The sequence below is a fragment of the Aedes aegypti genome, chromosome 1 (assembly GCF_002204515.2).
Source record: "Aedes aegypti strain LVP_AGWG chromosome 1, AaegL5.0 Primary Assembly, whole genome shotgun sequence".
Classification (NCBI taxonomy): domain Eukaryota; kingdom Metazoa; phylum Arthropoda; class Insecta; order Diptera; family Culicidae; genus Aedes; species Aedes aegypti.
This window is the reverse complement of record NC_035107.1, coordinates 229,916,385-230,060,563: the sequence shown is the minus strand read 5'-3', so window position 1 is coordinate 230,060,563 and position 144,179 is coordinate 229,916,385. Positions and strand designations below refer to the sequence as shown.

Here is a 144,179-nt window from a genome sequence, read left to right as displayed (position 1 = left end):
CTTTGGCAAAAATGTGTATTTTTACAGTACCTTAAACATTGTAGAACATTGTAAAAATGTAGAAATTCAAATTTAGAAGTTATGAAGTAAATATGAGTTTTAAGGGGGTACCCATCATTTTTACCCCCTAACTTCGTCAGTGTAGGAGATAGAGCTTTTCCGTCTTCGACAAACTTTCATGAAATGATGTCGCCTACAATACTTCCTTAAACAGTTTTCAATTTTGACAATAAATAAAAAAGTTATTTTTTTTTCTCAGTGTATATCACTTTAAGTGAAATTTTTTTCAGTGTCTAAATTAAGTACTCAACAAATGATGAAACTTTGTAGAACATGTCGAAACGCTAACACCAATAGTTTCAGCACAAACACACATGCCCCACTTTTTTTGATTTCGTCCCACTGTGCGGTTGTAGATAAAAACTGAGGGTTAGGTAACGGAAGGATTAAACGACTATTATGCCAAACAACTATGAAAAAATGTCATTATACCAGATTGGACGTAGAGTCTTTCAATACAATCAAAACTTTTCACTGCAGAGCCTGCAGCAGTTTTTCCAACAAAATCTCATCAAACCATACTTTTGACGCAACTTCACGAATTACTCTATCATCAGTCCTCTACCCAGAAACCCTCATCATAGTCTCAATATCCGTTGTGAGCTTTGTAGCAAATATTTGTTTAAGACATCATTTCTCCCTCGTTCTCCTCCCTCATTCAGAGCCCCTTTCTCAAGCAATCACGGATCACCATTGCTGGACGCGGCCATAAGTTCATGTATCTCCTGTGAACGTGATATTTCAACCATCCACTTAAGCCCATACACATTGCCCCAATCCAATATGCTACGCGCCAGCACAACAAACATCCAGCCATCATCAGCAGCCTCCTCTTGCTTTGCGGATCGTTGGACCAATCGGCCATCAGGGTAAATTAACCCGTTAACGCCTGGTGATAGTTTTTGAGGGATAGATATACTAAACGCTTATCGCGTTTATAACACAAATAATATGAAAATAACACGATATATAATAATAATGCTTGAGCAACCTATTAATAAACCTTATATATTTTAATCAGTCTACATTATACTTAGGAGTTCACTCGCCAGGTTGCGCTGCAGCATACATTTTAACACCTGCTCATCCAGCCTTTAATAAATTACAGGAAGTTCAATTTTGACAATTCTCTGTTGTATTCGAAGCAACTCACGCGTAACTTTTCAAAAGCACTTATGCGATAATGAGAGATTCTCTCAGTTATACAATCGCATTGTATGTCATTTTCAATCATATGCACGTATGTCGCCTCCACTTTTGTACATATAAGACAGACGACATCTGTGATTCCGTTTTACGTACAGTCTGGTTGTTTGGGTAATTATTAATAACAGTTTTGGAACTTAAGTGCGATTCCCAGGGTATCTCTGGACGTTCATGGGTTAAATGCCTCCAATATAGCCATCCCGTGAGAAGCGAGAGCCGTGGTGGCGCACAGGAGTGGAATGGGCTTGCTCGCGTTGATGAGGCTTAATAAGTTTGAAATATTTGTATTCCAGCGAAAGCTGATGCCCACCGCTGGATGAGAGGACCGAGCTCGAACGAGGAAGGAGCCGTACGCTATTTACAGGTATGCGATCCCAAGCGACAACAACGACGGCGACGAATGGCCATAATTGAGATGTATTTTTAATTTTAGCTCGTTTTACACCGAATGACGCGTCCGATCCGAAATGCACTCGGGGTTGTGGGGTGGGGAGTGCCGAAGCAGAGGGGAAGGCGAAACAGCTGGATCTCGTTTATTTAAATTGTATTGTTAGTGCCTTTTATTATTCCAATTTCTTACGTGATCGGTCTTCCTTTTCTTCGGTTCCCCGCTGCTACTGGACTCTGCTCCGTCCCGACCTTTCGTTTGCCACATATGGGAATCGAATCAATAGGATACGTGTGAAGTTGGTAACTTCTTTTTTTCCGGTTCAGGAAAGTGTCATTTGTAGAGAGGAAATGTACATAATTAAATTTATTAACCGATCAGAGGACGAGATTCGGCTTTGTTAAGGTGAGGCAAGTCAATTTCGTTGGAATGTTTGTTTAGTGCGAGAAGCTTTTATATGTAGCATTTCTGTATCACTTGAGCTCCATGTTTCGCAATAATTGTAAAATAGCTTTATTAAATTAGTTTTGCACATGAAAAGTATCTCTTTTGCAGAATTACAACTTATAGTATTTAGTATTCGCTGTATTACTAATTTTATTACAGAATAGTGACCTGTGGGGAACATATCTTCAATCGTATTCATTAAACCTTCAGAGGACTATGAATTAATCCTTTGGAGACTATGATACCTATACGAATTCACTTAATCATATTTCATCGATCTGACACAATGCCCTGACGAGGGTAAAGTGTCGTTAATAAATAATAATAATAATATTTCATCAAAATTTGGATTGTTTAAGAGCATCCAAGAACTGGTTGGAATGTACGTCATCAGATCGCCCCCTTGATGCTACAACTAGATAACTCGAAAATTGAAATTTTTGACTTCAATATGCCAAAACATTATTCTTAATTGGACTGCAAAATATCCGCAGCTCATAAGCGTGTGATTCAAAATATACATGTTGAAGTTTAATTCTCAATCATTTTCTTTGCGATTAACCATCACCTTGTAAAACGGTAATATTTTTAAAGTTACACATCCCAAAATTTTGATTTTCGAGTTATCTAGTTGTAGCATTAAGGGGACGAGATGTACAATAGCCCTTTCGGGACGGACCATATTTGAGTGATTATTTCGAAATTTACCTTATAAACTCATCATCTCGTAGAACAAAACATTCTTTATTTTGGCTATTCTATCACTCCATGAACTTTTTAGGGTCAAATTCAGACCAGCACAATTGTGCTGGTCCGTCCCCAAGGCGGTCGATGTTCGAAAAAAAAAAATTTTTTTTTATTTTTTTAGAAAGTTGTTCAAGTCATGCCTTTTTAAAAAATTTTGGACCCGTATTTTTTTATTTCGTCATTAGGGTGCTCTTTCGTAAGATAGGGTGACCCAAAAATTCAGAAATAATTATGTTTTTTTTAATGCACATTGAAATTTTAAAAAAATAATGTACTCTAATTAACATGATTTTTTTATAAATGGAACGAGAACAATGTACGAGAGATAAAAATACTTCATATTCTCTCTAAGATTCAAAGCATCACGAGACGATGACGTTTATCGAGATTTTTCAAGAACTAGTCTACGTCATATAAGAATGGGTAAACATACATGTGTGAATAACTTGAAGATTAATTGGCCCAATCAAATCGTCTTTGTTTTGCTATGTTTGTTTATATCCTCCTAAATTATGTGGGATTTTTCCTCAAAAATAATTATGCAATAAAAATTAAAATTGAAAATAATAATAAACCTTCGAATTGTTTAGTGGAATACCTATAAATAAATGAAAACCGAATTGAGAACTATATCATTTTATTCCACTACAGTTTGTATCCTTTGACAGTTACGCATAATTCGACCTCCACTATAAGGCCGTTGTCAGAGTCGTGTACTAGACTCGAAAATTAAATTATTTTTAGAGACTTCCTCCAACCTCTTTCACTCACTTTACCTAACATATACACTATCACTTTTGAAATCACATAGCCCTCCTTCAAATGATGCTTGAACGATGTTTTTGTTAAGGTTGGTAACATGGAAATAATTTATTTTAAATAACTGGAATCATTCATTTTATTCCTAGAGCTAAAATGGAAACGTCAAAATATTCAGTCTGCGTAAGCAGCTTTCCTAAAAATTAATGTAAATTTACATCACATGTGCCCGACAGCTTGGACGTTTTTAAGTGCAAATAATTATCATAAAGTTTCTTCTTTTTCTTTCTGACGCTAAAGAAGCCTGCTTCTCAACTTCTCATGAGCACTTCCACAGATATTAACTAACAGCTCTCTTTGTCAATCGACCAATGTTGCATGTGTATATCGTGTGACAGGTACGATCATACTCTACGCTCAGGGAAGTCGAGAAAATTCCCTTTACGAAAAGATGCTCGACCGGCTGGACTCTAACCTACGACCCTCAGCATGATCTTGCTTAGTATCTGCGTGTATACCGTTATGGCTATCTGGCTCCCAATATCAAATTTACTTTATTTTATTTTTTACATCGAACTACGTTTACGACCTACATAGCTTTTAAAGGGAGGCGAGGAACATGGGCGTAGTCAGGTTTTTTTTTGTTTATCAGGGGGAGAAAAGCGGCCCTCACAATTTCATTCTCAAATTTCACGCCAAAGGATCCCTTTGATCGGCAATTTTGCTCTGGCCTGTAAGACAACCGGCATCAATCTGAATCTTAGTTCTACCTAACCGTTGAATTATCTAAGCATTTTTCTTAAGACACCGCTATTCCTAAGAAAAAATCAATCAAAAATTTCTTTAGGTTTTTTTTTCCAGAATTTCTTTTAAAATTAAATTTAAAAAAATTGTTTCCAGTATGAAAATTTAAAAATAATATTTAAAGAAACTTTCTTTAGTTTGCGATTTTTTTGTGTTCTTAGAGGTATTCATAAATGACATTCGATAACATCGTGAATAAATATCTGAAATTATTTCCATACCTATGGGATGATTAAATGCTTGAAAAAGATCTTCGTGAAATTCCTGGTCGAATTAATTAAAAATCGCGTGAGATGATTCCAGTAAGAATCCTTCATAATCTTAACAATTTTGCAAAAAAAATAGCAGTGAAATTAGAGGAATTTTTGAAGGAATCTCTAAGGCAGTTTTAAGAGGAGTTTTCGAAACTATTGATGAGTCCTTGGCCAAACTGCATTAAGAATACTGTGAGCAAATTTCATCAAAATGTAGTTTTGAAGGGATACTTTCAAGAGCTTATAGAGTTATTCAAGGCAGAAAACCAATAAAACATTAGGAGCAAATTTTAAAGGAAATCTTCGAGATATTACTTAAAAAAACCCTGAAAGAATGTAACAAAATGTGACCAATGAGTTAAATTTCCAGTACAAACGGTTACCTTGTTCTCTAGATATGTGCTCTTGAAAATTCGAGGTTTGGCTTCGATGCATCTTAACCTTTAGGGAAATTTTTAGAGGAATTCATGAATGAACCTACATACCAAATTTCTTTTTCGTGAACTCGGCTGTGTTTTTCGGTTTTTCATTTTTAACAAATAATTGCCAGGTTGCCAAGTAACGAAGCACGATTTACTGATACTCGAGAATGTATGTAATTCGTTTGTCGACTACTCAGCTGTTCATATCTCCATTGCGGACTGTTGATAAAACCTTCGAACAATGTCTGGCAAGATGTTTTCAAAAAGTCTGATGTTTGGTAGACTTTTTAAGTTTTATAATCTACCATGACGTAACTACTGCATAAATACGAGTGCTGAAGACAATCTTTGAAGAATTCAAACACAAGATTAATTCTCATAGTAAAATTGTTCTTTTGTACAGAGGGAAGGAGGATTGCCATTGCCCCCTCTGGCTACGCCCATGTGTGCATGACATCGAACATCGTCATCAGTATTAATGTAAACGGGTACTACATGACGAAGACAATTTTTGGATATATTCAAGATAGGCTGACAAAATCGGGTCAAAAAGCTGACAAAATCGGGGGCAGACAAAATCGGGTCAGTACTGTATTAGTTTTTAGTAGTGTGTAGGATTGAAAGAACTATGACGGATAACTTACATATAACAGGGAATTCAAAAAACCCTTTTGAAAAGGATTGACAAAATCAGGTCAATAATCATATTAAAGAATGAATTTGATTTTTGAAATTGTTCCATACATATATTCCAGCTTATTTAAAAATTACATAGAACAATCAATTTTTTTAATGTATTAAATATTTGGAAACTTCCAGATTTGAAAATAAAACCACTGACAATGATTCTAATAAGGCAATACAGAAGACAGCTGCAAACAGTAGACTTTTTGATTTTCCATGAGCTTTTAAAGTTTCGCAATCGGTGTGACCGTTAGATTACTAAGGAAAATGTAAAGCTCGACCATACTCGTAAGTTTCGTTTTCCCTTTCGTTTCGGTTGCATGTACATTTTTAGCTGTCAATCCTACCGTGGAAAGTTTCCTGGAATGCATTATGTACGATTATGGCCTTTAAAGGAAGCATCACACGAATCAACGGACTAGCATGCAACGCCAAATGGCACATTCGTAATACGTATCTGACGAAAAAAATACTGCAGCGAGAATTGAACCTAAACTTCTTTGATCGATACTGCTAGTTACTTTGCAACACTATACGCACGGCAATAAAGTACAGATTTTTATTTTTAATATATCAGCTTATCTAAGTCTCAAAATTCCAGATTTAGACAATATATTTTTAAACGTAAAAGGAATGAAACGATATTTTTTATATGAGCGGATAATCTAGACTCCATAACTTCACACATTGTTTAATAGTTAAGTACACTATTTCAAACGCATTTCATACACCATAAACAACATATTCGCGAGTAATACCAGCAGGGGCCTTCCTTAGCCGAGTGGTTAGAGTCTACGACTGAAAAGCAAAGCCATGCTGAAGGTGTCTGGGTTCGATTCCCGGTCAGTCCAGGATCTTTTCGTAAGGGAAATTTCTTTGACTTCCCTGGGCATAGAGTTTCATTGTACTTGCCAAATAATATACGAATGTGAAAATGGCAACTTTGGAAATGGAAGCTCTCAGGTAATAACTATGGAAGTGCTCATTGAACACTAAGCTGAGAAGCAGGCTCTGTCCCAGTGTGGATGTAATGCCAAGAAGAAGAAGAAGACTAGCATGGGCTGCATACATCAATGGTATGCCATTTAAAGGACTCTGTGGTTCGGAAGCAAATAGTAAGTAAAGGTTTTCAGCTTCAGTTGTCAAATTTCATAAATATTATGGCAGATATTGAACCGGCATACATTGTAGAACACCAAAATGGATTATCGCGTCAACATGGTATTGATCGATTATCAAAGCAAGAGGAAATTCAAAAATTACGTCCATTGTTTTTAAGTCAATCTAAATCCTCCCCATGTCCACTATCACGCTTTTGCCCACATGCGCTGTCGCACTTTCATACACCTCTACTCCTCTAAATGAATGACGTAATTTTTGAACGTTCCCCTAAACTTTTACTTTGTCTTAAACTTTGCTAAAGGAGATTTAAAACATTAAATGTGATTCCCAATCTATTTCAAATATGGACAATAAAAAATAAAAGTTTTTAAACCCAAGCTATGAGTTTCTGTTACATAGTTTTCGAACGGTACATCATCCTTATGATTCGTATGAAATCACTCATTCATGTTTTAATGCAATATTATGCACTATTGTGGACATTAGAACCAGATTCAGCCACTTAATTCGATCAAAATACAGAAAATGAAAATTGGTAGTCTACAACGAACATCGACCGGGTAAGTGCCGGCACCAGCACAATTGTGCTGGTCCCACTTTGTCCCTCCAGAAATATTTGCTGTGTGAATCGATTCTCATTTGGTCTTCACCATTTCAAAGAATGACTCTTTCACTCTCGATTCGTATCTGTGCATACCTAGAAATAACGAATAGTTGAAAAGTTGCGACAGATAAAACTTTTTCAATTCTTACGGTGTTTGTTTACTTTTTGTTTACCCTGAGCTGGTGTTTTCTAAACATGATGTAAACAAAAGCTATTGTGCTTGACTACAAGTATCAATGATAATTCAATAATCGAAATCGAAAAAGTTTAGTAAAACAATGATTTATTGGCTGAAATAGTCATTCGATGTCAAGGGTGCCGAACAGCACAATTGTGCTGGTTCGTCCCGAAAGGGATAGCCTGGGACACGGTTATATGGAAAATTTGGAATCTCGCTTCAGTCCACTTTTTGGATTGCATTTTGGTCCTATGACAACTGTGCAAAATTTCAGCTCGATCGGTGAAACTATATTTTAGCGCCAGCCGTTCAAAGTTTGTATGGGATTTACTATGGGAAAACTTACTTTTACAAATAAAAATCGCCAGAGGTCGCCCATTGACCTCTATAAAAATTCTGAAGTCAAATCACGATAGGTACTTTTACGATGAACAACATTGTCGAAGACCGCAAAGTAATCCGATGCTTGTGAAAAAAGTTATAAGGCATGAACTATTCTGAAATTTTGCCCGATTTTGTTATTATTGTTATTCCTTTACGTGCTAATCAACGTCGCCTTGCCAAAAGGTTTTCATTGAATAACTTTTTTCACAAGAGTCGGATTGTTTCGCAGTCTTCGGTAATATTCTTCATCGTAAAAATACCTAACAAGGTCTGTGTTCAGAATTTTTATAGTGGTCAATGGGCACCCTCTGGCGATTTTTGTTTTGCAAAAGTAAGTTTTCCCATAGTAAATCCCATACAAACTTTGAACGGCTGGCGCTAAAATATAGTTTCACCGATCGAGCTGCAATTTTGCACAGTTGTTGTGCGACCCAAATGCAATCCAAAAAGTGGACTGGAGCGAGAATCTAAATTTTGTCCCACACTAGTACAAGCGTTGACGAGCGGACAGAGCGAAACACACAGCGGATAACAGCGTTAGGGATTCGGTACAGAATGCATTTGCACACGTGAGAATACTTTAACAACTGTACTTTTATTGAACGAAAAGAAATACAACGCGAAATTGCTTCGTTGAAAGTTTGGTTTGGGAAGAACTTTTCTTTATTTTTTCCGCGTTCAATCAGAGGCGTTGTGCATGGTATGGCAACACCACGGGCGAACCAAGGTGTGTGAATAGTGGACAGGTTATCATCGAATAACGACACTCCACCTCGATGAGCAGCCTTTACACGTCTTCTTCCAGAACCCTAGCATGTTGCAGAACTTCTGGTGCATCAATGGTCCCAGAGGCTTTGTTAGAAGATCAGCCAGCATATTAAACGTAGAACAAGAAACCAGGACAATCTCCTTTTTATCGCACAGATAAATAATGAACCGCTCCTTGGTATATATGTGCTTAGAACAGCGGCTCGCTCTGCTTTCAAAAACGCCAAGCAGCCCCGGTTATTCTTTTCGATGACAGTAGGAGTATCCTGGGTTTCATCGAAGTCACTGAGTAGCTTTCTAATCTACAACGTCTCCAAGCATGTTTCACTCAAAGCGACATAGTCAGCTTCCATACTTCACAGCGTAACTGCGTTTTATCGGCGGCTTGCCCACGACACGACTCCTCCGCTGAACGATATGACATATCCGGCTGTCGAACATCTACTCCCCATGTCGCCAACCCAGTTGGCCTCCGAATCTCCTGTTCCAGCACCTTGCTGACTGGTGTAATCTATATATGCTTTGTTTGAGTCGACAGACCACCCAAGCAACACAGTTTGTCTAAACTGAAGAATAAAATCATCTCTTTCAACTAATCAGAGTTGTCAAATGTTGAAAATATGACTTACAAATTGCACTGAATAGCAACACAAAAAAGCGCAAGAGGCGTAGTCTGTTTGCAACATTTTTAAGTTATATCGATATTTGCTTATTTGTTGTAAAATACTCAAGGATGGAAAAAAATCGTCTCTAGCGACTAACAACACAGTATTGAATGGTCTAAGAGGGCCGTTGTTCTTGCAAAAACATGATTGCAACACCTCGTTACGCGCGCTTTGTTAAGATATATGGAACATCTGATGCACTGTTTGTCGCGGGACAAGCGTTTGTCGGATGTTGTAACATGTTGCGAATTAATGTTAATCGGAACACCTCCACGGCATTAATTTTCACCCAAACCATGCCAAATAAACCTTCCGGATCAAGAATTGCATACTAGGAGTTCAATCTCGGAATAAAAGCTTTAAATCTTCCAAAAATTACGACTTCGCTTTGCGAACATTTGATCGTTAGCACACATGCAGAATGATTGCATTATTCGGGGAGCGTAGTTTGTTATGATTACTTGACGACAAAGGTTAATCGTTGTTGCTATGATCGCAGGATAAAGAACAACCGTGATGCATCATTTATTTTGTCATGATCACTAGATTTCCATCCTTGAAAATACTTGATAAAAAAAAAAATATGAACGAGAATTGAACTTCCGACCTCAAGATCACAAATCTTCTCCTCTACTCACTACTCCACCAGCTTCGCCAATGCACTATAAAAGCGGCCACATGGCCCATTAATCAAAGCAACACATGAGAAACACCTTTTAACCCTCAGAGCCCCGAGACAACCCTTTTATTTTCAATCGACTGGTTCTCAGAAACAAATAAGTTTAACGAAATGTGGTTTTCACTATGATCGATAGGATGAGTTAGACTTCCTGCGAGGTGGGGTTTTCAAACCGCCCAGTTCAACATTTTGGTTGGTATAACTTTTGTTATACATCATTCCTATATGAATGAATTCAATCGTATAGAATGCACGAAAAGGCTATAAACCTACCAAAGTGGAGGCTATATGCGTACTTGGCACGACTTTTTCGGACTTTCTGCGATCAGATGTATGATGTCACAAAATTTGGATGAAAATAAAAAAAAAGTTTTCCAGCTAGTCTCAAAACACGGGACCTCTGCATCAGGAATCGGAGACCCTACCACTGTACCACCAATGGGTGATTATTTGATAATGTTAATACATGTTTCAAGTACAGCGACACATACTTTGTTGTTCTTTGAGGCCCATCGTCAGCAGACAGACAAAGTTTGAGTGGCAATTTTTGCTAAGTTATTGCGATTTCATACGATGCTTACTGGATTGATTTATGAACTGTCAAGTTTATATAACATAACGTGATTCTATGTTGCCCTATTTACGACATGTTTTGTTGTCAACACAGATTGTCGTTTATGAATTGTATGGGGGATTTATATACAACTTGTATTGACATTGATAACGCTTAGTATGGCATCTTGTGCAATTCTGATTTTGGACGCATGAATATGTGATTTTGGATGCACATTCTTATACGATACGTGGTTCACTGGGCGGAAGTACAGGTCTGGATATGTTTTTCAACCCGGAAATAAGTGTTCCCTAGTCACATATTTTACAACTTTAACAACGAAATTAATGTTTATCGATAAGTTTTAGTAATTTTTAGACATTGTGTAACGGACCAAGGCAAAATACACTATTTAGTTGACTTTCTTGCATGGGACGAAAGCCGGAACCTAGTTCCGGAAGTATTTTTCCGAGAGGAGCCGAGGCCAAGGAACACAGGGTAAATTTAACCCGAAGCAACATATACGGTTACTTAAACGTCATGAAATCATCTCAGAAAGCCAATGCAAGACATCAACTCTCAATATTGTCATTTTTTAACATATGGTCAAGCCTGGGTTGTAGGGTCACTTCCGGTGAACCAGGAGACAAATATGAATGAAGCTCAAAACTTAGGCATGCGACTGCCCAAACTTCAGGAGATAGCCTCAGTGTTACCCGTAAAAACATGTTTTTTTTTCCCATATAGACACTTCGACCAGATTGTCAAACGTTGTCCGGATTCTGAGTTTCACTTCGGTGAATCTGGGGACAAACATAAATAACAGGTAAAACTAGACATGCGACCGCTCTAACTTTATGAAATAACCCTTAGCGTAGCTTTAAGAACATGCTTCTTGCCTGTATGGGCACTTCGGCCAGATGATCAGACATTGACCGGATTTGAGGTCACTTCCGGTGAATCAGAAACCAAACATATACAATTGGAAAAAACTAGGCATGTGATCGCTCAAATTTTATGAAATAACCTCCACGTTGCTATAAGAACATACTTTTGTTTGTATTGTATACTTGTATACTTCGGCCTGATTTACAGACAATGGCCGGTTTCTGAGGTCACTTCCGGTTGATTCAGGGAACAAACATCAATAATAGGTAAAACTAGAAACTGTCATTAAATAACCTCAACGTAAGTGGTAAGAACATACTTCTTGCATCAATCGATACTTCAACCAGATAACTAGAATATGAGTGAATTTTGAGGTCATCTGCGGTGAACCAGGAGATAAACATATGGTCGGGGTTCTGCTAACCGCACCAAGTGCCATTTTTTCCCAAATTGAGTTTTTCACACCAAAGGACTTAAAATAACCATAACCTCTCTACCATAAAAATATCGAGTGATTTGAACAATCCCTTGCAATCTTAGATCATAAATTTTGTTTGGAAGGACACGTAAAACTGTAATTTTGTTCAGCCAGAGTGAACCATAAAACCAACGCACGGAATTCATTTTTCAGATATAAAGCTATATTTTTCCAATTTCTTCTTATATTCTTACAATTTATACATTCCAAGCAACTCATAGAAACAGAGGCCAGTGAAATTGGGCAGCAATTGATAAATTAAAATTAAATATTGTTTCTTTGGCGTTGATCTATTTTCTTTGAAATTTTATCCAGCCACACCGAACTAAGTACTGTTTATCTGAAATCACATTAAGACATGAATTAAAGGCATTTACATGCCATAAATACTTGCATTTGCTTGTTATATAACATGTTTATCAATCCACACAGAAGCCGTAATGAAAAAAACGAATTAATTTAATCTGTTACTGTGTTAACAACTCAGGTGGACTTGGTGCGCTTTAGTTGTTCAGAAAATGGCATTTTCTCCATCAAACCCCGTCAGACAAAGTGCATATTACATGATTCAAGTTTATCACCATTCCTTCAAGAAGTAAAGATGACCTAGTGGTAGCACACTAGATTACCACTCAGAAGGCACGCATTCGAATCCCGATGAAACTTTTTTTTCTGATGTTCTATCCGATGGTGATGGAAATCAAACAACTTTTAGATTCTGTGGTTATTTTTATATTGCAGTATAACATCAGCAGGTCAATGTTACATCTGAAATGATGGTCATTCCTGGTGAACACTACGCATTGAACTGTGAACTTGATCAGCAAAAGTGCACCAAATGGGAGCAACTTGGTGCGCTTTGGCAGAGCGAATTCATGGTTTTCTTCGATCTTTAGGATTTATGTATGAACACGTGAGAACCTTGATTTAGTACATACGAATCCTTACCATAAACACTTGTGACATGGATTCCAACATGCACGGTGATGATAAGCATCATTTGTCTCCAATTTTACTTGTGTTGTTGAAAACTGTGAAACACATCCAACCATACCGAACCAAGAACCATATTTTTTCAATTTTTGTTTAGCCAGAGTGAACTGAGTGCTTCATATTGTTTAATGAACCGCACCAAATGTACCATGTACAAAAACGCTCATGAGGCCGCTAAAGCCCTCTACTGGCATGAAACGTGGACGATACCCAAGGATGACCTGAAAGCACTTGGAATCTTCAAACGTCACGAAGGACGATCTTTGACGGTATGCAGGAAAACGGTGTGTGGCGACAAAGGATGAACCTCGAGCTCGCTCAATTCTACGGCGAACCCAGTATCCAGAAGGTGGCCAAAGCTGGAAGGATACGATGGGCAGGGCATGTTTCAAGAATGCCGAATAGCAACCCAGCAAAAATGGTGTTCGCGTCGGATCCGGTTGGTACAAGAATGCGTGGAGCGCAGTGAGCTAGGATCAAGTGCTCATCGATTTGGCGAGCGTGGGGAAGAACCGAGGATGGAGAGATGCGGCCACGAACCGAGTATTGCGGCGTGAAATAGTTGATCAGTGTTATCTGTTAAGAGTTACCTAAATAAATGCTTGAATCCACTTGCTCTTAAGCCCTTCAGAGAAAAGTAATAATACTTTGTTCTCACGATGGAAAACGAACACCATTCAAATTTAAACACTCTTAAATTCCTCAATAAAACTGTTACAATTGCTCAACTTGTGGAAACAGACCCCTCTCCTCTATCGTTTCTTCCGTCACACCTAATATCCGTCAAATGAGACTAATAATGCGCGCTAAGTGGAAAACAACGACCACTAGCTCTTTGCGCCAACTAGCGTTTGTACCCCTTGTCCACACCCTTTGTGAAAACCTCATCTAAAAATTAATGGCCCCCAATTCTTCTTCCGCTGCGACAGCGTTTCCAATTCTTTTACACAAACCCACCAGGACTCAGTGAAAAACGTTCATCTATTAATTTCGGTTCCCATACACTCTAGTTGTGGCTAGGAAGCTCGATAATAAGTGTCTCGATCCAACAGCAACAGCAGCAATTAAGGATTTCGCCTAGAAGCCAAAACCGGGCGACAACTTTAATAAAAACACACATTAATTCAAACAAAATAAACACAATTATCATCGAAATCAATCTTATTTCCATTTTCCGCTTTGCGTTTTGGCCGTCCTGTGTCGATTCTTGCGAGCGAGTCTCGCGCGGGCGCACAGTGGCCCCAATATTGGCTAATAGTTGAAATATTGCAGTTTGGATATTTATTTTTCCAGCTTTCTCTAGCAGTGAATGACAACTCTCCGATGTTTCTGAACGGTTGTATGTTTTCGATTTTTTGCATAACATGAATAGCTGTAGAATTGGTAACTGAAATAAACGCTTTTTAAATTATAAAAATTTCTTGTTTTTTTTTTTTATTCTAATGCAGAGTTTCGGTCCTAAGTCCCCCACTAAATCTAGCTTCATCAATTCCATCCAAAAATTGTTCACAGCTTTTCAAGATATTTAGGTTAAGCTCTTAAATGATTATTTACCCCTCAGTAGTATACTTCGAACCGTTTTGCCAAATGTACCTGAAATTATCATGATTTATCTATGAACTAGTATTTACCAACAAGGATTTAAATAGGATTTATACTTTTGTCCAAAATCTGTATGGAGTGCGGTCACTGTGGTACGGGGGGCAATTTGTGTGAACACTGTGACTAACGCGCGTTTGCGGTCGCGATGCCGTCGCAGAAGTTGTCGCCCTCCGTCACCATCGCCGCCGTAGTGGAGGAAGGTTTACCATGTTTTCCAGATTGTGATCGACAACGTGCGGGAATTGGAGACCAGAGAGGAACATTGTAGATAAGTGTGGAGTTATTTGATTTTCAGTCATCACAATTAGAGACATTTTTTCTGATTTAGTTTTGGTTCTCAAGGATGAATGTATGCACTGAACGAGGAATACGTTGAATCCATAAAAAGAGGGTTTATTTAATTAAGGACCAATCAGTGCGCATCTTACCCTCGTGCTGTGCGTACACAAATTCTCTCTGCTCTTGGAAGTTTGTAAAACTATCTAAAGGAATAAAACAGTACTTCTGACGGGCTACAAAAACGGTACTTTTTAGTACTATTTTTTCTACTATCGATCTTGGGTAATTCCTCCTTCTAGATCTTTGTTTGGACCCGTGCCTTCGATTTTTTCGTTGGACCCGTTAGCAAAAGCTAGCGGTGGTAATCCTTCTTGGACACCGTCTTGGGAAAAGACCTCCTACTTCTTACGTTCATTCACTGAACATGGTTGCAACCACAAACAAAAGGAAGTGTGAATCACTGAATCCACACTTTCGTTTGCTTTTGTCACACCAAACGTGGTAAAAATGGAAGAGAGGCAGAGGACGTTTCTTCGAAATGCGCCCTTTCTTCCAAGTGTGAAATTATTAATGTTGATAATTGCATCGAAATTAGCAATGCTTTCGACATCAAATCGAAGCAGCCTCTAGCTCAGGCCCTTTGGTTCATGTGAGGAAAAAAAAGAGTGCCGCTAATCGTAGTTGTTCCGAATTTGAGGGATTCAAGCAGGAGATCTTGAACTTCATAAGGGGAATCAAGGTTTCCTTCCAAATCGCAAAGCAAAAAAAGGAAACTGTCCGGTATTGCCGAGAACTCTTAAAGATCGCGAATTTCTTCTCAAACATCTTGATGAACCTTTAATAATCGCAAACTTCTTTTCAAACATCTGTTCAAGGTCATCTTGAAGGGTCTCTCAAGTGATTATAAGTCACCTGAAGAGATCAGAAATGGAATATATGATTTACTTGGATTTTCCCCAGTCCAAGTAGTCATTATAAAAAAGAACGCAATCTGGCATTTGTCAGAAAGGACTTTCTCAAGAATACTATTTAATTCACTTAAAACACAAGTGATCTACATTATTTTGAAGCTTTAGAAAAAAGCAAGAATTATGTTCAATGTCCGTGTGACATGAAAAAATTTCCAGAAATCTGGAGGAAATATCCAGAACCCCATTTAGTGCCGTCGGGGGCAAAAGTGGGTGATACCGTTTAAATGATAAGGAGCTTTCTGTCACGCTCAAGACGTCTGTTCTGTGAAGAAAGATGCCAAAAAGTAAAGCGCATATTGCGGAAGCAACGACAAAGTTTTTCGTAACCGGATTTTCCCAGGCAACGATTTCCATTTTTCAGTTAACGATCGTTTGCTTTATTATCATACCCAGCAGTCAATCATAATCATGTGCAGGTACACGCTAATTTTCTGCCATTCAGTCTTTTGAAATTGTTGCAGATAACTTCAGTTCCTTCATTAAAAAAAAAAGACAATTATCATTCATAGGCGTAAACATCAACTTTTTTCGTTATTTGAAACCGAAGTTTTTTTTTTAAATTTTAGGTAATTCTGCTGAAACACATTTTTGGTAAATATACTTCCATGGCTACTTATTTGCATTTTCAATGCACTGGGCAGCATGTTAGTTCGCTTCACACTGACTTGCGAAAATTGACTAGCAATAAGTCAAAAATTTATGTCATTGGTGACTTCAGTACAAAACATCGCTCATGAAATAATTTGCAAAGTACAGTTTTCTCTCCCTTACTCGATATTCCGTATCTCGATATCGAGTTAGAGAACCATAGCAAAAGTTGGTTTTCATGGCTAACTCGATGGTCCCTTGGAAACGCAGTTGCACTGCTTTTGTGTTCTGTAATTCGATGGTCCCTTCAATATCGAGTAAGGGAGAGATGGCTGTAATTCCAACGACAGATTTTTATTTGTTAGCCTGATACCCTGATACCCTTACTTGTTTACCTCTTATAGAACCTGTAGCCCACTGGTTACTCATGCTGATTTTGATTTTTTCACCGAATTTAACATTTTTTATAAGAATAATGTCATTTAATATTTTTTGCTGATAAATATATAACAAACCCAAGCTCTGGTGAAAAAATTTTAATAATACGACGCAGAAAAATTGAGAAATAATGAAAAAACTTGAAAAAAAGAGCAATTTGGAAAATTTTTAATAATACGGCGCATAAAAATTAGGAAATTATGAAAAAAACTTAAAAAATAGAGCAATTTTTGAACCCTAATATCTGCAAAAGCGCAAAAAATCGCAAGCTCAAATTTTGAGGCAACATTGAACAATACTTGATGAAACGAATTTCAAAATTTCAGAGAGATATATTTGGTGTTTTTGAGATTTTTTAATTTTTTTACGATTTTCTTTTCATTACGCGTTTAATATTTTCGTGGCAAATATGTAAGTGTATTTTAAAATAAACGGAAAAATATAGTTTATTATTGCATGAAATTATTATATTTGCCCACAGTACAAGCTGGCTTTGGATTTCATCTCGAATTCGTTGTTACCGTTTTCCGAAAGCTCAAAATTTAAGCAAATCCGGTGATTAAACACATACAGTTGTGTTCAGAATAATAGTAGTGAAAGCCGAATTTCATACAAAATGCTCAACTTTGACATGCTGTAACTTTGTTTCCTTATGAGCAATCGGCATGAAATTTTGGCAGTGAACTACAAATATACTCAATTTCATTATCAGTAACAATTTCATAAAAAATTGGCTTGTTTATACATTTTTAGCTTGGGTGAAAATGGTTGAAAAGATAAATAGAGAAAAATTCAAAAAGTCAAAATACAGCAGATATTTAAATTATTAAAACTACTATTATTTTGAGCGATTTCACCTGGTGCTTAACTTTTTAGCCGGTGTTGTGAATTTTTTTCCAATTTTGTGATAATTAAATTGAGTATATTTGTAGTTCACTGCCAAAATTTCATGCCGATTGCTCATAAGGAAACAAAGTTACAGTATGCCAAGGTTGAGCATTTTGTATGAAAATCGGCATTCATTACTATTATTCTGAACACAACTGTATTTAAGGTTAAACAACCTAACAGTTCTCAAAATCGAAGGAATCTCCAAATTGATACCTTTGATCTGTATCCTCTGTTTCGAAACATCCAAGGATCAACGCTTTCCCCGCTTTAAAACAAATCTACAAGAGATCGTGCGCTCTGAAATTTCAGCATTTAGAGATATCGACATGATTATGCTTTAAAATTCGATTTTCCGTATTAAAAGTAACACATTCACAAAATTAATTGCTCACATCGATCCATGATGACAACAATTGACTGACACATGATCAATTTTTTCATGGCATACTATATCATTTAAATTAATGAAGAAAAACAAATATGTAGCCAGTTTTTATCTACACTTTCATCTACATTACTCGATATCAACTCAAGGAACTGCTCTTAAACTGAATTTCGTGGCTACTATGATGGCTTTTTAAACAGTTTTCTGAAAGTTTTTGTTCCATGACTCGTTAATTCTAAAAGTCGATCGTCCCTTCAGATTGACTAATGGAAATTTAACCGTATTGGAGTAATATAATCATTGTAAAAAAAATGAAATATCTCAAAAGCACCAAAATATACCTCTCAGAAATTTTGACATCCGTTTGATCAAGTATTGTTCTATATTGCCTGAAAATTTTAGCTTGCGATTTTTTGCGCTTTTGGAGATATTAGGGTTCAAAAATTGCTCTATTTTTTAAGTTTTTTTTTTTCATAATTTCCTAATTTTTATGCGCCGTATTATTAAAAATTTTCCACCAGAGTTTGTGTTTGTTATATATTTATCAGTAAAAAATATTATATGACATGGTCCTTAAGAAAAATGTTAAATTCGGTGAAAAAAAAATGTTTTTTTCACTAATTTGGTCTAATTTTGCCAATAACTCGAAAACAGTAGGCTGTGGAATTTTGACATCTTCGAGAGAGTTGTTTGTTTTATCCAGTGCTGGGAATGGTAATAGTAGTAGGCTTGACTCTCCCAGTACAGTAGTTCAAAAACGTGAATCCCATGAAGCAGCCTATGTTGGGTGCACGAATTTTCTAAATCATGAGTGTCATTGAAGGCTCTAAATGCGGGAAATGCAGCGGGAAATAGAACATTTTTCTACAGTAATTCTGGGTTGCCCTTAGCAACGGATGTTTTGCTATTTTCAAGGCTTTTTGCCTACAGCAGCGATTGGCGTGAGTTTCACTGGCTTCGCTGACTGCGATTGGCTTTGCTTGGCTACTGTAGAGTGAATTCCAAGATTTTTACCAACCCTGGTTTTATCAAAATGATCAACTTTGCCGAACATGCCAAGTCTCTAGAACGTCACAATAAAAAGTTAGATTGTGGCGCCTCCTATGAAGACGATTAAGGAACTATCCGTTTATGTCAGTAGATGGACCTCTTTGTAACAAAAAGCTTTGCCGAAGACACCAACTACCGGAAACGCTTTGTTACCGAGTTATTATTTTTTCCCGCCAGATTGCGGCCCATAGTGCAATGGTCTCAAAACTTTAACTAATATCATTGTTGAAGAAAGGGGCATTGCTATACCAAAATGTGAAGTAATATCTTGAGCTCTTGATAATATTAAAAACGTGAGGAGAAGGTAATTTCTACGCATCCGCCATCCTACTTTAAAAATTTTATGGCAGGATCCGAAAAAAAAACTATAAAACGTTTTACTCAATTGGGTCCTAAAATGTTTTAATAATTCTAGTTTTATTGAATAATACAAAAGAGCATGTTCTTGCAACCACTTTAGCAGCTCAAATAATGGCTACAACATATTTTAACTTCAATTTTGAAAATAGTTCCAAATATGAAACTTGACACTTTTGATCATGTTTGACGTTCAATTTGTCGACAAAAATGCCACAGGGCTTATATTTTTAACACTGGGATTGTTCCTATCTGACATTTTGGAAGGGGCACGGAAAACAAAATATATCCATAATATGAGTTTAAACCAAGTGGTTGTAACAAAATCTCAAAAATCGTAAAAAAATGTTTTTTAAACTTGAACCAATGAAAATTATTTTAAAATTGAGTAAACATGTGTTTCTGGCTTGAACTAAAGCGTTTGGTACTAAAATTGGGACATGGCTTTAGGACCTTATTGAGAAACAAAAGTTTTTATAACAAAATTTCTCAATTGGACCCTGCCTCTGAGTCCTTTTGGAAATTATCTTAAATTTTGTATAAACCTCAGAAGCCAACTCCGGAATTTAAACAGATAACTTATGTTTTATTAATTACGGAAAAGCTCAAAAACTTGCTCTGCAGTTTGAAGGCACGCATAATTTCAATTTAGGACTGACAAGTCCAATTGAAAATCAAGTTACTCTGGAACTTGAAAGCATTCTCAATCAAGAGAACGATTTTGAAAATTCCTGGGAGACTGATTTGGAAGAAGTGAGAACAATTATTAAAAAAAATGAAAAATATGAAGGCCCTGGCAATGATGGAATTTTTTACATCCTTCTTTTGAAAATGTCATTTTGAACAGAATGATGGTCCGCATCAACGAAAATTGAATTTTTGACAATGAAGCGTTTGGATTCCGACATGTACATTCGACCACTCATAAACTTTCTCGTGTAACGAGTTTGATTCGTTCCAATAAATCTACAAATTATTCGATTGGGTTTGCCATAGCAAAAATATTCGACAGTGCTTGACATAAATTTTCGATTATTTCCAACATACATTGGTAAAATAATCCAAAGTTATCTGTTAAATCGTACACTTCGGGTTAATTATCAGAGCTCACAGTCTGAAAGACTTCCTGTAAGAGCTGGTGTTCCTCAAGGCAGCATTTTGAGACCAATATTTACACATCTGACTTCACACTCTATTCTCATCCACTTTATCGATGTAGGTACCCAATGTCAATCTTTTCAAGCGGCAAGATCCTCAAACATTACTAAATTCGCCTGGAAATAAAATCTCATTAAACTTGACGATAGATTTTTCACTTCCGAAACCAAAAAACTGCATCCACTTCAGAGTGCCATACGCTATCATCAATCGGGCCGCATCCCATTTCACTAAATTGGCAAACAACAAAATGGCACCATCTGACGACCACAGGCCAAACGGGAACTTGGAAAGTGGATCCAACTTTGGTGAGCATTGCGGAAAAAGTGGAGTTTTTCCCAGATTCACGCCACCTCGATTGGTGCTTGGGGTGGGGCGGAAAAAAAAGCGGTGGAAGAGGCGAGATAACTCGCCCCAATCCGATGGAGAGTACTCACAATTTAATTTTATGCCACTCACTCATCCCCATCGGCTGAGTCCTGCAGTAATTGGGGGTTCCCAAAGAGTTTTCACGGGCGGAGAAATTTCCATGTAACATCACAGTCACTTCATTCACAGTCTGGCGTCAAATATGTTACACATAAAAGTTGAAATCTTGAATGATGCGTAACAAAGATCTCTAGGACTTTTTTTTTATTTTCATACATCTATTTCAAATATTGCTCCCATCAGTTAATTCACTACCAACACTAGAACATCTTGTCGCAGTTACAAGATTTTTTGCGTATTAATTATTAGTTTGACTTTTTGGTTATTAAAGAAGAAACTATAAATCTCTCGTGTTAGAGGCCATTATCGCGTCAAAAATATAGCTTACGTTGTTCTTCTAAAAAATATACGTTTAATTTCACTGTGAAAACAACTGGTACGTAAGTGTGGAACAAAATTCAGATTCTCGTTCCAGCCCACTCTCTGGATTCCATTCGAGTTCCATAACAACTGTGAATAATTTCAGTAGAATAATCCATATTTTTTGAGAAACTATTACCATTGAAAAGAAATAAACACCACACAATGATCCTTAAATATATTGGCTTCAATTTCGCCTAACACACTTGTGTCAACATATATTTACCCCTATTTAGCTATAACAGTTTTAAAATTATTTTTGTTGAACGATCTTTTTTTCCATCGGTGGAGCAAGAGTTTGAATCTAGTGTAAGGCAAAAGTTCTTCAGCTGAAACACAAAGTATCGATATTTTTTATGACAGGCATACTTTAAACCAATCACAAAACTATGTTTACAGAAGAATACACATTAAATTTTCATCACATAACTGCCCAAAACTATGTTAATTGAAATACAGCCGATTCTCCGCATCTCGATATCTCTTCCTATGTCGATGATTGCTTCGGTCCCTTCATTCTGCATACGATTTTCCTCTTCATATCTCAATATTCTCCTTATCTCGACATCTCCATATCTCGATGTGTTTCTGTTGATTTTATGTTCCCAATTTTCTCTAAATTTGTCGATATGAACATTATCAGAGAACTATTTGAAAACTTGAAATTTAGTTTGTTTGTTTAATATTTTCTTAGTCAAAGAGTGATTTTCAATCTAGTGTTCATTGAATTAACGTTCTTTGTCTCGATCTCTCCCTATCTCGATGGTCCCTTCGATATCGAGATGTGGAGAGGTGACTGTATACATTTTTTTTTGCACGATCAGACATATTGCATTACAACTAGAGAAGGCGTGTTTAAGGCAATTTGCCAGTTTTAGATAATATTTGGCTCGAACTTTTGCCCAGCTGATTCGAACTTTTGTGCATTATAGGCAAAAATGGTTTCGAAGTATTTCTGCCAAAACAGATACACTACAAAGCATCCTTACGATTGGCTCAGTTACGGTCTTACATAGAAAATTAAATAAAACTTCATTTATGTTTTGTTCCATACAATGTAAGTTCGACCGATAATTACAATTTTAGCCAGAAATTCTAAAAAGAAACTCTTGCCTCATTCGAACTTTTGTTCTAATTTGCTATAAACCAGAGAAGACAAAATCTTCGTGTATCTTCCATTTCTTATAATATTTGTAAACAACGAGGCCAGTAAAAGTCAAAATTACATACAAAATTAAAACAGTGCAGTGCTTTATGATATTCTTATGGCTGTATGCAAGTGTATGTTTTCAAAATATCTCTACTACCTGGAGAAAACTTCACAATTTGTTGAATAACGAATCCCAGTGAATCCAATTATTAAGACGAATCGAAAACATTGATACTATTACTGTTTGAAAGCATGTTCACTGTCAATTTATATAATGATGAAAACGAATTATGTCAGTAAATGTGAAGTCGGTAAAATATGGCATACTTTCTTGGGCTGGTCATATTGTGTGGGTCTACGTAAAATTTATGCTCAATTTGGAACGTCTTATTATTAAGTCGGGTACATCATGTGTCAAATTGGTCTAAAGGTGGTTGACATTCATTAAAATTAGTGTAACTCTATTATTCTCCTATGAATCCAGGAACTCCTATGAACCTAGTTTTGGGAACTTGAAATCAGAAGACACAGTGTGTTTGTTTGACAAATTGAGACATGAATTTGCGAAAAAATACGCGTTTTAGTGAGACTCGAACACACGACCGCTTTAACCAACTAAGCTACAGAACACCTTATGATTCTGCGGAATAGAAAGCCAAACTGAATCCGAGTACTAACTATAAACACATCTTTTTTCGCAAATCCATGTCTCTTTCGGACTTAGATGCCAAACCCCCAACACGCTCACGTTTGTATCTCCCGATCGCAAGTGAGAGCGAATTGTTTATGGATACTGAGCTCTTACGCTCTACAGCCGCAATTCTAACTAACGAAATTAACTCAAAAGGGATTTGTTTCTCCAGCAATATCCTTCCTTTGACGAATGAGTTTTCAATATGGGATAACAAGTTTCTACTTACACAGGGTAGAAAATCGTCACCGTCAAATGAAAAAAAGTCGTCGACGAAACTAAAAAAAAATCGTCATCGTCACTCAACCACGACGATTTGCTGCAGTGGCCCGCCACAAAAGCTCGGCGTCATGAGGAACAAATAAGCCTCCTTCGTTATAGTCGAAACTTCGTTCGGGAGCTCTGAGTCGACTAAAAATATGAACCGTGGCGTCGATAGATTATGAACCTTTTTTGAAAAAAAAAAACAAAACTTGTCAAGAATTGAACAAACGATCTCTGATCCGTCAACGTCACGCGCTTACCAACAGAGCTATTGTTGAAGCTTGTGGAGTTCGGGTTAAATCGCCAATACAAGCAATTCTGGGATGGCATTCGCCGATAACCGATGACCAGACGACGCCCTGCCAGAGTTATTATACTGGATGACGATGTGTTTTTTTTATTTCATCATCGCACAGTGACAAAGCTGACGATTGCCTGCCCTTTACTTACATTATAGTACTAGCGTGTTTGGAACATTTCTTAAAATTTCTCCATAGTAATTTCCATATAAACCTACATTGTCTTTGGGCCATTTTTAAATCACCACATAGAAAGCTGTAAATTTTATAGAACACTATTGTTATAGGAGTATATGGGAGATTGGATTATCGAACATTTCAAAAATTTGAATCGCCCTAGTGTACACGTGGTGCATCTTTTAAATTTATCAATTAAACCACAATCAGTTTTCTGTTAATTTTTTGACTTATATTGTACGATGTTGGGATAATGAAAAAGCCATCAGAATAATTAATTTCACACGAATAAGGATTAGAACGGTCGGTTTTTGAAGGCTAACAAAATCAATTAGCATTTGGTTGAAAAATTCGACAATCTATATCTTCTATCTCCAAAAACGGCTTGTTCTCCAAAAGCACTATAAGTTAGTAGCCTCCCAAAAAAATTTATGTAATTTTTGTAGCAACAATTTTCTGCATATCATAGTGGAGAAAAATATATTAAACTAAAAGGAAACTTAAATGAACAGATTTTCAAGGTTTAAAGTACGTCATGACGGAAGTACTAATACATATAGCCCTTATATGGAAAATCACCTGGGCCTTCATAGTGTTACTTATTAGGTTTCCAAGTCATATTTAAAGCACAATAGGGAAAAAAGCTTTTTTTAGAAGGCCTTCCGATGCACAATGAAAAACATCGAAATTGTCTGCATGAAATTGATTTTTTTTTTCTACCAGTGGTCCCGGCAAACTTTGTCTTGCCATTAAGTAGGCTGTTGAAAAATTGCATGAAACGTCCCATACAAAATGAAAGTTATATTCACTCTCGTTTTACTGACTTTCTCGATGTATATTCTGAGTTTATTTTATTACGCAGTCACGTCGGAACACTTCAAGAATCTATAACTGTGAAAGAATTTGGTAAATTCGCTTGCTCAATTTCCATTTACATTCCAAAACCCAACAAATACATAGCTATAACTTTTTGAAATCTCAAATGATTTCTATATTGCGGGGAAATCTAAAAATTTGGATAGGCTCGCGGAAATAACGCGCGGTGAGCTATCTCCGCACAGAACAAAAATCACATAGTGTGCATTGAAGGCTGACTGAAAAAAACATAAATCAATCACTACTTTTCTCATCGTTGGTTCAACATGTCCTAGGAGAAGCCTTGGAAATTGAGCCTTCCATTTTATTTCAATGCTCTTAGACACCTATTCCTCCATGAGGGACACTAATTGGAATCGCGTAGAAGGAGACAGTTCATGAGATAAGGGATATTGATGTCATGAAGTCATCTAGCAAAACTGCACCCCACAGCAGAGCTCTCAGTACCTACGTAGATGTTTATGAAAAATATAATATTTCTGTTTAACTACTGGACGTGGACATTATTACAATTTTACATGTGTTCATAGTATACCAATCACTGTCGTAGAGAAGATTTTTAAATTTATTCCTGATTGTCACACCAATCAAAACAATCACACCTAACGACGAGCAAGGCTGACTTTGATGTTTAGCCTGGAAAATTTTGCAGCCTGAGTGTTTCAATTGGCTTGTTTAGGGGTATCCAGTTTCTTACATATTCTGAATCTACGTGAAAAAATGACTAGAATCCAAAATTTAACAATTTTCTCCGAGACCTGGAAGTATTTTTAAAACACGTTCGAAATTAGTATGGAAATCACTTTCGAGTCACCCCTCGGCAAATTTTACTTCAGGACGAGCTGTCATTATGTGAATTGAAACGTCATTGAGTCGACGGATCGAAATCTTTTTCAATCATTTATAATATCAAAATTAAGATATTGAAAAGCCATAAAATCGTGTTATACTTAGAAAAATGTGCTCTTTCGATCAAGCTACTCAGAACAGTGAATTTTTCAGCACTTAACAACCCAATTTTCCAGGAATCAATTTTTTTCTTGCAACGCGTAATATTATTTTGAGAGAATATCTCCTGTTAGAGTAATATTCGAACCACGATAACCAATCATAACATTTATATTGTATTTAAGGTAGGTGTACCAGTTATGGACATAATCGTTCCCTATTTCGCCATACGTGATAATTTGATTATTTTAAAAATTTTAATCATTCTGTGTGTTTTAGTAGTTTGATATCAAATGAATCTTTATGTTAAAACATTCAAAAATATTCAAAATGTGAAATTTTGATGGTAGTGTGCCATAAAATGCCCTCAATACAAAATATAATTCAGAATACTCATCTCTACTCACAAACGTTTTCCACTGTTTGAGAACCACCAATCTGATGAAGTAGCAACAACGGTCGCGATTCCACCAGCAGTGCAGTGGCGGAGGGTTCCGGTCCCGAGGAGAAACGTGCCCGGGCCCGACTTGGAAATGAGCAAAAGCAAATGGCGATAATAACGAAAATAAAACACCAAATAACATACCAGGCAATTATAGAATGAACTTTTAACAAGCATCTAATAATATATAATAAATAAAGTAAATATATGCCATTACTGGCCAGCGCCGAGCGAGAGGAGGAAAACCTGCCCATTTGGACGACGGTACGGAGCGTGTCACTAAAAGGATGGGGGTTTTGAATCTCGACGTGGGAGAACGATGGTAGAAAAACATGGCAAGCTGTGTGCTGTGATCGAGCGAAGAAAGGGTTGAAAGCATTATCCCGACCCGAAAGTGGAAAGCTCTGCGCTGCAAGCCGCTGACCAATCACAGACGAGTGCCAACTTGGATGAAATGATTGTAAATAAATTTGCGGGCTTGTGGCTCCGCCTCTTTCGAGATTTTCTTTTCGTTCTGCTTTCGGCTTACTTCGCAGAGCTTTGAGTTTGTCGGATCGTGTTCAATGTGTTGGTGGCGGCAGGGGCCGGTTGTTTGCGTGTGTTGGAGCACCCTGCGAGGCCCATGTAGTTGCTTTTTATTATGTGACCAGGCGTCGTTGAACGTGGAACGGCGTTTTCTACGTGCGTGTAATCTACGGGCCCCGTCTCCGTGTAAAGTGTTAAAAGCGTTGCTGGTTGTTGTTGTTTCGTTTTGTTTTTGCCGTTCCGGGCGGTCAGGGTGCTAAACGAGGCATGAACAAAAACACCCGACGTGAACAAATTAAGCTGTTTGCAGCGGCATGAAAGCGCCCCCTCGCGGTTTTCGACTAGCGCTTCAGGTGAATGTTTCGCGACCGGTGCAGAATAGCTGTCGTCATTAACGCAATGTGGCTTTCTAGGAAAATCTGGCCCCAAGTGATGATCGGTTCGAAGAAAATTCCTATCAGTGATTTACCGGAAACGATACAACAGCAGTGAAAAATCCTACGGTGTTCTGATTTAGAGTGTAAAATGATGCCACTGGCGCCTACTTCAGTTATGGCCATGCCTACGCAGAAACCCCGAATCGGGTTTAGTATCGAATCCATTGTGGGAGGAAATCGGATGAGCAAATCTCCTCCGCCGCCCCATTTCTCCCCAAACAGTGAAAGTTCCGAGCGACCTAGCAGTCCATTTAGTGATAACAGTTACCCTAGTGATTTCCCTCCGGGACATTTACGGTTCCCGCAAACCGCCGCGGATCTTCAACGTGCCCTCCGAATACCCAGGGAAAGTTGTTCTCCCAGTGAGTTCAGTCCGCGGATACAGCGGTTAAACCACAGTTCCTCGCCTCCGGTCGACCTAAACCGTAACAACCGACATCCGGATTCCCCCGCAGAATGTCAGGACCTGTCCCAGACAAGAAGTCCACCCCTTGCACAAACCCGGCTAACTCCCGAAGACCGCACATCCCCGTCCCCGTCACCACAACCACCAACTCAAGCCACCAAACCTATTGTAGTTCCTGGTATTCCCGCGGGATTGGTCCGTCCATTTCCGGTAGCGCCTCCTAACCACCTAAATGACCTCAAGCCCCCACTTCCGCATCCGCCGTTCCTCAATCCGCAAGAGATGGCCAACCTGCACAACCAGCACCTCTTAGCGGCTCAGTTCCAAGCGGCCGCAGCCCTGGCCCACGCTCAAGGATTCGCACCGGGGCATCCGCATCCGCATCATCCGATGCACCATCCCGGGGCGAATATTCCTCGCGACAGTTACCCGCTCTACCCGTGGCTGTTGAGTCGTCACGGCCGCAATGTGTTCCCGCCACGATTTCCTGGAAGTAAGTCTTGTTTTTTATTTGTTTTATTATGCCCTTGCATTTTACATTTCTTTATTGTTATGACTCGCACTCATCGCCCTGATGGCGATGATGATTGTGGACTGCTAAACGCAATGCTTGAAGAAGAAAAAACGCACAAACTCAAACACCAACGGAAATTATGCTAATGCGCTGAATGTGTGTGCAATCCGTATGAGGAATTGCGCACTTCTCGGGGCAATGAAAACGTTTGAGAGGTTTTTGGTAATTGAAGAACGGATTAGCATGTCACCTCTATTGAAAGTATCAGGCGATTTTTTCTGAGGTAAAATTCTAAGCAATTACATCTATAGCATTCTATCCCTCGAATAAGTTAATTAATCCACGAGCTGTTTAGTAAACAGATGAAAATCAAACGTAGTACTATACCATCTATTTCCGCTAGTGTTTGTATCCTTCGACTGATACACGTATTTCGACCTCAACTGTAAGGCCGTCTTCAGTGTCATGTTCTAGACTGGCCTTTTCCATTTAGTTGTTTTCTACAACTTATATACCGAGCAAGAAAAAAAATCATCACACCCTCAACAAGTTGATGATGGTCCCGCCATATACCCCTACAGAGATTTGAGCTAGACGATGTACATATCTGAGATTATTAATTATGATCAATTTTAAGCATCAAGATACCGCTATAAACTAAATTAGGGAAAGCTGAATCCATTGCCGTTTTCAAAATATAAAAGAACGTCTTGTTTTTGAGATATTGACTGTTGAAAATGCAGAATTTGGCTATTTCAGTCAATTTGAATACAAGCTTGCCAGCTTGTATGGCAATTTATGCGCTAAATTTGCCTCAGAATTCAAACATGTGTATAACAATACTTATCAACAAAGTTACCCTACCCTCAGGAACTACCCCAATGCTAGAACTTTTAAAAAAGTAAAACCCCAGTGAAAACTAGTCGGCGAAGTCAAACATGATCAAATGTTTCTAGGTTCAAATAGAAGTAACAAGAGCACGCCTAGTCGTGTTATTTAATGATTGACAACCTCGCATGCTGGTTTCAAAACTATCGGATTTCTCAAGAAATTTCCGACAATCAACCAGACAACTTACTAGTAATTCATGGAATTCTCCATATCTGAATTTTCAGTCCAAATTCGGTTGATGAATAGCCAAAAAGTCATTTAAACCTGTGTATGGCGTGTGGGACTTTTTTTAGATATAAGTTCGTGTTACATGTCTTATTAAAATACTAAGGACTGTTCATTTTATAAAGTGGACTTCTTGTACATGCAATATCTTCATAATTAGTCAATGAAATTGCAATCGGTTTTCTGTACATCGTTCGAGTAATTTTATACAATGCTGTGATAATAAAAAATCAATCAGAAGCCTGCTGAAAAATATCAACTTATTTTTGGAGCAAAAATTTTTCAGATATCATAACATTACACTGCGGAACATGTTTTTGTCTCAAGCACCAAAATACCACTATTACTCAATTAGGGGTTGCTGAATCCATTGCCGTTTTCAAAAATATCATAGCACGTCTAGTTTTTAAGATATTGACTGTTGAAAATGCTAAATTTGACGCTAAAAAACTTGCATACAAGTTTTCCAACTTGTATGTAAATTTATTTGCTTGATAATTGTCACAAAATTCAAACTTCATGTGCTAAACAATACTTTTTAACATAGTTCATAATTCTTCCGCTGGTAAAATGTTATTTTTTGGTGGTTCTGAAAAGTATTGTCTTATGCCATATAAGAGAAACGTAGAATTTTATATGGAGACTGCAAGCATGTTGAAAATATCGATTTAAACTGAATTTAATGGTAAAATTTACAACCAAATTATATCTAAATTGAAAGTTCAAGTCCTATTTTGTATGATTGGTGGATTGAATCACAAAAAAGTTTGATAAATTTTACATTGAATTTCATGTAAACATTAATAAAACCTGTGTTTTATACAACTTTGGAGACCTGTAGCTAAAAATTGGGACGTGCTGGAACATTTCTGAGAACGGCATCAAATTCAGCGACCCAAAATCTACTAGAGATACATAGTTTGCTCCTTGAGACAAGCAAAAATGTAATTTTTGTTACGCTGTGTTATTTTTCACCGATTTTTTTTAGAGAAAAATATTTTAAATTTAAATGGAACTGATACGATAAAAAAAATGAGTGTAAAGTACGTCCCGACGGAAGTACTAATATAGTATTATTATGAAAAATAACCTATGCCTTCTTAAAGTTGTTTATTAAATCCCTATGTCATATTTTAAACAGAAGACCTCTCAAAGCACAATAACAATCATCAAAATTGGATACACTGCTGTGGGATGGTACACAAATTATGTCACGCTAAATTTCAACTTTTTAGACCGCCTCCCCCCCCCTTCCCCCCTTATCACATTTTTTGTATGAGTCCTCCAAAAATTCTGTAAGGCTTGTCACGCTTGGCTCAACCCCCTCCCTCCCCCTTGGAGCGTGACGTAATTTGTGCATGACCCCTGTAATAAAATCGAATTCATGTTCCGTGCATTATTTTCATATTGTGTTATTCTGAGATTACCTATCAAAATATTTGGAGAAAAACGCTTGCCGTTTGCTGTAGATCGATAAATATGCGTACATGATTTCGAAAGTATGAGCTTTTTTCATAAAACGATTATAAAGAGTAAAATTTGTACCTTATTATCCGATCAAAACTCACGATTTAGGTATCTATTATAGAAATGTAGTTTATTTTGGTAATCTACACCAATTTTTACCACACTTTTTACTTTATTTTTTTGCTGAGAATATAAGGATGGTACATCAGCAAATTAGGCCATACAGGATCAATTACTAGAGTGACCTAGTATCAGTGAATGGTGGAATATTATTGATTTTTCTGAAGTTCTACCTTTAGTAGAATAGTAAATAATACCAACATACAATTTGTTCATAAAAATGAGGATTTTTGTAACGCGAAAAATAATGCTTATTTTTGACGAACAGTTTTTCTTAGGAGTTTTTGGAAAAACTTTTTATTTCTTCGACCAAAAGGATCTCGTAAGATTTTATATTTTCATAACATTGTTGAATAATAGTTGAACGATGCACAGAAAACAGATTACGATTTTAATAATAAATAAAAAAGATATAGCATGAACAAAGTGTCCCTCGTCACACATTGTCACAAATTGCTGAAGTCCTCCTCCAAACTAATTTAATCTTTTTATTCTATCCTTAAATATATATGTATCATCTATTTAGAACAATTGATATTTGCTTTTCTGAGATTCAGCAAAAATAAACCTGTAAAAACTTTGAAGTGGATAATTAAAAATTTCTCTGCTCTGTTTGACAAATTTAAGTGAAACATGATACCCAGTGAACCACGTATCGTATAAGAATGTGCATCCAAAATCACATATTCATGCGTCCAAAATCAGAATTGCACAAGATGCCATATTAAGCGTTATCAATGTCAATACAAGTTGTATATAAATCCCCAATACGATTCATAAACAACAATCTGTGTTGACAACAAAACATGTCGTAAATAGTGCAACATAGAATCACGTTATGTTATATAATTTGACAGATAATATATCAATCCAGTAAGCATCGTATGAAATCGCAATAACTTAGCAAAAATTGCCACCCAAACTTTGTCTATCTGCTGACGATGGGCCTCAAAGAACAACAAAGTATGTGTCGCTGTACATGAAACATGTATTAAAATTGGCAAATAATCGCTCTTCGGATAAGTAACCCTTGGTGGTACAGTGGTAAGGTGCACGATTCCGGATCCGCAGGTCCCGTGTTTTGAGACTCGCTGGAAACTTTTTTTTATTTTCTTCCAAATTTTGTGGCATCGTATATCTGATCGCAGAAAGTCCGAAAAAGTCGTGCCAAGTACGCATATAGCCTCCACTTTGGTAGGTATATAGCCTTTTCGTGCATTCTATACGATTGAATTGATTCGTATAGAATGATGTACAGCAAAAGTTATACCAACCAAAATGTTCACTGGGTATGCTACGTACAGTTGTGTTAGTAGTGAAAGCCGTTTTTCATACAAAATGATCAACTTTGGCATGCTGTAACTTTGTTTCCCTATGAGCAATCGGCATAAAATTTTGAAAGAGGTCTACAAATATCCTCAATTTATTTATCACAAAATTTCATTTTTTCACGGCTACAGCTAAAAAGTTTAGCACCAGGGGAAATCGCCCAGAATAATAGTAGTTTTAATAACTAAAATATTTGCTGTATTTTGAGTTTTTTTATATACTTATCATTTTTACAATTTTCACCAAAACTATAAATGTCAATTTTAATAAAATTGTTATTGAACAAAAAATTACAAAAGAAAAGCTATCAATATTTTACACGATTTAACCTGGTGCTTAACTTTATAACCGGTACTGGGAAAATTTTCAAATATTTATGATTATGAAATTGAGGATATTTGTACTTCTCTGTGATACACACCAAAAAAAAAATATTTCAAAATATAATTTTAATATTCACACAGACGAAATTACTTTGAATCAATAAGGTTTATTAAAATTAGGTACCATTAAACGGGGTAACTTTGATAGTTTTTTAGAAGAAAACTTGAATGTTTATGCATGCTGTCTCATAGAATTATAATTTATATTTTTAAAACAAGTACTGGTATCCTAGCTATCGATTTCAGTTGATAGATTGCCCAAAAAATTATTTTGAATAAATAAATAAAATAATTTTAAATAAAATAATTTTTCATATAATCGAAAGTCGGATTTCTGTTTTGGGGTAACTTTGATAGTATAAATATGGAGTATAAATCGAACAAAATTGAATGAATTACGAACATTTGTAGGGCATTGCATACCTCTAGGCGTTTAACGTTGTATGGAAATTTCTGACTTAGATTACAAAAGTTTGTGAAAATAATTTTTGATAAGAGATTTGAGACCATATTCAAGTTCTATGATAACTAGGCTGTCAAAGATAAATGACCAACTTTTCAAAACTACATCAAATAGTGATCGTAGAATAGATTGTTTATAAGCGTTTCGAAAATGCTAAAATCGAATCAATTTTTAGTATTCGTTTATAAACCCTCAAATGCTCTCGATTCAAACGAAAACAGCTCTTACATGAAGTTACATACTAATATTCTTTAGTTTTGCATTCGTTTTGCTTAACCGATTAACAGAAATATCGATATTTGGTGTAGTATGTGGTGGGTAACGCACTATCAAAGTTACCCGCATTTTCAAAGGGTCGTTTTACGGTACGTAACCAGATACATCTGGACTCATGTTTTTAATTTCATCGTCCTAAATAGTCGAAGATGCTCTAAATTCTGTGAGTCATAGAGATGCTTAATATTGCGAAACGTCTTGATATACATTATACAATGGAGCAGTTTTTCAGAATGTGCTCTAATTACATTCATGATGTGTTGGTCCAGAAGATTTCGATTTGTCTACACTTGACGTTTCCTTCGTTTAGTAATATTTTACTCTTATATGTCAAAGTTTATTCGTCGCAAATATCTCATTTTACATGTTTCAATAGTTCGAGTGATAGTTTGAGAATTATTGGTACAAAACCTGATCGGTAGGGTGCAGCTTAAATTTCATAAGTTTTCAAACTGTAATATTCAAATTGCCAAAAATATTGAGATTTAGAGGTTGCACAAATGATTTGAAAATTAATCTTTTATTATAGATCAACAAGATTTGTGAAATTTGCTTAACTTTTTGTTTTAAACCAATTTTGAACCTCTTAACTTCATTCTCTGAAAAACTGAAACTCTGAAATGTTTGGAAAATATTAAATTTCCTAAAAAAGTTACAGTTTTTGAAGTGAATAGTCAAAATTGAACGATATTTCCACCATATTTTCATATTACCAAACATAAATTTATCTTGTTTGACCATAACTTCTCATAGCTCGACCGATTCCAAATCGTTTCACGTAATTTTGATGATAATTCAATTGAGTTTGAACAATGTGAAATAGTCAATTCTTCATTACTCGATATTGGAAGGACTGTCGAGTTAGAGAGGTTTCGTGATTTAGAAATGTTTTGACATAGCTTTTTAATATGATCAGCTACAAATACACATTTTAACGAAAATAATATATATATTTTTTATTTTAAACAAGGTATACTGTTTTGCTCAAAAAAATAAAAAAAAAATCAACAAAAATTGTCAAGAAATTTTCTACAACGTGTTTCATTTGAAATAACGTTTCTTCTCAACTACGTATTGCGATAAAAAAAAAAAAAGATTTTCTTGACCATTTCTGACAAGAAATTTCCTAAGAATCGGGATAGTCGATTACTCTACTTTTCAAGTGTATGGTACCCATTATTAGATTGAAGTTCATATTTAAAAAAACTAGCAATTCTACTATGCTGCTCATAAATGCAGAAGTGAAACGTTTGCATTTGAGCTAATTTTACATTGACACACCACAAAATTATGTGTAAATTCAGTACGTGTAATGAACATCGCAAGTTTTTTTTTTCTTCTAAAAACACGTAAGAAATACCGAGTTTTTTCGTCTCATTCGGATTATAATACGAATGTACAGTCAGGCAAATAGACTATGGAAATATATAGAAACTGCTAATTAAAATTCGCCAGAACAAATCGGGTTGAAAATCATAAATTTGCCTTATGAAACCAAAATTTGAAAGCAAAATAAGTTGTCGCGGAATCGAACCAGGAACCTTGCGACCGATAGCCCCTTGCATACAGTACGTGCCAAATGCCGCATGTATGAATTTTGATAATTCAGCTCGCTGCGTGTAATTAATGTGCATCTTGTAATCTTGAAGAGTACGGTTCAACAAGTTCATTAAATATAATATTTAGCAAATTTTCTAGATATGATTTGAGTTAAATTTTACACATGTTCCAGCATTCCATGAAATGGCCTATGAGTGCTTGCATACAATTTGTTCGAAATATTCTAGTTCTGAAACTGTTGATTTTGAAGAAAAAATATCTCTGGAGAAATTGTAGTGAACCGTCTGGACTAAAAGAAAAAAAAATACACTAAAAAAAAGATTTTTGTTTTCATGAGAAAAATAAAACTTTAATTTTTAAATAAACAAGAGTTACATTTTTATTAGTTTTTAACCTTAGAATCTTGATAGAGAACAGATATCTAGGGCAAAATTTCATTAACGAAAAAAATTTCTAAAAAAAATTTAAGGACAATTTTTGGTAGATTTTCAAAATTTCGGTGTTTTGTCGAAATGATTGTGTTTATTATTTATTAAAACCATAATGATTATCATGATCACTTCTTTAGAAATAGCCACAGTGGAAATATATCAAGTTTAATGCAAAAACGTATTAATTAAATAACCAGATAAGTTTTCCATTGATTGTTCGCGATTCTTCATAAAAAAAATAAGTCAGTAGATTGAAATATGGCCCATACTCTAGCCTTTTTTATTATTTTATATTAGATTTGAGCATTAATTTGAAATAAATCGAAAATGGATACTTATAGAGAGGTGACCATAATAATCATTATGAGTTTAAATAATTTCAAAATTCTTATTTCATCATTGAAATGTATTTATATTACCAAAACACCATTTGACGTGGAATTCGTCAGAAATGAAATTGTTATATTAAGTGATCACATGATTGAGGTTGCCATCTGTAATCATGGGTCTTCTCGAGGCGTAGTGCTAACGCGCCCTGCCCACTTAAGCAAATTGTAAAATATGTGGAATGTCAAAATTCAATTCACGATAAACTGTGTTAGAAAACTAAATCAAAAAACTACAATTTTGGCACGGTTCGTGTATGGCGAAGGAAAACTGTATTTCAATTGACATTCACGGTAAAGAACAAGCACGATGATATCAATAGTTCTGCTATTGGATTAGTGCAAATGTCAAACCTTGACAATATCAAAGAAACTGCTCTTGTTGCACGTTTTGATTTGAAATTACATATAAAGTTAAAAAACTTCCACCAGACTTGGAATAGATTCGTCGAACTTCGTAGCGCAAGTTTTATATCTCACCTCATCAACTCGCATCTGTAAGAAGAATAAATAAATCTCAACGAGCTGTCGATTGCTTCAAAATCAACGATTTTTCACTACAGAGTTTAGTGTTAGAGATAGTAGAGCTGATCTAATGTGAAAACTCGACGATTGGTGTTTGAATTGAGTCAAGAGATCAATGCATTTAATCGAACTTGCTGATTTATTAAGTACTGTGTAAAATATACAAATATTTGTGTTCACATTAGCTTCTCCAATTTATCACGAATCATCGAATATGCCGTGATATAATGAAGAAGTATTTTCTCACTAAATGAATTTGATTAGAATCTCCCTAAAATTAAGTAACAATGGAGTGAATCAAATGTACAGTTTATAAGAAATTGATCAAATAGAAAGTTATTTATAATTTAAGAGTTATCATTCAATGTAAAATGTATGAAAAACATACAATTACCGTGGCATGATATAATCGAAATAGAGTCCGTGCCGAGATAAACATGAGCAGTGACGAAAACGAGAAATACTGTATTGTTTATTTCTATATGTATTGGTCAAATCAAACAAAAAGCAAAACAAAAGTAAAGTAAAAAATCTCAGTTTTCATTCAATTAAGTCAAATTTTAGGAATAACCTTCAAAATATAAAGGATGAGCGATTGGAAGCAAAAATGATATTTTGAACAAACACATTTCGAAGAAGCGTAAAACTTTCGTGATATGGGGTAAACGAAATCGTCCATCATCAGTTAATGTTAATGTCAACTTCCAATGGGCATTAAACTACTTGTCAACGTCAAATTGATTGAATAACTGGTAATTGATGTAATAAATGACTTTGTCAAAGATAGTAATGTTTTTTTTTATTAGGATTGCCTTCAATGTTATGTTTTCATGTAAATAAATGGAGTGCTCGAATCTCTCACAAAATGGGATGCTCTATAACCAATGAGCTTCGAAATAGCGTAATTGCAATATACGATACACGCATAACAACTTCCTCTGGTAACAATAGTCTCTATCAGTACTGCGTAAATTTTCGAAACTGTCATTTTTTACCAGCTACCCCTTCCCAACACGAATCACATCGTCACACCATTAAAAATCCTGATGCAAGTTCCATTAACTGCTAAACCTCCTCGCCGCCATACCGAAATGCATATGTCATACCCGTCGTCCGTCATTCGCTTCCATTATCCCTCTCCCTCCCCCCCCCCCAGAAGCTCTTTTTCCTGGAACGAAAATAATAAAACATCGTTGCTTCTATATTTATCAAAGGCATTAACACTCCATTCATGCATTATTACTTTTTTATTCAAACACGCTTTCGTCCGGTAACGACCTCATAAAAATTGAGTCAGCTGACAATAGCCTTACTACATACTGCTGATGCTAGAGCATAGACTTAAAAAAGCTAACGTCGTGTGCGCATTAGAAACGATCTGACACTTTCCCCGAGTTTTTCCGCCGCATATTCGCAGCGACTGTTTTGATTAACTCCGATGTGCAATCGCACAGCATGGAATAGGGTAAGTGTACCAATTGTGGATGCAATAAGTGATCAGTAAGATGGAGAACAGATTTTGGCTGAATTTCTAAAACATATGCATGATGTGAATTACTAGTTTAAAGCCTCGCGGAACAGTCGAAATCAACAGTTTAAGTATTAAATTGACTTAAGGCTTAAAAACATTTGTTTTCAAAATCTTTGTTTTTGTACCAATTAGGGTGCAGAACCACTTGGGCACTTCCATGATTCACTTTGGCATGGGGGGTTTTTCTCGGCCGAATTGTCTGAAACTTTGCAATAAGAAGCGCATCAGTACGACGCATATTGTGGCCAAATATGAGCGCTCTAGCATTCAAAAACTGCCGAAGTGAATCAAAAGTGCCAAGAATGGGGTCCGGCTCCCTATCGCCATCACCACAAAATATACCAAGGAAGTTATGAAACTATTGTGTATAACATTTTCCAGAAATGTGTTAAATTGATACTAAGATACTAAGAGATGACCAACATCGGGTCATGTGACCCAATAAAATAAATCTCTTCTTATTCCCACCATTGCCATAATTGGCACATCTACCTTACCTACTGTCTCACAGGACCGTATGAACAACATGACTTTGACGGGTGATGATCCTTACTTGCGTTGTCGTGTCGTGCTCGTTATTATTTCTCTGCAGAGCGCGGGGTTCGATCATCATCTTGCAGACTGCACCTGGGGTGCAAGTAACAATATTTATTTTTAATTTTCCGTATTTTGTTCCTCTTCAATGTCACTCAGATTGAGAGATGCGCGCCCATCGGGAGAATTAAAGGACCTTATAACGCACGTACGGTGTTGGGCTTCTTTTTTGCTTTTCCATACAAAACGGTTAGTTCTGGAGGCTTGAATCGGAATTATTTGTTGACAGATTTTAATATAACTTTTACTACACATTAGATATAACTTGAATTTTAACATATAGGTAGGGGTACCAGTTATGAACATAGTGGTTTCCTATTTCGCCATAAAACATTACTGTAATCTCTACAAATGTTGAAAAGTTTTGTGTGTTGTAGTAGTTAGATGTAAGATATATCTTGATGCTAAAACATTCAAAAGGATTTAAAATGTGAAAAAAAGAAGGTTTGTTAAAATTTTTACAAAAAAAATGTGATAATACAATGGGATTTCGTTTTGGCAACATAGTCGACATTTTTGAAATCATATGATATCGAGACTGCGGAATGGTGCACTTCGAAGCCTAGTTCCGTAGGGTTGGGCTATGCTATGAATCTATAGTCCCGTAATGTTAATTGTGAAATACGCTCTGAATGTTTTTTATCGCATAAATGTCCTCAATGATTTAATAATCTTTATGCACATTATTGGGTCATGTAAAATCTATAATTGCATAAGTGACTTTCATTTTAGAAATGTACATTTCTTTAAAACTGTGTAATAATACGAAGAAAAGCAATGAAATCAATTACTGTATTTTTTCAAAGATGTAAAAATTTTTGATATGAAGGATATCTGCCAAAAATATTTCACTGGAATTATTAACTGCTAGATTATAGAAGTACAAACTACAACTATGATATGCGTTTTAGATTTAGAAGTGTTTACAAAAATTTCATTACCTTATAACGGGATAACTATGATTGTTTTTGAAGAAAGTCTAATTATTTTTCCATTTCGTACAGTATATTAGTTATCGATTGCAGTTGAAAGATATTTTCTATAGAATTGAAAATCGGTTTCGATTCTAGGGAAACTTTGATTACAATGGATACACAGATAACCCTCTACCGATTTACTGTTAAGCATTATAATTGGATTTAAAAATAATAATCAAGAACTGAAATTCAAAATTTTTGGAAAGAAATCATTTTAAGTTGAAAAAAAACACCAAAAAATTTAATTTAATTATATTTCTGAAAATTAATTAAATTAAATTAAATTAATTTTAATAAAAACGGTTGAGCTCGCATTTTTTTTTTTTAGAAAATCTCTGAACGAACACCACGTTTGCTAAAAAAAAACAATTTTTTGCTATGCACTCGTTGATGCCTCTCGGTAAAAATCTGATACCAATATTAAATGAAAAGAGTTTGTATACTTCCAAAACTGCAAAAGAAACCGCTAATTATACATGTAATATGTTGTTTGAATCTACTCATTCTTAATCACTCTTTATGCCAAACGACTTTATGCCAAATGACCTTATGCCAAACAGCCTTATGCCAAACGACTTTGTGCCAAACGGGGTACAATCGTTAAGTAATCCTTGGTTTCAGTCTCCTTATGCCAAACGACCATTATGCCAAACGACCATTATGCCAAACGACCGTTATGACTTTATGCCAAATGACCATTATGCCAATCGACTATAAGTTAAAAGGCTTTATGCCAAATGACCTACCGCCGGCCGTAATGGCCCTGTATTGTGTTCGCTGCTCATGATAGTATCTTTATATCTAAGTGTTTATCTTATAATGATTTTATCGATGTTTTAGAGTGATTCAATGTATTTAATATTGAGTATTCTGTTTTGGCTACCTTAGGTACCTCACTGGACTTTGACCCTATTTCGAAACTACGCCAGTTTTTATTAATAATCAAATTAATAATAAAAAAATAATTGAACAAATTAATAACTTTTTAAAAACTATATTGAATTCCCGATCTAACCGTGGTAGAATCATCAAAAACCGGTTGGGATTCAACAAAATTATTGCAAGTTTAAATTTGAGCGCTTTTTCATGTAGGTACTTTGTAGGTTAAGAACAATTTTAAGCGTAATTAATAACTTAAATCGGTAGGTCTTCAAATCTGCTGCGAAATACACAGACAATTTTAAATAAATACATTGATTAATTCATAAAACCAAGTATTAAAAAAAATTCAAAAAAATGATTGGAACTATTACCGAGCTAGATATAGTATGAATTTAAATTGTTTGTAGAATAGTGAAAGGGCTATATCTGAGAAGAATCTTCAAACCCTACTAAGCAAAATCACTAAAATTTCATCTGTCCCTAAGATTTGTGTTGGTAGAGTTGATGCTCAAGGCTATCAAGTACAAAAAACTAAGGTAATTCCATGATGGTGCTACTGTTCCTCTTATATCGTTTCTCCGAACGCAATTTCTACTAACGCCAGTTCATCTTGGGTCCATTGCCATTCCCCAGAATGAACAGTTTTCTCGAAATAAGGTATGATAAGAATTAATAATATACTTCTGTTTTCCCATTGGGGCCCTTTATCTCAACTTCTGGAAGTCGGAATAAGCAGAAATGTTAATGATCTTTAAGTACCTCGAAATTTTGTCAGTTGTAAATTTCAAAGCGTTTCAGAAGGTCATTCAATGACAAAAGTAATTAATCGAAAGATTTTTGAAAAACACAAAAATGGTAAGTTTTTTAAGTGGTTGTTTTGATCTGCAAATTTGCTTAACTTTTTAAAACGCACCAACTACCCACAACCTACTGTTTTTTTTTTTAATTGAATCAAAATATATCTCGATTACTTATAGCTGTCATAAAATACCAAAAGAAGAGCTCATGGTACACAAAGCGATATTTGCTGACATTCCTCGACCTCTTGAGTCGAAATATGGTTTACATATTGATACCTCATGATAGTATCGCCTCATAACCGCCACTACAATTCATTTGTGTCGTAGTTTAAGCTCTAATTTATCAGGTCAAAACCAACATCGATTTTTTGCAAATAATGCTTGCATTTCCGCCATAAATGAATTGAAATCAGAACGATATCCCCTCACCCCTCTTATCTTCCCAGACGCGCATCCACTTTCAATTTCCTGTCATTTTGTAGGTGTGCAAATTATCGCAAAACCCAAATGCCTGCACATGGTATCGATAACCGTTCTCAGTCCGATTTTTTTACTATGGGTTCGCGAATCCTCACCCGAACAAACGTGCAACGACCAACCAACCGAGCAGAGTTGGTGTCCCGGCGTTGACAGTGAACGATAAATCAATAATATTTATAAACAAGCGGCCTAACAACAATTTATAAAATCACCTAGTTTTTATTTCCTTTCGCTGCGCTGCTCTTGTAAGGCGCACTATGACACAGAATACTACTGAGGTTGGCCAAAACATAGCCTTCCTTAGCCGAATGGTAAGAGTCCGCGGCTTCAAAGCAAAGTCGGTCCAGGATCTTTTCGTAATGGAAATTTCCTCAACTTCCCTGGGCATAGAGTATCATCGTACCTGCCACACGATATACGATTGCGAAAATGGCAATATTGGCAATGAAAGCTCTCAATTAATAACTGTGGTTGTGCTCATAAGAACACTAAGCTGAGAAGCAAAACTCTGTCACAGTGAGGACGTAATACCAAGAAAAAAAAAGAAGAGAAGTTGGCGAAAACTCGTAAGATGTTTTCGACAGTTTCCTAAATTCAAACATTTATAAACATCAAAATCTAGATTCTTTTGGCTGACAAGAATTTTGCACCAAATCGTCCCTGATTGTGGCCGAATTTTCCTGAGAATTTCAGATTTTTGGCCAATTCCATGAGATAGTGTTTTGGCCAATCAAAGCTGGTTTCTGTCCCATAGTGTGCCGCTTCGGTCCGGTTTGCTTTCAATGTCTGGCATAATAAATTTCAAAATCATCACTCCTGGCTTGGCGGCTGGAGCGTTTAAGGCTGTTAGTTGGATTTATATGTATATTTGCAAAACTAACAAAAAGTCGAAGGAAAAACTTCAGCAGCTCCAGCAGCAGGAAGCAGGGGTCGTGTGTGAACGACGGAATCGAGACCGTTCTGTTGCAAATCGATATTACCTGTTTCGGAGATAAGTTGGCAGCTACTGGTTTTCAGGATATATAACCTAATGGATTGAGAAAGACTGCGGAGCAGCTAGGGAAAGACTTCAAAGGTTCAAAACTATTTGTTTTTCCCGAAGAGTGATGATTATTTGCTCACTTGCGGGTTTGTTGAAGTTGGCTAAGTTGCTACTCAAGCCAGGTTTTGATCTATTTTACTGCTGTGGTAAACCGTTGGAACAACATTTTGGAAACATAACGAAGAACGGTTTTGTAGATTTGAGGCAAAGCATTAATGGATGCATATATTTTGCAGCGTGTGAACGTGCACTGTGTTAATGGCGACATGAGTAATGGGGGCATACTGATTGGCTATTTTTGCATAAACTTTGCCAACAAGACGTGTGGAGTGTGGAGCTACTTAATTAATCATTTCCAAATTTGTAATGGTTAAAGAAATTGGTTAGATCATTTAAGGCTTTATATTCAATTATTGAAAATTGATGAGATTTCAGCATAACAATCAGTTCTAAGATAACTATTTGATGAAGTTTCAGATCTCTTTAAATCACATATCCTCGACAGCCTTGTTAAATTAGAACTTGAATTCGATTTCAAATCTATGCATAGCATAGCATAGCATAGCATAGACTGACTGTACAGTGTACATGTGAGCATACCCCATTAGGCATAAAGACGTTAGGCATAAGGACGATAGGCATAATAATGTAAGGCATAATGGACGTTAGTCATAAAGACATTAGACATAATGGATGTTAGGCGTAAAATACGTTAGGCATAATGGTAGTTTGACATAAAATAACTTGCGTGTGTGCCGTTTGAAACTCGTCTTATATCAAATCGTTTTCATTTACAAATTCCATCACGCTGATGAGAGTGAGTGGGTATCCTCAAGATTAACCGGCTCATAAAAATAGTGCAAAATTCATACAAAAAACGTTACGAGGAGGTGGATTTATTGGTTGACCATAGACGGCTGTTTTGGTGTTATGAAATTTGACAATGGACTCATTATTGCAAGATATGGAAGAAGATTGTTGTCATGGAAAAAGTATTATTCTAAAATCCTGCTCAATGCATTCTAGGATTGTACCCCGTTTGGCATAAAGTCGTTTGACTTAAGGTCGTTTGGTATAAAGCCGTTTGGCATAATGATTGACTTAGAATAAATATCGGCATTTTTTAAGCTTTTCCTGAGATCAACACCACCGAGCTCATAGCAAAGATTTTTGGTAGGTTCTCAACAAGCGTGGTGTTCGTTCAGAGATTTTCCAACCTATGAATTTCAAAAATTTTTGTGACATTGGAGATCATTTCTAAATAAAACACGTGACGGGTCTGGTGGAAGATATTTTCGGAATAATAATTTTCTCTAGATCCCAGAACATAGAGTATCTTTGCGCTTGTTGTGATATACATCAAATATATTAAATACATTGAATATATTAAATTGGCAAAGAAAGTTCACAGTTATTAATAAAGAGTACGCTCATAGAATATTTCGCTGCAGATCAAGCTTTGTTTCAGTTTGGACGTAACACTTAATGAAAATTACTCGATAAAAGAAAAAAAAATATTAAAAGCTCTAATCCAAAGATCTATTTATGCAGCATAATGCAAATATTTATTTATTTATTTAATTATTCACCGTCTTCGGCCTTAGCCGTACAGACTGTATGCTATTCTAGACTATATTCTTTATATTCTTAATTCTACTAACAAATACATTTTTGCTTATATCAATGTCGAACAGATAAAATACAGTGTTGAAAGCACGAAATATATACAATAGCAGATTATTTTCCGTATAAAATGATTAAGGCTCTAGTGCATTAAAATCTTTTCACAGCATAGCTCCAATGAACAACACATTTGTAAAGAAAATATTTGTTTTAAAACTTTTCAATTATTCAATATAAATTTTTCAAATATTGAACATCAAAACGACCGTCTATTACCGAAAGAAGGGAAAATTTGTGATTGAAATAATGTTTTTTTTTCCAGACGGAGATCATGCGTCGGCAAAAAAAAACAATATATCTAATACTGGTAGGTTCTAAAGTAATTATCATTCTTACAGCACGTCTTACAAAAATATATGAAAATGGTAAGCTTTACTAAAGAATAAAATTTAAATCAGTGTTAATATAAAGAACAGCCTATTTTTAAAAGGAGGCAGAATTTATGATTGAACCAATAGAAGATTGGACGCCAACATTTATTGCGGCATAATATAATGAAAATACATCAAAAATTGCGTTCAGAATCATCGAAGTGATTGTGCTACTTTTCCTCGTTTGTCGGTTCCCCGAATGCAATTTCCTCGAATGACCGGTTTCCCCAAAAATTGTGCAGTTTAAATCGGTGCTATAATAGTCTTCAGTGGCTGGATAGTGAACGAGAAAGAACGATAAGCAATCAAAAGAAGGAAGTATTATGAGTGATAAAACATTTTCGGGGAAGTGGACTAATCGGGGAAATGGGATATACGGTGAACTGGCATTCGGGTAACTCTCGTTCGTGGAAAAATAGCACAGCCCATGGAAATAACTGCAGTAATCGATTTCTCTTTCGCTGATAACTTGAGCAGGTAACTGACAAAATAATATTTAAGAAGCATAACTCCAAAGAACAGCCGATGCATAAAAAAAGGTGAAATTCATTTAAATTTTAAGGTTACAGTTTTCATACCTATAAATATGGTTACATAATATTTAGAAAAAAAAACATAGATTGTTTGAAAGAAGGGTAAATTTGTGCTAAATATATAAAAATCCTCAGTGCAAAAAATTATTTCAATAGCGAAACTAAATATAAGAATCAATATTTTATAGAAAGGTAATTTTAGGATAAATAATAGACTTTATGCTAAATGACCATTATGCCAAACGACTTTATGCCAAACGGCTTTATGCCAAAGGACCTACCACAGGCCATTTGGCATAAAGTCGTTTGGTAAAAAGCCGTTTGGCATAAAGTTGTTTGGCATAATGGCCATTTGGCATAAAGTCGTTTGGCAAAATAAGTCTGAAACCAAGAATTTCATAAGATGACATTCGTTTTTACGTTTCTATTGGATCTTTCTGATGACATCAGGTTTGTTTTGGAGTCAATTGACACAAAATGATACTTTATTCAACAATCATATGCTCTATAATAAACTAAGCATATTATGAAAGCTTTTGTCAATAGTATTTTATTATTTATCCAGAACTCTTTCAAATATCCATTCTTCTTTTGAGTTTCGCTCTTCTACTTTCGAGTTTGCACTAAAGATTTTGATAAATTTAGCACAAATTAACCCTTCTTTCAAACGTTCTATTTTTAAATAACGTTTAAAAAACATAAAAACCTACTCCGGGTAATCGAGTAAAAAATTCTGGATAATCGAGTCTGCAGATAAGTGAGTCCGACCTGTATACAGCAAAAAGAAATATGGCGAAATATTGCACAATTTTTCATTAACTTTTCCAGTAATTTTACCAGTTGAACAAAATCAAAAACTTTGCCAGAATTAATAACCCTGAAGCTTATTTCAAATCTATCTGTAACATTCGCATTTTCTAGAAATTACTGACACATGTTTTAATGTGATGTAAACTGTTGATTGAAATTAAAATAGATTTCACCTTCTTTTATGCGTAGGCTGTTCTTTGGAGCTATATATTTTAAATATTTTATTGTTTCCAACTAACAAAAGGGCGGCATTTAATAACATTGATCTGCTCAAGTTAACACCGAAAAGAGACATCGATTACTGTAGTTACTTCGATGGGTTGTGCTACTTTTTCCCGAATGTCGGTTCCCCAAATGTCGTTTTCCCGAACGCCAAATCCCCTAATGCCAGTTCTCCGAATATCCAGTTTTTGCCAACATGTTTATAGCCGAGAATGATAGAATACCTCCTTCTTTTGATTGCTTATCGTTCTTTCTCGTTCACTGTACAGTCACTGAAGACTATTATAGCACCTATTCAAACTGCACCACTTTTCGGGGAAATCGGGTATTCAGGGAAAAGGGTCATTCGAGGAACTGGCATACGGGGAACCGACATTCGGGGAAAAGTAGCACAATCACTTCGATGATTCTGAACGCAATACTTGATGTATTTTCGTTTCATTATGCCGCAATCTTCTATTAGTACGATCATAAAATTTGCCTTCATTTAAAAATAGGGTGTTCTTTATATTTAAACTGTTTTAAATTTTATTATTTAGTTAAGCTTAGTTTAATTTTTTTCGTGTTTTATCATTTCTTGTAAGACGTGCTGTTATATTGATAATTACCTGCCGATATTCAACATTTCGTTTTGCAAACACAAGGAGATCAAGATGGAAAAAATATTATCTTAATCAAAAATTCTTCCTTTTTTCGATAATGGACGGTGTTTTCAATGTGCACTTAAAAAAATGAAATTGATATTGAATCGTTGAAAATTTTTGCCCAAAATATTTTCCTTCAGAAATGTGTTCATTTGAGTTATGATGTGAGAAGATTTTTTTGCGTTAGAGCCTTAAACATTTTAAACGAAAAATAATCTGCTCTCGTATAAAGTTTTTTTTTGTATCATGCTGCAGTAATAGATCATTGGATTAGAGCTTTTAATATTTTGCAAATAAATCTTCCCTCTTAACAAGTAGTTTTCATCAAGTGTTACGTCCAAACTGGGACAGAGCATGATCTGCAATGTAGAGAAAATTATTATTCCAAAAGGATCTTCCATCAGACCCGTCACGAGTTTTGATTTAGTAACTGATATTCTAAGCTCATTCTAAGTGAATCATTATGCCAAACGGCTATTATTCCAAAATGACCGTTATGCCAAACGACTTTATGTCAAACGGCTTTATGCCAAAGGACTTTATGCCAAAAGTGGTACAATCGTCGCAAGGTACTAATACAGCAGGTTCAAAAGTGTTTCATTTGAGGCCTACCCTAACCGATATCGGAACATCCGGATGGGACCATGTATCGTTATTGGTCTATAGCACCATGTCTATTTACTTATAGTTGAAAAATCATGAACTTTCAATCTTCTTGGGTTTCCTATCGGAACCTGTACCAGATAACTATGTGGCCACAATGGTCCTTTATGGTATTGAACTGCTCAGGATAGTATCTTTATGTTTAACTTTATATATAACTATCTTTATATTTAACTATATTTACTACTGAGTTTTTATTTTGGCCCTATTTCTAAACTACACCAGTTTTCGAAATTATTAACTTTCATTATATTATATTATAATTTTATTAGATTACCGATCTAACCGTGGAGGAATCATCAGAATAGGTTGAGATTTGAGAAGGTTATTGCAAGCTAAAGAAAAAAAAAGATCGATTTTTTATGTTGCTACATTAAAAGTTAATATAAATCTGACTTTATAAGGGCGATTTTGGGTTCATTATGAATAAAAATGAGATTAATCTTACATCAAAGTTTTTTTCTATCTTGAATAGATGACCAGATGACTAGATATTCGAAAAACGATCTCGTTACCAACAGACTAAAGGTTTAAACGTAATTTAATTGTACTATCGGCAAATACTCTCATAGAATTCTGGAAAAAGATTTTACCAAATCATGAGCGTGACTTATGCAGAACCCTTGGCAGGCTTGTAACTAATATACAGGTTTTCTACACAAGGAACTTGGAAAGGAAGCTGGACGAGAATACCCCATTAGGCAAAAAGACGTTAGGCATTAGGACGTTAGGCATAAAAAATATTTGTGCATATAATGCAAATGATTAACATTACAAAAAAATGAAGACAACAATCAAGAGTCATGTCAAGAATTTAAATTATGATAGGTGACATTATTTTCAACAACTTCTTGGCGAAACGGTTCTCCGACATTACCCGGAAAACAATCACCCGGAATGCAATTTACCGGAAGACCCATACCCGGAAAACCATTACCCGGAAGGACCATTTAGGGGTCATGCACAAATTACGTCACGCTCCAAGGGGGGGGGGTCGAGCCAAGCGTGACCAGCCTTACAAAATCTTCGGAGGACTCATACAAAAAGTGTGACAAAGGGGGGGAGGGGGTCGAAAAAGTTGAAATTTAGCGTGACATAATTTGTGTACCATCCCTTACCGGAAAACTATATCTCCATTTCTCGATTTTTTTCATTAACGTCCTTGTAACCGTTTTACGGTCATTCAGGTCAGTATTTTAACTAAAAATATTTAAAACGACCACCAACGATAAGGTTCTTATTTCAAAATACATAAGCACCAGAAAGAAGTCTAAGATATCTTTATACTTGATCATGTAAATATTCACCATCTTCATATATTTGCATTTCATAAATGATTCACCCTTTTCTTAAAAATAAGCTGTTCTTTCAACTTATCTTTTTAGCTTGCCTTGGCTGAACTTGCTAAATTTGGCTACAACTATGTAACTTAACGTTTAATATTCGACCGTTGATTCTCCAAGTGTCCAAACTTTAATACATAAATAAGCATTGATTAGAATGTTGTTTCCGAAAACTTCAATCAACCGATTGTAAATCCCCAGTATATCCCTTTTTCTAAAATGATCCATTTCAGGTCATCTGATATTCACCCTTCTTTATTTGGTTGGCGGTTCTTTTGAGTTCTAACGATCTCGGCATTTTTTTTGCAAAATGTGTTTGGTCGAAAATGATCAAATATCTTATTATTTTGATTGCTTATTGTTCTTTCTTGTTTATAACACTGGTATTGAATTCGGGGTACAGACATTCAGAGTTATGACATTCGGAGAAAAATAGCACAAACAATCAAATTCAAATGAAAAGTAGATCTATTGAGGTTCCAAAGATGGACGTTACAATGGCAAATAGTGTCTCTACTCTCAATCACCAAGGCACTCTTAGTTTTCGTCTTGATTTTTTAAGCTTTCCCCAAACCATAAAGCTGACATGAGAATTGAATTGTTGTATGTTGCTTCCCTCGCAAGATAGATGTTTTTTTATTTTATTTTGATACAATATTGAAATTGGATTCTGATCTGTTTAACGTAAGGGAATAAGAAAACCATCATAACTCCAAACATTTTTTAATGCTGAGATGTTTCATTTACTCAAATGCAACCTACCTTATTTGCTAGGCTTTTTTCGATTGCGATTAATAAAGGTGGTACCTTCCTGGTACGGTCTCGGACATAAAAGGAAATTATAAATTCTTTTCATTACTTCTATCCTTGTAATTTTTAGTTTTATAGCCTAAATTTGAAGACATAGTTTTCCAATCTATATCAGGCGATTCTTTTCTAATTAGGTCGCCAATAAAATTACATGTTCAATTAATTCTTGGTATCGTGAAATTTGTTCATAGTTTAAGGCTTACGTTGCGGCAAAGTGAAGTTATTCAGAAAGATCAAGCTGAGGTTAGTAGAATTGAATACCACCGGTTCAAAATTATTTCTGGTTGACAAATTTGATAACGTTCCAGAGCTAGAGTACTTACATACTTGTCAAACTATGAACAAATGCAAAAATGGTGCGTTGACATAGACACTCAGCTAATATTTGTAGAAATGCTCCAAGAACAGCTGAGAAGCAATTTTTGTCCCAGTTGAGTCGTAACGTCGGCAAGAAGAACAACATATAGAATGTCCATGGTTAGCGTGACATAATTTGTACTGCGCATCAATGAAGGTTGTCGAAAATGGAAGATTTGGCTTTCCGGGTAATGGTGCATTCCGGTAAATGGGTTTTGCGGGTAATGGTACATTCCGGTAAATGGTCTTCCGGGTAATGGTATTCCGGGTAATGGTATAGAATCGGCGAAACATTCCCATTCCGAGTCTGCTTTTCAATTTCCATGTAGTGAGAACAGTTCCTTCATCACTTTGGCAAACAAATTCTTGATGGTGTTCAATCGAATGATCAGCCGCATATGTAAGTTTTACCTTATGCCTAACGTCTTCATGATCATTCATTTTAGTGTTGTCCTAGAAATTGACCTTAAAAGATGCATAACTATGCTGCCGTGAATCGCAAGTCAGTCCCATCTTTAAAAAGTAGGCAATGAGAAAATGGGGTATGAAGTTTCCAAACACGTTTTACATTCGAATATTTAAAAAAATCCAGAGCATTGAAACATATTTAAATCTGAATGAAACTTTCACAATTTGCTTGTCACTACGATATCTTTCTGAGAAAAATATAAAAATGGTCAGAATACGGTTCATTTTTGTGTTACACGGTGCGGAAATCTGTAGTGGGACTGATATGCGGTTACTTTTCATTATGGGACAATTTGACTTGCTGTTTTTGCTACTTTTTCCGAACAAATCTTATTATCTCATTGGGGCAGCTGAAAGACCATTGAAAGATATGTTGAAAACTGAACTCAGCTCAATTTTGACGAAAATGCAGATGGGACTGACTTGCGATTCACGGCAGTATGGAAGACTGCAAAGCAGCTGCATTTCAACGTACACACTTTTGATCTATTAAGCTTTTTACGATTATCAACAAATCAGCTCATTTTTGACATCAACGATTTCAACTTTACTATTGTAAATTATGCCTACCGTCCATTATGCCTAACGTCCTTATGCCAAACGTATTAATGCCCAACGACGTGCACCCTTCTTCTTCTTTTTTCTGGCGTTACGTCCCAACTGGGACAAAGCCTGCTTCTCAGATTAGTGTTCTTATGAGCACTTCCACAGTTATTAACTGAGAGCTTTCTTTGCCGATTGACCATTTTTGCATGTGTATATCGTGTGGCAGGTACGAAGATACTCTATGCCCTGGGAATCGAGAAAATTTCCTTCACGAAAAGATCCTCGACCAGCGGGATTCGAACCCACGACCCTCAGCATGGTCATGCTGAATAGCTGCGCGTTTACCGCTACGGCTATCTGGGCCCCACACCCTGCACCCATCCTGGATAAAACTTTCGCGAATAACATAGGTAGGCCTCTCACAGAAACTGCAACAGAATTCTATAGATTCTATAGACTTCAAGCCCTCATTTATATAAAATTCAATGCAAAATATTTAAGCTTTGTTTATAATATAACTCCAAGGTTAGAGTTTCAAGAATTTTAAGCGAATTTATAATAGAACTATGAGCAGTATTCTTCTGGACATTCTCATATATTTCAAGGTAGGAATTTGAATTAAATATTGGGCCAGATTATGAAGGAATCCTTGGCACAATTCTTGTAAAATCATGGACAGGATTCTCACTTAATTCTGACGAAGAAGCCCTTAAAATTTGGATTTGAATTTTCACCCATTCCAGGTCATGGTTCTCAAAAAATCTAATGCTAAATTTCAAATAATACCGTTTTGTCTCAAATTCTGAACATGAATCGATTCATATTCCGAACAGTGGCGTCATTTCAAAGGTAAGAATTGATATTTTCACTACTTGTACTTGTCTTAAATAATAGATAGAATAGGGTATCGCCATCAAAACTCAAGTGTGAATATTTGTCTAATGGATCTTGCGATTTGACCCCGGTTAAAAAAGGTTGGACGTCCCTGGTCTACAAAAACGTTTTTCAAGAAAATTCTCTCAACTGGTCATCAACAGCATTTTCTTGAACTTTTGTTGAAGTGTTGTAAAATGTTCGACAATTGCGATACCTAATATTTTATCCCTAAGATTCGATTTTTTGCGTTAATTGTTTAAATAAAACTTACTGAACACTTCCTTTAACGAAACATCCATTTACACATCCGGCTACTTTCGACCACCGCCAGGGATTGAATCCTGAGAAAATTGAGAGAATCTCTCACGTATCGCTCTCTGTAACTATCATAACATGCTGCACATTATGAGAGACTGTTTATCGTATACTGCTACAAGTTTGATCAGATTGGGGGGATAGTAGTGCATGATAAAACCCCTCTAAACATGCTCCAAGCCTGGGGGACACTGTTGTTATTGGAAGTTCGTGGATTGTTTATCGTGCCAGTAAAGAAAAACACCTATCCCCAACGGTAAACAAGCGAGAAAAATGGATTTTATCATCGCTCTCTCGTTGGGGCTCTCGCTCGCTGCTTCCATTTATCAGACTTGTTACACCTTGCGATACAATGACGATCGTGGACCGCAACAGGTTGGATGTTTTTCTTTGCTTGCTTTGATCGTGCTTCATTCTCAAATGAGAGCGAATTCTGCAACGCCTGACCACCGCCAATCATTAAACCGCCAAAACCAACAATTACCATCCCATTGACCAGCATCCCACACTGTCTCGGTCGTGTCACGCTAGCCAGTCCTGTCCTGTCTCGGGCCCCATGAGTAAGTGACGGTGCTAGCACATTTTTGCGCGCAAACTCGCCAACTAATAACCGTTGATTAAAAGTGATTCCCGCACGTCACAGTCACACAAAAACACGCAGCACTCGAAACGACATATGTAAGTATGCCACGGTGTGTTTAAAATAAAAATTTAACTTTCAAAAATCATATTGACGGCATTCAAGCCAAATTTACCAAATATGTAAAATGTTTTTTTCCTCTTATTAACAGAAAAATTTTGTGTTAAGAGCAAACCATCATCGGACACATTTCCAAGTCAACCATTTTGTATGCTGTACCATTATGGACTAGCGGTTGTTATACCAGAAAAAAAGCTCTGCAGAGAATTCGAAATAAAATTAATGAAAAAAAAAAAAGATTCTGAAGCTTCCTCCCTGGCATAGTACTAATGGATTACAGAATATCCAATGTTGAAACATTGGAATAAATGTCTCAATTATTAGTAATAAGTAGTATCGGCAAACTTCCCCTTGCAAAAACTTCGCTGTTGAAAAATGTCATGATAATTTTCATACACATTCAATAAGTTTTTTCTTAAAAATTTTCCCCTCGCACAAAAACGTTGGATTTTTGGGTTAATGTAACATTGAAAGAATTATTTAAACCCTTCTTTTTCTGGCGTTACGTCCCAATTGGGACAATGCCTGCTTCTCAGCTTAATGTTCTTATGAGCACTTCCACAGTTATTAACTGAGAGCTTTCTTTGGCGCTTGACCATTTTTGCATGTGTATATCGTGTGGCAGGTACGAAGATACTCTATGCCCTGGGAATCGAGAAAATTTCCTTTACGAAAAGTCCCTCGACAAGCGGGATTAGAACCCACGACCCTCAGTATGGTCATGCTGAATAGCTGCGCGTTTACCGCTACGGCTATCTGGGCTCCTCTAGTAATTATTTAAACCCATTGACCCGTTATCGCCAACTCATGACATAAAAACACCATTTTCGTTTTTCTATACCGTAAAACGGGGTATCTTTGATAATGCGGGTAACTTTGATAGTGCGTAACCCACCACATACTAAACGAAATATCATAATTTCTGTTAATCAGTTAAGCAAAACGAATGTAAAACTAAAGAATATTAGTATGACACTTCATGTAAGAGCGGTTTTCACTTAAATCAAGAACATTTGAGGCTTTTTAAACAAATATCAAAAATTGACACAATTTTCGCATCTTCAAAACGCTTACAAACAATCTGTTCTACGATCACTATTTGATGTAGTTTTGAATAGTTGGCCACTTATCTTTGACAGCCTAGTTATCATAGAACATGAATACGGTATCGAATCTCTTAGCGAAAAGCATTTTCACAAACTGGAACCATTTTTGTAATCTAAGTCAGAAATTTCCATATAACGTTAAACGCCTAGAGGTATGCAATGCCCTACAAATGCACATTATTCATTCAATTTTGTTCGATTCATACTCCATTATCAAAGTTACCCCAAAACAGAAAACCAACTTTCGATTATATGAAGAATTATATATCCATTCAAAATAAATCTGTTGGCAATCTATCGACTGCAATCGATAGCTAGGATGCCAGTACTTGTTTTAAAAATATAAATTATAATTCTTTGAAACAGCATGCATAAATATTCAAGTTTTCTTCGAAAAAACTATCAAAGTTACCCCGTTTTACGGTACATAGATTTTAGACAAAAATCGTTGCACTCTTCTATTGCCACGATCAATGCTTTATATATTTAGTTTTTGAAAGACAATTGTTTTCTCATATAGGCAGGTGGGTTCGATTCAATTCACCAGTTGAAATTCTGAACTGCTGCGGCAAATGAAGTGTAATATGTTGTCATCAAATAACTTTCGTTTTTCTCCTTGAAATATTTTTGAATTTACGTAGAAGATGTTCGAATACTTTATCAATCGAATGGTGGAAGCCAAAACGGCATACATTTGTTTTCATTAAAATAACAGCTTCAGACACACCGTGCACGCCAGAATGGGGGGCTGAAATCGAAAAAATAAAAACTGGTTCTCCAAATGATAGTGTACGGCACGCTGTCAATCACGCTTGGCTCGCTTGCTGGTCCGGCGCGAGTGTTGGCGGAGGACACTGACCAATGCAATACTAGTAGTGTTAATGATTGGGCTGTTGTGCTGCATTGCAAATGACGACGACGGGACACTCTGTAATTGCCAATTGTCCTCAAGCTTTGATCACGCACAAAACCAGCCATTTACTTAAGCTTCATTGCTCTTAATTGTGCACAAATTAATGATAATTTCATGAATTATCCAACCGATGTGTCCTCCATCAATGCTCCGCGGAGCTACAATCGAATTCAGAGTGTCCCTCACAGAGCAAACGGTTGATAGCAGAGCAAAGTGGTTCAAAATGCGCTCTTTATTAGCTCCCTGGACACTTTTTTGTAGAAGTTGTAATTTTTCGATAACATTATTTTGTGAAAAAATCGGTTAAAAAGGTTTGGCACTTTTCAAATGAAAGTCCAAATAATATTTTAGAAAAACTTGGTTTATTTTGTTATTTGACATTCAGAAAATTTCATTAAAATCTGAGAGGGTGCTGCCAACATCTGTTCGAGTTGGCACAACATGCGTGATTAATCATCAGAGAATAAGTTATCGATATTTTTTCTACTGTTTTCAACAACATTTCAATGCGTAAAGGAGAGTCAGGTTACAATTCGCAATTGCATAACCGCAATTCAAGATAAGAGGTATTCTAGTCAACTTTGAATTTTCTCTGTAAATTGCAATTCAGCGTACATTTTGAGCCACCTTACCCTACAATAGCCATTCTTCGTTCCGGACAGTTCTGCCTATTTCGCAAAACAATCCCGGAACTGCAAGACCTCCCGTAGCACCGAAAGGGCAACCTAAATGGAGGCCATTTGCTACGCGCGATAAGCAATTAGCCACAAGGGCTTAATTATTTCCAACAGAAGCGTTTATAAGTCGCAACTAGCTAATGTGTTAACTCGACCTACGAATGTACCGCGGAAAAAAAAATCTAGACGGAATGGAAATATGTAGTCCACATTGGTCATGGCTGAGCGGTGCACTGATTCCGAAAACAGCGAATGGGAGAAACATTTTTTTTCGCAAGACTTTACTGAGTTGATTCGACTTACAGTTTGTGGCATAAAAACGGTGACATCTTTAAAAATTAAGCTTCAAGCATAACTGAATTATATGAAGAATTTATTAGTTGTGTTGATCAGTAATTCAGCACTAATCGAGCACAACTACTGCGTCTATTCAAATATAGGTACTGTCAACTCTCCCTAACTCGATATTGAAGGGACCATGGACTTAGAGAGGCATCGAGTTATAGAACACAAAACCAGTGCAACTGCGATCTAAGGGACCGTCGAGTTAGCCATGAAAACCAACTTTAAATATGGTTCTCTAACTCGATATCGAGATACGGAATATCGAGTAAGGGGGAGTTAACTGTTTTTGCCAACTATAAAACCTAGATGATTATGCAAAGATACATTAAAACTGTTATAAAACACAGTTAATTTACTTGTTCGACAGATGTTATCAAACGAGCACTATTTTGATCATTTTGAAAGAAAAAGTAAAAATAATGGGCCGGTCTCAGTTAGAATTGCTCATTACCAGGCATTGCACAACTCGTTCTCATTTGATTTCGAAGCACGATCAAAGCAAGCGAAGAAAAACATCGCATCTGTATCGGTCGGTGATAAATAACAGCAGCTAACGAGAGCCCCAAAAAGAGAGGGAAGATAAATCTCATTTCTCTCTCTTACCTACTATTGAGGGTAGGTGTATAAATTTTACTGGCGTGATAAACAATCCCGGAGCAAGTTTAGGTAGATTTGATTATGTACTGTAAATCTCCACAATCTAATCAAAGCTGTCGCAGTAGGCGATAAACAGACTCTCAGGATGTTCTGTGAATCATGTTGTTGCAGAGAGCGATAAGTTAGAAACACTTTCAATTTTTTTTCAAAATTCAATCGCTGTTCTGGTAAAATACTGATTTTCCTCATATTATATCAGAGCACCCTGTGCATTGTGTCAGAGTACCAAACAGTCAACATGCGCGCGGGACTTGTTGAGACCGTTTATTAATTAAGTGCAAAATATGACTGGGTTTACGACAGCACGAACTTGAGAAATACAGGTAGCAACTACACGCTTGGTTAAGCACATTTTGTGCGAAAGGGCACATTAGGTACGGATGGCCAGGGTTTGGTGTGATTTGTGCCATTTAGATACGCCACATGTTAAAGATGAAATGTAACTTTGATTGCAAAATTTGTGTGATTGCAGGCAAAATTGCCCTTCTTAGCAGGATTTACAGAAACTTCTGCAACAATGAGGTGATTTCAACGATGTTTTGTGAAATCAAAATCGAATTGGAATTGATAATATAAATCTCGGGTAACATTTCAAAAGGACTTATCCAACATTGAGAGGATCTCAAGGTAACTCTTGAAATTTGATTCATTGTGAAAGCCTTCATTAAAGCTTCCGTAATGCACTGTTATAAGCGAAAGAGAGCGAGAGAGCAGTGTTGATTGACTCATACTCAAATCTCAACCAATACGCTCTCCCGTGAGAGCAAACTCATTAGAGATCAGCTTCGCAGATCTCACGCTAAAGATTTTGACGCAAAATCACTGAATCAACTCAAACAGTAAAAAATGATTCAGTCGCAAAACCCGTCAAAAACTCGTGAAATACGAATGTCGGATTACTATAATTTTACCAGACTAACAAGAAATTATTGCCATGTGTAAGTAAACTGTGGAAATACGAGACAATGAGTCAAAACGGTGAGCCAACTTATGCATGATTTTTTGACTGCTGAGTTGCGTGATTGACAACTCACGCATGAAAAATCTCAAGCGTGAATTATGAGAAATTGAGTTTTTCACAACACTGCGAGAGAGGAGAGATTCTCTCATTGTTACAAAGGTTTTTAAGTAAAGTTGAGTAGGAAATACTTAAATGATTCGGTTGAGAGGGCATCAAAATGGGAAGATTTTTTTCTTATTCTCTGTCGCTTTCTGCTTCGCTCATCTCATCGAATGAACTTTTGTGTAATCCGCCCGAGCAAACCAAGTCAAACACTCTTTTTGCGAAATTATTTGCTCATGTGGTTTTCGTTGTCTTGCTCTCTCGCAATTTGTTTCCTCTCTGCTCGGTATTTTGTCGCTACCTCATAAAGAGCCGAAGACAGTACGCTGCTCTAAAGCATGTTGCCGAGTTCGAATGATGTTGAGTGGTATTATCAAGCCTGCTTATTAATTCTCAAATTTGATTCAAAGGATGAAGATTGTTTTGTGCCCGTTTATTTTGTAATGTTTCCTTTCACGATCACTTTTTTCACTGCATAAGAATTAACAAGTCAGGCTCTTTACTGGTGTAAACATCGAATTTTGTTGTAAACATGTGACGTCACTCCCTGAGGGGTGCGGTCTTGAACATTTTGGTCGTTCAATTTGAACACAATTTTTTCTACCATTGCTAACCGTTGTTTGTTTGCATGTCTCGCAGGAAACCATTTTCAAGATACACCTTTAAAAACTTCACACAAAGCTTCAGCAGTCGAATAAATCTGTTGAATCAAATAGTTTCTGACCATATGCGAGTAAAAATATATTTCACCAAAGTTCTGGAAAAAATATGCATTAATAAGACCAAGTAAATGTTTTTTCAACAGTTGATAGTTTTTGTGTCACATAAAATGTAAAGCATTTTAGCGTGACGAAGTAATGGCAGAACACTCTTATGCATACTCGGATCATTTTGATGAAAATTTTAGCTTGACAGTAGCCTGGCTGCTTGTTGATATCCAGTTCGCAGCCCCTAGGTCACTCCTATTGTACCATATACCATCCGGACCACTTGATCCCTTTTTTCAAAATTTTGCTCGAGATGGATAGGAATGACGTCGGCAAGTAGCTGTCAGTTTTCGGAATATATCACCTTCTCAATATAGTACACCGCGACTTCTTTTCGACATTCAGATAAACGACTACTTTGATAATTAACCCTTCAAAAATATGTATCCATGGTTTTAAGAATTACAAATCAACCCTTATCCTATCGTACAAAATTCTGGATACATATATTGATCCCATTTTTACAATTTAAATTAGAAAGAGATAAATTCTTTAGACTTAGAAATGAACTGGATACATATTCTGGACAGCTCATGAAAATCTTAATTGGAAAAGTCAAATCATGAGTTGAAATCACCAAACTATTAGAGAGTTGTCTAAGACAGTTTGGCATTTTGAATTTTAATTAATATCTATGGAAAAGGCCAAACGGAAGGCTTGTGGAAAGTAGGATCTTTTGAACGGCAAATATTAAAACATTTCGTTTGAAATGTTGCCCAAACATAGTCAAATATCCGGAATTGGAAGTTGTCAAGGATTTGAATCAGAACGGTACCTTAAACGCATTCAAGTTTTAAAATTAAGTTGGAAAAGGTTTCCTCTGGAATCTTGAGACATGTAAAGGGCTTTCTCCTGAAACTTAGAAATATTTTCTCCTCAATAAACATACCATAAACAACCATCCAGAAGCTAGGAGTAGCCTCTTCCATAAGCTTATCTAAAATCCTGGAAAAGTTTCCTCCAGAAGCTGGAAAATGCCTCTTCTTGAATCTTGAAAAAATTTCCTTTAGTAGCTTGGAAAAGTTTCTTTCAGAGGTTCTTTAAGAGCTTCTTTAAAAGGTCGTAGAGTTCTCGGCAACTTTCTTAGGTAGGCGTTCAATTAATAAGTCCTTCCCTTTCCCCAGCATTCGCAAGGACGTGGCCAGGACAGCTCTCGACTGTTGGAGTATGCGTCAATCTTGTCTAAGAGTCAGGGAATCTCTGGCTTTGGTAACGAACGGGAAGGAGACAACCCTCATACAATGGTCTAGGACGGCACCACCTACGTATTTGTGCAAATTGCTTAATGCTAATATTAATGGAAAAGCTTCTTTCAGAAGCTTATGTATGCTTTCTTCAAAAGCTTAAAAGCTTCCTTCAGAAGCTTGAAATCTTTCAGATTGCAATAGCTTCTCGCAGAAGCTTGGCAAAGCTTCTTTCAGATACTTGGAAAAGCTTTTCTCAAAAGCTTAAAAAACTTCATTCAGAGGCTTGGAAGAGCTTGTTTCAGAAGCTTCGAAATGCTTCTCTCAGTAGCTTGGAAAGGCTGCTCTCAGAAGCTTGGAATAGCTTCTCTCAGAAACTTGGGGAATCTTCTCTTAGAAGGTAGGAAAAGTTTTTATCAAAAGTTTGGAAAAATTGCTCTCAGAAGCATTGAAAAGCTTCTTTTAGAAGCATGAAAAAAACTTTTCTCAGAAGCTTAGAAAAGCTGCTCTTAGAAGCTTGAAAAAGCTTCTCTTGAAAGCTTGGAAAAGCTTCTCTTAGAAGCTTCTCTTAGAAGCTTGGAAAAGCTTCTCTCAGAAGCTTGGAAAAGCTTCTCTCAGAGGCTCGAAAAATCTGCTCTCAAAAGCTTGGAAATGCGTTCTTCAGAAGCTTGGAAAAGCTTCTCTCATAAGCTTGGAAAAGCTTTTCTCAGATGCTTGGGAAAACTTTTCTCAGAAGCTAGGAAAATCTTTTCTCGGAAGCATGAAAAGCTTCTCTTTTCAGGAGCTTGGAAAAACTTCTCTTAGAAGTTTGGAAAAGCTTCTATCAGAAGCTTGGAAAAGTTCCTCTCAGAAGCTTGGAAAAGCTGCTCTTAGAAGCTTGGAAAAGCTGCTCTTAGAAGCTTGGAAAAGCTTCTCTTGAAAGTTTGAAAAAGCTTCTCTCAGACGCTTGGAAAAGCTTCTCTTAGACGCTTGGAAAAGCTTCTTTTAGAAGCTTGGAAAAGCTTCTTTTAGAAGCTTGGAAAAGCTTCTATCAGAAGCTTGGAAAAGCTTCTATCAGAAGCTTGGAAAAGATCCTTTGGAAAGCTTCTCTTAGAAGCTTGGAAAGGCTGCTCTCTGAATTTTGGAAAAGCTTCTCTCAGGAGCTTGGAAAAGCTTCTCCCAGAATCTTGGGAAAGCTTCTCTCAGAAGCTTGGAAAAGTTTCTTCCAGAAGCTTGGGAAAGCGTCCTACAGAGGCTTGATTTTTTTTTAAGAAGCTTGGAAACTTCTTGCAGAAGCTTGGATGAAGTTTTTCCATAAGCTTGAAAAAGCTTTTTCCAAAAGCTTTGAAAAGTGTCCTTCACATGCTTGGAAATCTTTGTCTAGAAGCTTTGAAATGCTGCCTCATTTAGTTTTAAAATACTTCAATCAAAAGCTTGGAAATGCTTCTTCCAGAAACGTAGTAAGGCTTTCTTTATGAGAAAGGATAATTATCCTTGAAGCTTGATATTAAATACTCCATAAACTAAGAAAAGCTTCCATCGCTTAGATTGGAAAACCTTTCTCCAGAAGCATCGAAACAAGTACTTCAGTAGGCTGGAAAAGCTTCTCCCAGATTCTTGGAAAATCGTCCTCCAAAATCTCGTAAAATCCTCTTCCAGAAGCTTGGAAAAACTTACTTCGGAAGCTTTCTTTCAGGAGCTTGGAAATGCTTCTTGCAGAAACGTGGAACAGCTATTTTTGGAAGCTTGGATAAGCATCCTTGGACAAGCTTGAAAAAAAAATATCCAGAGACTTGGAAAAGTTTCCATCTAAAAGCTTGGAAAGATTGCTTTGAAAGTTTTGCCACAGAAGGTTTGAAAAGCTTCTTCCAGAATTTTAGAAATACTTTCTCCAGAAGCATGGATGAACTATTTTCAAGAGCTTGGAAAAATTTGTTCCAATAGCTTTGAAAATTGTCCTCCAGATGTTTGGAAAACTTCCTTATGAAGCTTGGAAAAGCATGGAAAAGATTTCATCAGAAGCATAGAAAAATTTTTGCACGAGCTCAGAAATGCTTCTTTTAGAAGCTTGAAAATATTTCTCCAAGTTTTAAAATGTTTCTTCCAAAAGCTTGATTCTTTCAGAAACTTAAAAATGCATCTTCCATCTTTCCATGTCTCTGAAACGCTTTTTCAGATGTTTGGATGAGCATCCTTTGACATGCTTAAAAAAACTTTGAAAAGCTTACTTCAGAAGGTTTAAAAAGCTTTCTCCAAAAGCTTCGAAAAGATTACTGAAGCAAGTTGGTAGAATTTCTCTCAGAAGGTTGGAAAAGCCTCTCGGGAGCTTGGGAAAGCTCTTTCCGATTTATTGGAAAAGCTTCTTCCAGAATCTGGAAAAACTCCATCTTAGAAAAGCTTCCAAGGTTTTCTTGGAACTGTTTTTTCCACTGCTTTGGAGAAGCTTCCAGGAACTTGGGAAAGCATACTTCAAAAACTTGAAAAAGTTTCGTTTCTACCCATTACCCTGAATGCTATCAACCAGAATGCCGTCACCCAGAATTCCATATTCCCGAACGACCCGTAGCTACGAATTCCATTATTGCAGGGCAATGTAATTCGAAATAATTGCACATTCGGGGTAATGGTGTAGAATTCTTCCAGAAGTTAGGAAAATCTCCCTCCCATTGCTTGGAAAATCTTTTTGGAAAAAATCCTGAAAAATTTTGAAAAAGCCTCCTAAGAATCACTGAAAAAGCAGGATGAAGCTGAAACTTAAGTCAATTAAAATTTCGTCCTTTTCAAAGTAATTAAAATTGCTAAGAAAAACTTTTCCAAAAGTTTGGAATATCTTCCTTCAGAGATGATTAGCTTTCTCCAAAATGGTTACAAAAAACATTAATTTCTTGATTTTGCTTACTGCTCTCAAAAGCTATTGTCCGCGACGGAACCCAATGCGTTCAGTACCGCCCGGACGTCCACTGAAAAGTGACAAATGGGACGGAGTGGAAACCTGCACAAAACATGAATTTGACATTTCCAAATTATATCTACACATTATCAAACACAACCACCAAAAGGCATACGGTGAACACGTTAAAATTAATTAAAATTTATATTAAAATTGTTTCCTAATTTCTATATTTAAAAACCGTAAGTAAAATTGTAAATTTAGAATTTATTGAACTAAAACATAAAAATATCTACAGAACGACAAACAACACTGAAGTTTAAAATTGTTACAAGAGACGGGAAAAAAACACGAAGAAACTAAAACTGTAAGTAACCTTGAAATATTTGTAAAATCATGCAGTAAAATAAATATTCTTTGTAGCTTGAAGCTTACTCCCATAAAAGCGAGTTTGGCTAAAGGGATTTCTCGTCCGTCCCGTAACAATCTTCAAGAGTTTTATTACTCTACGATCGATTGGACGAAAACATCCAGCACGGGACAATCGATAGATGTCGAACATCGATCGCACTTGCTCTCTCTGCAAAGAGCTAGACAGCCCGGGCTCAATGATCGAATGTACTAAATGCCACAAACGGTACCACCACTCATGCGCCGGTGGGGAAGATGGAATTTCGGGCACTTCTAGTCCATTTTACTGCGCATTGTGCGTCCCCCGCGGTCCAGCCCCCTCCGTTTCCATGTCATCGACGGCTTCAACCACAGCCAGCGCGCGAGAGGCAAGACTACAGTTGGAAATGCTGCGGTTGGAGGAAGAGAAACGGGTGGAAGAAATGCTCATGGCACAACGAGCAGAAGCGGAAAAGCAGCTACAGGAACGAGAGCTGCGGTTCGAGAGGGAAAGGAGCGAAAAAGCGATCGCCGACAAGATCGAATTGGAGAAGGTGTTCATCACGAGGAAGTACGATTTGCTGCTTGCACAGGTAGACGGGAGTAACGACGGCAGGAGTGTACGGAGTCGACGGAGCAGCGCCAGAAGCATCGAAAAGGTGCAGAGTTGGATGGAGAACCACCCAGTGACCCTGAGTTCCAATTCTGGGGAACGCATCCCCACTGGAATCACGTCACAGGAGGGTGGCTCATCAAATCTGCGGCTGATTCCAAGGTCATCCACTAGCACATCTGGGCTGCCAAATCGCCCATCAGTAGCAGAAAGTAGTTTCGATGCGTCCAGTGGTGCAGCAGGTCTACCTTCAAGTAGTTTGGGAGTGATAAGTGAGATCCAGCCGCCATCTACTACCCAATTAGGTCCGACAACGAGAGCTAAAACGTTGCTTCCATCGTGCCAGTCTACTCCCTTGGCCCCTCCAACAGCTACAAGCCAGCCCGCGGTGAACGACGTCGCCCATGATGATCAGCTCAACCGAACGTATTCGGTGCAGATGGACAAAACCGTGGACACAGGCAAGGGACTGGAGGCCGAACAGAGTATGTATATGCGTTCGGCTCCGGTAAGTACACCCAGTAGACCACCTAGGCTAGTAGAAACCAATTCAAATGCAGGCAGTAGTTCACAGAATATAATTCCTCACAGTACAATACCAAACGTGAATTCCAAAGAGCAATGTTTTGACATAAGCTCTTTCTGCGTAGCTAGGGCCTTACCAATAGTAGACGATCATGTGTCGAACCAGCTTAGGGCAAAGAAACACACTATTACAGTTCCATCTGGTACAATCGCACACCAAACGCTTCTTAAACCATCACACACTGATAATGCTCCATTGCTGAGTGTCTCGAGCCATTCGCGTCCAATATTCTCACTACAATCGGGTTACTCTGCTCCCCTTTTCCCTCCCGCGTCAAACATACCATCGTTCGCGAGTGATACGATCTATGCGATCTCTACAAACGCAGTGCCCATTCATGCGGCCGGTGTTCCAGTGACAGTGAATTCGAGAGTGAGTGATCCTGCAGTGGTTCCCAATCGCTTCAATTGCGGAACGAACGCATCTGAACCAGTGATGAATTCGGGAGTGGATAACCTATGCCAGCCGTCTAATATGCCTCCAGCGAGTTCGGGATCGTTTCACGTCCCTCCAGCGGCCGGTTTGGCGTCAATACACGTTCCAGCTATGCACAACGCGGCGTCAGTCAACATCCCGGCGGCGATCAATGCGATGCCAGGAAATCCATCACAATTTTTTTACAATCCTGCGTTCCAGCAGGAGGTGGGAGGCGTTTCAATCAACCCAGTGCCGTCTTCAGGGTCTGGCGCTCAAACGATCACCTTTAACTCTCCAACCGCGCAGCAACTGGCAGCTCGTCACGTTGTCCCAAAGGAACTTCCTCATTTTTCGGGAAACCCCGCAGACTGGCCGCTTTTTTGGAGTAGCTACGACACGTCTACGAGAATGTGCGGATACAGTGATGCGAAAAACCTCATGCGCCTTCAACGCTGCCTGAAAGGGGATGCTAGGAAATCTGTCAACAGCTTCCTGCTTCATCCGTTGAACGTTCCGGAAATTATTCGCACGCTGAATACTCTCTACGGTCGGCCTGAAGCCATCATCGGAACTCTGCTGGCTGAAGTACGAGCTGCGCCAGCCCCACGGTCAGAGAAGTTGGAGAGCATCATCAACTTCGGATTGGTTGTTCGCAATCTCTGTGCTCACTTGGTCGCTACCGGTCAAGAGATGCACTTAGCCAACCCGATGTTAATCAGCGAGTTGGTGGACAGACTTCCAGCCAACATCAAATTGGATTGGGCGCTGTACACGCAACGAGTGGCACGAGCGGATCTGAGAACATTCTCGGAATACATGAACGTCATCGTCGACGCAGCGAGTCGTGTAACGCCGCTAGTTGACAAACCGGATAGAACGAAAGGGAAAGCGGTCGTAAATGCCCATGCATCCAGCGATCGTGACAACCAGAGCCAAGCAAACCACAGGTCGACGGAGACAACAGCGAATTTCAACAAAGTTTCCACTGGTGGCGGCGAACGGCCTTGCATGGTCTGCAAGATCAACGGTCACAAGCCGAAGGACTGTTCAACGTTCAAATCCAAATCACTGGAGAACCGATGGAAGGCTGCGCAAGAGTTACACCTTTGCAAAAGGTGTCTCTATCCGCACGGAAAGTGGCCTTGCAAGGCGTCGTTATGTGGAGCGGACGGCTGTGAACAACGGCATCATAGACTGCTTCATCCTGGCAATCCAACAGAAAGACGACAGCCTGCGGCGTCTTCTAATGCCGTATCAGGAGTAGTCAACGTGCACCAAAACTCCCACAGCAAGGTTCTGTTCCGAATAATCCCGGTGGAACTACACGCAAACGGGAGATCTGTCCAAACGTATGCCTTCCTCGATGGAGGGTCCGACTCAACGTTGGTGGAGAAGTCGCTGGTCGAACAGCTAGGCGTACAGGGACCTGTATCACCACTGTGTATGCAGTGGACCAATGGGATCAAAAGATTGGAAGAAGATTCGAGGAAGGTGTACATCAAGATTTCCGGTGTGGGCCAACGTAAGCAGTTCCAGTTGAGAGGTGTGCAGACCGTGGACAGTTTGGACCTTCCGCGGCAGTCAGTTCGCTTCAAGGAACTAGAGGATCGTTTCGCTTACCTACGAGGGCTACCTGTTATGAGCTACGATGACGTCATTCCCGGTATTTTGATCGGGCTTGATAATACCAGTGTGAAAAACTCCTTCAAACAACGCGAAGGCAAAGCCGATGAACCAGTAGCCGCCAAAACCAGGCTGGGATGGGTTGTGTATGGCCGCACTGGATGCAAGGATCAAGCACTGTCGCATCGAATATTCCACGTTTGCACCCGTGCCCACGACGACGATCTGGATGAATCGATCAAGCAGTTCTTTTCGACGGAAAGTGTTGGCGTGTCTGTAGCGAAAGCTGTGGAATCGGCAGATGATCAACGGGCACGAGAAATACTCCAAGCGACGACTGTACGAACTCCTGCCGGTAGATACCAAACAGGTCTGCTTTGGAAGTACGACGAATTCGAATTTCCGAACAGTCGTCCGATGGCTGAACGGCGCCTCAAATGTCTCGAACGCCGTCTGTCCAAATCCCCGGAGCTTTACGCAAAGATGAGACAGCAGGTAGCAGAATACCAGACAAAAGGATACGCCCATGTAGCTACACTACGAGAACTGGAGAAATCGAACCCTAAACGCGTCTGGTATCTGCCGTTGGGTATTGTCGTAAACCCCCGGAAACCAAATAAATTGCGGATGGTCTGGGATGCTGCAGCCGTCGTACAAGGAGTGTCATTCAACTCGGTCCTACTGACAGGTCCGGATCTATTGGTGCCCCTTCAAGCGGTGCTCAGTCGCTACAGACAAAAGAAAATTGCCATTAGCGCCGATATCATGGAAATGTTCCACCAGGTGGAGATCAGGCCAGAGGACCGACAAGCTCAGAGGTTTCTATGGCGGAATAATCCAGGAGATCCAATTCAAGTTTTCGTTATGGATGTGGCCATATTCGGTTCGACTTGCTCACCGTGCTCTACGCAGTTCGCTAAGAACCTCAATGCAGATGAACATTCGGCGGAATTTCCAGAGGCAGCTGTGGCGATAAAAGAGAACCACTACGTCGACGATTATCTGGATAGCGTCGACAGCATCGACGAAGCAGTTCAACTAGCGACAGACGTGAAAACGGTACACAGTCGAGGAGGCTTCCAGATAAGACATTGGATGTCAAACTCTCCCGAAGTATTGAGGCGCATCGGAGAACAGAATTCGCTCACAGTGAAGAGCTTCGTGATGGATAAGGACAGCCAGCAAGAACGCATTCTAGGTATGGTCTGGTTACCCAACGAGGACATGTTCTCCTACAAAACAAGCTTCCGCCGCGACTTGGAGCGCTTGTTCGAAGCTTCCGTCGTTCCGACAAAACGTGAAGTGTTGAAACTGGTAATGAGCCTTTTCGACCCATTAGGGCTCATCGCATCCTATATCATCGAAGGAAAGGTCATCATCCAGGAGATATGGAGGTCTAAATTCGGTTGGGATGAGCAAATTCCTGTCAAACTACTTAAACGCTGGGAACAATGGTTGGAGATACTCCGGGCGCTGGACAAAGTGAAGATCCCGCGGTGTTACTTCCCAGACTACAGCAAGGCAACCTATGAATCTCTGGAGTTGCATGTCTTCGTAGACGCGAGCGAAAGCGCGTTTGCTGCCGCCGCTTATTTCAGAGTTGTGGACAACGGGAGGATTCGGTGCTGCTTGGTTAGCGCGAAGACCAAAGTAGCTCCATTGCAATCAATCGGGATTCCGCGTCTGGAACTGCAGGCAGCTATGATTGGAACGCGACTAATGAAGACCATCACAGACAACCACACCATTCCTATCAAACGGAGGGTAATGTGGAGCGATTCACGAACCGTTCTCACCTGGCTCCGATCCGACCATAGGAGATATCGCCAGTTCGTTGCATTCCGGATTACGGAGATCCTCGAGGAGACGAACGTTGTTGATTGGAGATGGGTGCCGACTAAGTTGAACGTGGCGGACGAAGCCACAAAATGGGGAAAGGGTCCCAACTACCACGAGAATTGCAGGTGGTTTAACGGTCCGGCATTCCTTTACGAGGACGAATCGAAGTGGCCAGAGGAAGACACTACACTAGAGGAATTGGCGGACGAAGAGTTACGAAACGTCCGTATTCACGTGCAACGAATGGCTGAACTTATCTTGGATTTTCAACGGTTCTCTAAATGGGAAAGGCTCGTAAGAACAGTTGCGTATGTACGCCGTTTCTATAGGAATTGCCAACACAAAAGGACTGGCTCAGCGACCATCACGGGAGTCCTTTCATGTGAAGAACTGAAGGCAGCGCAGAATTCGATCTGGAAGCTAGTGCAAGAGGAAGCCTTCCCAGCAGAGTTTGCAGTTCTACGAAGCAACCAGCAAGTGCCTTCGGAGCAACGGAAAGCGGTGGAAAAGAGCAGCTGTGTCTACAAGCTGGCGCCTTTCCTGGACGAGGAAGGAGTAATGCGGAAGGACGGTCGAATCAAAGCTTCGCCTTACGTTCCATTCGAGACGAAATTCCCGATCATCGTACCTAAACAGCATCACGTTTCTCATCTCTTGGTCGACTGGTATCACCGGCAATACGGCCACGCAAACGGAGAAACCGTGGTGAACGAAATCCGGCAAAAGTACGTCATACCGGAGCTTCGGGTTGCTGTAAGGAAGATTGCGAAACGCTGTACTTGGTGTTCGGTGTATCGAGCTGTACCCCAGGTCCCGAAAATGGGTCCTCTCCCGTTGGCGCGACTCACACCGTACGTACGAGCCTTCACGTTCGTTGGAATAGATTATTTCGGACCACTTACTGTTCGCGTCGGACGGGCTAGTGTAAAGCGGTGGGTAGCCCTATTCACTTGCCTGACTACCAGGGCAATACACCTGGAAGTTGCGGCGTCGCTATCTACCGACTCCTGTAAACAGGCAATCCGCAGGTTCATCGCCCGCAGAGGGGCCCCTCAGGAAATATACTCCGATCAGGGAACGAATTTTCAAGGTGTAAGCAGTGAACTGGCCAGGCAAATACGGGCCATCAACGGAGCGCTGGCAGATACTATCACCAACCACAGAACACAATGGAAGTTCAATCCACCGCACGCCCCTCACATGGGGGGCGTTTGGGAGAGACTTGTACGCTCCGTGAAGCGCGGTCTCAGCTGTCTACTAACTGATAGGAATCCAAACGACGAGACTTTGGCAACAGTAATTACGGAGGTGGAATCTATGGTCAATTCGCGTCCGCTGACCTATCTTCCTCTGGAGAGTGAGGAGACTGAAGCCTTGACGCCCAATCATTTTCTGCTCCTGAGCTCTAGCGGAGTAGTTCAACCACCTACGAAGATGACGGATGAAGCTGAAGCCCTGCATACCAACTGGGGAATGATCAAGGTAATGCTGGACAACTTCTGGAAGCGTTGGCTGAGAGAGTATCTTCCGGTTATGTCGCCACAATCAAAATGGTTCGGAGAGGTGCGGAATGTCCAGGTCGGCGATCTGGTGATGTTGGCGAATGAAAAGGACAGGAATAGCTGGACACGTGGACGAGTTCTCCAGGTCTATCCAGGCAGGGACGGACGAGTTCGCCGAGTCGACGTGCAGACTACAGTGGGTATCCTTCAACGACCTGTGTCCAAGTTAGCGGTACTAAACGTCGCTGGAGATCTTGGTATGGCTGAAGGTTCTGGCAGCAATACGGTCGGGGGTATGTCCGCGACGGAACCCAATGCGTTCAGTACCGCCCGGACGTCCACTGAAAAGTGACAAATGGGACGGAGTGGAAACCTGCACAAAACATGAATTTGACATTTCCAAATTATATCTACACATTATCAAACACAACCACCAAAAGGCATACGGTGAACACGTTAAAATTAATTAAAATTTATATTAAAATTGTTTCCTAATTTCTATATTTAAAAACCGTAAGTAAAATTGTAAATTTAGAATTTATTGAACTAAAACATAAAAATATCTACAGAACGACAAACAACACTGAAGTTTAAAATTGTTACAAGAGACGGGAAAAAACACGAAGAAACTAAAACTGTAAGTAACCTTGAAATATTTGTAAAATCATGCAGTAAAATAAATATTCTTTGTAGCTTGAAGCTTACTCCCATAAAAGCGAGTTTGGCTAAAGGGATTTCTCGTCCGTCCCGTAACAGCTATAGTATTCGAGAGTATATGGAATTGAGTCTACTTGAATTTTGTCAATATACACGTGGATATCAACCGGACCATTGGATTACAACAAATTATATCAAGATTTGTTACAAACAACAAATTTTGTTTTATTTTTGTTGGAAGCACTTTGAATTGATGGAGTAAATTATAATATAATTAATACAAAATTAGTTATTATAACAATGGCTGTTTCAAATTTATTTTAATTTTAAACACAATCTTGTAAAAAATCTGAGAGCGATGGCTTGTGCACTGTCATTGACATAAATAACAAATTTTGTAACAATTTAGTGATGAAAAATAATAAAATGAGTTATATTTTTGTTTGATTTGAAACATAATGAAACATTTATGTTTAAATTATAACAAATTATGTAGCAATTTTGTTTAGTGTAGAAAAAGCTGCTATATTTTTTGTTATTTTAACTACTAACCAGCCAAAATTACAACATACTTTGTTAGAAAAAAAAAAAGATTTAACTGAGTAACAAAATCTGTTACAACTCTGTTGTAATCTACTAGTCGGGAACAGTATTCGATGGGAATATCAGGTGCAGAATAATATAAATCGAGTAGCACTTTCGGTTTTGTCTGAGTTTTATAACTGACTACACCAAAAATTGGAATAAATGGTCCGGAAATTGAACATTTCATCCACGGACAGATAGTTTGACGCCTTTTCTAGGCCAAATGAAGACTAAACGTATACTCCTCAGTCTTCACAAATTATATTACTCGCTTCCAGCACTTCCAATGCTCGACAAACTTCAGCAAAGCGATTCCACTAATCATTTATTATGAGTCCAATAAATGTTCCTATCACGGATTTCCCGTTGTCTCTGCTTACAGTTTGAAACTCATCTTCCACGCTCAGAGTCTCGAAGTGAAGAAGCGGCGATGGACTTCGTCGTCCGCAGAAACGGAAGAAGAACTTCGAAACGAGCCCCGAGTGGCGTGGCGTAGATTATCTTTTATTTATATATGCGATGATATAAAAACACCTTTTTCTGTGCATGTAAACTAATTAATTATCCGGAGGTTTGCTTCGCGGTGCTGCTTCGCCCTCTGGGCATTATCGCTGGTTGAGTTGAGTCTTGCACTCGTTTAAATTTTCGCTTGGCAGTTATTGGCACTCGGTGGATATTCTGCTCCTGGGTAAATTTATTTTCGCACTTTTCGATGAGGAATGGGCTGCTGAATTTTCGCACTGCTGGCTACAAGAATGCCTGATTTGGCTGTGTTTAATATTTATTGGGAGCAGATGCTGGGAGGGTTCATGAGTTGCAACTTTGTACCCATCTTATGATCCAATTAATCGTGTGAATATCGATGACATAAATCGCTTGAGCGATAATTTCATTCCGCAAGCCCAGGGCGTTGAAGTTCACGCAAAATCTCATTAGCAAGTCTTGAAGTTACGTTTTCCTCTGCCATGATTGGTAACTCTGGTAAATGAAGCAACACTAATCATGATAATCGGCCGACATAAATTGTGTGAAAACACCAGTTCGAATCCACCTGGCCCAATCATAAACCTGGAGAAGTTGAGGAAATGGTTTTAACTTCTGGAAACAATTACCTCGATTAGGGAGCCTTTTCCGCTCATTTGAAGAGGATACTCGAAGTAGCGAACGATACCACACAAACATCGTAACAACTTTCAACCCGAAAGCATTTAGCAGTTGAAGGCAGTTGTGATAAATTAAAAGGTTAACCTCGTTCTGTCACGGAAGCAGATTGGAAACAGCCGAGAATGAAGGTTCAAAAAACGTTGGTGGAGCAACTTTCTGTCACTCGTTTTGAATTGGCGAGGGCGTTGAAAAGTTAGATAGATCCGCGTTTCGACACTTTGTTTGCTAATTTGAACAGGGGAAACGTGAGGGGTGGCACGGCAAATAGAGAACAGGGGGCGGAAAGCATTAGGAAAATGACTGAAACTATTTTCCTCGATATGAAACATGCAATCCGAACAATTCCTGGTGGTTCCTACATTGTTGATGGAAGTGGCGTGTACTAATATAAGGGGAATTACATTGATCATTTTTTATCAAATTTCGATAGCAAATCGATTTCGGCCTTGCTTGTTTATTCACTGCTGTTATCTGACAGAGTGACGTAAGCGACACTCTGTATTTCATGTTTCAGCGTAATTTGGCATAAACCTTGGGAATGCATGAATGGCGAACGTGTCTTATATCAACTCCAAATGTGAGAAAAATTACAAGTTTTTCTAGGAAGCTTTCCAAAGCTTCTGTAGGAATCTTTCCCGAGCTTCTCTAGTCAGCTTTCCCAAGCTTCTATTGGAAGCATTCCCAAGCTTCTCTTGGAAGCTTTCCCAAGTTTCTGTAGGAAGCTTTCCCAAGCTTTTGTAGGAAGCATTCTCAAGCTTCTGTAGGATAATTTTTTAAACTTATCTAGGAAGCTTTCCCAAGCTTCTCTAGGAAGCTTTTCTAGCTTTCTATAGCTTCTGAAGGAAGCTTTCCCAAGCATCTGTAGGATGCTTTCACAACCTTATCTTGGAAGCTTCCCCAAGCTACTCTAGGAAGCTTTCCCAAGCTTCGCTAGGAAGCTTTCACAAGTTTCCCTAGGAAGTTTTCCAGCTTCTGTAAGAAGATTTTTCAAGCTTTTGTAGGAAGCTTTTCCAAGCTTCTGTATGTGGCTTTTCCAAGCTCCTGTATGAAGCTTTTCCAACCTTCTGTATGAAGCTTTTCCAAGCATCTGTAGGAAGCATTTCCTAGCTTCTGTAGGAAGCTTTTCCATGCTTCTATAAGAAGCTTTCCCAAGCTTATGTAGGAAGCTTTCTCAAGCTTCTGTAGGAAGCTATTCCAAGCTTCTGTAGAAAGCTTTTCCAAGCTTCTGTAGGAAGCATTTCCAAGCTTCTGCTTTCCAAATATCTCTATGAAGATTTCTGCATGAAGTTTTCCCAAGCTTCTCTAGAAATTTTTCATAAGCTTCTCTATGTAGCTTTCACAAGTTTCTCTAGGAAGCATTCCCAAGCATCTATAACAAACTTTCCTAAGCTTCTGTAAGAAGCTTTCCCAAGCTTTTGTAGGAAGCTTTTCCAAGCTTCTGTTGGAAGCTTTCCCAAGCTTATGTAGGAAGCTTTTCCAAGCTTCTGTAGAAAGCATTTCCAAGCTTCTGTAGGAAGCTTTTCCATGCTTCTGTAGGAAGCTATTCCAAGCTTCTGTATAAAGCTTTTCCAAGCTTCTGTAGGAAGCTTTTCCAAGCTTCTGTAGGAAGCGTTTCCAAGCTTCTGTAGGAAGCTTTTCCAAGCTTCTATAGGAAGCTTTTCCAAGCTTCTGTAGGAAGCTTTTCCAAGCTTCTGCAGGAAGCTTTTCCAAGCTTCAGCAGGAAGCTTTTCCAAGCTTCTGTAGGAAGCTTTTCCAAGCTTCTGCAGGAAGCTTTTCCAAGCTTCAGCAGGAAGCTTTTCCAAGCTTCTGTAGGAAGCTTCTCCAAGCTTCTGCTTTCCCATATATCTCTATGAAGTTTTCTGCATGAAGTTTTTCCAAGCTTCTCTAGAAAGTTTTAATAAGCTTCTCTAAGTAGCTTTCACAAGCTTCTCTGAGAAGCTTTCCCAAGCTTCTTAACAAACTTTCCTAAGCTTCTGTAAGAAGCTTTCCCAAGCTTTTGTAGAAAGCTTTTCCATGCTTCTGTTGGAAGCTTTCCCAAGCTTATGTAGGAAGCTTTTTCAAGCTTCTGTAGGAAGCATTCCCAAGCATCTGTATGAAGCTTTTCCATGCTTCTGTATGAAGCTCTTCCAAGCATCTGAAGGAAGCTTTTCCAAGCTTCTGTAGGAAGCTTTTCCAAGCTTCTGTAGGAAGCTTTTCCAAGCTTCTGTAGGAAGCTTTTCCAAGCTTCTGTAGGAAGCTTTGCCAAGCTTCTGTAGGAAGCTTTGCCAAGCTTCTGTAGGAAGCTTTTCCAAGCTTCTGCAGGAAGCTTTTCCAAGCTTCAGCAGGAAGCTTTTCCAAGCTTCAGCAGGAAGCTTTTCCAAGCTTCTGTAGGAAGCTTTTCCAAGCTTCTGTAGGAAGCTTTTCCGTGCTTCTCTAAGAAGTATTTCCAAGCTACTGTAGGAAGCTTTTCCAAGCTTCTATAGCTACATGAAGCTTTCCCAGGCTTCTTAGCAAAGCTTTTCCAAGCTTTCCCAGGCTTTTTAGCAAAGCTTTTCCAAGCTTTCCCAGGCTTCTTAGTAAAGCTTTTCCAAGCTACTGTTGGAAGCTTTTCCAAGCTTCTGTTGGAAGCTTTTCCAAGCTTCTGTAGGAAGCTTTTCTAAGCTTCTGTAGGAAGCTATTCCAAGCTTCTGTAGGAAGCTTTTCCAAGATTCTAAAGGGAGCTTTTCCAAGCTTCTGTAGGAAGCTTTTCCAAGCTTCTTTATGAAGTTTTTCCAAACTTCTGTAGGAATGTTTTCCAAGCTTTTGTAGGAAGCTTACCAAAACTTCTGTAGAAAGCTTCCCCAAGCTTATGTTGGAAGATATTCCTAGCTTGGAGGTACGACTGTTATGTTGATGTTTGAGGTTATGGCTTTCAGTCTTAAATAAAACTCAAAAACGGATTTTTGCTTACATCCGACGTTTCGGACACATGTATTGTACCTTTTTCAAGAATTAGCTGTGTTCCGTTTTATCGGCAAACGATAAAACGGAACACAGCTAATCCTTGAAAAAGGCACAATACATGTGTCCGAAACGTCGGATGTAAGCAAAAATCCGTTTTTGAGTTTTATTTAAGACTGAAAGCCATAACCTCAAACAGATATTCCTAGCTTCTGTAGGAAGCTTCTCCAAGCTTCTGTAAGAAGGTTCTCCAAGCTTCTATAGTAAGCTTTTCCAAGATCCTATAGGAAACCTTTCCATGCTTCTTTATGAAGCATTAACAAGCTTCTAAGTAAAGCTTTTCTAAGCTTCTATAGGAAGCTTTTCCTTGCTTCTGTAGGAAACTTTTCCAAGCTTCTGTAGGAAGCTTATCCAAACTTCGCTAGGAAGCTTTTCCAAGCTTCTGTAGGAAGCTTTTCCAAGCTTCTGTAGGAAGATTTTCCATGCTTCTGTATAAAGCTTTTCCAAGCTTCAGTAGGAAGCTTTTTCAAGCTTCTATATGAAGTTTTCCCAAACTTCTGTAGGAAACTTTTCCAAGCTTTTGTAGGAAGATTTTCCAAGCCATAGTAGCATTCCCAAACTTCTGTAGGAAGATCTCCCAAGCTTCTGTAAGAAGCTTTCTCAAGTCTCTGTAGGAAGCTTTCCCAAGCATCAGCAGAAAGCTTTATCAGATCCCAGTAGGAAGCTTTTCCAGACCTCAGTAGGAAGCTTTTACAAGGTAACGTAGGAACTTTTTACAAGGTTCGCTAGGAAGATTTTCAAAGCTTCTCAAGGAAGCTTTTTCATTTTCTGTAGGAATCTTTTCCAAGCTTCTGTAAGAAGCTTATCCAAGCGTCTGTTAAAAGCCTTTCCAAGCTTCTGTAGGAAGGTTTTCCAAGCTTTTGTATGAAGCTTATCCAAGCTTCTGTAGGAAGCATTTCCACGCTTATGTAGGAAGCTTGTCCAAGGCTCGCAAGGAAGATTTCCCAAACATATCTAGGAAGCTTCCTCAAGCTTCTCCAAGCTTCTGTGAGAAGCTTTACCAAGCTTCCATAGGAAGCCCCTCCAAGCTTATCTAGGAAGCTTTCCCAAACATATCTACGAAACTTTTCCAAGCTTCTCTAGGAAACATTCCCAAGCTTCTTTATAAAATTTTCCCAAGCTTCTCTAGAAAATTTTCATAAGCTTTTCTAGGTAAATTTCACATGCTTCTCTTGGTAGCTTTCCCAAGCGTCTATATCAAACTTTCCCAAGCTTCTGTGAGAAGATTTTGCAAGCTTCTCTACAAAGCTTTTCCAAGCTTATGTAGGAAACTTTCCCAAGCTTGTATAGGAAGCTTTTTCAAATTTATTTAGGAAGCTTTTCCAAGTTTCTGTAGGAAGCTTTCCCAAGCTTCTTTAGGAAGCTTTTCCAAGCTTCTGTAGGAAGCTTTTCCATGTTTCTGTGTGAAGCTTTTCCAAGCCTCAGTAGGAAGCTTTCACAAGCTTCTCTAGGAAGCTTTCACAAGCTTCTCTAGGAAGCTTTCCCAAGCTTCTGTATGCAGCTTTTCCAAACTTCTGTAGGAAGATTTTCCAAGCTTCTATGGAAAACTTTTACAAGATTGTATAGGAACCTTTTCCAAGCATCTTTAGGAAACTTTTTCAAGCTTCTGTACGAAGTTTTTCCAAGCTTCTGTAAGAAGCTTTTCTGAGCTTCTATGTGAAGCTTCTCCTAACTTCTGCGTGAAGCTTTTTCAAGCTTCTCTAGAAAGCTTTCCCAAGCTTCTCTAGGAAGTATTCCCAAGCTTCTCTAGAAAGTTTGCCTAAGCTTCCCAAGTTTCTCTAGAAAGCTTGCCTAAGCTTCCCAAACTTCTCTGGAAAGCTTGCCTAAGCTTCCCAAGGTTCTCTAAGAAGCTTTTACAAGCTTCTCTAGATAGGTTTTTCTTAAGCTTTTCCATAAATAGGAAGTTTTTACAAGCTTCTTTAGAAATTTTTTCTATGCTTCTACTGTAAGCTTTTCCAAGCGTCTGCAAGAAGCTTTTCCAAACTTCTTTAGGAAGCTTTCCTAAGCTTCTTTAGGAAACATTTCCACGCTTCTGTAGCTTCTTTAGGAATCTTTCTCAAGCTTCTGTACGAAACTTTTCCAAGCTTCTATAGTAAGCTTTTGCAAACTTCTGTAGGAATCTTTTTCAAACGTATGTAGGAAGCTTTTCCCAAGCGTTATAAAGCTGTTGGAGGGAATTTCCCCAAGCTTCTAAAGAAAGATATTCCAAGCTTTTACAAAAGGATATTTCAGGTTTCTGTCGATAGCTTCTCTAAGCTTTCAGAGTAAGCTTTCTGAATTTTCAAAAAAATGTTTGTCCAAAAATCTGGAAGAATATTTTCCAAGCTTCTAAAATAAGCTTTTCTAAGCCTATGTTGGAAACTTTTCCGAGCGTGTAATGGAAGCTTTTCCAAGCTTTCAATGGAACCTTTTCCAATAATCTGGAAGTAACTTTTCCAAGCTTTTATTCTTATCTTTCCAAATGCTTTAGAAGGAGCTTTTCAAAATTTAGTACAAATATTTTCAGTAAGTAATGATGGAATCTATCATTTTCCCGATGCATCCAAATAAAATTTCAATTACTCAAACATTCTCTTTTGAAAGTCTTTTCCAATAATGTTTACCACTGAAACGAAATTCCACTTCGAAAGTTGCTTCTCCAAATTTATGAACCAATGTTTCAAGTTTCGGCGCCAGTCCACTCTGGCACAGTTCGAGCTCAAGTGATGTGTCTGCTACGGTACTAATGATAATCGCCACACAAAATTACAACAAGGCCGTAAAAAGACCGGTCCGATCATTAAGAAGCAATTTCCGCTCGTCATCGGCTTGCTAAAGAGATTGATCAACACGACATTAGCGACATTACTTACCTCTCACAAAGACGACGTCGACGACGACTTATCGATATTGATTTTCCTCGATTACAACACGCATCGCAGCCGTCGTCATCGCTTTGGTCATTTGTGTTCGATTAGCCCATTTATCGTCACTGGCAATGAGATCGCACAGAGGTCCAGGTTTTAAAATTACTTGCAAAAGCTTTATTTCCGAATCGGAATCGATTAGAGAATAATTTGTTTGTCTATATATTCGACTTTTTTAAAAGTTGGCAGTCTCAAAACGTATGGACAATAGCCATTAAGTTAAAATTGATATCTATGAAAACAAAAATGGTGACTACGCCCAAAATAAGATCTAAACTTGTAAAATATTAAAAAAGTCAGATATTAAAAATAATTATGTTTTGATTAATCTTATATCTAATCTGGACCACCGTGCACCGATAATGGCTTTGCATGCTGCGCTCAGGGCTTTTGATTATAGCGACAGCTAGTTGTCTCCTAGCGCGTCTAATGCCAGTTTTCATATCCATCGCACTCCACCAGTGTCGAACCAGTGCCGACGGTCGCAATCTAACAACGGTATTAATATTGAATTAATCCTAATTAACAGGCTAAATATTTATTAAAACTCATTAACTATGACAAGCAAAGTGACAAGTTTATAAAACATTTTGCATAAGTATCAACCGACCGCTGTGTGTGCAGATGGAGTGGACAGAGAAGGAGGAGATCTCACCGCTCATTATATTGATCTCGACGAGTTTAGCCAGTGGTGTTCAAACGTTTGGTTCTGCGTTCCTTCTTTTATGTCTTGTTATCATTTCTTATACCTAGGCATTTCGTGTTAAGCAACACTATCAACCTGATTTGGTAAAAATTAATTATGCGTTTATAACCATTTTGTTAACAACATGTTACATTTGATGAGGCTAGAAGCAAAGGGGTGTGTCACTTACCCAGTTTTGAGAAAATCGACTTTGAAGATTTTTATTAGGGGAAGTGATGGTAAAATGAACACCGTGACTTTTACCGAGAAAAAACCATTTTCGATGAATTTTTATCACGCACAGGCGATTTAGTCCATAAATCTGAGTGTTCGAGTTGATACGGATGTCAATTGAAGTGGAAATATCAACAAAAACTAAGATTTTAGAAAACCACGTTTGAAAATTAAAACTGACGTAACTTTTAGCGCGGAAGACTTGAGGTTTTTCAGTGAGGTGAATATCGTTATGATATGATGTCAAATCTGATACCTTAAGAATTCTTTTTGAATGGGTTACAATCATTAATGGATGAATTTCGTTACCACCAACCGCTGTACATTTTACCCACATAGTGCAGGTAAAATGAACATTTGCATCGCTTTTTGATAGCGATGAAAATATGTAAAAATTTAGATAATTTCGTCTGAATACATGTCGCTGCTATAGATTACATCCCTATTTTTGATGGTGTGCGATAGAACTATACAAATTCCTCATTTTTCTACCAGAAACAAGATGATTTCCTTAAGGTGTTCATTTTACCACCCCTTCCCCTAGCTTTTTTTTCGTTCCATTTGAATTCTTTGTGAGCTCAAAAACCAACCAATGTTTTAGGAATTATGTTTTTCTTTCTATAGGACGGAAGCATCACGTTAAAATACCGTTAGAAAGCTTGGAAACAGTAGAATGTTTGGGTATTGTTGTTACGAGAGCGGACCAGTTTCGGACGTCTTCAGAGGAAACTCGTAATTTTGGTGTTGAGTATGCTTTAAGCTGTAATTGATTATTTTTAGTTTAGTTTAGGAATTTTCAGCCTTTTTGGCTCGCGGAGCACTTTTTGAAATGAAATTGTTGCGCGAAGTAGCTGTCCTTCAGCATCATTTCCTTTGAAATCTAGAATTTTGTTACACACTAAACTCGACCCTATAATTTATACAAAAATCGTGAAATAAAATTTATGTTGGTCAATCTTCTATGAATTTTTAATTCTAATCTAAAAAGATTTCAAGAAAAACACTGTGGCAATAAGCATATATTTGGATGGGTTTTCACCAAATGTATAAAAAAAAGGTGTAGAAAACGGCGGCCTCTACCGGCAATTTCTTTTTTTTTTATCACAAAAAAATATTCAAACAGCCAAAACTTTTTTGTTTTTCGATGCACTATTTTTTTCACAAAATCTCAAAAAACTCTTCTATTTTAAGAATCTATGTCGGTTTTGAAAATATTCAGATGTTCCTTGGGGGAACACTGATCAAACGTTTGTAGAAATTATTGGTGTCATTCCAAGAGACAACCAACATAAAAGGCTTGTTAGAATACTTTTTATAATTTTATGAGAAATGCGCAGTGAAACTCACAGTTGAATCCTTAAAGGAATTTCTGATTAAATGTAACTGTGTATAACCATAAGAATTTCTCTTTGAGGGGGTTCAGTAAAATAACTTGCAGAGGAGTAAAAATTTGCATTAAGAACTCTATAGAATCTCCTCAAATTCTTGGATGAAATTTTGGAATCATGTTCAACAGATCTTCTTTTAAAACATGGCGGAATCACTTAAGCGATTCTGATCTCTAGTGTATATATCACTGGAAGAATTCTTTACAATAATATATGGAAAAATCCGAGAATGGATAGCTGAATCTTTTTGATACAATACCAAAATGAAATGCTTAGATTAATCTTTAGGGACACACTCGAAATAAGTAAGATAATAATTATAATAAAAATTTAATGGTGTTTTTATCTCACGAGTTGGCTTGAGACCGAGCTATCGGATTTTGTAAATTCTATCATAGCTTTGGTCCTGAGGTGCGCCGACGTATTTTTGTGAATGTCCTAGTCTATGATGAGATTTTTGTTAAAAGTCCGAAGTTGTTGGTTTACACCAAGAATTATCTAATTTAAATAAAATTAGAATTTCTTCGCAAAGCATTTATATTTGTTTCATCGGCTAGGGGGCATTCCTATTGATTTAGGTCCATACGTTAATGTTCCGCAAATTGGGAAACGCTGGCATAGATCGTAAGCATTAATTCGCTTCCTTACGCATATGGTAAAATTTTGCAGTTCTCAACTTATGGCGACTAAATTGCAAATTACCGAACGTTGTCGCCACCGTCGCACGAAACCTGAATTCAAAGAACAGCCGTCTCGTCTCGTGGAACAACTTTTACCTTCGATTCATCCACTGACTTACTGACTGGTGTATGGGTACACGGGTGGTGTCCAAGCCTGCATGTGTTCGCCAATGAACGTACGTCCAATAATGACGTGTAATTATTTAATTATATTGTATTTTTATAGTGTATATGCTAAAGAGCAGGCAAATGTGTTTTTCTTACTTGATTATAAAACTCACACACAACCAGCACCAATCTACTACCGTCAGGTTCACTCGAGGGTAAGCATTCGGGTTTGAACTTTTCACTGGTGCATAGTGGTGCATTGCTGGACAAGGCTTTAAACATTGTAATGCTTTGAATTGCGTGTTTATATTTTTTACAGATTCGTATACTAATAAATGTTTGCCCAAAGCTTCAGATTTATCAGGTTTATTTGTCTTGCTAACTTCAAACTACTGTATCTTATCTTATTTGATCTTTTGTGACGGTTTTATCATGGTTTCATTGAACGTTTCTAGCACTCAATGAAGCTTTTCTTGATGGTTTTATTTGTGATCGTTATTGAACTCGCATAAAACGTAAATACATTCTATCAACTCCAAACATGTTGGGTTATTTTTGTTTTTTTTTTTCAAGCACATTCCTTTAAGTAAGATTAGAAAATTATCGTTTCAATTGGGATACTTTTAAGGTTTTATTCGACTTTTGTATGCAGGTGCGCCACTGTGCATCCTCGTTGTCGTTGTCGAGTTGACTTTGAAACCGGGCATGTTAAGTTAATTATAAATGATTGATTTTTTGTAATTTAATTTTAATTTGATTCTGGTACTGAACTTTGGGTTCAAAAGACGAATAGCGGCGGCGGCGACGTTGAAGCCCCCTAGGAGAATGCTTCACGTATGGTATGGTATGGTAATCATGCAGTTACTCTGGTTGGCTGATTGCTGTTGCTGCTGCTGCTGTTGCATTTGCGGCTGCCCCCGGGAGGTAATTTATTGCCACTGGATCACAAATTGAACGGGAAACGTGGCGCAGAGGTAAATGTTGAATTTAACTGCCAGTTAGGTAAGATTAGCAAGGGATTTGGCACGTACATCGGTGGCAAGTCGCAAGTTCAGGTGAAGTGCGAGACTCCACCAATGTTGCACTTTGTAACAGTTTACCGAGACTGGATGCGGGAAATTCTATAGACCAGTGAAGTGTGTAATGGCTGGACATGACAAGTGGATGATTTATCGATCTAGTGCATCAGAATCAGGAAACATAAACTATGTATGAACGGTTGGGAACATTTAAAATTCAGATGGGAACGATAGAGTTACATGCTTCGGTCGCATGTACTTTTCTTGTTACTAATAGCTGATTTTGTTACAAACTGAATAATTTTTTGTTAGAATCGTTCATTGTTTGAAAGCAATAGCAGAACTATGAACAAAATTTCTTCAATAATTTAATGAATTTTTTAGCGGTCGTCAAGCATTCGTAAGAAGATATCAAGCATTCTCACAGTAACCTCCTAGGTACACATCTTAAAATTCCAGAAACTGTCTATGGATCTTTTGAATGCTTCTGAACACTTCATTCTTCGCGCTGTTGTAATTTGTACAACGCTGTTAAAAAAAAACCTCACTTTTTGTTCACAACAGCAGCGTGGTGGTTTTTACAGTGGCAGATCGCACGACGAATGGTGGGTTACGACCTGAGCAGGTGTTTGCAATAAGAAGCACATTAATACGACGCATATTGTGGCCAAATATGAGCTCAGTAGCTTTTTAAAAACCCCACTGCCGAAGTGAATCGAAAGTGCCAAGAATAGGATACGGCTCTCTATTTAGATTTTGTGAAATGCGACCAATAGCTGCGAGCTATTCATTGGATCTGCCATCATCAAATTTTGCTATTCGTCAGAAGTTCCAGGAACAAAATTTTGATATTATCTTCAGACCTGTTATCTCTTACGTCAATCAAGTCAACATCATGCTTTGATTATTAGAACTTTGCTTCTACTCGGGGATCGCCCTTGACAATTCCTGAAATCATCCGATAATTCCCTGAGAAAACCGGACATCTTCTAGAAACCTATAAGTGATCAATGCTAAACTCCTAGAGACTTTGAAATTTAAATAATAAAAAAAACAATAGGATGCTAAAACGAAATCTCTTGCCTTTGGGAGGTTCTACGTAGTTTCTTTCGAGCTCCTTGATGAATACGTTTTAATTATAATTCGTGATTAACGGCTTACCAGCCGTGTGGAAGTTTAAACCACTTCCGAATTGATTATTGAGTTGAAATCGAATTCAGGTTAACTACTGTGTCCATGAGTCCTCTTCTGGTGTAGGGGTAACGAGGTCTAACTGTTGAACAGGGAGTCGTAAGTTCGTTTCTCACCGAGAAGACGTTTTACTTTTTCGCAAATTTCACTTCAATTTGCCCTTTTTATCCAATTGCAACGTACATGTAATGTTCCAAGCATTTGCAAGAAGCGTTTCCATGCTTCAAGAGTCTTATGAACACTTTTAGAAACATCTTTTTCAAGTTAATAGAAGTAGCTTCATCTACTTTGCTTATTCAATTTTTTAAAGGAGGCTTTTCCAAGCTCAAGGATAACGCTTTCCAAAGCTTTTCCAAGGTACTGGAGGAAGCTTTTCCACAGTTTTGAAGAAAGTATTGTCAAACAAGCCATGCTTTTGAAAGATGGTTTTTGGAGCTTTTGAAAAAAGATTTTCCAAGCTTTTGAATGAAGCCTTTCAAAATTTCTTGAGGATGGTTTCCAAGCTTTGAAATTAGGCTTTTCCAAACTTCTATAAAGATTTTTTAGCTTTTGATAGTAGCTTCTGGAGGAAGCTTTTTCAAGCCTCATGAGAAACATTTTTCAAGCCTAGGTGAAATACATTTTCAAGCATATACAAACATTTGCCATACTTAAAGAGAATTTGTTATTAATGCTCAGAGTGGAAGCTTTTTGAAGCTTCTGGAAAATTTTAAGAAACTTTTGAAGAATATTTACAATTTTGTGAAGAAAGCTTTTGAAAGCTGCTGGATTAAGCTTTGCAGAAGAAGCCTTTACAAGCTTCTGGAAGAAGCTTTTAAGACTTATAGAATTTTTATAGAAACTTTTGAAGAACATACCTAATTCTCTGGAGGAAGCTTTTTCAAGTTGCTGGATTAAGCTTTTCCATGATTGCAGAAGAAGCCTTTACAAGCTTCTGGAAGAAGCTTTTAAAACTTCTAGACATTTTTAGAAACTTTTGAAAAACATATCTAATTTTCTGGAGGAAGCTTTTTCAAGCTGCTGGATTAAGCTTTTCCATGATTCCAGAAGAAGCGTTTACAAGCTTCGGGAAGTAGCTTTTAAAGCTTCTTAAAGCTTATCCTCAGAGGTTCATATTTTTTTCCGAATTTTGAAAATATCTTCCAAAGTTTGGAAAAAAAATTCTCAGATTCATGGAAAGCTTTTCCTCAAAAGGTTGTAAAACTTCTCAAATACTTTTGAAATTCCCCATGGAAGTTTTAAAAGCTTCTCATCAGATATATAAAAGCATGTACTCAAATGCTTTAAAGCTTGGAATGGAGATGCTCATAGAAGTTTGGACAATTTTTCCTCAGAACCTAGGAAAGCCCCTCAAAAGGATAGTTCCTTCTCAGAAACCTTTAAAGCTTCTGTTCACATGTATAACACATGTTCTCCTCTGAAGTATGGATAGCTTCTTTTCAGAAGCATGGAAAGTTTCTCTTCAGGTGCTTATAAATCTTCTACTTGGAAGCATGAAAGTTTCTCCTCAGAAGCTTCATAGCTTCTCCTCAGAAGCTTGGAAACTTCTCCTAAGAAGATTGGAAGCTTCTCTTCAGAAACTTGGAAGCTTCTTGTCAGAAGCTTCAAAGCTTTTCCTCAGAAGCTTGGAAGCTTCGCCTCGGAAGTTTGGAAGCTTCGCCTCAGAGGTTTGAAAGCTTCTCCTCATAAACTTGGAAGCTTCGCCTCAGAAGCTTGGAAAGCATCCTCTTAGAAGCTGAAATTGTTCATCCTCAGAAGCTAGGAAAGCTCCTCAAAAAAAAAAAGTTTTTCCTCATGAGCTTAGAAAAATTCTCTTCACAAGCTTGTATAACTTCTCCTCAGAAGTATGGATAGCTTCTTTTCAGAAGCTTGGGAAGCTTCTCTTCAAAAGCTTGGAAGCTTCTCCTTAGAAGCTTGGTAGCTTCTCTTCAAAAGTTTGGAAGCTTCTCCTCTGGCAAAAATATATACATGCTTCTGATGAAAGTTCTTTCAATCTTCTTGAGGATGCTAATCGTAGCTTTTAGATTAAGATTTATCCAAGTACCGTGACTTTCATTTTAACAAAATTATATCATAGGCTGTTATGATAACAGGACATGATATGATTGTGTTTCATTGTATGAAGAGTTAGTTTGTTGTTTATTTGCGTCACTAACTGTGATGCCATGTTTTACAGTTCAGACGCGGAAGCAATTTGAAATACAACAATTTCATGTTCACATGAGCTGAGAAGACGTTGAACCAGTTGAGCATGATCACCTCGTTTTTTTAACAGAATAAAACCTTTGTTATTTCATTTGTCATTTTTGACAATTCAAGATTCACACACTCAAAAACATATACCCAAAAACTAGTAAAAAAATAAAGTTTTAACCTCAATTGATTTTTACCCAAAACTGTATTTGTAACAAAATATGTTAAAATGTTGATATGCTGTAGTGCCAAATTTAAGTTATTTTAACAACATCCTGCATCCAATTTATAACAACTGGTCTTTAAAAGAAACGAAAGACACTACACGTTAATGCTTCCAGTGGGCTATTCGCCCTTTGAAGGAAGCACCACACTAGACAAAGGACTGGCATGCAACGCCCAGTGGCACAGTCAGAAGAAATTGTTCACGAAAAGTTTTCGGCCTGCGGCGGGAATCGAACCCACACTTCTTAGCACGATGCGGCTAAATGCCTTCACTCAGGCAAATGGACTATCGATAAACATAGGAACCCCTTATGAAAATTCGCCACAGGAAATCGGATTGAAATTCATAAATTTGCCTTTTGAAACCAGAATTTGAACACAAAAAACGTTTTCGCGGCAACCTGGAATCGAACCAATAACCTTGCGATCGATAGGCCCGAGCGTACACTACGCGCCTATCGACGCCTTGAAGTGGAGTGATGCTAAAACGATACATAAAGCGCTAGTATTGCAATAATCGTTCCACCTTTCATAAGGCAAAATGTATGAAATTCGATAGTCCAGTTCGCTGCGTATTGGTGACACTAACCGCACGGCTACGAAGCCCACAAAATAATAATAAATGATAAATTGTCTTATAATAAATGATCGTAACTAAATAAAATATCAAGTTATAATTTGGAATTTCTATAAAAAAAAATCTGGGGGAATCTTTATAGGGATTTTAGAAGAAAAACAAGGGGATAATCACGATGGACAGGCCATTAATATCCATCTATTCATCATCAATCTAAAAATCTCTTTTGTCTTGAGCATCGTAGAGCATGAACATGAGCATGATTGATCGCTCGCAGTTGCTACTCCGTTATTACAAGAACAGCTGTACTTACACAGAGAACCAACAGACGCTACTCGGGATCAGCAGCTCATCTATGTGTAAGTACTGGTGCTCTCATTTAAACAAACAATAACGGCGCCGGCTGTATTCAATGCAGGTCAATTTGAGGATGGGAGGGAATTGTCGGAAGTTGCTTTATGGAAGCCGAAAAGTCCTCTGCACTTTCACAAGAAAACACTGGAATTTTGGATAAGGGAAAGAATGCGTTTTGATAAACGATAAATATATAATTTGAAATCAATACGTGTGCAGTAACAAACTCTTTTCGTAATCGCAATACGTTAACTGGACACGATCCTGATTTTGTCGCTCCCGTTTGCTGCTTCACCAACTTTGACTTCCCAGTTCCGAGAAGACCAGCCATTCTGTATTACTTACGGCTTTGCCCGGGTTACCCTTCATTTGCCGCAGTATTGGTGCGATGAGCCTCGGCACCAGTCGCGCCAGTCCAGTACGATTAACGAACATTATGAATCCGAATCAATCAAATTAGGCCTCGTAAAAGAAGCATAAAACAAGCAATGAGTTGCTCGTTTGGCACGCATAAATAGCCCCTTTCCTCGTTCGTTGCATCTTCGTGATGACGATAATGGTAATGGTTCCACTCTGTACTCGGCATTGGGTGACCGGGGCTACATATCATCTGCAGCCAGGGTCGGATCCACAAATCTAGGGGGTCCGGGAGCCACAGTATTGTGGCGCCTCCTGAAAAAAATAATCGTGATTGTTATAAATATGACCCTGTCTGCAGCACATGGGAAACCAATGTCCCGATTGACGCTGTACTTATGTTTCTTTTCGCTTTCGATAAAACATTTTCTTAATGCTCTGCTTGTCAGTCATCGGTTCGAAGGAAGCAAATTCGCAGTACTGGCAGCGCAAGGCCCGATGGGTAATTACGCTGCCATTAATGATGCGCAATCGACGATACTTGCGAATGCCCCGATCGCGCGGACACGTTTTGGTGGAGAAACGGGTGGTAATTTTGGGTTCCCCCATTCGAAATCACATTAGCAGACTGAAATTGTAACATGGCCCCGATCGGACGATCGGCGATGCTGGAACACCAAAAAATTCCTCTCCCAGAGGATACAATTCGCAAACGACCACAGGACGACCGCAGGGGCTAAACGTATTTGGAAGTGGAATTAATTTACGGACACATTACTTTGTTGAGAAAAAAAAAATGAAACAGAGGCCCATCAACGGTCGGTTATCGGTACCGATGGTGCCTAATGAGGCAGAGAAACGTAAAAGTAGCATTAAATGATGTTTGATGGCTGACTTGTACCGTCGATGTTCAGTTGTTTCTAGACATGGGGAAACGCATTGGCTGATTAAAACCTGTGTGCATTTACGCTAATGTGATATTAATCATAGGGGCTCCGACAACGGGATCACAAGCTGGAAGACGATATTTTGTTCTCCAATTGAAAGGCCATTACGCTGAAACATTGTTGGGACTTAGCTGCAAGGATGAAATTCAGAAACAGCAAACAAAAACGTATATTTGATTCCCATATAGGCAATTTTTTAAATTATACACACTACTACTACTACTACTACTAGCTTATCGTATTCCTATACCTAAAACAAGATTCAGTACAAAAAATGTATAATTTTAGGTTTTCTTACAGAAAATATAAATTTCATTACAATATTGCATGAAAAACTTTACAGTTACTGTGTATACAATGATATTTATCAATTTTTTTAGGAATTTTTGCAAAATTGTTGTTATCAAGTCGCACATCGTATTGACATCTTTTTTTTATTGAATCTACATATATGTCAATATAATTACGGTTGTATTAATCGCATCACTTACCAAGGTAGATCAAGATTTTGTAGTTTTTTGAATGTTTCCCCCTTACAACTACTTCTTCTCATGACAAACATGAAGATGCATAAATCGTAGGGGTTGTTTTAATGTTAGAACCTTTTTATGAAGGATATTCTAAGGAATTCTAAATATATCAGAAATATTTAAACAGTTTTTCGTTCACTAGGAATAATAAAAATATTACCATCACAACTTGGTTTCAAGTTGGCTTATCCAGTTTTTTGTATCCTCTGGCCAGAGTTTTGAATCACAATATCGATCAAACTGAGAGTTACGCTCTTTTTTAGGCTTTTACACCTGAAGCTTTTTATAAAAGATGAAAGATGCAATCAAATATCGTGTTCAAAGTTGTTAAAAACAAATTATTTACAATTAATCCATTTTCGTTGGCTAAAGTACTGTAAAACATGAACTATTTGTTATGGCAAAATGATGTGGATTAGGTCAACTTGAACACTAGTGGACATTATGCTGATCCATCATAAACTGATTTGAATCTCACACAAACTGAATATTTCTTTGAAAGCTTCCATATAAATCAGTCACACTCTGTGCCTGACAAGTTATGAAACACCAGCCAATATAACCGGTATAGTCATAAAACTGTGCTGTTTCAGCTAAGTTAATGTTGAAAATCTTCTTAGGGTTGTTTGTAACCATACAGTGAGTCTTTTATTTTTAAGACAAATATTTCAAATTAAGATATGCAAGTGAGTTTGAAACAATGTTAAGCTCCATAGAGCAAAACAATAACGGGTGGATTATACTTCCCATTATTTACTTCCATTTGGTACTGCTGGTTTTTGTGTCGTTAATTTAATTTTATTTAATACATTGCACTGAATTTCCAATGGCAATAATAAATAATAGTATAATAAAAATAGTTAGATAATTTAACTGGCTCCGTGGTGCCTTAAAGTGCTTAAGCCTGAGAAAACTTAGTAAATTTTGAAAAAAAAAATACGTCATGTATTCGCAGTTTATTATTGACCACATTTTTAACGATGTTGAGACTCGCCTAAAAAGGGCGTAACTCTAAATTTGGTCGATCTTGTGATTCAAAAATTCGCCTAGAGGTATCAAATCACTAGATGAAAAAAATCAACCAAATTCCTTCTGATAATTACGGTGAATAAAAACCGTTCGAAAATCATTGATATCTTTAGAATATGTGAACCTACAACTTCAAAAAATGTCAAAAACTTCGAATCAAGATTTCTCGAGATTCCTCCTAGGATTTTTTTTTTAATTGGCCCAGAGGTGCAGAATGACCTCAGGAATCGAGCCCTGCACTCAGATTTGATGGACAATTTTTTTACATATTAACGGTCTGTCGGGGCACTGTGTGGTAGTTTCAAAAAGGGCCCAAGGATTTTTTAAAAGTTTTCCCCGACGTGCGGCTTAGCCATAGAAAACTGGTGAGCTCAAATTTGATGATTTTTTTTTCTGATAATGACGGTCTGAGGATCACCGTGGTGCCGGTGTTCATTATAGTCCAGAATGCAGATTTAGGTGGAAAGATGCATTTATTTTTGCTTTAGAATGAAACATTAGACGAAAACGGTCTTCTACAACGTTGTTTGTATTAGTTAGGCCCTGGGAGGGAGAAACCGACACAAAATTTCTGCACGTCAAAGTGAGCCGAGATTTCTGCTGTTACGAACTGTCCCTGTGAGCCGAGATCTTAAACTATAGACAAACATTCTAAAAGCGCGTCATTGTGTATTGTTTGGGATTTCATCAAAAGTGACAAAAATCAAATGAGGATTAATTCATGCTTAGTAAAAGATCATGTCACGAGAGAAACTTATATGCTGAATAAATATAAATTAAAATGCGCATATTTTTTCCAATAAAAATGGAATTTAATTGACTAGAAAAAGTTGGCTCTTTTTCCATGTTTGTCCGGAAAGATCGAAGGTACACAACAAAAAAAAACTAGCGATTTTCATCACGTCTGCCTTGATTGTCGTTGGCAAGCTGGAGTTGGGATTTTGGGATTCATCTTGCTGTTAAAAAAAACTTCGTTCCATATTTTGTGTGTAGTATCTGTGCCTCCATCCCAGGTAAGGCCCTTTGTTTGGTGTTATTGAAAATAAGGGTGATCCACATGTTTATAGAAAAGGATTAACTAACTATCTTATTTGAAGAGATTATAGTATACATGCTTCAGAAATGTTGTCGACCATTCGATTTCAAGCAACTTTGCAAATAAAAGTAATTTTTGTATCTCTTTTATTACCGATTTAGAGCTCTTTTCCATTGGAGACATAAACAAAGGTGGTCCAAACAAAACTGGTTTTCTGGCTCTCGCGTTTTCCATAATTATCTCATCAAAGTAGTCTATGAAACACTCAGAGCGTTAAAAAATACGAAACTAGTAATATTTTTCCGTTTGAAATTTATTGTTGTTCTAATAAAAAAAATGTCTGTTTGATTGCAAATATAACTGATTGGGGCAACGATAATAAATATCTTTTTACGGCATTTTAAAGGCAAAATAAAATCGTTCATTATATTAAACAGTTACAGATGTGTTATTTTTGTAACTCTTATAAAATTCCAAGAAAAACAAAAAAATTTTAATCGGAATAACTTCAGCAACTTGTCACCACTCCGCAGAGGGCGCATGAGACCTCGAGACAAAATTTGGTAGCATAGAAGGGTAGCAATGAGCATTGGTCTCCCGACTCGCATACTCAACACGTAGCAGAAATCTAGTTCGTTAAATTTTTCAGCCTCTGAATAGTCATTTTCAGTTGCATAGAAAAAATCGCAATCTTTTTTAAATTGGTCTTTCACCTTTTGCGACACAACCCAGTCGAAAAATTGTTTGGCGTTATTAATTTCTGCTGACTTTCTGATACTAGCATCTCTAGCCATGCAAAAAAATTTCAGCGATTAAGGCTTATGAAATTACCTTCTCAAAAATATATTTTTGAAAGTTTTCCACTAATTGGAACATAGTTTTTCAGGCTTTCTTGAGTTATGATTTTTCAAAGAAAAGGCTCAAAATGGCACATTTACACATTTTTTACAAAATTGGCCATAACTCAAAAACGAAAATAAATTACATTTCAAAAATTTCAGCGATTAAAGCTTAGAAAATTATCTTCTCAAAAATATTTTTTTCAAAATTTTCGACGAGTTGGAGCATAGTTCATCCGGCTTTTCTTGACGAATTTTCTCAACGGTGGAAAATTTTGTGGAAAACTTTTTCCAGTTAATATTTTTTTTTATTTCTGAGAAAATTTGCTTTCATTTTCATAAAAAAAAACTTTGTTTCTACGATGCTTCGTTCTTGAGTTATGATTTTTCAAAGTAAGTAGTGTCAGAGGAAAACAAAAAAAAATCCAACTGAGTTTTTCGGAAAAATAAGGGACCCTGAATTTTTTTCAATTTTTTTTTATTCATATATTGATGAGCCCTGCCTGTGAAAAAAGTTTCATGAAAATCTGAGACCCTTCGGCCCACTTTGTACGGAAATAAAAAAAATAATCCCCAGCTGCAAGGCTGCACAAAGTCCTTTCAAAAGACCATTCAAATGGTCTAGGTAGCCTTAAAAAAGAAGACGGCAGTTATACTGTTGACTCTTCTGAAACACTGGAAGTAATGATGAGAACTCATTTCCCTGAATCGATCCCATACTCGGATGAAGAACAGGTCTCAGATGAGGCAAGACATGTATGGTCAATAAATGCCTATCAGAAAGCTTGTGAAATCTTCACGTTATTTTCAGCCTTTCAAATCTGCCGGGAAAGATGATATTTTCCCAAGCTTACTGCAACAAGGAAAAGTGACGCTTCGTCCGCTCTTAACCGAAATACTCAAAGCAAGTGTTGCGCTTTCATATATTTCAAAAGCGTGGCAAAAGGTTCGAGTTGTTTTCATTCCAAAAGCTGGAAGAAAGGATAAAACAACTCCCAAAGCCTTTAGACCTATAAGCCTTTCCTCTGTTCTTTTAAAGACAATGGAAAAAATAATTGATGACTTCATCAAGTCAACAAGTTTAATAGAAATGCCTCCTTGTAAATACCAATTTGCGTATCAATCAGGTAAATCTACCATTACGGCACTGCAGTCGCTGGTAAAAAAAATGAGAAATCTCTTGAAGCCAAAGGAATAGCCGTGGTTGCTTTGCTCGATATTGAAGGAGCATTCGATAATGTATCATAGCTCTAAGAGTTCAACCATGGAAGCAAGGGGCTTGGATAAAAGTGTTATCGAATGGGTTATGACTCAAGGATTGCACAATTTCTGCTGATCTAGGAGGTGCGCAAATATCTATAAGATCTACGAAGGGATGTCCTCAAGGAGGAGTGTTATCGCGCTTACTGTGGTCTCTTGTAGTAGACGAACTCCTTAGAAATTTAATAGATCAAGGTTTTGAGGTAATTGGATATGCCGATGATGTGGCCATCTTGGTTCGTGGAAAATTTGATAACACTATTTCCGATCGGTTGCAAACTGCGTTAAACATAACTCTCAAATGGTGTAGGAAAGAGGGGTTAAACGTAAACCCTTCAAAAACTACTATCGTGCCTTTTACCAGAATAAAAAAGGTAAAGCTTATACAGCCTTCTTTGAATGGAGTTCAAATTCAATTTTGGAAGAAGTTAAACACCTTGGGGTTACTCTGGATAAGAAATTGAACTGGAACTCTCATCTGAGCAAGGTCATAAGTAAGGGTACTAATGCCCTATGGGTCTGCAATAAAGCCCTAGGAAAAACTTGGGGACTGTGACCTAATATTGTAAACTGATTTTATTCAGCAATAGTTCGACCAAAAATTAGTTATGCTTCACTGGTATGGTGGCCCAAGAGGTAACCGTTCAAAAGAAGCTGGCTAAGTTGCAAAGACTTGCTTGTATATCAATGACAGGGGCAATGAAAAGTACACCATCGGTTGCCTTGTTTGCCCTTCTTAATATACTGCCTTTGCATCAATTCATTAAACTGCAAGCTGCAAAAAATGCCTTGCAGTTTATTCGTTATAATAAAATACTAGATGGTGATTTGATTGGTCACATGAAGATCATCAAGGAATTCAATTTGAATTCAGATATGAAAACAATAGAAGATTGGATGACAACGAAGACCAACTATGATGTTCCCTTTAAAGTAGTTAAACCAAGCCGCTATACTTATTGTATGAGTGCACTCTCATGAAACTGAAAAATTGGGAAATGTCCATGGTAGAACCCAATTGGAACGCCATGGATACATCCAAGCAAGCGAAAAGATTCATAAAACCCAGTCTAGCTAAAGCCCGGGCTATACTGAACCTTAATAAAGGAAATCTTATCGGGTAATAACTGGCCTGATGACCGGTCACTGCCCAAGTAGGTATCATCTTAAAAAGATAGGAAAAATACAATCCTCTAATTTCCTGGTGAAATTCAACATTTTTCACTTTTTTGTCTAAATTTTAAGGTTTTCCGATGATTTCATTAATGAAAAAGCGTTTCCATACCACATAGCAAACTCATGGAGAAGTTTGGTTGCTGACTACTAGTTCTCCATACGAAATGTCATTCTATCCCATTCATTCGGTCATTTTGAACCACCAGTATTTTTCAACCTACTTTTCTACACTATTTTAAACAGTAAAAAATCTCTTATTTGGGAAATGTTTTCATGATGGTAGCTAGCAAATATTGTAAAGTTACTGTTAGAACTTCGAATGGCGTTAAAATTAGGATCTCATTAAGAGAAAACGACACAAATCCTCAAAGTGGTATTTTGGACCATTTGACCCTACCAATGTCCGAAAGTTTGGTGGTTATCCTTCATGAATATCATGTAGGTACGCCATATACCTACATGAAAAAAAATCAACAATGCTCTCGATGTTCAAGTGCAAGCAAATGAGTAATCGTGTGTTGCAAATTAACTTACTCACATACAGCAGATCATACAAGTCACGAGCCAAGAAACTTGGGCGGGAGGCGATAACCTGACTATAGCAAACAAATTCATTAATTTAATAATTGACTACGATATGGTTTGCCCATACTTGAACTGCGAACATCAGATGAGGCACGAATGCGTATGAACAGCACCGTCTTGCTCTAAGAGGCAAAGCGAAGTATGGGCAGCATACTATGATCACTTATCATCAGTGGAACTAAACCGTGATTCAGAAGCATGGGTCTTGGGTCATCGTTGGGTACAACGATTGAAAGCTGTAGCAGGCGTTATCCAAGCTGCCTTCTACACTCGATGACCGATAGTATGTTCACAGACAAACAGTCGTAACGCGGAGAACAATTTCATTTAAAATTAATCGCCCATTACACCCCAGACAAGCACAAGTCGCATAACAGCTTACGAACAAAATCATTTATATATATACAAATTGCATCACACCCGCATTACATGGTGAATGGAATCGTTTGATCGATGTGTTTCCTCGCACAAAACTCTATTTTATGAGTGCATAAGCTTATTTTATTTCGTCCCGTATACTCGTCGAATCAATCCGTAGCAGCTGTCAAATTAACTTTGTTATCCTCAATTAAGTCGCATAAGAGGACAAATTAGTTCGCAATAAAAGATACACACTCGCATTGCATACGATTTTTAATCATATAATATATGCACGTATATCGCCTACACTTTTTTTACATATGAGGCTCTTACGCGACATCTTATACGTGAAACTTTGCACGTATAAGCATCGCATAACGCAAAAGGAGATTTTGTTATACTTCATTCTAGTTGTCTGGGATACAATTGTCATCTGGTAGCCATGTAGCACGAAATACGATAATGTGGAACAAGGCGCTAGTGTGAAACGTCAATCACGTTGTAAGATAGGGAAAATTTGAAATGACCGTTGAAATCATGTTCGAAGAAAATTGCGTCAGTATAACGTATGTTTGTCTGTGGCATCCCCATGATGATATGTACTAATCATATAGCTTACAAGGGTGTTCTCACTAGCTACCTTCCGGGCTGCATACGGTTCAAATTCAAAACGGTTACGTATGTAAATTTAATTGCGTTCAGCGCTACTACTCATCAGGTTGCCAAGCTCCCAGTGCAAGTTAATTGGCAATCATAAGAGGCCGTAACGCTGATCGTTAATCGAGTTTAATTTCATCATTAAAATTCAGTTTATTATCGGCGAACGTGTGTGTGTGTTTGTGTATGTAACCTAGTTTGCATTTCAACGGAGCATTAAAGTTGGAAATTTACTAGCCAAAACAAACAAGCTGGTCGCTTCAGAGGCTCGTTTTGTGGGTAAATGCAGAGAAATAGGTCATCAATGGGAGCGTTATTGAAAAACATCACCAGCCACTTCCGGAAGTTGTTCGGTTTCGGAATGTTTAATCAATCATCGGTTGAAGTGTATGTTTGTGTCATTTATGGGTTTTGTTAATCATAAAATTGAACCCAATTTCATTGGGACAGGAGTTGGAGATCGAGCCTAATTAAAATTTCGTGTAGATTACGAAGTCTTTGTAGACGTTGTATATTTAGACACCACGCTGGTCGCGCACAGCTTCAGTGTTGTGGCGCTAGCGTTGGCTGATCGTATGGTAGCCGGAAGATTCTATGTTTCAGGTGTCAACCATCCACTTTACCAACATGCCGCAATAACCAATGCACTGCATACATCTGTAGCAGCCACAAATACACCACTATCGATAAAAGTCCGCTCGTAACTCCACTCATACTCCGTTGTGAATCGATCAATAGGGGTCATGTAGTTCCAACATGTCGGCAACTTCCGAAAGTAGGTTGTCCAGTTATCACAGGCGCACGGCAAGCTCTGCATATTATTGGCGAACTGAAGCAGATCCACAGCAATGAACAATTCAGTTCTGTTATCCCTGGATTCAATTCCGTCGGTGTCGTTCTCGTTGTCCCTGAACAAACCTTGGATGTCCGGTTGAACTGCGTATCCCGCATAAGGAATACACCACTGAATCGGAGTGTACCTCGAGGTTTGTCCATCATACACTGCATCGTCGCTGATGTGCAATCTGAGCACATTCGGTCGGTAACATTGCAGTCGCATTAGAACCGATTTTACGGAGAGTGTGAACATTATCACGTATCGGGAACAGCTGAACTGGTTGGCTTGGTAATGGTACTGGAGAAGCCGAATCCGGTCGGTAGAGCTGGGAAGCTCTATTGCCACTGTCGACGGATCTACCGCTAGGGATACCTCTCGCAGTTCCCAGCTGGGCGGAACAATATCGTTACAACTGTGACGAAAGACGTAATCAAATTCTAGATGAGCCAACAGTGGAACAGAACAGGTCGACACCGTAGTATCAACGATACTGAATGTTGTAATGAACAAATTTAAGAGAGCTAAGTTCCACGCAAACATCACTGTGATATGATCGATACTAATCCGATCAATATAAAAGGACTTCTGGAGGAGTCTAGACATTAACTACTTGAGTAAGCTACGAATCAAACTTTCTAAATTAAGTACAAGAAACTTATCTAAAGCGAAACAGAGTGAAAAGATTCCACGGTGTAGGGTAACCAATATATTTTGAACCCCTGGGTCATTTATCTGCAAATTTCCCAGTTTAAATCGAAAGACCAACTTAATTCGCACGCCATTTGGAAAAATATGACTATTCCACACTTGCATCAATCGTTTGTACATAGAAAAAGTGTTTATTTTAACTGAAATTAAATTAATTCAATCGGTTCATCCATGCAACGGTTACAACACGTTACACACAGAAATTGAAGCCGTCATAAATTTTTCAAATGTAAACAAAAACTTTTTTCAAATTTATGAACAAAAAGAGTAGACTTTCTTCAGTTTTCCATTGATAATCGATTGCACAATGGTCGGGCTCCATATAAAAGAGCGGCCAAAACTACCAAAATAGTTTTTTGAGATTTTTATGGTTTTTATCATTTTAAAATATACCTCATGTATTATATTATTATTATTCTTAATGGAAATTGAACTAAAATTTAAATTTCTTTGACTTTTATGACGTCAAACTGACTGAAGTCAAAAAATTGAAAAATGTAACAATAAAATAAAGTACAAAATTCATATTTAAGGAAAGCAATATTTTCCCAAAGTTACACACTATCTGAAAGCTTATGGTTCAACACTTTTATCGAGCATGAGGATGGAAAAAAATATTTGGTTGAAGCTTTTATACTGTTCAATATTACACTTTAGTAATTTTGATGATTTTGAACATGAAAAACAACTCTTGTCGCGTCATGTCGCAGCCATTTCAAATATTGCACTTTAAAATGCATCCTTAGATCTTACAAAAATTGTTTAAATTTTTTGCAGAAATTTGCTGATTTGCAAGTTAGAGCTATTTGAATAATTCAATATTTTCATACATTTTGACGATATTTTTCATACAAAGTTGATATAAAATATATTTAACCACTCTTCATACATATTTTGATCAAACTCGTTAAAATACAAATGAATTTTGTGCTTTCAGCCAAATTTGATTGCATATCTAATAAAAAAAAAACTTTTTAAAAAGAGTTACGTAATACGTGAATAATCCCTTCTGAAACAATAAAAACGCCAAATAACATATTCAGATAACATATTTCATCGATTAAGGCGATAAAACTAGTTTTGGCCAAACTTCGTTGTTTTCCGACCATTGTGGATTGATTAAACTATGGGCAAGCATATTATACAACCAGTGTCGTGGACTTTGTCGCGAAACGATAAAAAATGCCGGGTGTCAAAATTATATACTTTTGAGGGTCCAAAATGTATTGGTGTGTCCATAATAATGAAAAACAGTGCTTCACAATTCAATTATTTTCGACGGTTTTTGGATCCTCTATGACCGTATGGGCATTTTTGTCTCGTAGAGGAAGTTTTTCTCTACGTTTTGGCATGTTCTTTGACTTGGTTACGCTGTGCAATTAATTTATTTAAAAAAAAACTAAAATCACTTCCTTAGGGGGTCCAAAATACGACCGTTACCCTATATAATGACGCAACCTCAAAAGTTCCTCGATTAATGAATATCTGAACTTGTTAACTCGCGGCGGTCAACGACCAGCTAATGATGAAGTAAAAACAGACTTGTTGCTAATGCATACTATGAGAAATTATTGTTCATCTACAACTTCGCAAATCAAAAGGATATAACTTTCGTCCTAAACATGCGTTAGGCTTAAGCTTTTCCACGGAAAAACTCATGTTAACATTTAAGTTTCTACGTTATGTTATTTTATGCATAAACTATCTCTTTGAGATTAGAAATTATCCCCTTCTTTTTCTGTCTTGGCATTACGTCCTCACTGGGACGCAGCCTGCTTCTCAGCTAAGAGTCCTTTTTAGCACTCCCATAGTTATTAACTGAGAGCTTTCTTCGCCAAAGTTGCCATTTTCGCATTCGTATATCGTGTGGCAGGTACGATGATACTATATGCCCAGAGAAGTCATAGACATTTTCATTATGAAAAGATCCTGCACCGACCGGAAATCGAATCCAGACACCTAAGTATGGTTTTGTTCTGTAGCGGTGAACACTAACCACTCGGCTTAAAAAGGCCCTCTATCCCCCTTTAGTTTGATTCAATCTAAATTCTATCCATCCGAAAATTTAAAAATATTTTAAACCCAAACTCAACATGATTCCGAAATATAAGTCTTCTGTACATAAAAAAGAAGGAGCCGTACGACGGTTGGTAGCGTCTATTAGCTGGGGGAGACTACCGTCATAACTTCTATTTGAAACCTGGATTTTTATTCTAAATGATCGCCTGGATGGAGCATGTGGTGACGTTACTATCATCATACAAAGGCGTATAAACATGAACTTTTTTCGTCGTTTGAAACCAAATTTTTTGAAACTTTGGGTGTTTCTGTTAAATGCAGCTTGATAAATATATGTTAATAGCTGCCTATTAACCTTTTCAATGCACTCGACAGCAAGTTAATTTGCTTCCAATTGACTTGCGGAAATCGACGTCACTTATTTTTGTAATTTGTATTTTTGATTTTTGAAACTCAGACACTAGCTGTTACTGGAAGTCTTTCAGATTCGAAGTTCTGATAATTACCCTGAAGTATACGATTTGACAGATAATTTTGGATTATTTCCACAATCAAGCCTTCATACCAAACACTGTCGAATGCTTTTCTATGTCTAGAAAATTAAGACCACTAGAATAGCCTTCAGATATGGTAGAACGAATCAAATTTGTTATACTTAAAAGTTGGTTAGTGGTCGAGTGTCCATGTCGGAATCCAAACTGATAATTAGCAAAAATTGAATTTTTGTTGATGTGAACCATCATTCTGTTCAAAATGACTTTCTCAAAGAGTTAACTGATGGAAAAAAGTAATTCAAAATTTTGACGTTTTGTACGAATGTAAAAAAATGTTCCTAGGGGTATTAAAATTTCCCTTAGAGCAATTAAACCATTTCTTTTATTGTTATCTGAAATTGCATGAGAATCATGTCAGATCTTAACGTTTATTATTTTGAGTTTCTCAGATTCGAATAATCGTGACCACTATGAAACATACACATGTATTTGAAAACAAATGTTTCGAGCACCCCTAACGATGCAAATTTGTGATTTCAACTGTAAAAATTCCTAATGCTCTTGATATGCATGCTAGAGGTTAGGAATCTTCGACAAAGTATTTTGGAATAAGCTGCACTACATTTCGATCCCTTCTGTTGTGATCTAGATTACTTGTAACTGATCTAGATCAGTTTTATCTTCTATGAACGTCCTAGTTCAAAACTTTCTTCTGCAATGATATTCAATGAGACATTTTTGACAATATTTCGATATAAATTTGTTTGTATAAGTGCAGAGAACGTTACTAAAAAGAACTAAGAAAAACCTTCTTTTCTTAGCTGCATGCCATGGACCGAAATTCAAAGCAATGATATGTAGCTTTATTCGAAACATATTTTTTTCCAGTAGACCAGAGTACATTTTTAAGTGGTAATAAAAATTCGAAATTAAACGCAAAATTTATTTGAAATAAAAAAAAAAACAAGGAATCCATGTTTTTTAACATGTTAGCCTGTAAATCAAATTTCAAATCAATAACATGTAGTTTTTTCGCCATAAACTTGATAATAAGTTTGAGCAGAAACAGAAATTTTGGATTACACTCAAAATGTGCTTTACTCCAGAATTAAGAAAAACTTTCTTTTAATTGTTTGCCTTTAAAACGAGTTTCAAAGCAATGCCGTGTAGTATGTCCACACAAATTTGATTGTTCAAGAACAGTACCTAACTCTATTTAAAAAAAAAAAAATCTGGATAACATTTAGAACTCCTACTACTTTAAAAATGACAAAAACTTCTAGTTTTAGAACCTATTCGCCTGTGAATCAAAACTTGAATCCACGAAATATATTTTTTTGGCATTAAATTTCTAGTAGAAATCCAGTGAAATGTGTTTTTTTTATTACACTCAAAACTTCATCAACTAAAACAACTAAGAATGATGCTGTTTTTACATGTTAAGTTAAATTTTATCGAAAACAATTCAATTTCTTACTTTGATAGTGCATATATTCGCTTAGGGGAGCGATTTTCATCACTATTACAGCAATGAAACCAAATACTATTCCAAAGCAACGAGCACTTAATACTTTTTAAAATCGATCGTATATCTCACTGGGTTATAAAGTTATTGAGTTTAGGGCACCTCCGAATTTTATCTAGTACGTTTTAAAGCACAAATTCAACAATGCAACTAAGGGGCCCAGATAGCCGTAGCGGTAAACGCGCAGCTATTCAGCAAGACCAAGCTGAGGGTCGTGGGTTCGAATCCCACCGGTCGAGGATCTTTTCGGTCTGGAAATGTTCTCGACTTCCCAGGGCATAGAGTATCTTCGTACCTGCCACACGATATACGCATGCATAAATGGTCATTGGCACAGTAAGCCCTCAGTTAATAAAGCTGAGAAGCAGGCTCTGTCCCAGTGAGGACGAAATGCAAGAAAGAAGAAGAAGAAGAACAATGCAACTTATTCCAAGCGTAAAATAAGGTATTTGTTGATAGCTTTAAATCTCCATCGAACATGTTTGTAAGAAGGAAACTAATTTTTCGATTAAACTAAAACTTCGCTCTACCTAAAACCAATATTTCAATCTTGTTTGCCTATCAATCTAGCTCAATAACAAAAAAAAAATCAGTTGTGAAAGCCCAATGAACAATAAATAAAATACAACGAAAAACCATAATTTTAAACCTGTTCTCCCATATTTCCAAATTGGAAGCGATAACATGTTTTTTTTCAAAAAATGGATTGTAAAAGTCTTGTGAATTTGTTTGAGAGGGTCCAATTTAATCAAAAAATTGTTTCATTAAAAAAAACAAAGAGAACCCCGATTTGTAAGCTTTCTTACAGGTGAATCGGAATTTGTAGTGAAGACATGTTTTTTTTCTACACAAATTGACTTACAGATACATTTCTGTAAACATATTTGCGTAGAAACCAAATATGTGAATTGCATTCATTTTTTACTCAAAATTACGAAAACCCTAACAACTGTCTTTTTAGTATTGCAATTTTAGGGAAAACTTTCCGTTTTACGGTACAAGGAAAAGCTCCCGCAGCTGTCACATCACTGATTTGCACTGGTGAATCATCAGTAGGCTCCAATGATACCTTGGATACAGTCTTGATGATCGTTGTTTGTTGCTATTTTTCATAGCGTTTTCTCTTTCAAGCATACTATGATTGAATTATTTGGTTCAATGATGGAATGATTTCGAAGCTTGCGGTAGAACTGTGACAGCTGCGGTAGAACTCTGCGGCTACCGCAAACCGGAAAATTTTCTTAACAACCGTAATATATATATTAATTAAATGCGATGACTTGTGAAAATTTTTATTTCGTGCTTTGTGTTTTGATTTACAGGCAAACAAGTTTCAATAAATAAAATGTTTTTTTTTTAAGTACAAGAAATTTTGAGTGTAAGCTAAACTTACTATATATGCTCGTGGATATCTTAAAGAATGCTTTGAATGTTGATTTTCATGCAGGTTAAGTAAAATTTAAAGTGTAATAAAAATCAATTTCTGCTTTGGCGTGCTAAATTGACCTTTATAATCCATTTTATGTCGAGAAATTTACAAGTAATAGCAATGAATTTCGATCAACAGGCAAACACGTTAAAAAGCAAGGTTTTTCATTGTTCTTAAATTAACAAAGTTTGGGTGTTTTCTATAATTACTGTTCCTACCGAAACATGTTATAAACTACATATCGCGTCTTCAAATTTTTATTACAGGCTGTTGTACAACATAGGAGTTTGCTTAATTATTTTTTGTAAAAGAAATTTTGAGTGTTACCATTTTTTCTCATCTTATCCCAAACATGTACACTGAATTTCTTCAACTTAGTTACGTATATGTAGTTGCTTTTAATTTTTATTTACTAGCAAAGGGTTGAAACCTTTTTTGCCTTATTCGAGAATAATCCGACATGTATCTTTCCATTCAAACAAACGCACTGTTTCTGCACAATCAAATCATGTAAAAAACTACATGTCATCGCTTTGAAACTCGATTTAAAGGCAAATAGATTTTTTTTTTATAATTATTGTCGAGATTTTTAGCCCTGAGCTAATTCATCTCGGGACCAACGGCTTTACTTCCCTTCCGAAGGAAGTCGTCACTGAAATTTATAGTGACTATCACGGGGATGGGATTCGACCCCAGGTCCTCGGCGTGAGAGGCGTGCGTTCTAACCATTACACCAGGTCCGTCCTCAATTGATATAATAAAATAAGTATTTTTGTAGATATTTAGCAAAAGAAATTATGAGTGAATCCAAAATTTATAATTCAGCAAAATAAATTTTGAGTGCATCCAAAAATTACATTTTATGCCCAATTAGTTTCCAAAAAACGAATTCATAGCACAAAAAAAATTATCATTGCTTTGAAAATTGATATATAAGCATACGGGAGGAAAATTTAGCGTGTTTCGTAGGTTATTGGTTGAAGAAATTTCGAGTGTAATCCAAAACTTATATTTCCACTCAAACCTGTCCGCTGGAAACGTACAATCCTGTTTGTGCCGAAAAAAACTATATGTTATCGCTTTTTACTTTGATTTACAGGTAAACAGGTTAAAAAACAGGATTTCTTGAAGTTTGCTTATCAAAATAAATTTTGAGTGTAAACTCCAATTATATTTTCTGAATAAAAAAGTTTTCTAGACTACTGCACTCTAAAAACCCATATGTTATAACTTTTGAATTTGATTTATATGCAAACAGGTTAAAAAATCAAGCCCAAATCAAGTAGAAGGGTTTCCAGAAGAGGAACAGCAAGTAGGGCTGTCAGAGTGTTGAATAGAATAGAATAAAATTCTGCCGTTGGAATTGCTTTGCGAATTATTCCATGAGTTTACATTAAAATCACCAATGACAAAAAATTAACTTATTGCAAGTAATTTTTTGCAAGTCAGTTTGAAGCAAATTAACTTGAAGATCATTGCATTGAAAAGGCAATTAGGCTGCTATGAAAGTTTATTTACCAAGCTGTGTTTCAACGAAATACCCAAAGTTTAAAAAACTTCGGTTTCAAATGACGAAGAAGGTTGAATTTATATGCCTATGAATGATAATTGCAACACCACCACATGCCTCATCAAGTTGATCATTACGATAAACAAAAAAGTTTGGATATCTTTTGAGTTTGGATCCAGGTTTCAAATATGTTTCAGAAATATCTGCTATATGTATGTTGAAAGCTGTTGAAAAATTATCAGCTTTTTACTATTAAAAGAAAGAATGTTTCTATTCAATATATTTACTAGTAAATTTTAATAACTTTACTAGTAAATTTTACACTAACATGGACTGTTTAAGCCAAAGTGGTGGTACTGAACATTGCAACAATCATTTGGCTCAATTGTTCAGATAAAAAATTATAATCAAAGGGAAACATAGAAGTAGATACATTTTCTGATGATGTTCCGTTGGCATTTTCGGTTGATGAAGAGACGGAATAAAAGTTACTTATGGCGGTATGACCAGGAGTGTTTAGGGGATTTTTTTTTATTACCGTACGGGTTTGGGCCGAAGGGTCTCAGATTTTCATGAAACTTTTTCCACAGGCAGGGCTCATGGATATATGAATAAAAAAAAATTGAGAAAAATTCAGGGTCGCCTATTTTTCCGGAAAACTCAGGTGGAATTTTCTTTGTTTTCCCTTGACACTACTTACTTTGAAAAATCATAACTCAAGGAACGAAGCATCGTAGAAACAAAGTTTTTATAAGAAAATTTAAGCAAATTTTCTCAAAAATAAAAAAAAATATGAACTGGAAAAAGTTTTCCACAAAATTTTCCACCGTTGGGGAAATTCATAAAGAAAAGCCGGAAAAACTATGCCGGAACTCGTGGAAAATTTTCAAAAAAATATTTTCGAGAAGGTAATTTTATAAGCTTTAATCACTGAAATTTTTGGAATGCACTTTTTTTTTTCGTTTTTGAGTTATGGCCAATTTTGTGAAAAATGTCCAGATGTGCCATATAAGACTTTTCTTTGAAAAATCATAACTCAAGAACGAAACATTGTAGAAACAAAGTTTTTATATGAAAGTTTAAGCAAATTTTCTCAGAAATCCAATTTTCGAGAAGGTAATTTTATAAGCTTTAATCACTGAAATTTTTGGAATGCACTTTTTTTTCGTTTTTGAGTTATGGCCAATTTTGTGAAAAATGTCCAGATGTGCCATATAAGACTTTTCTTTGAAAAGCATAACTCAAGAACGAAACATTGTAGAAACAAAGTTTTTATATGAAAGTTTAAGCAAATTTTCTCAGAAATCCAAAAAAAATATGAACTGGAAAAAGTTTTCCACAAAATTTTCCACCGTTGGGGAAATTCATAAAGAAAAGCTGGAAAATCTATGCCCGAACTCGCGGAAATTTTTTAATAAAATATTTTTAAGAAAGAAACTTTATAAACTTCAATTCTGGTAACTTTTAGGATGTACTTTTCTTTAGTTCCTGATCTATGGTCAATTTTGTAAAAAATGCAAAGATTTGCCATACATGCCTTTTCGTTTAAAAATCATGACTCAAGACTCATCATGACTTGTCGAACCAGATTCAAATTATCTAAAAAATATGAAACTTTTGAAATGGAATCAGTTTTCCAGGACATTTTTCACTGTTTATGAAAACAAATAATGAAAACCCGATTAGCTATTCCAGCCTTCAAACAAAGTATATTTGAAAAGAGCGATCAAAAAGATCCAATCCTACAATATTTTTCAATACGCTCATTTTTCGTTCCTAAAACATGATCAAATATTGTTAGGATGAGCTGTTTGAACCATATATTTACAAATTTATAAGTTCATAAATAAAATTTCTTAAGAACGAAACTACATAGAAACAAAGTTTTCTTCAATCAGAATGTAGGCAATTTTTTCCTGTTAGGTAACTACAAAATTGACAGTTAAATAAATGGGTAGACAATATGACAAATAGGTATTTACCAATTCAAGTTTAAAGCGTTGAAATGGCTTGAGAATCATAAGTTTACCAAAAACTAACAAAGAGCAGTGAGAAAGTGCAAGTGTTGTCTATCAGCTGTATATTCCTCGTTATTATTTTTTGGAAAGTGAAAAAAGTTTTCCCGAAGCTGTTGAAATGGACAAAGTTCAATATTACGAATACAATTCTTTATGCTGTAACCCCTTCGGACTGGACGGCCACAAATCAGTAAGGACAAATCTACGATCGATCAGCCAAGGCCTCATCAGTAAGCTTCATTTGAATGCAGTTCGGTGGATTACGGAAAAGATGAAAATTTGCGTGAAGTGTTCCATTACCGGTTCGACAAGTCATGATGAGTCTTGAGTCAAGATTTTTAAACGAAAAGGCATGTATGGCAAATCTTTGCATTTTTTACAAAATTGACCATGACTCAGGAACAAAAAAAAGTACATCCTAAAAGTTACTAGAATTGAAGTTTATAAAGTTTCCTTCTCAAAAATATTTTAATAAAAATTTTCCGCGAGTTCGGGCATAGATTTTCCAGCTTTTCTTCATAAATTTCCCTAACGGTGGAAAATTTTGTGGAAAACTTTTTCCAGTTCATATTTTTTTTGGATTTCTGAGAAAATTTGCTTAAATTTTCATATAAAAACTTTGTTTCTACAATGTTTCGTTCTTGAGTTATGATTTTTCAAAGAATAGTCTTATATGGCACATCTGGACATTTTTCACAAAATTGGCCATAACTCAAAAATGAAAAAAAAGTGCATTCCAAAAATTTCAGTGATTAAAGCTTATAAAATAACCTTCTCGAAAATATTTTTTTGAAAATTTTCTACGAGTTCGGGCATACTTTTTCCGGCTTTTCTTTACAAATTTTCCCAACGGTGGAAAATTTTGTGGAAAACTTTTTCCAGTTCATATTTTTTTTGATTTTTGAGAAAATTTGCTTAATTTTCATATAAAAACTTTGTTTCTACGATGCTTCGTTCTTGAGTTATGATTTTTCAAAGTAAGTAGTGTCAAGGGAAAACAAAAAATTTCCACCTGAGTTTTCCGGAAAAATAGGCGACCCTGAATTTTTCTCAATTTTTTTTATTCATATATCCATGAGCCCTGCCTGTGGAGAAATTTTCATGAAAATCTGAGACCCTTCGGCCCAATTTGTACGATAATAAAAAAAAATCCCCTTTAGTTTGATTTGAAAAAAAAATCGAAAGGTTCCTTTAAAGGAAGAAAAGGGGTGGAACGGAAATTATCAGCGACAACATTAGCATTGGAATTATCTCGGGGTTTTCCTTTCAAATTGCAAAGATTCGAACAGCTACCCGACGGAAGAAAATAAGCTTGTGAATGAGCATGATTATAATTTACCTGATTCTGAAGCAAGCGATCGTCAACTGAAAAATGAGCATTGTTGGAGATTCTGCCTGGAGAATTCTGGCTACGAATAACGTTTCCGTTCATCTGTCTGATACGAAACTCGACGACTCGCCCACGCGAAGGGCAATTCCAAAAGTTAGAATCACGATTGCCCCCCCAATTTGCGCATGTAAACTTTCCGATATCATCCTTCACAGGAGAGACTTCCTTAGCGTGAGAAGAACCTCCGCAAATCATGCATTTAGCATCCATGCTGCAATGTTTGGTTCCATGACCTCACTTTTGACACCGACGATACTGAATGGGGCTCTGTAAATTTCCTCCAGGGTTCTGGAAATGTTCCGATGTCACACACGTGTCAGGAAGTAATGTGTAAGTGTAATTGAATTATCATAGGCAACATCGCATGTCAAGTAGGCTTAGGGAAATGTCAGGATGGAAACCAAGTAGGGGGAATCAGGGTAAAACCGACACTGTGGGTAAGATCGACACCCTTTGATTTTTCATGTTTTGAGCAGATTTTCATGCAGTTTCCACCACGCTTTATCTTTACTTGTGAAATGTTGTGTTTCGGATGACATTACAAGTGACGCTACCAATAAACTGCCAAAATATACAACAAAATCATATTGGATAACATAGAAGCAACAGCAGTTGCAATATTTCGCTGTAATTCTCTAACTATTTCGCATGTGAAATTTTAAAAATGTCATTATTTGTTTTGCGTCTACATCATTATTTACTATAATTACGTTCATACAACATTAAGGAGAACTTAATTTTTGTTTTTTCGATAGCTGGGAACGATATTGAAAAATAAATGTCAATTCGGGGTAAGATCGACACTTTCATTTGGGGTAAAATCGACACCTTTCTTTGCTTCATAATCTAAATCAGGGAATCTTTCTTGACGGAAGACTTCCTCTCATGCTTATGTAAGTCCTTATTTTCGAATTCCAGTGAAGTTCATGGATGGCGAATTTGTTAACATGTAAAATATTACACTATATGACTTGCCACAAGCTACCATTAAGCATTACAAAAATTATTTCCTTGTTTCACGTTTAAACTTATTTGTTAAAGCTTAAAGAAATTTTTTTCATTTGAAATTGAAGAATTAATAGAATTTGAATATGTTTTCACATACATTAATCTTATTGTTTATTTACAAACCATGAGGTTCGACAGTTTTTCATGACTAAAAATAATTACACTTTTCTGTCTTGTTAAAATAAAACAGTATTTATTTTTAAAATTAATCATTCGCCACAACTTCATCTTTGTAAACATTCCATGAACATATATTAATCATATCTACACATTCATCCCAACTTTATAGTCTTAGCATGGGACATCTGAAATTTTCACATCTATTTAGTGGATCTTTTGCCTCTCCTCAATAATTAACGTAATATGTGTATAATCCTTTAGAGGAAGGGGTCATAAAAGTCGAAAGTCAAGTTTAAAGCATTATTTTTAATATGCCATGTGATGGTGATGTTCACAACGTATCAATTCTACTCAAAGTGCATGTATCGGTTTTACCCCAACAGGGTGTCGATCGTACCCGCACTCTCAATTGTCTCACCTAAAAATGATGAAATATCAATTTGATTTAAATCACTCTATAACCTTAATATATCATCCAGCAATCGCAAGGAATGATAGATTTATAACCAATATGTGATTCTACAACAATTTTAGGTTCGTTTAACAAGCAAAAGTACACAAATTTTATCAATAAGCTTAGGGTGTCGGTTTTACCCCGAATTCCCCTATGTCAGTTATTGGTCTAATCTTGGCTCGCAAAGACGTTGTTCAAATTACTACAACACGGATATCGAACATAAGTCTTGCTTTTTCTAAAGCTTTAATATTATTTAGATTACTCTTGTTAAAGTGAACTAAATAATATTCTTTTTGAGATAGCCCTTTTTGAAGACTGCCAGATAACGAAAATGAACCAGCCATAGGGCTGAAAATCTCCTCAATAAAGATAATAATAATAATAATAATAAGACTGCCAGATTGGGTTTTTTTTTTTTCATAATGATTGCTTGGAGTGAAGGAAAATCCAAGTACTCATTTATTCCATTTTTGATCTCTTCAAGAGACTTGTAGTCACTTGGGAGACCTATCGAGACAAGTACAAGCGTTCAGTTTTGTCGTCATTAGTAAAAAAATGTGCTTCTTCTCTCTAAGATTTCTTTGCGATTTGGAAAGGAACCTTGATTCCCCTAATGGAGTTCAAGATTCCTTTTTTTTGTTCGTGGTTGCAACCATGTTTAGTGAATAAACAAAAGAAGAGCGTTTTTTCTCTTATGAGCAGGTGAAATCAACTCACCTGTAAAAATTCGTAACTGCGACGGCAAATGAAATGTAATATATTTATTTATTTATTTCGTCAAGCATAGGTAGACTACATACAATAATTACAATACTTTCTTACATGCTATGGATTACTTCTATTGTTCTTTAGCTGTGTTTTAAGCTGCTCTTTGGACATAGTAATGCCAATGAATTCGCAATGTACATTATACTGACGCATCATACGGTTTATTGGTCCGTTTTGAGCATAATGCGCTCTGCATGATTTTTCTGAAAATAATTTTCTTGTTCTTAAATGCCGAGAGGGTGTGTAGAAGTTTAGTTGAGAAAGAAGTGCAGCAGAGTCTACACGGTTCGAAATAATGTTGTTTATAAAGAGAATCATTGCGAATTCCCGGCGTTGCTTAAGTGTTTCCAAGTTGATGAGCATGCATTGGTAACAAAATGTTAATAAAAGCTTAATTTTGTTATATAAAATTAGGATGATAGTGTTGTCTACCACAGAACACCTAGATGTATGTAATATTTAGAATGATAATAGTAAAATATGAAAAAAGAAAAAAAAAACGGAAGAAGACGTGACTTTCCAAGACGGTGTCCAAGAAGAATTACCACCCTTAGCTTTCGCTAACGGGTCCAACGAAAAATCGAAGGCACGGGTTCAAACAAGGATCGAAAAGGGATCAATAGCAGAAAAGAATAGCTCTGAGAAGTACCGTTTTTGTATTACTGAGAAGAACTGTTTTATTGCTTTAGGTAGTTTCAGAAACTTTTGACAGCAGATATAATGTGCGTACAAAGCACAAGGGTACGATGCACACTGAAAACTTAATAAATGGAGCCCTTTAGTCATATCTCTGAATCTAAACCATGGTACTCGAGAATATGAATAAAAAAATCATGATTTGTGCATATGCAGCAATTCCATAGTTTTCGACTCAACTTCTCAACCAGTAATTACATCGCCTTACAAGTGTACTTAATTATTACAAATTTTCAGTTTTACACCACTGACCACAAATCTGCCATTCGTCAGCAGAGCAGCACGAAAGTTCAGCAGAAAAAAAACTGATTTAATAACAATATGCAAACGATTTGCATACCCAATAGGGTGTCCCAGAAAAAAAAATCATTTTTTTGAATAGCCATTGTCTTTACCTTTAATTCGAAAGCATATTTTGGAGAACATATCAGCTTTTCAAAATGTTAATTTATGAATGAAGGTTTTTTTTTATTTTTGTTGAAAAATGTCATATAATAACGTGTTGTGCAGATATTATCAAATTCGACTTTTTTTATGAATTATTATGTGTAACTGCGATCCAAGTGATCATCGAGATATAAAAGTATGCCAACTTTTACTATGGTTCTGTAAGTCGATATCGAGGTTTACAAAAACAGCAAAATATGACAATTTTCATCAGAAATGGCTATTTTTTTAAAAATCGTCCCGAGGGAACCTCTGAAATATTTTTAAGAAATTTGATATGTTCTACAATAATGCTTCATATATGCATATCTATTAATCTAGGGTTCAGCACCATGGATTTTTTATCTAGGACACCCTAATGCTCCCTACTGGATGTTCGGGTCGTTCACTTTGCTCATTCTCAGCGGTTTCTCCATCGGCTCACGATCACGAACTCCAGCAATAGCAACCCATGCACCTCTAACGATGACCGACAGCTAATCGACGCTGAGTTCACCAACTTGGTTAGGTACGTCGCCCCACGGAGACTTCGTTAGTCGATGTATCAATTCTCGGCGCTAGTTACGACCCGATTAGGGTCCTTTATAACTATTTATTTAGCTGATATAAAGAATACCCGCAACTCGCGCTGTGAGGTAATTCGGCGTGAGTCCCACCGGTCGATGATTTCCAGCGCAATCCGTTCGTTTTTATTTTCCGCTAAATTAATTTAATTATTGTCCTCTCCTGACGAGTGCACGGACGACGGTACACGTCGTTGCTTAACCACAAATGCGCCGTTATTGTGTGTGCCCCGGAATGGTCATTTTACACGATCCGTCGACGTCGTTTGTCCGTCGATTGCCGAGCTTATTTATCAGAAATTGATTTGCATAAAATTCAATCCAATTTTTTTTCGAGCGATCTCGATCACTTGTTTGCGGGTCTCATTACGGCGCTCAACGGTACTCACTCAATTGGCGCATAGCGAGAGGAGGGCACCCTTGCGCAGTGGTTCGAGGGCGATTAAAACCTCGAGAATAAAAGTTATTTTCTCAGAACGGTATTATTTTTCTTAGCCTTCTAAACACTTGTTTAGAACATTAATCTTTTATTTGAAATGGATTCATTTGATTTTGCAATCGAAAGACAATAACAATTTCGACATTCTTGTCAGCGTACTTAAATATATTTTTTGCATAATATATATTGAAGGACGCATACCTTTACTTCTGTTTTTGTCATAACAAAACATAAACTTGAATTGTTTGACAAAAAAAAGATTCCACGTTTTCCTTATAGAAAGCTATTTTCATTCGTGTTCTATGCATCAAATCACTTTCCAAACAAAAATTGTGCATCTATACTTCTATTACGCTCTTGACGCTCTGTGCTCTTACTATTTTTTCATCTTCCTCCGCTTGTATGTCTCCTTCCGTCGTTCATCCTCTTCTTCCCTTCCCGCTTCTTCGCTTCTGACTTCACCAAGCGTCGGAGGTTGTCACCAGTACCGGTTGGGAGACGTCCACACTGATGGTGCCCCGACTACCGGCGACTATCGCAGGGGAGATCTTCGTCAGGCTGACTCGAGTGCCGAGGTCGGTCCTCTTTTTTCGCTGCTCTTCTCGCCAGTTTCTCTGCACCACCTTTTTGTTCGCAACATTCCAAAGTTTAGAATCGCTCATCATTTTGCTTTCCATTCTGTCTGTATTGAAGTCCTACCCAAAAGTAGCCACCACCATCGCTTTGTTCCATGTTGAACCTCGGGCAATCGAAGACAACATGTTCCGGCGGTTCCTCTCCCGCTCACTACACACGGGACAGAACGGCGACAGCGCGTGGCCTAACCGATGCAAATACTCTTTGAAGCAACCGTGACCTGACAGGAACTTCGTCAGGTGGAAGTTCGCTTCGCCATGCTCCCTGTTTACCCAGTACCTCTACGCTGATCATGCCTCCGAAGATATTGTTCTGTATGCGCTTGTTACTCTCATGGTTATGTACCGGAACGTACAGTTGAGCTTGTCCCGTTGGCGCTTGGTTTGTAGTGCTGCACCCCAGGCCGGAACTCCGTATATCAGTATCGACGATGATACGCTAGCCAGAAGACGCCTTCTACCGCTTCTCGGGCCATGAGCGTTCGGCATGATTCTTGTAATTGCGTTGGTTGCCTTTGCCGCCTTCTCACATGAATAGTCGACGTAGCTGTTGAAATTTAGCCAATCGTCTATCATCACGCCCATGTTTCTTAGCGATAGCTGTGATGCTTTGACATGTCCCCTGACGATAATTTCAGCGTGTTGAACCGCTTTGCAATTGCTTACTAGTAGCACCTTCGTTTTGTGGTGAGCTATCTTGTATACTGTATGCTTCCGTGGCTAGCACCTCCACTTCCTCCAGCGTTTCGCCTATTACTGTTAGGACGCCGTCATCAGCAAAGCCAACGATCTTTACGCCCATGGGTAACTCCAGTAAGAGGACCCCGTCGTACATCCCACTCCACAGCGTCGGACCCAGTATGGACCCTTGCGGAACTCCCGCCGTTACTCTTAACTCTTTTTGGTCGGCGTCGGTTTCATACACGATTCTCGAAGAAGCTTTGCAGAATCCGGCACAGATAATCAGGAACCCGCATTCTATTTCCTCTTTGTTTTTGCTTCGATGCCTTCTTGACCCTCTCCCGGACCGTCTGAATTGCGTCTACCGTCGACTTTCTCTTCCGGAATTCGAACTGCCTTTCTGATAGTCCGTGCATTAAGCCACCATGAACAGGGTATGACCCGTTCCAAGAGTTTATCTGTATCTAGCAAGCATATAGGCATGTATGATGATGGATCACCGGGTGGTTTTCCTGGATACGGTAGCAGCATCAGCTTCTGAATCTTCCATACATCTGGGAAGTGACCTTCGTCCAGGCATTTCTGATTCACGTTCCGGAATACATACGAATACGCTGCAATCGCCGCTTTTAGGGCCACATTCGGTATTCCATCCGATACGGAGGCCTTTTTCACCTTCAATGCTTTTACCGCTGCTACAAGCTCGTCATTGGAGACCTTGCGATCTGCGGCGTTTGCTTTTTCCTCGTCGTCATATGGTGTGAGTGGCCACGGTATCAGATCACGCGTAGGGGAGAGATCCTCGACAATCACCCTCAGTTTTTCAGCCGGCATTGATGGATCTTTGTCTTTCGCCATGACCTTTCGATATAGCGTGTCCTCAGGGGTTGACGTCAGCTGCTCGGCACAGTTCCTTGTAGCACCCAGACTTGCTCAGCGTTATCTCGCGTTTGAATTAAGCTTTGGCTGCATGGAATACGAACTTTCGCTCTTCTTTGACTTCTACGTTCATTGCTCTCAGGTAACACCTCCTGACTTAAAGGCAAGCGTCGCGGAGGACGTTGAGTGCCTCGTTCCACCAGATGTCGATCGTTTCGAGGCATCGTTGTATCACATGGCCTTGACATCGCTGTTGTCAGCCCTATCGCATCCAAGTTCAGAGCATCGCTGTCAGTGCGAAGTGCCGCAACGAAGAGATCTTTGTCGAAAGTCTTCGTCTTCCATCGCCGGTCCCCAATTGTGTTCCTCTGCACTGCCGCAGTGTTCCTCTGGCCAATCCTGTAGCGTATCGCCCGGTGATCGTTATGGGTGTACTCTTCGCTTACCCTCCAGCTCATGTTGCCCGCCAGTAAAAGGCTACAAAATTTTAGGTCGATGATCGACTCCCGTTATTTTCCGAAATGTGTTAACGGTGTCTTCGTTGCACAATCATACGTCTAGCTTTGCTAGCGCCTCCAGTAGGTTGTAACGTCTGGCATTGGTTACCCTGCTACCCTATTCCACAGCCCATGCATTGAGCCACCTTCAATCAGCACTGGTTTTCGACCAACTAGCTCGTCGGTCAACTCCTCCAACATCCGACTAAATTCTTCGAGCTTCTATCTTGTAGACGCGTAGCAGCTACAAATAAAGATTCCGTTGATTTTGGCGATCGCGAACCAGGCGTTTGAGCTGGTAACCACTTTATGTATAGGAAACCAATCCGTCACTTGTATCGCGGCTGCGCCTGTGCTATCCGCCAAGCAATTGACGTTATTGAGCGGTACGCGATACGGATCAGCTATTACCGCAACGTCGCACTTAGTTTCTATTGCCGACTGCCACAACAGTTGCTATGCAGTGTCGCAGTGATTCTGGGTGAACTGAGTTACCTCCGTTATTGTTGAGCTGCGATCGCCTTTTGGTTCACACGGCAATTAGAGCTGCCCGTCGAATTGGTGTTTCATTCCTCCGGTGAGCAGAGCAACCCCCTTGGTTGATTCTTGCAGTCTTTCCCAAAGTGATCGCTTTCTCCGCATTTCCTGCTCAGTTAGGTTCTGTCCGGACTTTTACAGCTCGCCGCCGGGTGTCTGAAGCCCATGCACCTGGAGCATTGCATCAGTGGCCTATCTGCTCGTGTGAGAAGTCTCAGTGGGCATATCGACCAGCCAATTTTCATCTTGCCTTTCTCCACCAGTTTTTGCTGTATCGTCGCTGACAGTGTACCGTCGTACGACTTCCTTAGACGGATTGCCAAGGTCACCTCTCCAAGGCTCTCCTCTCCTCACTCACCTCGTCCACGGTTGTTATCTCGTTCATATATCTGCACTCAACAACTGTTTCCTGAGTAAGTGCTCTTACGTCTGCCTCGATTGCCAAGGATGCCGCGAATAGCTTTTCAGTACAAACAGCATTTCCACTTTCTGGGACCGCCGCGTTCAAACCACGTTTTCTACAAGGTCCTTCAGGTTCGGACCATCCTTACTTTTCGAATAATATCTGCGTACGTTGTTTGGTCGTTTGCCTTAACAAGTATGGCATCCCCTTTCGACCATTCACGCTGCGGGTGTCTCTTCGCTTTCTTCTTTACGTCCTTGCTCTTCTCCACTTTCTCTTTTAGTTGACGACGGTTTACCATTCGTCATCGTTTCCGTCCTTTTCCGGCATACCTTTTCCTCGTTGCCTTAGCTCGTTGGGCTGCTTTTTTGCCTCTTCCTCTTTTCCTGGTGAGTTTCCTTCGTAGGTTTGTCACCTCGCTCCTACGTGGTCCTAAGCTAGTCAGCCGCTGCTTGCTCGGCAACCTCTGCTCTCATCCTCAGCGCTTTCTGCTTGTTCATAACAGCGTTGATAGAGGATTTGATGCTCGTCAGCCTGCTGTTGATCGCGGTATGCACATTGTGCCGGTCCTCGATGAACTGGATGAGTCCATCGACCTTATTCTTCACCTCCGTCCACCTCGAGTTTTCAAGTTGTTGCCCTCCTTGAGCAGCGTTGTTGCTCGATTTTGGTGTGTTCACTGGACTCTGAATCTCCTGAATCCTCCTTGTAGTCCTTGTGTTGTTTCTAGCTACGGCTATACGTCGGTAAATTCTCCGTGGACTGCACCGGCGATCGTGGCACTTTACCGCTTTTCTGGAATGCGCTTGCGTCCTCGACTCCTGCTGTGTTGAACTTCATTGTATCGGCATTGGTTTGGAAATCTTCGATTTCAGTGGGAATCCCCTCTAAGCCGCTATTCGCGCTCTTTGTAAGCAGCGTTGCCTACCTTCCAGATTTGTCTGGAATATTCGAGATTTTTTAGGCTCCATTTCACAAAAATTTAGAAGATCCAGATAAAATTTGTGATGAATTTGTAAGGTTATGTAAATAATTTGTAAGGTTCTCCATAAACGTCATAGGAGATCCAGACTTTTCCCGACAAATATTCAAAATTTTCCAGATTTTTGAAAAATTGACTTGGCATCCCTGTTTGTAAGAAGTCGCCCTCGTGATCCCATGGTGATGTTTGCAATCAGTGACGCCATGCTAGGGTTGACCCGGCCCCTTATGAGGTTCCAAGTTGAGAGCCCATTGGGCTGACAAGAAAGCGGTAAACCAGATCCAGGGCCCGTTCAAGCCAACTGGTGGTTTTTCATTGGCGCTAGGGAACATGTCTCTAACTCCCACTCAACCGCTACGGTTATCTGTCAAATGTAAAAGGTAAGGAAAAATACATCAATATCTACTGTTCAATCTGGGGCCCAGATAGCCGTAGCGGTAAACGCGCAGCTATTCAGCAAGACCAAGCTGAGGGTCGTGGGTTCGAATCCCACCGGTCGAGGATCTTTTCGGTTTGGAAATTTTCTCGACTTCCCAGGGCATAGAGTATCTTCGTACCTGCCACACGATATACGCATGCAAAAATGGTCATTGGCATAGTAAGCTCTCAGTTAATAACTGTGGAAGTGCTCATAAGAACACTGAGAAGCAGGCTCTGTCCTAGTAGGGACGTAACGCCAGAAAGAAGAAGATCTACTGTTCAAATGAACAGGTTTGGCCGATATGCGTTCCGTAACGAACCACTGTGCTGTGGAGTGGTTTGTAGTGTTTGGTTTTATCATGTCTTGAAAGCCGTCCGTTCGGGGCCCGGTTGCGAAAGATTGATCATCAAGTTAATTAGGCATGTTTTTAATAATATTTATTCTGCTTAATCGTTTTTGCTCTCGCTAATTACGATAATTGCACTCAGCGTGCAATTTCAGCTCGATTGCCCTTTCCCTTTAGTATGTGTGTTGGCGTCCGACATAGGCTAAACAATAGGCTGGAGGCCCTTTCGGATCTGAGTAACTTTCCGGTGGAAAGTTCATCCGTAATCTTTACTTACCACATTTGGTAAATGGCAAATTGCATGCCACAGGGAGTCCATGTGGAAAGTAAATGTAATTCAATTATCAGACACGAGTTTGTCATGTTTATTGTTAAATTCAAACTAGTCAAGTACTATTATTACTAATATTGTCATATTAGTAAACTTTCGTTCAATCATATATGTCTTGTGTTAGACCTTCATAGTGACGATATTTCTAATAAGACCCACAAAGGTAAGGTTTCCACATGCTTCTCCACAAAAGCTTTCAAAACAGTTTCTACAGGCTTCTACAAACAAATCTTCCCAGAAATCTAGAAAAAAAATGCTAAGAAGTTTCCACAGAACTCTCCCTTTAAGCTCAATGGTCTTCACAACGATTTACTCAGAATTGAGAGCGAAATTTTCCTGTCAAATATTGTAGGTTATACGTATGTTTATCCTTATTCAAGACAAATGTTAGAAACTCTTAAAGCTGTAACTTCATTCATTTCTTTTCCAGGTTACCTCCTACCGTTCCGGAAGCCAAAACGAGTGCGAACGGCATTCTCGCCTACGCAACTGCTCAAGCTCGAGCATGCGTTCGAAAACAACCACTACGTGGTGGGAGCGGAGCGCAAAAGCCTAGCTCAAGCTCTTGGCCTCACCGAAACGCAGGTATGTACCACTGTTTGCATAGCTTCATCTCTTGAAGTCAAAAATAATTAAAATCACCTCAACAGCCACCGGCAATTCCATCAATGTGACATGATTTTTGACGCGTTCCTGTTTTCTAATACTGCACACCATGTGCTAACCAAACCAAGATCGCCTAGGGGCTTGAAAGTCAACAGTCAGCGTTGAAACAATTTTGCGCCCAAATTGATTCCATTTCTTCCCATCTCGGGCACGATATCTGTGCGAACATCTACAATGTTGTGGAAAGCCAATTTGGCACCCCTCCGTGCGAGTTCAAATTCAGCTGGAGAGATAACCATCGCCCATCGCGGCAAAAACAACGGCAACAGCAGCAGCCCTACCATGAAAGTGTATGATGTCTGACACACTAGTTAGCACTCCCTAACGGACGTCCTACTCGAAGTCTATTCGACGACACGATATATAGGACTGGAGAGCACGGTGTGTCTGGAGCCGTTATATACACAAAAATGATCATTTCCGCGAAAAATGTACAGTGTTACTTGGTGTTAATAAACTTCAGTTGATTTTTATTTTTCTGCTAAATAAAGTATATTTTTCTGAACTAATGCATAAAGCACGTAAAAACAACATGGCAGCATTAATTTTTACTTGTTATTCGGTCGATGAATGGTTTTTAGTTGAAGTTAATCATAAATTATTGCAAATCAGACTAAATCGAGTTCTGTTTGATCCTTCGACTTTGACGCTTGCTCCTGTGGGTGCGGGCGATGAGGCAGGATCAAACATGTCGCGCGTTGTTCGCGTAGCACGGTGGAATTGTATCGGATCGCGTTAGTAGTGTTTGATCCTTTAATCTTGTTGCTTGCTTTTATCGAGTAATATCACGAATCCGGTTAGGTGCATTTATTTGAAATTATATGTTTATCTTTTACCACAACGAATCCTTTACCCTAACCATATCCAAACTCCCAGTGTCTACTTGTGGAAGTGCAGATGACTACTCGGTTTCCATAAAGCAAGTAACACGTCAACATTTCCCTCCCATCCCTAAACTGACCTGCATTCAGAAGCAGCCGGCGCCGTTATTGTTTGGGAGCACCAGTACTTACTCATTGAGGATACTACTGATTCCAAGTAGTGTTTGTTGGTTCCCTGTGTAAGTACAGTTGTTCTTGCAATAACTGAGTAGCATCTGCGGGCGGTCAATCATGGTCATGCTCAATTATTATAAATCAGACTTAATCTTGATATTATCGGTGGGGGTGACAATGGGTCAGAAGGTCAAGAATGGGTCAAAAAAAATATTTGTATTAACTCACCAAATATATTTGAAACATTGATGTTAAATTTTAATTGTGTATACTTTCTTGATATTATTCAATATACAACGCTTGTCGACTGATGGGGTAGCTGCGCAATACCGTCAGCAACTAGACGAGCAGTTGGGAAGAATCAACGTTGCTGGAGACGTCGACAGCCTGTGGGACCCTATCCACGAATCTGTGACAACAACGGCGCGGGAAGTGATCGGCACTGGTCAACGACGAGGACAAAACCACTGGTTCGATGAAGAGTGCCAGAGAGTGACAGACATGAAGAATTTCGCCAGAAGCCGTACGCTTGTGGCCGGTACCCAACAGAACAGAGAACGGTACAGGGTAACGAGAGCCGACGAAAAGCGAATCCACCGCAGAAAGAAAAGGCAGCACGAACAAATTGTGGTAGCTGACGCTCAAAAAAAGCATGAACCGGAATGATATGCGGAGATTCTATGCAACGGTCAATGGTGCGCGGCACAATACCGTTCCAGTGCCCGCCATGTGCAATGATCGAGAAGGGAATTTGCTGACCGATAAAACGACGGTGGCTGCCAGGTGGAAGGAGCACTTTCAGCAATTGTTGAACGGTGGAAATGGAAATGTAGCGAGGAACAGGATGAACATAGATGACGACGATCAAGCTGTGGACCCACCGACCATAAGAGAGGTTAAAAAGGCTATCAGCGAGCTGAAGAACTGTAAGGCTGCTGGGAAGGACGAGATCCCGGTCGAGCTTCTCATGCACGGAAGCGAGCAGATTTACCAGTCGATCCACCGAATACTTCTGAAGGTATAGGAGGACGAAGAATTGCCGGCCGGCTGGTTGGATGGCCTCATCTGCCCTATCTACAAGAAAGGGCACAGACTGGAGTGTGCCAATTACAGAGGAATTATCCTGCTGAATTCGGCGTACAAAATTCTGTCGCGCATCCTGTTTAACAGACTGCGACCGCTCGAGGAGTCCTTCGTCGGCGAATACCAAGCTGGTTTTCGTGGGGGCCGTTCGACAACGGACCAGATGTTTAGCTTGCGAATGATCCTAGACAAATTCCGGGAGTATAACTTGTAGACCATCTGTTTATTGATTTCAAGGCGGCGTACGACTCAGTGAAAAGAAATGAGCTTTGGCAGAAAATGTCTGAAAATGGTTTTCCGGCGAAACTAATTAGGCTGATACGTGCTACGCTGGATGGTTCGAAATCAAGTGTTCGGATCGCAGACGAGGTGTCAACCTTGTTCGTGACGTTAGACGGATTGAAGCAGGGAGACGCATTTTCGAATTTACTGTTCAAAATTGCACTGGAGAGTGCTATTAGGAGATCTGGTGTGCAGAGAAATGGCACTATTATCACAAGGTCGCACATGCTCCTTGGCTTTGCGGACGATATAGACCTAATCGGAATTGATCGCAGGTCAGTGGAAGAGGCCTTCGTGCCTCTGAAGAGGGAGACAGCGAGGATAGGCCTGACTATTAATTCTACCAAAACGAGGTACATGGTTGCAGGTAGAGATAGAGTCAGGCATGGTGGTGTAGGTGTTGAGGTAGTGTTTGATGGGGATGTGTTTGAAGTTGTTGAAGAATTTGTTTATCTTGGAACACTCGTGACATGTGACAACGACGTTTCCCACGAAGTGAAAAGACGTGTTGCATCTGCGAATAGGGCCTTTTACGGACTACGTAACCAGCTTAGGTCCCGCAGCTTACAAACGGAAACCAAATTCGTCCTGTATAAAACATTGATTCTTCCGGTGGCGTTGAAAGAGTCAGACCAGAAAGCTCTCGGTGTTTTTGAGCGTAAAGTGCTGCGGACAATACTCGGTGGGAAACTCCAAAATGGTGTGTGGCGCAGACGCATGAATCACGAGTTGAATCAAGTGTACAAAGATGCGAATATTATCAATCGTGTAAAATACGGCAGACTTCAGTGGGCTGGTCACTTAGTACGAATGTCGGAAGAAAAGATTGCGAAAATAATATTCAGCAGGGAACCAGGTAGAGGTCGGCGGCTTCGGGGAAGACCACGAATACGCTGGCTGTACGCAGTGGAAGAGGATCTGGCGACCCTAAACGTTCGGGGCAACTGGAGAAGTTTCGCCCAAGACCGACGCGATAACTTTTTTGTTTCCCGATATTTTTGTACCATTTTCTCACAAGTTCCTAAAAATCGCTTCTGTTTTCAGAATCTTTGTCGTTAATTTCACAGGCTACTGAATATTTATCGTATTCGGATATTCTCTCTTCGAAACAATACATTAATATGAGTATGTTGTGAAAACATGAAGCAATTCGGTGCTGCCGTTTTTGAGTAATGAACATTTAGGTTTCTGGTACCACGCTGGTCAAATAAAGATCTTGAAAACTTCAAGAAACATCATACCGTAATTTTCAGACATTTAACTCTCTAAGCCGCATTCGAAAGGCAAAGAGCTATTCTTAATTCGTATGTTTTTTTATCCAAAAACATTTGTTTTTAAAGACAATTTACACCGTCTTCAGCCAAAGGCTGCACAGACTGAACGATCACTTACATTAGGCAACGGAGTGATGAATTTTTCGTTTGACGAAAAGTTTCCACCGACCGGAGCGGGAATCGAACCCACACCCCTAATACAATACGCTTAAACGACTGACGCCGCTAACCGCACGGCCACGAAGCCCACAAACTTTTGCACGATGACTTGAACGACTGTTTCATTAATTTTAAATAGTTTTCAGATTTCTCCGCAAAAATTTTATGAGTGCTCTTTAAAGAATATAAGATTACGATTCTAATGACACCTAGTTTCAAAATTCTGGTCGATTCAATGCTGAGGAAATTACAAAGTGTATTTTTTGAAAAATGCCGCAATTTTAAGTAAAAATGTTTTTGGAAAAATAAATACGAAGTAAGAGTAACTCATTGCCTTTCGAATGCGGTTTAGAGAGCTTCAATTAGACGTGTAATCCCACAGATATGGACAGAACACTTTTGTATGTTTTTTTAGTTTGTGAACCTAAACTTTTGCACGGGAGTGTAAATCCTAAAAGACAATTTTAAAGGATATCCCTAGAAACTTTTGAAGAAGTTATTGATTAAATTTTAGAAGACGTTTTGACTGAAATCTTGGAGGTTGTCCCAAGGAAATCGATGGATAAGCTACTGGATAACTCTTAGCGAAATTGAGACCTTCTTAAAAAATTCTCAAATAAGTTTTGAAAGAATTTTGATCATTTCTGAATTAATCTTACTAGAAATTCAATTTCTTTGGTTGACCTTAGGAAAATCAAGATTGAATTCTTGAGCTTTCCTTAATAAAATACTAAGCACAAAAAAATCCTAAGTACAAAATAGTGAGATTAATTCCCTAGGAATGTTGTGGAAAAATTCATTGAGAAATAATCACTAAAATTTCCGAAGTAATATCTGAACATTTGGGAAAATACCAGAATTCCTGAAGAAAATCATGAAAAACACATACAGTTATAGGGTAGGTGTACCAGTTATGGACATAGTGGTTCCCTATTTCGCCATACGGGATTACTTGAATGTTTTCACATTTTGAAAGATTTTTTGTGTTGTAGTAGTAAGATTTTAGATATATCTTGATGTTTAAACATTCAAAAAGATTTAAAATCTGAAAGCTCTCGAAATTTCCCGTATGGCCAAATAGGGAACCACTATGGCCATAACTGGTACACCTTCCCTACTTGTCGTAGTGTCATAAAGAATTCTAAAAAATCTTAGTTCTTAGAGAAATGTCTACTCTGAAGCTATGATAAATCAAACTTTTATCTCCTGAATCCTGTTAGGTTTCGTTTTGTGTTCTTGGTTCCTTTGGGATGCAACGTGATCATGCGAGAAAAAAAATTGGACAGTCTCCGAAATAATCTAGAAACGGATGAAGACTAATGGGTCGTTTTGTATGAGGGATGACAAAATATTTTACAACAGCCTACTTGATGACAAGACGAAGTTGTCCAGGAGCACTAGTTTTATATAATTTTATTATGGCCGTATCAGTCATGCGACTCAGAGGCAAAGGGAATCTGTAGAAGATTTTTGCAAATGATGAAAATAAATAGGTGGATAGGCGTCGCAAGGGAGCGAAAAGATTGAAGCGTCCTGTATTTTGCTAACTTCTTTATTGGAGAAGAATAGGCTCAAAGCTATGAACTTTGCTACCAACTCAGACAAAATACTGAAGGCCTCAATGTGCCCATATACTTTTATCAATCACACGAACGGTTCTATCGATCGATGACGGATATTGGGAATTCACACACAGTCACAAATTGTTTGTCTCAATCATGTGTACTCTTTCCGCCGGAGATATTTTTAATTCTTCCAATGCCCTCCGTGAGAAACATTCTCAATTCTCTTTAAATTCAATCTCTGAACCAGTGTTGCAATTGAACGCGTTCAGTTTGCAACTGAACGAGGGATAGGCTTGAACAATAAACAGTTCATAAATTTGAACCCGTGCGAGCTGAAAATTGAACGTGAAATTAAAACTGTTGTCATGGCAGATACACGACATATTTGAATGCGGAAGTTTTGCAAAGATGTTGGGAAACATTTATGGTTCAATATATTTGTAATAATATGAATTCAATACGTTTTGATATAGTTTTTTTTCTGGTTTTCAGCTTCATTGTGCATTTTGAAGTGAGTTCATGAGCAGGTGCAGAACCTTGCCCGAAAGTTAAATGCTTACTAGGTTCTCGTGCAAAATTAGAACGCATTCAGTTCACTATTGGCTCGCGTTCAATTCCAAATGCATCTCTGCTCTGAACCTTGAGTTTAAATGACACAATTTTTGAATGTCTTCTCCATGAATTGAAATATTCTCAATGAAAGAAAGAGGAAGTGTTAGATTTGAACTCAAGGACGTTTATTTTTGTAAATTTAAAAATGTTTCGGGGTTGGGGTCTCTCAAACGGCTGGTAAGATACAACACTTGCACAAGGGGACTTTCTAAGCCAAGTGGTTACAGTCCGAAGTTACAAAGCAAAGCCATGCTGAAAGTGTGTGGGTTCAATTCGCAATCGGTCCAGAAGTTCTATTGGCTTCTCGGAGCATAGACTATCAACGTATTTGTACACAATATACGAGAGAGAAAATTTCAGCTTAGGCAAAGAAAGCTCTCAGCTAATAACTGTAGAATTCAATAATGAACACTAAGCAGACAAGCAGGTTCTGGCCCACTGAGGACGTAATGTCAAGAAGTTAAGGCTTGCACGCCGAAGATTAAAGGTTCATGTCTGGATCGGAAGAAAACGTTTATTTTATCTTGTTTTTTAATTTCAAATTAAAACATACGACATGTTGAATTTAAGAACTGTTTAGATGATATTGTCAAGATTGAATAGTAGTGCACATCCAAGAGCAGAACTATTAATATATGTTTTACTCCTACACAGTATCTATTAATATATTTTTTACTCCTACACAATATCATTCGAATGGTGGGTGTAGTATTTTTTTTCGTTAATAAAGGTTTCGGACACACCGTGGAGAGACCTAACCTACACGTACCTCTACATGTGTTACGTTTGAAAAGTCCTTCTTTTGATCGTCGTTTCCATCTTCGGGGACGGTTCTTGTGGTTGTTGTTGACTCACTTAATCTACCGTATAATCGGATTAGACGCGCAGTCTTTCGGGACGGCCATGCACGCCATGCACGCCTCGCTCCGATTGCTTGAATTCGATTGCTTGCCCTCAGGGGGAATCCAAAACAGACTCGGGAAGGGTGACGGAGGAATTTTAAATAAACACTCAAATAATATTTAAGAATTGCTGGTGGGGGAACTATGTGTAAAAAGTGCCGTCGGGATAAAACGCGCCACAGATGAAAGTTATTTAAGTCTTTAATTTTCCAACTTACATTGTTGGAATAATCAAAATCTGCCCAATTGTACACTTCAGGTTAATTTTCAGAACTCTAAGTCTTAAAAACATCCTATAAGAGGTGGAGTTTCTCAAGGCAATATTATGCAATATTTTCACATCTGACTTACCTGAGTTACCGCAGGGATGTCAAAAATTCTTGTTTGCGGATGACACAAGCCTTTCCGCCAAAGGACGAAGCCTGCGTGTCATCTGTAATAGATAGCAAAAAGTTGGTACATGTTTTCTGCATACTTGAAACAAAAAATGAAAGATATTTCCTAATGCTTATAAAACTCAGCTTATAACATTCCAACATAAACCAAAAGCTTTTTATTTGAAACCTTCAAGAAGACTAGACAGTTCTATAACTCGAATGGGGCATAGAACTGCACAGTGTCTGCTGCATACATTAGAAAAACAACTGGACACACGTTATACCTCGCTGTTTTGAAAATAGTTGAAAAGATTCATTTAAGATATGATTTGCTCAAACCAATGACTTTTTCAGTTATTGCGAGCTTGGCATCCCTGTAAACCCAATAAAAATACAGATTCCGATGGAATTCACAATTGAAACTGAGTTTTGCTTTTAAAGACGCATATTACTCCGCCTTCCCTTATAGAGGAATATCCTTTGGAGCGTTCGCGAAGAAGGGAAACCTGACTGGCTGGAACGCCGACGGGGTGATAATTTTCCAGACATTATCAAGTCGTTCCGGGGTTTCACGCTGCAAGTGGGGTGGAAAATCTATGGCTCTGGATGGACGGCGTGTCGCCATTTTTCGGGGTTATTCGAGGCCGACAGACTTGGTTTGGGATCCCGTTGAATAATTAGATTAAATTACAACCGTGTAGCCTAATTGTGGTGTGGTGCCGAAAGGAAGATGGCCCATTTTAACGCTTGCATGGGAGTTTCAGCGGTGCTTGGCGACTTGGTGACTTGTTGGGAAAAGAAATAGGAATATGGGGTGCAATTGAGGGGAATGTGTTGTACGGTTGGCGTCGTTCGGATCGACTATAATCGGAGATGGATAGCACTTGTTTTTGTGACATTTGATAGCATATGAATAGACTTAGCGACTGTATTGTGGGATTTAGATTGGTTATGATATCTAAATACATGTTTGTTCAACTTTGTTCTTAAATCTGAATAGTCTGAATATGGGTTATTCAAGACTAAAATATTTTATTTGAGACCTTCATGTTGTCACGATGAGAGAGTTTCCAATAAATTGGTCAGATGAGGTTATCTAGGGCGCATGCTAGACGAAAATTCAAGCATTCAAGCTAAATGTAACAAATATGTAAAATGTCTCTATCCCCTTATTAATAGAAAATCAAAACTTTGTCTTAAAATCAAACTTTTGATATTCAAACAAATTTTCAGGCCAGCCATGTTGTATGCTGTACTAATATGGACTAGCTGTTGTAATACCAGGAAGAAAGCTCTGCAGAGAATTCAAAATAAAACTTTGAAAATGATTCTGAAGCTTCCTCCCTGGCATAGTACTAGTGAGTAACATAGAATATCCAATATTGAAACATTGGAACAAATGTCGTATAAAATTATAAAAAAATGGACAAAAATCGTTGCAATCTTCAATAGAAATGTAATGTGTAACAAAATGTTAATAAATGCTTTATTTAATATTACCAAATCAGGATAATAGTGTTTCCTTACAAAGCACACCTAGCTATAAAAAATGAATGTAATGTATGGATTGATACTTATAAAGAATAAAAAATGGAATATGAATAGCAGAAATACGAAGAAATGAATTCGAGGAATAGGAATAAGATAAATAGAAATACGGTGGAAATGAGCAGGCGTAGGAGATAGAATGGAATCTTTGAATAAAATGGGAATAAGAATAACTAATAAATTGTGGCATATTAATATGGAAACTCTTGATGAATTGTTGGTAAAAATGATGGATGAATTCCTTATAAGATCATTGATGGACTATTAGCTCATGTTCTTGATCTTTGATGGTTCCTGTATGTATCGTTAACATGTTAATCCCGGGGTTTTTACCCGATTCGCTGCACAATTCTTGTTGAAAAGGTAATTAAGCTATTAGTGGAACCCTGTCGCATTTATTGGCAGATTTCTTGCAATATTTTTCATTGTTAATTGCCTTTACAACTTCTTAAGTGATTCTTGTGGTATTCTTAACAAACATCGGTTTTTGTATATTTCCCGCAAAGTATAAATAGAATCAAATAGATGGTACCAATTAATAATAATCTCTTTTTATATCCTATAATAGGTTCTGGTTATATTTCCTAAAATTAGTCTGAAGTTATTTGTGAAGATCGGTTCCAATTAATTATCTGATATATCCTTCTAATAATAAGTCATTCCGGTCATGTATCCGTGAGCAGAATACAGATTTTAAACGACAAGTTCCCCTACCCATCCAACAATGGCCTCGTTATAAATTTCATGAATAAATTCGTTACGAAAATTGATACGCTTTTTATTAACTGTCGCCGGCGCTTCATCCCTACCGAACAAAGCCGAATGATGATCTTCTCTGCCGCTGAGCAGCAAGGGACCCAGATTTAGGGCCATATCATATCACGCAACACCCCTCTTCAATTTATGCTCGAAATTGAACTCACACCATTATTGCTAGCACGGTATCATATTTTCCTCAAACACCCTTATAACTCGTCGCAAAACGCTTTCCACCATCATCGAGTATTTGCTCGACAAAGTGGTAACAATTTATTTCCTCTCACCCTAGCCTGAATCCTGTAAGCCAAAAGGCACCCTACTTCGTAGGAATGGTGATACAATTTACATTTTGTCGCATATTTCAGTATCTTTTTTTTCGCTCAAGTGACTGTGCTTCATGATGGAACTCGATTTAGGAAACCTGCAGTGCGTCGTTGAAAGCCGGAGCCAAACATCTATTGGCAGCAGTGCTGCCAATTCCATGATTCTATGTCTAAGTTCTGCAACAGTTCTTCCGTTCTAGCTAATTGGCATTACTGGTTGGATGATTTCACGTGAAATCATACCGCGCATGCACCACAATATATCCCTCAGTGCAAACTCTCACTGCAAAATAAAGGCAAACGACTGAACGAGCTGACGACACTTCGCAACATTAGCACAATCAATAAAAGTATTACGCTACACAATTTTCCATTATTTGCTTTAGTACCCGCTCGCGGATTCCAATCTGCCAATCTTCACAGGCAATTTAGCGTTTTCGTCAGGCACTCGGCATGGAGTGAACTGTAGTGGGTCGTATACCAGCAAACCAAAGCCATAGCCAATCGACATAATGCGTGTAAAGCGCGTAAAGTACACCGCACCGTGTCAGCCATCTTGATTAAATTATGATTTTTTGCGCATTGACAATGAAGAGAGAAAAACTAAGGTGTCGTAGTTGGTTTCAGTGTCATAGTGGATGGTGAATTAGCCCCTCTACTGGCAGATTCATGTTTTCACCACAAACATATTTTCAAATCACGATAACTTTTTGTATTTGGATATTTTTACACCATTTTTTCACTAGTTCTCAAAAAACTCCTCTAATTTTAGAATCTGTATCGGTTTTGATCATTGGTTATCTAGAACCGGAGATATTCAAAAAACCTTGGGGACCAACGCGATGCCATTACCCACGTAAATTTCTCAGGCTACAGAATTTTTATCATATTCGGATTTTAACTCTTCGGAACAATACATTAATGAGAGTATGTTGTTGAAAAAAAAAGCAATTTGGTGCAGCTGTCTTTGAGGAATGACCATTTAGGAGTACCCCAAACCACTCTGCCCAAATCAAGGTCTTGAAAACTTAAAAAAAAAACATCACATCATAATTTTCAAATATCTCCAAGAATACTTAACCGATTTGTGTGATTTTTCAGAGTAGCTCTTTAACAGGGTTGGGAAAAAAACTGAAACTCACTCTACAGTAGCCAAACAAAGCCAATACCAGTCAGCGAAGCCAGTGAAACTCACGCCCATCGCTGCTGTAGGCAAATACCTTGAAAATTGCAAAACACCCGTTGCTAAGGGCAACCCGAAATTACTGTAGAAAAATGTTCTATTTCCCGCTGCATTTCCCGCATTTAGAGCCTTCAATGACACTCATGATTTAGAAAATTCGTGCACCCAACAGAGGCTACTTGATGAGATTCACGTTTTTGAACTACTGTACTGAGAGAGCCACGTGATTTTCGCGAAAAGTCAAGCCTACTACTATTACCATTCCCAGCACTGCTCTTTAATACCTGATATTGTATAATACACATTTTATTTTATTTTTGATAAATTGACCAAAAACAAAATGGCCGGCAAAGACATTTTATATGGAGTATGTTGGTCCCCCAAGGAAATTTAGAATATCTTTAAAACTAGATCACCAATGATTAATATCGATACGGATTCTTAAATAAGAAGAGCTTTTTGAGATCTTGTAAAAAAATAGTGCAAATATAAATCGAGATACAAAAAAGTCATCGCGATTTGAATATTTTTCTAGCGGTAAAATATGAAGCTGCCGGTAGAGGGATTAACGCTAATTAGGTGGTTGGTCATTTGGCATAAAGTCGTGTGGCATAAAGCCGTTTGGCATAAAGTAGTTTGGAATAATGATCATTTGGCATAAGGTCGTTTGGCATAATAGTCTTTGGGCATAATGAGTCTGAAACCAAGAATTCCTTAAGATGACATTCGTTTTTACGTTTCTATTGAATCGTTCTGATGATATCAGGCTTGTTGTGTAGTCAGTATATACAAAATGTCTCTTTATTCAACAATCATATGCTCGTGAATAAACTTAAGCATATTAGGAAAGTTATCGCCAATAGTATTTATTCATCCATAAATAATCCTTCTTTCATATATTAATTTTTCTTTTAAGTTCCGCTACTGGAATATATTTTTGCACTGAAGATTTTGATATATTTAGCACAAATTTACCCTTCGTTCATACATTCTATGTTTTTTCTTTCTTAAACATGATGTAACCATAATTATAGGTATAGGTAACTGTTGATTTAAAATTCAATAAATTTCACCTTCTTTTATACATAGGCTGTTCTTTGAAGCTATATTTTTTTGTTTCCAACTGACAAAAGGATGGTAATCGATAACATTTATCTGCTCAAATTATCAGCGAAAAGAGAAATAGGTTATTGCAGTTACTTCGATGGGTTGTGCTACTTCTCCTCGAATGTCGGTTCTCCGAATGTCGTTACCCCAAACACCTGTTCTCCGAATGCCAGATCCCCGAATATCCCGCTTCCTTGAATAGCCCTCTTCCCCGAAAGTTTTTGGCACTCATAATTGTCGTAATTTTATACATTTCAGGGTGGTGAATGAACTGGCTATCTGATATGCACCCTTCTTTATTTTATTGGCGGTTCTTTCGAGTTTTACCCTCCTCAGCATTTTTGCCAACATGTGTATAGCCGAGGATGACAGAAAAACTTATGATTGCTTATCGTTCTTTCTCGTTCACCATCCAGCCACTGAAGCACCAGCCACTATTATAGCACCTATTTAAACTGCCCCACTTTTGGGGAAACGGGTCATTCGGGAAAATGGAATTTGGACCAAAGGGTCATTCGGGGAACTGGCATTCCGGGAATCGGCATTCGGAGAAACGACATTGGGGGAATATTAGCACAATCACTTCGATAATTCTGAACACAATCATCAACTTCGTTTTATCATGCCGTAATAATTTTTTAAGTCCAATCTTCAATTGGTTTAATAATAAATTTTGCCTTGTTTAAAAAATGAGCTGTTCTTTAAATACAGTTGAAGCTCGTTATAAAGACAACTTTTATAACGACAAAAGCTCTCTATAGCGACCTTTTTCGGTCCCATGAAATGCATTTCGATGTTATAACTATTCTCTATAACGACTTTTCTCTATTGCGACGGACCCTTGCGATGTCGTTATTACGCGCTTCGACTGTATATACTGTTTTATATTTTATTATTTAGTTGAGCTTTTTAATATGTTTAACTAATAGTTTTGAAAGAGGGTGAAGACCCTTTGAGTGATTTTTAATGAAAATCTTCTCAAAAAGGCACAAAACCTCTTAAATTAAGTTAAGCTAAATGTAAATCAATTTTCCCTAGATAGTAGACACTGTTTTGATGTAAACTTCCAAAATTAAAATGTATATTGATTCGTTCGAAAGTTTTGCCACAAATATTTTCTTTTAAGTATGTTTTGCTCATTGGAGTTATGTTATGAGAAGATTTTTTTTTGCGTTAGAGCCTTAAACATTTCAAAAATTAATCTGCTCTCGTATATAGGCTATTTTTGCATTATGCTTCAATAGGCTATTTTTGCATTATGCTTCAATAGATCTTTGGATAAAAGCTTTTAATATTTTGCAAATAAATTTTCCCTTCTTCTACCTAGTGACGTTCCGATATAGGCCTTTTCATGTGACAGGTCCGTCTATGCATTTGTTTACATCGGTGGAGGACCGGTGCATGCACGAGGCTGTCATTTTCATAGAAGAACTGTCAAAGAGCTTCCCGATCAGTTGTTTTGGAACGTCATGTGAATAGGCCTTTTGCGAAGTATCGATATTTGATTCGATACGATTATCGAATCGAAGTATTGATACCACCCAGAGGGATGGCATCATAGTTTTTCACTATGGTATTTGACAGGTCTTGTTGTGCCTTCTTATCGGGAGCATAAATTTATACTCCAGTTGAAATTCTCACGCACACTCATGTATTTGTTGAATGTTTACCTTCCGTATGAGTGAAAATGGTACAAAATGCGCCAAACAAGACATAAACTGCGAAAGCTGGTATGTGAGAATGTGCATTGAAAGTCTTCGGTTTACTTATCAGTGATTTAATCCGCGTTCGCAATGGCATTTAACCATCTATCCCGCGCATCGATATTGGTTGGAAACTTGTGATCCGAAATGTTATCATCGTGATAATTGTTTTTCTGATTATGAGAATCGACACCGAAAGAAGGAAACAACACTTCATTGTGGTTTTTATGATAAAATATATGACACTTACTTTTATTTTAAATCGCGAGCTAAGCTATGGAAATAATAACGAACAATATGCGTAGATTTTGTGTGCCTAGGTTCATTTTCCCACGTTCACACCAGCTGCATTGCTTATAGCGTAATCGTATTGGTGAGTACTGCTTGCGTTCGATAAAAGGCAACAAAATATAGCCATCATATCGGCCCCTTGATACCACCGATATATTGAATCAAAATATCGATATATCGCAATATCATTTGATATATTTGAAGGGCGCAATATTCTTTTATCGCATTGTTACATGAAGTTGAGTTTCAAACGATTCGCCAACAATTCATTGAACTCTCGAATCTATGACAAAAGGTCGAAAGACAAAAGGTCGAAAGGACAGAAGGTTGAAAGACAAAAGCTCGAAAGGACAAAAGGTCGAAGAACAAAAACGATGGGACAAAAGGTCGAAAATCTTATCTCAAAGAAGGAAAAATTTTCCACCAAGCAAATCGATTTCGACCTTTTGTCCTTTCGACCTTTTGTCTTTCGACCTTTTGTCCTTTCGACGTTTTGTCTTTCGACCTTTTGTCCATAAACCTTCTTCCTCCATTATCACCACATCCTCCGAAAATGGAGCTCCACACTCCACTACTTCAGCGAACGAACCATAGAGTAAGGTGGGGCAAAAGTTCGACCTTAGTGGTATAATCGAATTTTCCAGGAAAATAATAGCTCTTGAAACAAAACAAATACCATACAGCGAACCTTCAACATATTGGCTATAATTTTGCTTAACAAACTTTTGTCAAAATATTCACCCATTTTTAGTTATAACAGTTTCAAAATTGGTTGTCTTAAACGAACTTTTGCCCCACCGGTGGGGCAAAAGTTTGAATCTAGTGTGGGGCAAAAGTTCGTTGCCTAAAACACAAAATATCAATACGTTTATGCCAGACATACTTTATACCAGCCGTAAACTTATGTTTGCCGAAAAATACACACTAAATTTTCATTAAAAAAATACCTAAAACAGGGTTAATTAGAATACACCCAAAAAATAGCAGTTTTTCGCAAAACTAAGTGGAAATGTAAAATTTTTGTGACATTTTCGCACGATCAGGCAAATTTAGCTAAATTTGAAGATAATATATAGATTTTAGGCAATATGATTTTTTTTCCGTGAGTTTATACATGGGTCGAACTTTTGCCCCGCAGATTCGAACTTTTGCCCCGCTATGGGCCAAAAATTGTTTCCAACCATTTATGCAAAAACTAATACACGTCAAAGCATCCTTATGATAGGTCTAGAAACGCCCTTACATAAAATATTAAAAAATAGTTTATCTTCATTTGGTTCCATGCATCGAAAGTTTGACCAAATATTACAATATTTACGTCGAAAAACAACAAATTGCCATAACTTTTCCAAATCTCAATCGATTTTTATGATATTTTGAGTGAAAGTCTCTTACTTGAATAGCATTCGAACCACCATGACATTTCAAAGTTATGTTTTAAATTGAGCTAGAAATCTTAAAAAGAAACTCTTACCCCACTCGAACTTTTGCCCCACTTTACTCTAGTGCTTTTCCTTCTGTTTAGGTTTCTTTGGTTTCCGATTTGGACTAGAGGTTTTGTAGTGCCCTTCTCAGTTGCATAAAAAACATTTGTCCTTTAATCCGTCATAAAAAAACTCTCACTTTCCAATGGCCGAGTTCCAGAGTTGGCGGGAACTCCTTTTTTATGTCTAAATGTACACCTCAAGCACCAGTGTATAGGTGATTAAGTCCCAGTGCCTCAGGAAACTTTTCACGAGTATTATTCCCGACTTTTCCGTATTCCGCAAGAACCGAAACCAAAACGCTATCAGGAACCTCCGGAGGGAGGTCGAACACTCTAACGTAAGCTACCTTATTTCCCGCGGTAGACATATGTACGTCCACAGCTCTCCCGTCAGTGTAATAAAATTTGATTAAGGTGAAGATGAATCGAAGCCAAACATCAAATTTTCAAGAGCACAAACCTAGAGAACTGAACATCCGTTTGAGCTACAAACTTAATCGATTGGTCACCGCCAGCTAGTGACCAACCGATAAGGTTTTCAGCTTAAACGGATGTTTGGTTCTCCAGATTCGTGTTCTTGAAAAATTGAAGTTTGGCTTCGATTCATCTTCACCTTAATTCCTCGTTTGCGCTTCCTCCATGGCTTCCCGTGATCTATGGACCAATGCACGAGTTCACTTATTTGACGTCACGAGTTTTATTGAGTTATGCTCTCTAATGTCACTACAATTTTTGACATTCATAGCTTGGAATATCTCCGAACAACCATCACGTTTACTGAAAACGTACGAAAAATTTTTGCAATGGTCTCGGTGATGTTGATCTCGGTAAAGCTTGGAAAATGCCGATAATTATTCTAAGTTAATCATTATGCCAAACAGCCATTATTCCAAACGGGGTACAATCTCGTAATATAGTAGTTATGCAAATTTTATAAAAATCTGTTAATGACTATTCACCTAATATTCGAAATTTACTGTACAAAATTTCAGCCACTATAAGCCCGTCATCAATAATGTCGACGCGGTAATAGATAACTTTTTGAATTGCGGCTACATCCCGAGCAGAAGAAAATAACTACTGAATACCAAATTGAGGTATTCCATACCAGATAATTTCCAATACTACATACCTAAATGAGGTATGAATTAGCCCTGCATAAGAGGTAAAATACCTCAAATAATATCTCAAGCATATTCTACGAACACCAAACTGATAACTAGATCAGGTATTGTAATACCTCAATAATACTTGATGGATTTTCATATAAAAATGAAATTTTTCAATTGTAGTTCAATACCTCCAGCAGACCTCAATAGCTGTTTAATACCTCAATGAAGTATTTTTAATTGTTTTAAAGATTTTTTTCAATACCATTATAATACCAAATTGAGGTATTGACAACTGAACAATACCTAATTTTGGTATGATACCAAAAAATGGTATGCATAAGTTATTGGGGAGTTATTTGTTCCTCCTCGGGATGAGTTGTTTCACTTACTGTGGCGCTCATTTTAGATCCACATCCAGCGGCGGCGGTAATGCACAGAAGATATGCGCGCAATTCAAACGCAACGTCAAAACTCAAGTAGGCTTGGATTTTTTCGTTCTTCCAGGACACAAATGTTTCAAATTTGTTAAATCTGAAACATTTGGTGATTTTTATTATCACTGCGGCGGTATATCGACATTTTCAGATAATCGCATTACGTGGATTTATCTTGCAAAGCACAATACCACGGTGAATCCTGATCTTGTAGCTTCTGAACCCTTCCCTTCCCGATGATCGTGTAGGGATTGAGAGGGGTACTAGAGAAGATAAAAACTAAGCAGAAGGGCATATAGTTTGAGTACCAAGGAAAACCTAAGCAAACGGGAAGAGACGAATGACACGTGAGTCTTGTAAAGTGTTTCGAGCGATGAAGTTGCGCTAGAATTGCTCCTGCTGTAATTCGGCTGATTGAGCCACTAACTTTGTATTTGCCGGTTCCTCCCTCCGGACACTACAGATCGTAAGGACGTGGTCGGTGCCGTTATTCACATTACTAGTTTGGAGTTCTCGGAAATGTACATTGAGGATGATATGCTACTCCCAGGCGGTAGCTGTTGGTTACCTGTACACAGCGCCGTAGCGTGCGGTTGGCCAGGGGCCTTCAGGGGGCGCCAAAAAGCGGTCGTAGTGGCAAATTTTAGGATACGTATACATATTTTGTAAAGGTGCCTTTTAAATAACAGTTAAGAAAAAAAAAATCGACGACATTAACATGATAAATTGAAACAATTTCTTAATCGGTTTTGACAAAATATGTTGGAAACATTGCAGAAGATGTGAAGGCATTGGCGTAAATATGGGGGGGGGTCTAGGGGGGGCTTAGACCCCCTAGAAAAGTTCAAGACTCCCCCCCCCCCCCTAAAAAATTCAAACGCTCATGCTAAGTAAGCATCCACCCATAACGCTGGTAGATCACCTTTTCGTGGTGCGTTATGGGGTAAAGATCTACCAGTGAACCCTAGTCCTGACTGCTTCAAACGAAGAGAACAGGATATTATAGTAATCAAAGGAACATTTTTAGTCCTTATTACAATTGTAAACCTTGTTGAAAGTGACAAGTCTCGGTTTTCCCGGTTGCCGAGAATGATCTTGAGACAAGGAAAAAAATGAGTCGAATACAACAATTTGTTTTCTAATATTTTATTTCTTTAGTTCTCTAGTTTGAAGAAGTAAGGACTAGGATTCTGATGCATGGACAATATCGGTGTAATTTCTTGGCTTTATCAAGGGATCCGATTTTGACTGATAAAGGGGCGCACCTGTGGAGAGTGTACCCACCACATTCTTCAAAGGATATAAATAGCGGAACCTTTCAATTAGAATGCTTTCCTGCGATCAAGTTAGGAATTACAACTGTAAGAAAACCGAATACTTTATCACTTCTCAATAGTGATAAGGTAACACGACATGCACTAAACAAAGGACGCGGGATATACTACAATAGATCAAATCTTGGTCGCAGTGGTTTATCATCCGAACAGAAAAAAAAAGTAAGCATCTTACTTACTTAAGGTACGCTAATGTGTGAAGGTTTCCTTATTTGAAAATTTTCGAGAGAAATTTTTGGACTTATGAATGAAAATATACTGAAGATTTGTTTTAAAATAATTCTCTATAGTAATGATTTGTAAATCATACACACGGTGCTCGTGGTAAAAATAATTTAAAAATAATTAGAATATGTGAAATCTCCATAAAACGAAAGTTGATGCTCTAACGACTCGAAGTTAACACAGCATGATTTCACAGAAATATTGGCTAGATTCACTCAAACCCCGGGACATAATTCTCACGGTAAATTTTGAACAGATTTTTGAAATAATCCATAACCTAAAACATGCTAGGCGGGTTTCGAAAAGAGTTCAAGCAGGATGCTTAGGTGTTACTAGACGGTGTTACCGTGGAACCATGGATTAGAGCACTTCAGAACATTAAAATAAAAACATGAGTGAGATTGGTTACTATCCGGAGCAACAGCAATATCAACTTTTTTGTTTCTCTAAACAAATGTTCTAGACCTAATTTTATAAAATGTTATAATTAAAAGGATTGCTTGTTTGAAAAAAAATCCCTCAATATCTGTTCAAAACTTTTTATAACATTTTAAGAAAGGTTCGATTGATTTGTGAGAGAATAATCTTCTTAACTTCATGCTGCTATATACTGCTTGACTCGACAAACGGTGTATTGCTCTGTAGTAGGCTATGGGAAACCTTCTTTCAAAATGCCAGATCAGGAATTTATTCCAAATTTCTCTTGAATTATTTTATTACACTCGAACTGCCGTTCTACGCAAATTTGTCCCGCGGTCCATAAGGTTTACATAGAACATGGGACAAGTAGGCGTAGATGGCCTGTTTTCAAAGGGACTCAAGGAAATATTCAATGCATAAGATCTGCCACCGAACCCATAACCCTTAATATGGTCTTGCTGAACAGATGCGTGATCGAAGGTGTTTGGACTTCTTGATGCTGTTCATATTTCAATTTTGTTTTTTAACAAATATTATCTTTTTTTATGTAAATAGCTTTTGCCATAGCATTACGTTGTAACAGTGATCATTCGCGTCATAGCTGCTAACATTTCACCAGAAATTTGCCCTTCTTTTTTAAATAGGCTGTTCTTCCTAGTTTTCGTTGGATAAGCTAGTTACCAAAATATCCATATAGAACAGCTTTTTTTAAAGGAATAAAGGCATTCACATAAAGTGAATCCTGCTATAATTCTAATCAGAAATTTTCCCTTTCCTCTATCATCTTGTATTAAAAAAGACAGGTATCTTATGGATTTGCTCACCACTTTTGTGCCATTATCATTTCCTAATTGTCTTGTATAAAAAAAATGTGGTTATTTCATCGAAATTCTTATTAATGATCCCACAAAACAACGAAAGTTTTTACTGTAGCGGCAATCAGAGGCCGCCATTTCTTTAACATGTACATACAAGTGTATTAACGTTTCCGTGCTATAGCGGAATGGTTGTCTATCAGGTTGGTCTTCGAGCGGGTTCCATAGAACAACACTTGCAGCGACTATCTCAGGGTGATCTCCATTACCATATTTTACGAAACAAAATCTTTTAGAAGATCTTAATGCTAGTAGTCCGACACCTACAAAAATGAGTATAGGAAGTGGGTGCTGACGTCCAATAACTTTACTACATCCTAATTTTGTGCATATTATAGCTATCCTTTTCATAATAACTTCACCCTTCTTTTCGAAATAGGCTGTTCTTCAAAGCATTGCAATGTGGCTGTGTTAATCTCACCAAAATTAGAGGACAAATCCAAACAAAACTTTGTGTGTAAACAATATTTCTTAGCTGCTTTTTTAACTTCAAATATTTGAAAAATACATCATTGAGCCAAACTCGTTAAATATTCATAAGTAATCGTACAATTATCTCCCCACTCTCTAATTAAAATAAGTCTCAAAATGCTATGCATTCAGAGTAATGACGTTCGGGGTAATGGCTTTCGGGGTAATGGCGTTCGGGTAGTGACATTCAGGGTAGTGGCGTTCGGGGTAGTGTCATAGAATCAAAAAAATATATGAAAGGGGGCGCTTCAATGACGGTTCGCCAAGGGCGCCATGAAGCCACGCTATGGCTCTGCCTGTACAATTTTGATTATTCCAGTCAATCACGGAGTAACAACTACGAATTGTACGGTCATCAATGCTTATGCTTAGCCTTTCGCAAATGATTCCAAATATATCTTGAAACAAAAATTTCAAACACAAACATCCTTCCCATTAACGAACGAATCCCTCCCAGTAACCTTTGTGGAGATGCAGACGTAGACACGATTTCCATATAGCAAAGGTTACACACTAACATTCCTTCCCCCAATACCACCCGACTGCAAGGACGTGGCCGGCGCCGTTATTGACCTTGTATACACAGAGGCGCTAAATTATGCACACTGAAGAATATGATGGCCAACTCCAGCCGAACTTCTAGTTGATTCTCTTTCCAACTTCACTGCCTTCGGTCAACCACGGAAGAGCAACCATTGATATGTGTAGCACAGACAAACAGACGTAACACTTAGAACAAATCCCGATCAAAATCATAGTCACGATGACATGTACGCCCAATGCTAAAATCGGTGTGTTTGGCCGATGGACCAACAGATGGCGGTAGTGTGTAAACGTCAAACGCGAACAAAAACGATGCGAGCGCTGCGGGTGGTGGATTAGCCACATACCATATATTTGAATCGGCCGTTAAAAAGGTGGTCGATACACATCGGTGAGAGTGTGACGTCTGTTTATCTGTGTGTGTAGTCTGTTTATGCATAGCTTCGCTAATCTGTAATTGTTACGTAAATCTTACTCAATTAGATTGTCTTATTGATGATTTACTCAGTGTAGTTCATCTTGTCTTATTCTCTCTATACCCAGGTCAAAGTATGGTTCCAAAATCGCCGGACGAAGCACAAACGGATGCAGCAAGAAGAGGATGCCAAATCGGGTGACGGAAGTGGCAATGGCAACGGCAGCGGAGGCAATGGTAACCGTTCGTCGAGTCCTGGCGCTCCCTACGACGATGACGATGAAGACGAAGAGCTGATCGACATGGAGATGGATGATTGTCCAAGCGACGAGGAGCAGGAGCTGATGCAGCAGCAGCAGCAACATCACCTCCATCAGCAGCAACAACAGCACCAGTTTGCGTTGCATTCGCAGCTGGCTCAGCAGCACCGGGCATGAGATTCGGTTCAAGAACGGTTGCTGCGGATGATCGTTCTTGAATGAATCGAAACTATGCATCACCATCTAGACATATTGTAACGAACGGGGGTTCACATTTCATACGAATCGAAAGTTCCTAATGTTAGGATTTGGGCAGGAGGAGACGGCATGGAAGACTCGCTGGTGCCAAACTGTGACCGATCGGGAGAGAAGGTACAGTATTGGACAATACATTTGCAACTCTGTTGAATTTCCATACAAAATTATCAAATTCGGTAGGTTAGACCTCTGTTATCTATGGACCGATTTTAATCCAGTACACCCAGAATAAAATGAACCTAAATTTCAATGTAAAAAGGTAGTAACTATTCTAAATTGAATATTTTTGGGATTTAACATGAATCTAATAACCCTTACTGAAAATTCGTACAATCATGCAACTAAATTTAGTCACAATCATATGAGTGCTTCAGTGGCAATATTTGTGTGTTAGCCAAGTTATATTTGTATGAAAAATCGAAAAAGGTTGAAAATGCATTGTCCATTGCTGTAACTGTGCAAATCGAGTGCCAAATTGTGCTGTTCAGCAGCCAGCAACGCGCCGAAATTAGGGCGAGAAATTATAAAAAAGGCAACCGTATAGATTATTTATTATTTATTTGTCAAGCGTTTGCATATTCGTTCATACGGGAAAACATTGAATAGGCCAAGAAATCTACATTTGTAAATAGTTCTCTGTACATACCAGTTAGTCGCCGGCGGCGTGCACGTAATTAAGCTATCCTTAAAAGATCATGTCGAATACAATAACCAGGAATCAATTGGGTCGAGCGAATAGCAAGTGAATAATTGGCCGATAATTGGTGGACCGGGACAGTGAATGTGGGGGTTGAATTACGCTATTGAACGTCTCGTGTGTAGGTATTGCTGTCAATTACAGTAGAGAAATAGCTCGAGCGGAATGTTTCCAACTGTGTCGAAGGAGAGTTGAAAGCAGATTGAGTTTTGGATGAGGTGGGGTAGGTCCGAGTAGACTTTATTGAAATTATACTATAAATATTGTAAAAGATACACTTCTTTATTGTTTTTATTTTGAAGAAAGAAATTCCTTATATTTTATTGTAAAACTCAATAAATTTTATTAAAAAAGTAAGAGGTTGTTTCCGAGATACGACCGCCAAAGTGACGTTGGATAACATTAGCATCTTCTATTTCCTGGCTTGATACCGTCACGAACTTATGAAAGATTTCTGAGAGAACAGCACCAATTTTCGACCCAACACTAATTTTCGACAGATTTTCGATACGGTTTTGGTCTACTCTGTATGAAAATCCGAAAATTGGCACAGAATTCTTGTAGGTCGAAAATAAGTGCTCTTCTAATCAATTTTCACACTATTTGTTGCATGCCATTTTTGACCTTTATGGTTGCGTGCAAATGCAAATCACATCCAATCATCAGTAATGTCGCTCTTCACGTTGGAAAATTCTCACAACTCTTTTAAAATGAAATTGTCGTCCTGAAAAGGACGGTTGGTGGTAGTCACCGTCGATCAAACTGGGTTTTCATTCCATTGTTAGACAGAAACACACCAAAAGATCACCGAAGACGATTAAATTAAAATGCGGTCGGTAATTTTGTGCTTTCTTGTCCATCCTTGTATTCGATGGTTTGCTCACTCCTCCGACGGTAATTATCAAGGCTTCTGGACGCATTCTCCACGAATTCGATGGGCTAGCTGGATGCCAAGGGCCATGATGAGCGATTACACGCAACCCGCAGCTTTTAGCTTGGGAATAAACAGCAGCAGCAGCGACGAACGTGTAAATTTTATTCCGATATGAGTCCTTCTCCGGTTGCTGGTCAACGATTGACTGATGCGCGCGTGAAGTCGAGTTTGGTTGGCTTCGACTGAACACGAGATAATAAAGAGAAGTAAGAAGAAGACCGAAAGGGGCGTTTCCCTTTGAATGACGAAAGTGGCTAAGATATCACGCAATGATGTCTGTGTCAGGAATACACATGAAAAATGTGCTTTTCTATGAAAAATAAGACATGCTTCGATATTTCCCAATTTTTCAATAGTTTAGTCATGATAATCAATAGTTTTCATTGTTGGAGTAGATTCGTAGAAAGATTTCCAATCGATTGGTGCAAGAATCTTGAAAATCTATCCGGGCGTTAGTAAGTTATTAACAGTCAAAATCTAACCACTTATCGTGACGCGAGCGATTTTTCGTTTTTCGAAATTGTACCTCAGTATGTTGCCGTAAGACGTTATCCAACGTCAAAAAAACAGTAGAAAAATTTAAAATTCGTTAAAATTTCGTGAAGTTTTCGCTGGGGTAACTTTTTCCTTACAGACAGGAAGTCAAGTTAAAAAAGGGATCTTGGCAAAAATATGATAAGAGTAAGGAGTTATTCTTATACTTGGAAATGGTGAAAAGATCTTCATTTGCGGCGCATGTAGAATCATATGCCTCAACGCCAGGGATTCATTGGAAGACCTTAGCTTGTACAAGTTAATGCATTTGACCTTAACAAGCCAAAAAAAGGCTCAAAAGGTGTAATCTTGTTCTACGAACAAAACTCCCTTAATTTATGTACTTATTCCATTTACGCATCAATTCATCTTACGAACCCCTTTTCTAGTTTATAAATTGAGGTTCCAGTGTAGGAAGTAACTCTGCTTCAAATATATCCGATGTTTCATGTACACAGTACATGTATAGCGTCAGTATTTTGTAATTATCGTTGGTCGATGATTGAGTATGCTGTAATCGTGAGAGTCTTCGGCTAGGATCGCTCACACACTGATCCAACCCAATATTTAAAATATTATGAATCAGCACTTCCATTCATGACTATCTGAGTAAATTTCCACCTTGCATTAATTTATATCCAATTGCTGTGCCAATCTCAAAGAGCAAACTTTCCCAGAATATGATCATCTCATTCCATGAATGAACCAGTTAGATGATGAATGAGTCTCCCATCAAGTGGATCATAACATCCCGTTCACAATTTTGCCAAAGTATTTAAACGTTTCCGTGCACCGAAAAAGAGCAGATACCGACCCTCGCCGGAGTTGAGACCCCAACCAACGCAACAGAATGGCGTGTAATCGTCAATCAACCTTCAATCTGCTCTTCAAGCTTATTCCAACACCATAATTCCCCGCCCAGCCTCTCGATCTCCAACATTCGACCTTTTGCCGGACACTCGGAATTACTGTAACGGCTAATACCGTGCTCTGCGTCTCGATGCTGGCTGCCATGGTGCCGTATAATTTTCGATCTTTGATAAATCTAATTATAATAAAGGATTAGGAAATTTAATAACAACCCGTACAATTAGCTGGGAAGATTAACATTAAACATTTCAAATTAGACGTCATTAAGTATAATTTGCTGTTTATATTGGCTGAATGAGTCTCCGCACACACATTGAGTCAGGGACCGGCACTACTTAGATGCCCCTAATATTGCGTTGCGTGTTCTCGTCCGTCTTGAGCTGGTGGAGGTTTCTTCAAGTCCGTTTCGATTTCCAGGCGCATGATTTGGGTCCGTAGATTTTCGGTTAAGCTGCCAACGACTGTTCACAGTGGTTCACGCTGTTGATTGGTTCTAGAAAATAGAAGAAAATAGGAAATATCCCTAGAAGCTTGAAAGCTTCTCCTCAGAAGCTTGGAAGCTTCTCCTCAGAACCTGGGAAGCTTCTCCTCAGAAGCTTCGAAACTTCTTCTCAGAAGCTTGGAAGCTTTTTCTCAGAACCTTGGAAACCTCATAAGCTTGGAGGTTTTTCCTCAGAAGCTTGGAAGCTTCTCCTCAGGAACTTGGAAGCTTCTCCTCAGAAGCTTGGAAGCTTCTCCTAAGAAGCTTGGGCGCTTTTCCTCAGAAGCTTGGAAGCTTCTCCTCAGAAGCTTTGAATCTTCTTCTCAGAAGCTTGGAAGCTTCTTCTCAGAACCTTGGAAACCTCATAAGCTTGGAGGCTTTTCCTCAGAAGCTTGGAAGCTTCTCCTCAGGAACTTGGAAGCTTTTCCTCAGAAGCTTGGAGGCTTCTCCTCAGAAGCTTGGAAGCTTCTCCTTAGAAATTTGGAGGCTTCTCCTCAGAAGCTTG

The 144,179-nt window shown here is 37.9% G+C and overlaps 1 protein-coding gene across 1 annotated transcript; it reads left to right on the top strand.

Moving 5' to 3' along the window:
• The first annotated feature begins 27,151 nt into the window (after positions 1 to 27,151).
• Positions 27,152 to 140,994, top strand: LOC5578274 (homeotic protein empty spiracles). Its single transcript, XM_001663752.2, has 3 exons — positions 27,152 to 28,359; positions 117,927 to 118,081; positions 139,769 to 140,994. Exons 1-3 carry the CDS (start codon positions 27,549 to 27,551, stop codon positions 140,075 to 140,077), a joined length of 1,275 nt encoding a protein of 424 aa, XP_001663802.2. The 5' UTR covers positions 27,152 to 27,548; the 3' UTR covers positions 140,078 to 140,994.
• Positions 140,995 to 144,179: the final 3,185 nt, after the last annotated feature.

Coding starts and splice junctions, on each gene's coding strand:
- LOC5578274 (XM_001663752.2), top strand. CDS start 27,549: ATGATGCCACTGGCGCCTACTTCAGTTATGGCCATGCCTACGCAGAAA. Junction 28,360..117,926: donor CCCGCCACGATTTCCTGGAA/GTAAGTCTTGTT, acceptor TTTCTTTTCCAG/GTTACCTCCTACCGTTCCGG. Junction 118,082..139,768: donor TTGGCCTCACCGAAACGCAG/GTATGTACCACT, acceptor CTCTATACCCAG/GTCAAAGTATGGTTCCAAAA.